Source organism: Phoenix dactylifera, chromosome 5, assembly GCF_009389715.1.
Source record: "Phoenix dactylifera cultivar Barhee BC4 chromosome 5, palm_55x_up_171113_PBpolish2nd_filt_p, whole genome shotgun sequence".
Classification (NCBI taxonomy): Eukaryota; Viridiplantae; Streptophyta; class Magnoliopsida; order Arecales; family Arecaceae; genus Phoenix; species Phoenix dactylifera.
The window spans coordinates 7,481,218-7,625,396 of NC_052396.1; the positions used below are offsets into that span (position 1 = coordinate 7,481,218).

Below are 144,179 nucleotides of genomic sequence, written 5' to 3' on the forward strand. Positions count from 1 at the left end.
GGTGGAAAACCTTTGTTCCAAAGTGGAATTGGTAGGGAGTGGTCGTAACTAGGATGAGGTGTGGCATGCACACCATATATGCGGACAAATTGGAACCAGAAAAGCCGAATCTACTTGGATATGATAAAAATCTGTTTCTCAGGACTGTCGGATGATGGGTTCGTTCAGGTGGCTTTAAACTAGATTATGGAGCAAAATATCGTTCGGCCAATCTTCTCGGCATGCCAAAAAAATCTTTTGAGACCAAGAGAACTTAGAATCTTTTTAGCATGCCTAGATTTCCAAAGAATGGCTTCAGCTTTATGTAGTGGTGCAACATATTTGTTTGAAATATTCGTGTGATCATCAATTAGTTAAATTATCAAGTATAGTGTGAGAAAATATAAAATATATAAATAAATATACCTCATTCTACTAAAAATATTTCGCATGTTTGGCTCGCTTATTAAAAAGAAAGTCCAGCCCATATGCAAAGGAGAGTGTAAGAAAATATAAAATATATAAATAATATCTCATTCTACTAGCTTAAGCTTTTGGGACAAATGGTGATTTCAACATATAGCATACCAAAAAAAGACATACACCAGGAGTTCATCCTAAAAGCCTATCTATATCAGCTATAGATTGATGATAAGGCACATAAGAGAGACCAGAATGTGCTACGTTCTATGAATTGGAAAATGCTGTGTAAACATTTGTTCCCAAAATCTATCACACAATATATATAATCTTGTTGAAATAAATGATTCAATTCTAGATATTTTCAAGACAAGGTAAAATAAACTAGAGATGCGTCAGTCTAGACTCAAAGCCTACTTCAGGGAGAGAAAGAATGCGACTGCTAGGTACTGCCTAATGTACCTTTTTACACAACGTAGTTATGGTTGCATGTGTAATACTTCAAAACGATAGTAGATCAATATAGCTCTAGTCTAGATATATACTTTCATGACTAGGTGAAATGAATTAAAGATGCACCCGTCAAGACTCTAAACTCAAAGCCTCATGGAGTGGAAGGATGTGACACCTAGGAATATAGAGCCCAATAGACCTTTTTAATGCAATGTGGTCATGGTTCCATGTGTAATAATTCAAAATGATAGATCTGGTAATAAATAGCTCTTGTTACTCTAGCTTGAAGCTTAGAAGCCCTGTCAAAATTTTGAATTTGGTTGAGCTAACAATCCTACGTGGGCATCTTGACTGTTAGATGGGTCAGCTCAAGACAATAGAGTTTCTAAGATTCGGTGAGTAAAAATCCTAAATTGTGAGTGCAAATGTTGAATAAGCTTAGGTAGGACCTCATCTTCTCTAATGAAAGGACTTTCCTTCCCAATCTGAAAAAGAAAAAGAAAAGAAAAATACAGCCATGCATCTTTTTTTCTTGTGAGATATCCATGTTATTAAAGCATTTCTTGGTGCATACATATTTAAGACGGATTCCTTCAATAAAAGATATGTCGAAATGCAAAATATTCGTAGCTAGATAACAGATCTTGCCATGTTATATTGCTTTCAAATAAGAATAGTTGATTCAGCTTCAATCTCTTTAATCCAGAGAGCATATAAATTCAATTAAGCATTTTTCTATTATTTAGGCATCCAAGTTATAGTTTCGGAAGAGATACCGTGTACAGATTAATATTTTTGGCATAATCCTGCTGGTTTATGATATTTACGAGCAATATTTATTTTTTATAATTACCAGAATAATTTACTACTTGTAACAATGCCTTGATTTCGATTAGCATGCAGGAATTATAATTTAACCATATCTTAAGATTATACATGCATGAAAAGCGAATCTAAGAAGCTGACAAAACATTCTCAGTGGAAGAACAGCGAGGGCCGGAAGTAGGCAGTATCGTTTGGTTTCAAGGGCACTCAAAAACTTTGGGATACTTTTCCATCTTCTTCGAAATGGAGAGATTTTTTCAACTTTAAAATGGATCAGATAAAGAACCCTCGTCATTTCCTGCTACTTGGTTTCAGTCAATTATTACCCACCTTTTGACCACGGAAAACATATTCCCGAGGTCCGTCCTCCATAGACTCTGGCCTCATCTTTTTACTGCGTTCGCTCCGTTCAAAAGCTGCAGTAAAACCTCACGGTGGAACTGCGGAAAGTCCCACCAAAGGCTGCCGTAAAACGTCACGGTGGAGCTGTGAACAGGTGACCAAATGGCCTTCACAGTGCACGCCTGTGTTCATTAATCAAGGATGATACATTTATTACAAAGTCCAACGAAACAACGTCATACTGTCATGCACGAATTTTTATTTTTGCAAGCCAAACCATCCACCCCATGTAGCTCAGTAGCTGATTAGAAATATTATCAAGTTTATCATTGTTACCAGCAGAGTGCCGGGAGAAAACCTGAATGTGATGTTTGCCAACTTCACAGACAGAGACAGTGACTACTATAACATGGTAGAAAAGCTGGCTTTGCTCATGCCCACTATGCATCATAATTATTTTTTTTTCATGGTTTATAGGCCTACTTTGGTGTGCCATTTACTTCATGCAAATCTAACTGCATCCAACTTCAATATCTAATAGATTCAACCAAACACACTTATGGCCAGTTTAGGTTGGGCAGGCAATTCTTCTTTTAAAATCTCATGGAAAAATAAAGATACAATTGGATTATTCTAAGTCCAAATCCCACTCCATAGTTGATGGATTGCTTGGAATTTGGCTTCGGTATTGGTGTATTTTCTGGATCAAGAACCTCCTAGATACAACAAGAATTAATCAAATTCTATATTGCTGTTCTGTTCCTATGAATAAACAAACAACGTAGACACATTATAAAGCTTGGTCTGCCCAGGAGCGTAAATTCCGGCATAAATGGGGAAGGTTGGAGTTAGGGACAGAGTGATGCTAGACCTGCCCGATCTCAAAAAACTATAAAATACCTCTCAGGGAAAAAAGAAAATGTCATTATAATTAGCTATCTTATGAATATCCATTAGGTCAGTTTTCATTATGCTAATCTTAACAACGCTTATTGAGAAAACTTGGCTGGTTCACTGCATCTCCAACTTGAATCGATTCCTCTGCTCCAATTTCCAGTGAGATCTCCATGCACCAACTTGGGGCAAATCTCCAAGTTCGCAAGGTTGGAGTTCACCTGCTTGGTTTCTCAAGTTTCCAAGATAGTGGTATGAAGCTAGATGAGGAATAGTTGTTTTTTTTTTTTCTTTTTTTTTTGTAATCTGGATCTTGGGAAGCCAAAATTAAGTACTGTTCCTATGGTGATGCACCAAGATGCATGTTTGATGAATAGAGTTTATAGAATTGGCTGCATGCATGGCCATGTGTTGGATGCAATGTAGGCATGCATTAATTTCTCCTACGTAATATACAGGGTCCCGGGTCCTTTTGCATGGACCAACCGATTGCATGGACGCAGCCCCACTGCAATCACTGCGGCCACATGTGCTAACCTGAAACCAGCCTACAGTATTACTTGTTCAGATTCAATCATATCTTAACCGATCATTTTTATATTATTATTGGTTGAAGGGCACAGATTGAAACTAGTCCATCTCATGCAGACATCAAACAGCATGCATAACAATTTTCTTAATGTTATTCTAATATTAGCTTGGCCGCCTATTGCTATAAAAATAACATTAAAATGTACAAAGATAAAAATACTACTTGTTATAAAATCTTGACTCTTCATCTTCATCTCTAGATGGATATTCATCTGAATTCATCCATGACTATTCAACTTCTCGTAACCCTCCAATTTCTTCATTAATGATGAATTAATGTATTTATGGCTTTTAATCTTATGGCCTTTGATCTTTCTCCTTTGGCCTATAAATAGATGATATGTAATCTTGTATCGAGTGGTGAAAAGTAAGAAAGAATAAAAGAGCCATTTATATCTCATGCTCTCTTGTGTTTTCTTTCTCTTTATTTTCTAATGCTTTATTACTTTTACTTTTAGTTTCATATCACTACTTAATATATAGCACCATAAAACTGTTTTTAAGAAAATCCCTTGATCTCTCTATTTAGGGGGACAATTGGTGCTATGGTTTGTCATAGAAAATATAGATAGACTAGGATTTTATTTTTGTGTTATCAACCATGCCAAGTATAATTTTTTAGGTGAAACATCAGCTCTCCTGATGCTGGGTAGTGGAAACAATCAGCAGGTAGATTTATGTGTAATTCTGTTTTACTCCAAAAAAAAAGAGTGATGCTGATATTGCTCTAAGGGTATATAGGAATGTTCTTTGGACGGATCAGGCGCAATTAGCGAAAAAATCGAAATCTAAATCTATTACCGCTCGCTGAAATCTAAATTGTATTCGAATAATTTTTGAAATAAAAAAATATAAACTGCCATTAAAAAAACAAACCGCAAAGCCAAAACTATATATTTTTTTATTTATTTTAAACTTTTCATATATAAATAACCAAGTTAAGTAGATTATGGAGCTAGAATTATCTCATAGTTATTTTTAATAAAATTAATAATTTAGATTTATACAAAATATAAAAAATTATTAATGATATTAAATATCAAATATGTTGAGATTTGAATTTAGTTTAAGGTTGAGTTTCGAATTGAGAGATTACTAAAATCACAAAACCAAACAATTAATTTTAAAATTTTAAATTTATCATTAGAAACATCTCTATTTAATTTTAATCAAAACTATCTAATTTAATTTTAAAAAATAAAAATATTTGGATACCACCTTCTTCCGCAACTCCGTCGAAATGGATACCTAGGAAATTAGCAGTCGCTACGCACTGTTGGAAGAATGATTCAAACTCAAGTTTCAGGTGTTATAGATTTTTTGGATGTTTAAATCGTGTCAAAGAGAACACCGAAGTTGGTTTCATGTAATGGGTTATAGCAGTTAGAAATCAGTTTATGTTTTTAGTTCAGTTTCTTTCTTATCAGTAAGTTTTTTTTTTAAACTGTGTGTGAAAGAGACGTCTCATATAGAACGGGTTATATATGTGGGTGTTGTGTTGTAAGTTTTTATGTATGAGAAGTTATTGAATCACTCTCCTCAAGCCATTTTGTTTTTCGGAATTTTTTGTGTGTTCCTTCCTCTTGTTGTTGGATTCATTATGGTTTAGATCCCTTCAAATTGGTATCAGAGCGAGGTTTTGAAGTAAGGAGAAAGGAGTTCAGTGCTTGTTTATCATCAAAACTGGTGATTGTTTGAAGATGGCAGTGAACACGGGGTCAATCAGCATTTCTTCCCAAATGCTACCAGTTCTCAAAACTGAGAACTATGAATCTTGGAGTTTGAAAATGAAGACATTTTTCATGTCAAATGAACTTTGGACCTTGGTGGAGAGTGGATTCAGTGAAGATGAAGAAAGGTTGATTGCTGCTCAAAGAACGGAATTGAGGAAAAACAGAAAAAAGGATAGCAAGGCTTTGTTCTTCATTCAAACTGTTGTGGATGAAGAAATTTTTTCCAAAATCATGGGGGCAATGAGATCAAAGAATGCATGGGATATTTTGAAGGATGAGTTTAAAGGTTCAGACAAGATGATCACAGTGAGGATTCAAACTCTTCGAAGGGAGTTTGAATCTCTTTTGATGAAGAACACTGAATCAGTCCAAGAATTTTCTACCCGGGTGAGTCTGATCATCAATCAGGCTAGATCTTTGGGTGAAAATATGTCAGATCAGATGGTTGTGGAGAAGGTGTTGAGAAGCTTACCTCCTAAATTCGATCATGTGGTGGCTGCAATTGAAGAGTCAAAAGATTTGTCACAGCTTTCCTTCAGTTGTTTGATTGGTTCCCTTAAAGCACACGAGCAGCGGCTGAACACAAGAGTGGAAGTAGTCACTGAACAAGTATTTCAAATGAATTTAAGTGAGAAAGAAGGCAGCAAAAGAGTATCAGATGGAAGACCGTTCAAACCTGGAAGAGGTTCTGGTTGTGGCTATAACACTAGAGAAAGATTCAGAGGTGGAAGAGGCCGTGGCAGATTTTCTGGGAGAGGATTCAGCAAGCAATCCGGTCATAATTTTCAACAAAATTCTGGTAACAACTATCAAAACCCCTTTAAGTGTCATAACTGTGGCAAGTATGGTCATTTAAAAGCCTTTTGTTGGAATAAAATCAACAATCAGGCTAACTATTCTGAAAATAAATCTGAGAAGGGTGAAGGGACAAGAAGTGAATCTGTATTTATGACTTGTTCTTCATCCATTGATCAAAGTAATGAAATCTAGTTTCTGGATAGTAGTTGTAGCAATCACATGACCGGAAACAAGATCCTATTTGTGAATTTAGATGAATTTGTGAAATCAGAAGTTAGAATGGGAGATAATAGGCAAGTTAAAGTGTTTGGTAAGGGGACAGTTTCAGTGAATATGAAAACAGAAACAAAACTGATTAGAGATGTGATGTTTGTACCAGGTTTGGCTCAAAATTTGATTAGTCTTGGTCAGTTAATTGATAAGGGTTATTATGTTGTATTTAATGATAATAACTGCCTGATTTACAAGAAAGGAAATCAACAACTAGTTGCTACCAGCAACCGGACTAAGAATAACTTGTTTCCCTTGTTCATGTCAGACCTGGGAACTAAAGCTTTAAGGGCTGAATGTTCCACTGATTACTCCCTTTGGCATAAGAGGTTTGGACACCTTAACATGAAAAGTTTAATGTATTTGGGGAAAAACAAACTCGTTTCAGGTTTGCCAGAAGATTTATGTGCAGATCATAAATTCTGTGAGGAGTGTATTTTTGGAAAACAAAATAGACTTCCATTTGGAAAGAACAAGGCATGGAGAGCTGAGTCTCCATTGCAATTGATCCATGCTGATCTTTGTGGACCAATGAGTGTGCCTTCACTTGGGAAGAGTTTATATTTTTTGATATTTGTTGATGATGCAACCCGGATGACCTGGGTCTATTTTCTAAAAGAAAAATCAGATGCTTTTGGCATGTTTCTCCAATTTAAAGCCTTTGTAGAGAAGCAATCCGGCTTTCCATTGAAGATTTTAAGGACTGATAGAGGTGGGGAGTTCACCTCTAATCAGTTCAGTCAGTTTTGCAAGAATCATGGCATTCACAGGCAACTTACAGCAGCCTATACTCCACAACAAAATGGAGTTTCAGAAAGAAAAAATCGTGTTATTGTTGAAAGAGCTAGATGCTTGCTGAAGGCAAGTGGCCTTTCTCAGTTTTTATGGGCAGAAGCAGTAGCCACTTCAGTGTATTTGTTAAATATGTCCCCCACAAAATCAGTCAATGGGAAGACTCCATTTCAGGCATGGTATGGTTTCAGGCCTAATGTTTCTCATTTTAAAATTTTTGGAAGCATAGCCTATGCACATGTACCTGCACAAAAGAGAAGAAAGCTTGATGACAAAGCAAAAAAATTTATTTTCATTGGACATGCCAATGAAACCAAGGGTTATAGGCTGCTTGATCCCATAACCAGAAAATTAGAAATCAGCAGGGATGTTGTGTTTAATGAAGAGACTTTTTGGAATTGGACTGAGAATCTGGTGTCTAAACCATTGAATGTGCATGAGAAGGAAGAGATCAATCTTCCTAGTATCAGTGGAGATAGAGTTTCAGAAGGGGGAAGAGTTTCAGACTCAAGTTTCAGTGGCGTGCCAAATGAAGTGTCATCCAAAAAATTTAGAAGCATTTCTAAAATTTATGAGACTTGTCAGTTAGTTTGTTTTTTAGTTGAGCCTATAAGCTTTGAAGAGGCTTCTAAGCATCAAGAATGGAGAAAAGCAATGGAGGATGAAATTGAAATGATTGTAAAAAATGAAACATGGGAACTAGTAGATCTGCCGGCTGATAAGAAGGAGATTGGTTTAAAATGGATCTAAAAAAACAAGTATAATGCAGATAGAACGTTGCAAAAACATAAAGCAAGGTTAGTTGTGAAGGGATATGCCCAAATGTCAGGTGTAGATTATTTTGAAACATTCTCACCTGTGGCAAGAATTGAAACCATCCGAACTATCCTAGCAGTGGCTGCTCAAAAATAATGGAGTGTGTTTCAGTTGGATGTAAAATCTGCTTTCTTGAATAGGGAGTTAGAAGAAGAAGTTTATGTGGAGCAGCTTGTGGGATTTGAAGTTTGTGGACATGAAGGAAAGGTTTACAAATTGAAGAAGGCCTTATATGGATTGAAACAGGCTCCAAGGGCCTGGTACAGCAGAATCTGCAAATATTTTAGTGGAAGAGGTTTTGAGGCTAGCAAGAGTGAACCTACACTCTTCAAAAAAATTTAAGAAGAAATCAGTTTAGTGTATTGTAAAACAGATGAACAGTTTGCTGATATATTTACCAAAGCTTTGCCTATTAAGCAGTTTAGTAAGCTCGGATCAATGTTAGGTTTACAGAGTTTGAATCAAGGGGGTGTGTTGGAAGAATGATTCAAACTCAAGTTTTAGGTGTTCTAGATTTTTCGAACACCGAAATTGATTTCGTGTAATGGATTATAACGGTTAGAAATCAGTTTATGTTTTTGGTTCTGTTTATTTCTTACCGGTAAGATTGCACCCCAGCCGGAGAGAGGCGATGGCACGGTGATAAGAGGGTGAAAAGATGGCCAGCTCTCCGTCCCCGCATGCTTTTGGTCCTGGAAAACAGAGCGTAGCAGGTAGGTCGGCCCTCATCTCCGGCTGCTCCCTGCGCAGTTGGTGGCGGGCACAAGCGTACGACGTCTGAGCTGAAGCTGTCCGGAGGTTTGACCTCGTAGGATGCTGTGAAGGCGGTGCATGTCACCGAAAAGCATCTGACAGGGATCGGACCAACACTGTGGAAGGCTGTCAGCTGCCTTCATGGAGCAGCTCAGGGCCGAGCCATTGCCTCGGCGTTTCGCTTCCGTTGCATGCGATGCAGGGCTCCAATGATGCCACACTCCTATTTGATTGATTCTTTTAAAATTATTAATTGACTGTTATGTAATGATAATAAGCTACATTGGGAAAAAGGGCAAAAAATGGTCTCTGTTTTTTTTTTCATACAATACAGCCAATAAAATTTAAAAATAAAATTGACAGAAAGAAGAAGAAGCATCTATTTGAAGGTTTTATGATTTCTATTTGACTGCAGTAGCTTAGAATAACTATCGAGGCGTTCATTATTTATTCATAAAAAATAATAAAATAGATATAGATGATGGCTTCGTGCTTGTGGCAGCCTATTGTAACTTTCCATTGAAATGGTTATATTTGTGTCATATGGAAGTTTTGATCTTCTTACGTGCTCTCTTATAATTGCTTTGTAAATATAGAACTTATTCTAAGACCTATACTTGCTTCATTCCCCCCCCCCCCCCCCCCCCCCCAATGAAATGCTGCCCATAATGACTAATATTTATGCTGGCATGTTTAGTTGAAATTATTTAAGAGCAAAATAATATTATAATCTATATTTGTTAATATAATTAAAAATAATGGCCAATAAAAGAATGAAAATATTATTTCGATAAATTATTCATGTTGAATAATATTTTTTCCTAGTTGCTTAAAAGATTATATATCATCATATTTACCTGAATAGTGCAAATCTATGCTATATACAAAAGTGAAGGTTTTGAAAAATTAGAGCATATTTTATCTTGATTCCATCTCTCATTTTTAATATGAAGAATACCCTTTCTATTTATCTTAAAAAATATATTAATTATCCCATTAACCTTGTCGTGCTACTATACGAGCACTCTCTCTCTCTCAAACAAATATGACTCTATACGTTCCTCTAATTTGGCTTCTAGATAGGTTAGTCCAGCAAATGTACATTATACAAGCCTCATTGCTAGTATTATTATTAAACAATCATATTTATTATTTACTTATTTATTTATTATTGTTAAGATGAAAAGATTAAATGCTCCATACAAAAAAAGAAAAATAAAACAAAATAATAACCAACCCATCTCAAAGACAACTTCCAAAGCATCGGCTTGTACTATTATCGACTTTTCTATCCGATTCCAGACGATTCAAGTAACTCGAGATCCTTCGAAAGCTCAATTAATCGAAATAGTGGGTAACCCACCAAGCTTGACCGAATGAGGTCTGGATGATCTAAATCATCGAGGATCATCTTAGGATAAGAATCATCGAGGATCATCCTAGGATAAGGATCATCGATGATCTAAGATCACCTTGGTGATCCCATTTGGGTTACCAAAAGCCACCTTAATGAGCTAAGAGAGTCAAACGATGAGGATGGTTTATTTGATCTGATAAAAAAACTTATTAAGGAGATGAAAACATTGACAAAGCATTCTAGGCTTAATGCTGATATAGATTTTCTTGGAGAGAGCAGCCTATAGGGATAGAACTAGAGAGTAGTGATAGATCATAGATGATTCAACACTTAATGCATAGTACTTATTTTTTTCTAACTTGTTCACTTGTTCAACACTTGTGTATGTTCCTGTTGAGACGTTTCAAACTGTTGTTTCTAGGGTCAATTATATATTTTGGGTGCGGCACTTGCATGCAAATTTTAGAAGTGCTAAATTCGAGAGCGAATTTTGGAGATGAACTCATATGACTTTCAAGCTACCATGCAGGAGATTCAACAATTTGATGAGAAGGAATGATAGTGGCTCACACAACAACCACCTAAATTGTAGTCAAGGCACGTCTTCAGCCTAAGAAGCAAGTCCAACATGTTGCTGAATAATATATGCAACTCCTTCAATAAGTATATAATTGATGCTCGAGACAAATCTATAATCACCTTTTTCGAGACTATAATAAGATTGTTGATGCAACAATTCCTAGATAAGAGAGAAGGCTTGGATAAATTTGTAGGTTCTCTTTGCCTCAAGATATATAAGAAGCTGGAGAGAGCTAAGTTAGAGGCCATGGATTACCATTGTATATGGGGAGGAGGGCAGAAGTTTGAAGTTGAGCATCATAATGAGTGATATATCGTAGACTTGGAGGAGAGTGCTTGCAGATGTAGGACATGGGATTTATAAGGTATCCCATGCTGCCATGCTGTGGTAGCAATTATATTTATTAGAAAGGAGGTAGAACACTTTGTTAGTGCTTGGTATAGCAAAGATACATTTGCTATGGCTTATGAGCATATCATTCAACCAGTTCCTAGCAGACAGTCTTGGAGAAGGACAAAATACCCCACTATTTCTCCTCCTCGACTAAGAGCTCCTCTAGGAAGACCCAAAAAGACAAAAAGAGAAGAAAAGGATAAGCCAAAGGATTCTGCTAGAATCAAAAGAAAGAGCATCTCTTTGGGATGCAGCAATTGCCAATAATGGGGCCCTAACTCTAGGACTTGAAAAGGCTCTAGAAGGAGAAGATAAAGAAGAAGGATCAGGGCATAAGATCTAGTCAAGCTAATAGCTAAAGTTGCAACAAAGGGAAGAGAGGATAGGTATTATATGCTCATGTTTCATTACTCAGCCACTACATCTCATATGTACTTATGCTTTAGCATTTTTCAGGTTCAGAATACTAGAAGACCATCAAAGAAGAAAATTGCAAGCTCTTAACCTTTATCCTCACAGCCAACAGCCTCCTAGCCCGCCTCCTCCCTGTCAGTAGCCTCCTAGCTTACTTGTTTCTAGCCAGCAGCCTCCTAGATTGCCTCCTCATAGCTTGCAACCTCCTAGCCTGCCTCCTCACAAAATGTGGAAGCACATTCACAACCATGATGTTCTCCATATATTTTTAGTGATATTGAGATACTTTTGGTTATGAATGTTTTAGTGAACATTGAGATACTTTTGGTTCAGTACATTTTTGGTATGATACCTTTAGTGATCATTTTTGGTGTTTATTGCAATCCTGTTTGTGTTTATTGTGAAACAATGTGAAACATTGTGATAAATTGTGATACATTGTGATATGTGATACAATGCGATACATTATGGTATAATTTGTTTTGACTCTGTTTTTGGATATTGTGTGCCAATATAATGATTCTTTTCTTTTGATTATGTATTATGTAAATTTTGATTTTGATTTGATTATTTTTGTATTGTATTGTTTGTGAAATAGCAGGTATTAGTGGATGATGTGCTAAGGGTTATATCTTATAATTTTGTTCTAAATTGCTCCATACCAATAGGTAATGTAATAGGTATCCGAGTGTAATCATGATGATATGTACCTAAAGTCAGCATCTACTAAGATATTTGTTTGTAAAATAACAGGTATCAATGGATGATGTATTAAGTGTTTTAATTATATTTTGATTCTTCTCTACTAGCCATTTTTAAATCATAAAAGGTGTGTCTGCAATATAGTAAAAGTGGAGGGGGTGTAACTGGAATGTAAGTAAAGTAGATGGCGTGCCAATGGAATAATTAGAAAGGTATAGAGAGTGTAACTGGAACAACTTTAAAGTTCAAGTTGTATTTTTACTTAATATTTGTATGCATTTCAGCTTGAAATGTGCTAGCCATTTGGAAGATGCTTGGGATCGAAAATCTTTGGGATACTTCTAATGCAGAAATTGGTCTAGTGAAACCATTTATTTAAGACAAAAATATCATTCTCATTACATAAATAGCTTAGATATTACAACATAAGTTGAGATTGGCCCCAAAAGAAAACATCCAACATGCATGAGACAAACTCCAAAACATCCAGCGTAGGACAGTCTTGAAACCACAAGCATTCAGCCTAGGATCCTTAACATATTTAAAACTGAGACACCATAAAATACAAAGCTATAACAACCCAGGATGCTGGCATACAAAAAACTGGGCCTAGGTTCCGTTGTAAGAGCCTGTTAATAATAATCTTGTCCCCTATATTTGAAGGTGGATCGTGCCAACAGAAGTAACCATAGGCCTCATTTACCTGGAACACCAAGTCGGGGCTGGAGATTCAATCCAAAAATCAGAGAATAAATATGAAAACAGAAAAATGGCAACACACTTCAGACATCCTGCATCTAATGGAATGCTGGCCAAGGTTTCTGACGGTCCATGAGGTTCTCAAAGGCAGCCTTATTCGATAATGACAAAAGTCGGCCGGCCAGGAGGATAAGAAAATGGAAGAACTTGATTGAGATGCTTCCATGGTCTCCCTCTCCGCACTCCTCTTTCTCCTCCCTGTTTGATTTAAAGTTTCTTAGGCACGAGCTACGGTTATTGGAGAGGAATCACTTGGGTCATAAGATACCACATATGTTTCAAAGCATCTCGGCAGCAGAACTTACACCCCACTAACAATTGATGCCAAGAATAGTTCGGTCATTATATAATTTTGTGCGACCCTGTGATGGTTGCATGATACCATTCTATTAATAAAGATGAATGATAGAACTATTTTATAATATTTAAAAAATTAGTTGAATATTTTTTAAAATAGATAAAACGTAAATGAGAGTACTCTAAAATTGAGAACCAATATTTGAATGACTCTGCATGAACAGAGCAGCGGCCACAAGCGCGTACAGCCTTTGGACGCTTCTCTCTGCAATGATAAGGATGGGAAGCGGCATTTCAACCATGCCATGCATGCAGATAAATGATGATTTACGGGCAATCACCAAGGGCAATTACTGGTCAGCGGAGTGACAAGAAAGAAAGGGCGAAGACGTACATGCTGTCAACGAGCTAGCAGCAGGTGGTTTGAGGTCGTGGTACGTTCTGTATAGGCTGGTTCAGAAAATTGGCGTTCTTCGATAAATTTTTGGAATCCGACGAAAGAACAGGAATACACAGAAATTTTTATATAAAAGTTATCAGAACATTGGATTTCTAGTTCATAAAAAAGATACCGATTTCTAGATGAATCCAATTTTACTATACTCTTGCACTGTCAGCCACCCTGAAAGATCTGACTTTCTGTCCTTTTAACCCTTTAGAAACTTCTATGATGGCGTATAAAATCCGTTTTACCTTTTTCATAACACACACACTCTCTCTCTCTCTCAAGCATGCACTCATAACATCCATCCATTTATTTTGAATTGATTGCTAAAATCAGTGTTCCTTTAAATCCCGAGGACTCGTTTGATTTGATGTAGGAAAAGGGTTTAAATAGGTTGGGATGTTTTCTTCGAGCAAGAAATGGAGATAACTTCCCATTTAATATCCCTCCATTTTAACAAAACATCTTTGCTACTCTTTACTACTCTATCCAGATTAAGTGGGTTAGATAAAGTGAAAGCAGCCATCATTTTTTTGGAAAGGCTCTTTTAGATTCTTATATGTCTATACTATTAAAAAAAAAAAAGTACTGGGATATTTTGGATCTGTCAAAATGACAAATATCAAATATTATCTAGTTCACATAAAGAAAACCTTGTTATATACATTAGTGGTTTCAGAACAAATATGTACACAACTAATTTGCAGTCTCTATCCCTCATTCAAATCTCCCATATTATACTATTTAGCACCCTCAAATTCCTCCTCTCTCTATCCTAATCAATCTTTCTAACAAAGTTATCCCTCCTCTTCGTCTCCTTTAATCTTATAATTTCTAAACTATTTTTTATTCTATAAATTGATATATATGATCAGAACAAATTCTTAAAAAAGAATAAGATATATGATACCCAATTTCTCAATTATATATTTATATAAATTTATTTTTCTTTCATCTGCAATGCACGTGTGGTGCACATGTTTGCTCGAGCACTGGCTTTACCATGTCTTCGTAGTGCTCTCCGGTTCTACTGACCGACCTTCCTGCTTTCCACATGCCTGCATCTCCAACTATCCTTTCAGTTGCCCTTGGTGAAGATGGTGCGAAGGAGATCATTCTGGCCTCGATGCTAAGCAAGGCGTTGTCCTCCATGACTGGGTTTGGGCGAGCCTGGCGAATGTTAGGTTTAGCCTAGGATGGTGGGGGAGGGCACACCAGAAGTATAGTGCGTGCAAGCATGGAGAAGAAAGACTGGGAGTTTGAGCCCAGTTTGGGCTTCAGCCTGGCCGGGTGCGCGGAGTTGCGACTTAAGTTCTGGCCCAAGTTCGTGTTGGAACATTTAAATTTGCAGCCTAATATTTCATCACTCCACCAGTTGTTTGACTGCTGAGAAATGTTCCTGATGCCTCTTGCTCGCAGCTAGTTTGAGATGTTTTCATTTAGCTCACACCCACCTCACCTTGTCATCAACTTCATCTCTTATGCAAGTTCCCGAGTAGAACAGAGGTTTGGAACAAATTTTAGAGCTCGGGAGCTTAATCACCTTGCGTGGCTTCACTTTTCTCCAATACCTTTCTTACAGAACTTCTCTTGCTTTAAATGCCATAGAATTTTCCTCGTAACTCGTTTAGGTTGAAGATATCTCGTCTTTGCACAACGCCAACTGAAAACTTATGACTGTGCGGTTCATCCGATGGAAGTGCCATGAAGACATGTATGATGCATCTCTTCAAGCTAAGTTTCTTCATTTTTCCATAGCGGACTTAGACAACTAATCTTGGCACACGTGTACATAGCTCTGAACATGATCTGGCAGCATTAGATAGGAAAAACGAGTTTCCCTTTACATGCTTCAGAGCATACAATATGCGAACGTTCATGAGGTTTAGCCTTATATGGTTCATTCACCTGTGCCACTGGTCTTTTGAGCTAATTTCATAATTAATTCTTCAAGGTTTTGCTCGCTTTCTATATTCGATCTCCACTTTGCATTGATTCGAACTTGCTCTATGCTCTGCTTCATAGTCCCAGCAATCGAAGGCTTTGTGCGGCTTAGGAAAAATTCTTCAATTTCATGGGCTTTCTCATCAGCAAAGAACTACACACAGGAACAACGAATAATGAAACATCATTTTGAATTTCGAATTAAATTGCAGTAATCCAAAGTAGCTGAAAAATGTACATTAAATCAGTACTATTACCTACCTCAGTAACAATGTCACGGATGAAATGAGTTAGTAGAATGTGATGTCCCCATCTGTCTGATATATGCTCCCAATTCACCTTCATCCACAACCAAGAAACGGAAACCATTAAGAATAATGCTCAGCAATTAAAGAATGCATATGTCATAGGAAATAATACAAGTTTTCCTACTGCATGTTGGAAAATTTTTTAGACAGCACAAATATTGCAAAATTTGTTAACAAAGAATGAGATCTTTTGATAGCACATCTAACCATTTATTGATTCTATAAGCTTTCTTAAGAGAATCTCTCTCTAAAAGAAATGGAATGGCTAATTCCACTAAAAAGTGTTTTTTTCACGCGGCCAGCTTCCTTTTAAGTGAAAGTGCAGGGTAAAGTCAAGACTAGACTAATGTAGTGACGTAGGAGAGTTATAAGGGACGAGGGATAAGAAACCCGGAGGGTTTCTTTTCCCGAAGCCGAAGATTAGAAACCCCAGCGGATTCGGATTCGGATGGGGATACTGCTTCTCGAGTTGAAGCTGCTAATGCCCTATCTTTCTTCTCTACTGCTGATAGAGCATAGTCTTCAGTTAATCGAAGAACCGGGTCTATCATCTTTTTGGAAATACAGAATAAAGTGCATACGTTCTTAGGAGGAAAAGCCGCGCTTAGTAGTGGATGTTCCTTTTGCAATAGTTCTAGAAATTTTTATTTGGTTTTGGAATATCTAAAATTTACTCAAATTTAATAGAATTAAAGAACTGAACATGGGTACAATATTGAAAAAAAAAATAATTTCATTGATCATCATATAAACACTGATGCATTGAGCTTATCATAAGAATGATCAGTCATTGTTGAATCAGATATCAAAAAAATTTAAATAAATGTGATGATAGTGCAGTAATATATGGTAATATAGAGTTCTCAAGAGAACCACTTACTGATACTCCTTTCATGCATCAATGCAAATATAAATATGACAAATATCAATATAAAAGAGTAAGGGCTTGTTTCTTTCAAACAGGCATAAACAGGATGCATATGATTTGATGCATGAAAGCATACACCATATTTAAAAAGAGTTAAAGTGAAGGTTTGTCATAAAGATTTAGTTATAAGCAGAATGGTGAAGAATAAATACAACTTAACATAAAACAATTATCAGATCAAAAAAGGTGGTGTGACCACTAATGCATATATTATAATCTAAAAATTGGGGGGAAATTATTTACTTTCAGCCAACTCCATGCTGTTTCACTGCCCTCAGAACTTATTCCAGCAAGTGCATAAATTACATCTCGATCACGAACCTGAAATGAAGTTCATATCAAGTAAACTAAAACCTACAATAAGCAATAGGCATTAAGTTTTGACTGGCAGGTATGAAATACCTCAGAGGACAGCAGAAAATTCAGAGTTTTGAGAACAATATTAGGATCTGGACAAGATGCCATGGCACCTGTAGAAGAAAAGTGTAGGTGTTAAAGCCACACTTAACTAAGCAACCCATGATCCACATACCTTTTCTTAAAAGAAAGAATAAAAATAAGAGCACAAAGAACGAACTTAACAATCGCGCCTTCTCCTGTCCTATATCAGTCTCCCTGTAAACTTTTATAAGTGATTCAAGCCCATACCTATTTGTTGTTGTAACACTTTGCATTACTGCAGTATATGTTGCCTACAAGGTAATCATCATTACAGCATTTCAATTGCAAAAGCATTACAAGAAGAAACAAAAACCACCAACAAAAAAATAAAAAGGACATTTTGCAAACCTTTCTTATATCAGGAGGAAGAAGTGGAGTAGTCTTATCTTCTACGAAGATATCAAAACATCTAGATGCTTCGATGCATGTTATGTCATGACCTAATATAGCCAAGGCAGTCCAGATCTCACCATGCATCAATGTACTCAGGTGACTCTCTCCAGAACAATGATCCCAGCCCAATTTCCTGGACATAAGGTTCCAATTTGTACAAATGCAGTTAAAATTAAATATCCACTTTCATTTGATACCTAAGAATTACCACTAGGGAACTAACACATAAAACGGTGTATCTTCAACAGCCATATCAAACTTGTAATTACTTGGCAGTCATCAAAATAATTTATAGTCAAGAATACTTGGAACATAAGAGTTTTAACTTAATAACTGAAATTTGAGAAGCAAGTACTGCAGTCAGGCGATCAGTCATATGTACGTATGTACATAGATGTATGTATGCATGCACTCATGTATGCATATATGTAGGTATATGTATTTGTATAACAAACAAAGAGGCCATACATAAGGGTGGTGACATACCAACTTTGTTTGCAATACATACATTTACAACCTCACAAAAAAAGGGCGTTGCGATGCATGAGACTCGTGCCACAGTAGGGTTTGAGGAGGGTCGGACGCGCAACTTTACACCCACATACGGGAAGGCTGTTTTCATGTTTCGAACCCTTGACACCCAAGTCAAAATGAAGAAACCTATATTGCTGCAATCTCATAAAATAAATAAAGACTACATCATGGAAAACATACTATGCTATGTATGGTATATAATTAATAAAACTATTGCTCTCTCTCTCCCCCTCTCTCTCTCGCACACACACGCATTCTTCCTCAAATACAAAGTAGACCTCCAGCCATCAGAATGAAGAATCTACCATACAATAAACTACAGATCTGCCAACAGGAATGGTTGGAATAAGTTCTGCCATATTGACCCATACCAACTGTATGTACCGTACCGGTAAGGTACCACTAGGAATTGAGGTTTGGTTCGGGTATATGAATTGAACCAGTCCATATAGGTTTGAACCGAGTGGAGCCACCCATACCACTCAATATTGACCCATAACCACCTAGTTCCGGATGATACCATAGTTAGGAGTGAGAAAAAGTGTCAAAAGCTTGTCTCGGTATGGGGTACGTACCATACTATACCCGAACTGATAACGTACCGATATAGTTCTTGGTACCGGTTTTGGAACTTTGGGTTGGAAGCTAGAGAGGTAGTGGAGTGACTAGCATGTGCAGTAAAAGAGGTGAACTGGGTCTAGAATCCAAGAAAAGAGATAAAGTTATGATTGAGAGTGCCTAACAATGATAAATAGGCCTAGAGCATAAGGTGGTGTGCCTATTTAGATGAAGTTGAAATGAAGATGATGAATAGTGGAATGTGGATGACAAGGCAAGTTTGTAGGTAAGTTGAGATGTTGAAGGTTAGAACTTAGAAGACATCATATTTCATAGCCGTAAAAGTGAAATGCTAGTGAATACATGATGCCATAAATAACAATGCTCATGGCAGACAAAAACCTCTGAGACAGTAACCTTGATGATAAAGAATATAGATGGAAGAATCAGAATATAGAGCCACCAGAATGTGCTGGTTGACAAGCAAGGTATTCTGGCAGGCAAAGTCTAGAAACAAAATTCCTTGGTGTGTTGATTACTTATGTCAGTCATGTTCTTGTTTTTCTTATCATTTCATGTCTAGGATAGTGCCAATTTTCATCTTAGGGCTTGTTTGCAAAATCCAGCAGGATTGGGCTGAATTTTCTAGAGGAATCGAACCAATGTGCCTACCCAATCCATTTTATTCTGAAGGTCCATCATTGTTTTAGCCTAAATCCCGTCTATAGGCCTGTTGGGCTGCAGGATTGAAAAAAATGACTTATGAAGTTCTTTTTTTTCCTCCCACAGAATTTGGGCTGGAGAGGGATTGGATTGATAGGGGCCTTACCTAAACACATCCTATAGAAAATCTAGCCAAATCCTGCTGGATTTCCCAAACAGGCTCTTAAAGTGCAAAGAAAAGCAAGGCTAATAATTACACCTTGCAAACAATAGCAGGAATGGTACATGAATAGAAGCATGAAAAGGCTTATATAATTGGAAACAGATAATTTGTTGGTAATGCATGGGAAGCCACCAAAAAACTAGTATGGGATTAATCAACTGCGACTTTTACATAATTGTATTAATATTTAAACAGCTTTTCCAGTTGTTTTTCTTATATTTCAACCACGTCCTTAGGCTTTTTTCTCGGATGCTCGGACACGTTTCCAAAATAGAATCATTTCCAAACGCATCAAAACAATTTATACGCAAAAGTGTTCCCCAGAGGTTAACACTAGTGAGCCATCAAACAAAACTGTTGCTGGAAATTGGACCCGGGGGCAATCTTCGGTCGAGGGAGAGGGAGCTGCGGGTCACCACGGCGGGGCGGCGACCAGTCGGCGGGCGGCGTCCTTCGTCTGGGGTGGCCGGAGAGAGGGAGCTGGGGGTCCTCACGGCGGGGCAGCGATCCGTCAGCGGGCGGCGTCCTCCGTCTGGGTGCCTGCAGACAAACCGGTGGCCGGGTTTTCCGGCGCCGGCCCTCCGACGCTCAAGTCAGGGAGGGGGCAGATAGTGTAAGGAGGAGATGAACAGTGCTTGTAAGGCGCGGAATTTTCCAACCCCCTCCTGAGAAGCCAAGGCTCCCTTTCATAGGTGGGGGTCGGTTTACCTGTGATGTAACAGGGCAAGGCCATAGTACGGCTCGGCATGTGGCTCAGGTCGGCGCACGGTCAGGCGAATCGTAATTATGAAATGAAAGCAGACCCAGAACTCAAAAATGTCATGTCCAATCTGGTGACTGGAATGAACAACTTAAGCAAAAAGTTTGATGCTTTCACTGTTTCCACTAGTCCGAGTTCATATAAAGAGTTAAATCCCATCATGAAAGTGGATCGGCGGTGAGGGCGTCGTACGACCCGAACCAGTACGCTACCAGGCGAATCATTGCATTGGTGTCGGAGGTATGGCCGAGATCAGAGACTTATCATGATTGACCAGACTCTGCTGGGCTAACTTGCCGTGGAGAGCCGAGGATCCGTAGATGTCAGGAGCCATGCGCATTAATGGTGGAGTAAGCCGGAGATCCGCATTAATTGTGGAGTAAGCCGGAGATCCGCATTAATGGTGGAGTAAGCCGGAGATCCGCATTAATTGTAGAGTGAACCGGAGGGTTACAGCGGCCATGCGCAATAAATGCTGAAGCAGTGGCAGGGTATGGTCCTCAGTTGGACCTCAGAGGAGTACGGCCGTAGTAGGTGGCTGACAAGGGTAGACCTTGAGCATCAGGACTTTCCTAGGTCGGAGGTCTCGAGGTCGGATGTCTTGAGGTCGGACGTTCCGACTTCGGCTGTTCAGGGTCGGCGATTGTGCGGCTTCTTGGGGGCATTTGTGTCACTTGGGGGGAAAAATCTTATTCCCCCAACAAAAACAATATCAGATTCTTATGCCTTGAGAGCAGGTTCATCCCAGCATGGAAAGCATCTTCAAGCATCAACAGCCTCAAACTGTGTTACCGCCATGTTCCTCTTGATCCCATCAACTACAAACGTGCTGAGAGCGAAGACTCAAAAAATATTAGAATAATCTTTTGACACCGTTTACAGGCACAAAATAAGACTTCATAAATCGCTCTTACACCATCGTCAAAGCAATGAATCTTGTTCTTCAAGAAACAAAAAACAATTCATCAAGATTGAAGGCCGTTGTTGCGGAACACCGAAAGTCGAAACAGGGAGAGAGAAGAGTACCTTCGATATATAGAAGCCCCGCATGTAGTCATTGAGAACGCCGGAGAACCTAATTCCAAGAACTCCCCTCCCAAGAGGGAGGTTCTCATCGAAGACGAGCACCAGAATCTCATCCTCCTCCTCGAGGACGACCTGCTTGGGCCGTAGCTCCTGAAGGAGAAGGCGGCAGGCGATGAGAACCCACCCAAATCCAACGGTCGATACATTAAACTTGGAGCTTACCCTAGGGTGAGGATCGGCGGTCCGGAAGGAGACGGAACCGGAGTCGATTTCGAGGTCGAGGGCGTTGAGGACGAAGCACCGGGTGGCCTCAACGACGTCGAGGTGGACGTCGACGGCGCCGGAGAAGACGCAGGCGGCGAGGTCGGGCTTGAGGGCCAGGTCGTAGCGTCTCGGGACGGCGGACTTGGGGAGGCGGGTCTTGCCCTTGAAGGGGAGGACCGCCGGCGATGCCATGACGCTGGATTTGGGAGTAGCGAAGTGTGGAGCGGGCGAGCGGAGGAATGATTGGGAGAGAGATTTGTGATGGCCGGCTGCCCGTCATCTGGCGAGGAGGAAAAGTCTCCGGTGACGATTTAATATTTGTTTTTTCAGAAGAAAATGTTTGGATGGACCGGAGGAGCGAAAGGGAGGTTCGGAACTCGCCGGCCAGCTGGCGTCGGGTACGGTAAGTCTGCCCATGTCACGATGATGATTGGGGGGTTATTTGGTAGATCGGCTTCTTATCCTAATCTCTAATCTCACACGAGCACAACTAGCTAAATCACTAGAAAGTAAACCGCATAGAAATGGAGAAACAGAAGCATACCCAGATCAGATAAACTTTTCTGAATAGTAAGTAGTAAAACAAGTGATCCAATCAGCAGCTCTATTCGTCTCACAAAGCAAGTGCATGACCTAAAAGGTACAATACTTTCTCGGTAGTTATCAAGTGTCGCGAAATAGCGGATGCTCAGCCTCTCACACCGCCTCCTGGATGTGCTCAATCACTTCGACTGAGCCCCTCTCGAGGATGATGCACCTCGTCTCAAGCATCTGTCTCGCATGGGAGAGCCCCTCCTATGATGCCCTCAACTCTGCCCCAAAAGCTGACATTTCGAAGGATTGATGCCCCCCGACAGCGACCAACTTAGAGTCCTGGTCCCTAATCACGAATGTCACCCTAGCTCTATCTCCACCAATGGGCATGTTACCGTCGAAGTTCATTTTGAGATGGCCAAGAAATGGGAGCGCCCAAGTAACAAGAACATAACTGGGCGCTACTATAGCGGAGAAGGGGCTTCGATATCCTTAGCCATCCCAGATGAAACCACCACAATAGCTACAGTGACCTCCGCAGCTTAATGGAGAGCTTTCTCCACGACGGACCTTAGGGATGCCTTTCTGTCCTCAAAGACTCTAACATTCTTGTCCAGCCAAATGTGATAAAGCCGAGTAGATAGCAGCAACATCCTGCCAAGCGATATCCGAGAACCGCATGGCAGACCTCACTAGCTGAATTATATATATAATACTAATATATATATATATATATATATATATATATATATATATATATATATATATATATATATATATATATATATATATATATATATATATATATATATAATGATGATGATGTTAACTTAGATGCACGATGGATTTGATTCGCTTAATATTTTTTTAAAAAAAATAGTTGAAAACAAGAACAACATAGATAGTTATAATAACGTGACATACTGCATTGATATTTTTATTTTTTTAAATATATATTGGTTGGTGTATTTTTTATTGTTTCTCTCCCCTATAGTATAGTCTCAAAGAAATTGAATTAATATATTTTTGTTAAAAATAGGGTATTGTGATTTTCGATTTATGGAAAAGGTTTAGGCCAAACTTGTTGGTGTAATAATAATAATAATAATAATAAAACCATGCATCAAAATTGGCATTTCGAATTTACATGGCAATATTGGCTTACTTTGAATCACCCAATCCCTACTAACATGGCATGATAAGAATGAAACTCTTGTACTAAAATTGGACCCCAAGATTACTAGTGCTTGGTAGATGTAAACGGGAGAACTTGAACGTGGATCCACTTCAAGAACATGGACAAGACTCGATAATGGTTAAGGGGTTCCGTTTATCTCCCAACATTTCATATCCCTTCATAATAGAACATATTATTAGCAGAGTTACCCATATAGTTTATGTGTTTGGCCATGTTTATGTAGTCGCATTAATAGATTTCTGATATGGACAATAATGATTTGGTATTTAGATCTCATGTTATTCCAGTTGTTGAATTAAAGGTTGTACTCAGATTCCCTAATACAAAATTATTAAACTGTACATTAATATGAACCATTGTGATTATATCATCGGAAGAATATGGTTGGAAATTGTTTTCTTTATTATCTTGTCGCACAAAAATGGCAACAGAAGACCAGCTAATGATTATAATGCAATGATAGTACATCATAATAAAGATTTCCTAATTGGAAAGTTTTCAAGGAGTCCATTCGAAGGATTTCTACATATTATCTTCCGTTGCTGCTCTTGCCTTGGTTCCTCTCTCTCTCTCTCTCTCTCTCTCTCTCGTGAAGCTTGGCCAGCCATTCCCTCAATCTCCATTAGCCATGCCTCCATCTCCTGCAAAAGCCGTGAGTAACTCCATTTGGTGCTTCCCCTCCTCTTTCCACCTTTTTCTCTAAAACGCTGAAGTCCATGCCACGATCGATCGAGCTTCTATCTCTAGTTTAGGCTCCAACACCAAGGTCCCACCTTCTTCTCCTTCTCCTAAGATACGGTAAATGATGGTCCATCCCAAGGGCCCATCTTCTTCCCAAAGCACACCCCTGCCTTCTCTCTAGTCTCTACTAGAGAATAGTATGGAAGGGAAAGGGGGAGAGTTGGTTTGATCCATCCAAAGAAAGGGAGGAGGAGAGTCAAGAGATTGAGGGGAAAGCGAAGTAGGCATGGCTGGTTGGAGGCATGTCATGGGGAGGGAGGGAGAGGGACAGAGGAAAGAAGTGTTAAGCTTGAGAAGAGGAAGTTCGAGGGGACCGCGTTGGGTTGTCAAGAGAGCGCGATGGACGGGCACGTAACGGTGGCAACTCATTTTTTGGGTTAATTAGATTCAAACAACACCTTTTACTGGCGCCTCCTGGGCGAAACCCTATCCTCGCCCATACTTGTGGCGTTTAAGGATGCAATACCTAACATGCCCTTCACATGGACCATTAAAACCTAGGAATTCTAGACATCTTGTCGTGTCCTCATCCCAAAACATCATATCAAATCATATAATTGAAGCCAATTATTGCTCCACTTGCCTTTGTTGTCACAATAATATTTTCTGATATTGAAAGATGGGCACACCATGGAGACATATAATGACTTTGAGAGTTTTCTAAACTAGTATCATCTTTATCTACAAAAAAAAAAAAAGAAGCTAATATCATCTTTAGAAAAGAAGTTGCAACATCTTTTCAAGCTCTCTTTCCAACCCATGAATAAATCTAATAATAAGGGATAATGCAGGAGTAGATTAGTGAACAAAGATAATAATTGTCTTTATTATCACAACAATATCTTCGTATACTGAGAAATGAACACCATATACATATATAATAATTTGGAGATTTTTCTAAATGTCCACTATAGAAATAAAATTGTAACATTTTGTAGGATTTCTTTTTGACCTACTAACAAGCTCTAAGAATAGTGAATAATGGAGAAGACAGGTAAAAGAAGACTCAAAATATTCATTTTTATTATCACAATAATTGCTTCTTACATTAAGAAATGGACACCGCGCATACATATATAATTATTTGGAGACTTTTCTAAATATCATGTCAAGAATTGAAGTTATATAATCTTTTTTAAGATGCAAGCATCCTATTGAATGTGACTTTGTAGCCTCCTTTTCTTCTTTAGAAGACTCCACACATGTGCTATATTAATTAACTAGAATCTAAAACTCTAGTAGTACAACTTCATGCATGTATATCCTTGAAAGGCTGCACCAAATACAAAAACATCCTTGGAGATCCTTGGAGATTGCACTAGAGAGAAATTTTGAGTTCCACTTTGAATGGTGGCTCACCTGCCATATATTGTTCTCCTAAAAAAAAAAAATTACTTAATTCAATAGTATGCACATCAATGATCAACGACAATGCAAATTTACATCATGGAATAAGGATATCTTAATATAGAAAATCAAACAGTATTTCTATTTTTTTCACGTGGATCCTTTGATGTGTTCAAAATCATCTGATGATAAATGCTTTAAATCAAATAATTTAAAGCATTTATCATCAGATGATTTTGAATGCTTTAAATTATTTGATTTGAAGCATTTATCATCAGATGACTTTGAACACATCAAGGCATCTTGCAAATTGGAGTCCCCAATTCAAAACTTCTCATAGTACTACTCATAGGTGAAGCTTCGATATATAGATGGATGGTCCTTATCTCATCTATCACTTCTGCCGGTTTAATTAATGCAGAATAGGCATGTAGAAAGTAGGGAAGGAGATCCTCTCGCTTGTGTTATTCACAATCATACGATGAAGCATACTTTTAACATGGACACTGCTGAGAACCTATAAAAAATATATAAAATATGTTAAATGAGTTTTCGTAATATTTATTTCTTTAATTTCTATATGTATTAATAAATAGAGGCTTGCAAATTGCACCAACTTATAGTAGACAAACCTAGCTAATTCTCGATGTTTGTGTATTTGAAAATAGAATACTTAGTATAACTATGTATATTGTGTTCATCTTATTTATCTTTCCTTTGGAATTATAAATATTTTTCTTTTTTGCATGCATATCACCCTTAATATGCAACTTGTAAGAATATTTTTGTAAAGTTGCTATTTGCATGTATATCTTCATAAAATAACTATCTTACTTGTGTATCCTTCTTTTTTTTCTTATTTGCATATGTACTCATACCATCGAATAAAAAATAAATAATTTAAAATTAAAATAATTGAAATATCCTTATGGGTAAACATGCAAAAAAAATTATAAGAATATATTCTTATAAAGTCGTTATTTGCATATATATACTCTTATAAAGTTTTCTTATTGCATGTCTACCCATAAGAGTATTTCATTTTTTTAAATTTTAAACTATTTATTTTTTAATGGCCTTAATGGCATAGGTGTATATACAAAAAAGAAAAAAAAAGAAGGATATACATGCAAAATAAGTATTTTATGAGGGTATGCATGCAAATAGTAAGTTTATGAAAGTATTCATGCAATTTTGCACATTTAGGAAGATATACATACAAAAATTCTAAATATTTTACAAAATAGTTGTTCTGATCAATTAGCTGGGAGTATAATAATCTGGTTTCAATTTAGAGGACAAAATTATTATGTAGAGTTCTGATCATCTCTATCTTTTGCAGTCCCAAGTGGTATAAGTTTATAGTCCATGATTCCATATCATCGACTTTCTTTGTTTTATTTATTTATAGAATATACAACAAAGCAGATACAAGTTATCAGAATTATATAATTTGATTTGAAGCACTTACTATCAGGTGGCTTTAAACACGTCGAGCCAGCTCGCAGATTGGAGTCCTTGATTCCAAAATTTCTCATAATACTCCGCATAAGTGAAGCTTCGATAGATAGGTGGATGCCCTTTTTCAACTACCACTTCTGCTGGTTTAATTAATGCATCTGGAGATGGGCAATAGAAAGTAGGGACAGAGATCCTCTCGCTTGTCTTACTCACAACCACACGATGAAGCACACTTTTAAAACGGTCATTACTGAGAACCTATGAGAAATATACAAAATGTGTCAGAAAAATTGTCATGGCAATTATTTATTGCAGTTCTATGTGTATTAACATATAGTGGTGCACAAATTGCAACAAGCTTGCAATAGACAAACATATGTAGCTATCCATGTTCATGTACTTTAATAAACATTTAACCATGTATATTATATTCATCTTACTCATCTTCCTTTTTAGATTCATGAATAGATATTTAAACACAGTTCTAGTCAACTAGCTAGAAGCATAATAACATATTTCCATTTAAGAGGATTGAACTATTAAGTGGAGTTCATTAGGAACTCTATTTTTTGGCACTCCCAAGAGCAGCAAGTTTACAATCCATGATTCCATACCATATGCTTTTTTTCTTTTCTTTTATTTATAGAATATATTATAGTGGTATCAGTTATCAAAATTATCTTGGCCTCAAATACGTGAGAGGCAACCTACCAAAATTCAAACCAAGAGCTCACATGGATAGGGGATGCAGCCATTGGGCTGTAATCCAGTTTTGCCCTGCCAAATACTCCCTCACATAGAAGTACAGGTTTAGTTAACCCCTCTTCTTCAAAGAAAGCAACGAGCAACAGATCTAGGTTGTTTGTAGGATAAAAAGATTCATCTTCCTTCGCATGAATTCACTATTAGATCATCCACTACATAGATCTCAAAGCGAAAGAAGATGAATCCTTCTTCGGTGTGAAAGATACACCTCCAGCCTGCAACAACCACAATTATTGTCTATAATCCTACCTTAGCTTAGATAAACTTAACCTTATCTTCTAAATGATTTGTTCCGGGTCAAACTGAGACCTTGGGTTGGACACGCATGTACCATAGACTATTAGTCCGACAGCCAGATCACCCCTGAGTCAGTGACACGTCATAGCACCTGGACACCGGTTACAGACAACTTATGACGTAGAGAGCCGCGTGGTCGATCCTTACATCATAATACGAGATAGTCCAAACCAAGCCACCCAACGCACCAATCTATACCCGAACTTGGAAGAGACCGTAGGCGTGTGTTTTTGGAAGAGGAGAAACCCACGTAATGATCCGGCGTGACTTCGTCGAACACGTAACCGGGTATTCTAAGGAGTGCAGCACTAAGCCCACGAATGGAACGAAAATGTCAATTTATACCTGTATCATGTCGCCGATGTTGATGACCAAGGTATCTGGGTCTGGGTTGACGGTCACCCACTTCCCCTTCCTAAGGACTTGCAAACCAGGGACTCCATCTTGGAGAAGAATGGTAATGGCGTTGGGGTCTTTGTGGCCCGGCAGGCCGTAGGTCAGCTCCGGCTGGGGGCATGGTGGATAGTAGTTTATAGCCATGTGTTGTGCCTGCTTCCCCAGTGCCTTCACCATGTAGTCACCCTCAAGCTCCAAGCTTTCGGAGATGGCCTCTAACAGTCTCAAGACCAGCTCTCTCGCGTTCTTGCAGTACTCGGCGACAACTTGCCTGCAGGTCAATTGTTCATTCAAACATTGGTTTCTGTTGACAATTTCATAAGACTTTTTATCAATGACAAATTTCTAACTTTTGTCAAAGGATGAGCTTCGTTTTTCACCTGCCTTTTTTTTTTTGACTTGAAACAAAGTGCAGACGAAAGGAAAAAGAAAAATGAACTGGTTGAAGGCTGCCAAACCTCCCGTTCAACCACGTTCTCTTTAACAACATTATTTCACTGTAGCCAATAGATTTTGAAAGATTTATAGAGTATTATCAAAGTAATGCGACTTGTAGGGCCGAAGGCCGACTAAACTATGGTCTTTAAATTGACCATCCCAAGCGCCCCTCCAGCGTTCGATTGCGACTTGGCCGACACCGGCCTCCGTCAACAATCCCCCCGCAGCAAGCAAGCGTTCTAACTTGGCCGACACCGGCCTCCACCAACAATCCCCCCAGCAAGCAAGCGTTCTGACTTGGCCTACACCGGCCTCCGCCAACAATTCCCTCCCCCTAGCAAAGGAGTTTTTTTTTTAATCGCTTATCCTGGGAACCGAACCCGTGCCGCTGGCTCTAATACCACTGTTAAGATCAAAAGCGCTGCCATCTCACTAAAACCCGTAGGTGATAGTGAAGACTTAACCATGGTCTTTAAACCGACCATCCCAAGCGCCCCTCCAGCGTTCGATTGCGACTTGGCCCACACCGACCTCCGCCGTGGGCAAGCCTTGCTGATTTGGCCCGCACCGGCCTCCGCCAACATGACTATTATTTATCAAAACTGCCTAGCATGTAATTGTTTGAGTTTAAGATTGCAACAGTACTTATCGTTGTTTTGACGGATAATATTGGTTAATAATGGAAAAGCAGCACTCATATTTACGAAATATTACTTTTGATCCATCAGTTGAACAAAAAATAATTTCAACTAGCGTGATCAAATGATAGCCAAGAGTTACTATTTTGTCCATAAAATTTGTTCTTATAGAGTAATTATATGATAAATATAAAGTTTTTTACATGAATACCTCCTAAACGTCACATTTTATATGAATACCCTCCCAAAATTGATATTTGCATGTAAACCCTCGTAAATACTTATTATCCTTATTTTTGCATATGTACCCAAGATATCTAATGCCGTTAAAAAATTAACGATTTCAAATTAAAATGACTAAAATATTCTTAATAAGTAGATGTGCAAAAAAACATATACAAGACAATCACGATGGGAGACAAAAAGGTAATTTTAAAATTCTATTTTATTTTTAATTAAAATATATGTGGTTTTTATTAACTGTGTTAGAAGAATCATTGTATTAGGGGCATTTGTGCAAAAACAGTGTTTTATGAGGGTACAGAAATAAATATAAATTTGAAGAGGGTATCCATGCAAATTTAAATTTTTAGAAGGATATTCATACAAAAAAATTCTAATATAAGAACTCAAGATCTCATCCAAAATAGCTAGTCGGATGGTATTTTTTGGATTTTTTGGTCCTGTATAAGTACTCAAGATCTATCGCATAGGTCCCGATCGGTTCATGTTCAATCTCCATGAGGCCATACTGCAGTTTCTCCTAATCTATACAGGCTATGAGCCGAGTTCGCTCTAATATTACTTACAACAACACGAGAATCTCATCCAAAATAGCAAGACAAAAGATATTTTTTGGATTCTTTGTTTTTGTATAAGTACTCAAGATTTTCTTAGCGAATAATCGGTGTGGGACTATTTGTGTGTATATATCAAACCATGATCTCGAACGCAGATGGATTTCTTAAGGGAAAAATAAAGAGAAAAGACAAAAGTAATCTCAAATGGTATAAAAGTTTTGATTTTTCTGTACCTAAAACATGGAGGATTGCAGGGCCACTCGTCCACGAAATTCTCGAGAGGGTAGCAATGGAGTCTTAAGTAATCCCTCCAGCTGCTAGCTTTCTCGGTCTTCACGTTGAAGCTGGTCGAGAGCCTGGTCGTCTTTGCAGGATCGTCGGAGTAGCTCTTCAACCTTTCAGACTCCGGCAAATGAAAGAATTCCTTCGCAACACGTAGCATGCCTTCAATGACATCCTTTGGGATGCCATGATTCGTAACCTACAAAATCCACCACAGACTAAAGGGAAGACAAAGCTTTAAAATGACACCTGACGCGTTAAACACCATTTCCAACGTACTACCTGGAAGAATCCGTCATTCTCGCATGCTATTCCAATTTCTTCAACTACCCGGGAGCGATTAGTGCCGGCGAGGCCTTGAAGGTCTACGATAGGAATCGTCGTATCCGATGTCTCCACATTGAGCAGGTCAGGACGGTCGGACGCTGGCCTGATGTAGTTGGAGGGGACGTATTCAACAAAGGAAGAAACAAGATCGCTTAGGAGAACCTTGGTAGGAACAGTAGTGGCCATGGGAGAAGACATGTTAGGGAAAAACCTAGATTTTAGCGCTATGTTTCTGGTGACTAACTGGCTCGCTTATCTCCTATAAATAGCTGTTAATAGAGTTGGATGTGATGTACATTCTTACCAAGTGGGCCTATACTTCAGTTTTTTCTGGACATCCAAATCAACAAGCGCTTATCAGCTTCGGCAAAAACCGAAAAACGTCTTGGTGTTCACACATGGATGGGGTCGGCAACCATGCCGACATTATCCCAATCATAATCTCTGAATCTATTTTAACTTTTTTCTGGCGATATTATTATGGCGCCGGATTATTATTTGCGTGCTTTTTTTGTTTGGCGTGACAACCAAAACCCAATCATAATGTCCGAGTCTATTTTTTAGTCAATCTGGCTTCTTTACCTCAAAAAACAAAAATCTCGCTTATCTCTTCTGGCGATATTCTTGGGGCCAGATTTGTGTTTTAATGCTTTTTTGTTGGCTTACGTGTGAAACGCAAGTTTAATGACATCAGCCAGAATTTATTATTATTTGCGTCAACCGTGAGGTGGGCTTCTGACGTTATTATCAAGCCGCATTTGGAGAGTCGGTGGAGTAGGCGCCGCATTTGGCATTCTGGCCTTTCATCCTGTAAGAGAGCTTCTTTATCTTTTCTTCTTTTTTAGGCCAAGCTTGTGACAGGACGCCATGGAATTGCTGTTCCCACTGCCGACGGGTGGCGTCATGGTTCTGGTAGAAGGCAGCTCAACAATGGAGCCAGTTGTACCAAGGCTTATGGCCACTAGCTAGACGCGTAATGTCCGTTCTAATATGTGACACGAGATTCACAGTATCAAATTCTTGTGTGGGTGCATCCTAGCTAGCTACTGTAGCTAGTCAAGGGCCGGGCAGGGGGAGAGCCTGGCTGAGCAAGGAATCTGTCCTAAAAATTTGCTATGAGGAAATCTATTGGATCTAAGAGTCATCCAGTCATTGATTTTTATTCTTTTAATAAGTAATCTAATTATTTTGTTCATCTTGATGGAGGAGTTTTCAGTATTTTCAATCGTTTTAGGTACAATTTTCTATGCACAAGTCTTTTGATGATGTCTCTTTTGCTGTTGTCTAGTGAAAGGAAAATGAAGTATTGTGACATGTTGCAAATTTTGAAATGGACAACCCGATGGCCGGTCATCCTTAGGCGCAGGTTTGTCGGCATGTGAAAGAAGTTTTAAATTTTAATTGCAATATAAGATAGCGCCGCGCTCTCCGCCCATAACAACCGCATTTTTAGGCAAGTTGGCATTTTTAAACATGCTCACCAATATTTTAAAGTAATTTTAAAAAATTTTAGAAAAGTTTGAAAATTTTAAACCTAAAAATAACATTCGTCGCAGCACAAAATTGCCATCGTCCTGCAGCCCGGCTGCCGACCATGCGCCGTTTCATTGCAAAGACAGGAGGGAGACAATGGTTGAGGGAGAGTGAGTGAGAGGAAAAATCCCTCACCCACAAACACACACCCATACACACAAACACACGGATGGGGAAGAAAGCGGCAGGGAGAGAGAGAGAGAGAGAGAGAGAGAGAGAGAGAGAGAGACGGTGGAAGAGGACGTGAAGGATGGTGGAGGTGAGAGGGTTGAGGGTAGAAACACGAGAGGCGGTGGGGTTGAAGGCGTGCGGGAGGCAGGAGAGTGATCGGGAACGCAAGTGAGGGCTTGAACGAAGGCACGCCGGCGTTGGGTGGACGAGCGAGAGGAGACGTGAGAGAGGCGGCGGGATGGAGGCGTGCGAGGGGAAAAGAGCACGGGAGAGAGTGAGAGAGGCGGTGGCGAGGGGAGCTGTGTCGGATGCGGCGAGACAAACGGGGGCGTCTCTGCTTTCACAGGGCGCGGCCCCTGTTTTCCAAGCATTTTCTCAGGCTGGCGCGCGAGTAGTGTTTGGTTAGACTTCGATTTCATCCAAGCTTCTGTGACAATACGTCAACCAAGACGCGCGTGACAGCCACTTTGGAAATCAAGTACATGCCGGCCATGGCGCCCCAGCCTCATTATTTCATATCCATCACTCCTATAACCTGCATCAACTTTTTCCATGTCAAGAGTCAGTGAACTTTCATATTTTTATGTCAAGAATCAGTGAAATGCCGAGGCCCTGCTGAGGCAGCCCTCACAAGGCTATGACAGGTCAAGAGAACCAATGCCAGAAGCACGCCACACTAGCCATGCCTATTGCACACTCCGTCCACGTACTGAACCAGCCACCTATGAGATCCCCTGACCAACATGAGACATCAAAAGTCACCTGTAAATTAAAGGGAGCTGCTTAACCAAGATATGGGCCAATGGACAAGGATTTAGGGACCTAGCCACCGAGTAAGATTAGAACATGAGCAACATCAATGGACCAACACAAAATATTCTAGATCCTTTCATAAAGGGTATGCCATGTTTGTAAAATGTGACAACTGTCCAGCTTCAGAGGCACAAAGCTCTGCAACACAATGGATAAAGCAAATACCGATTGAAGCTCTGAACAGGGGAACATATCAAGAGTAACACAATCTGAAATAACAAGGGAACATACCATAAGTAACATTCTTTTAAGGGCTCTATTGCGATGCATGGACATACATCATTCAGGACCAGGAAAAAAAAAAGAAATATCTATTAGTGATTCTGGTTTTAATTAAATTTATCACGCCAACAGTGAGATGACACAATCTGAAAGAGCTTAAAGCCTGATTGGATTGCAATTGAGAAGAGCAGACCCCTGAATTGTAGGGATGTTGACTGATGCAACTTCACATTAGTAATTACATTTGCTCGATCAAACTGTTGATTGGCTGAGAACATGCTAGAGTACCCAAACATGATATGAACCAAAAACCTGAATGAACATCTAAATAGCACCACCAGTAGGAATGATCCCAAACTGAGAGTTCAACAACAAAAAGATTACAAATTCAACTTGATATTGACAATGATTTATATGCACAGGTTATAGTTATTTTATGTACAATGGCATCAAGCTATAAGACAGATTATGTACATTCCTTTGCATATGAGGAGCTCTGTAACCAACCATTGAGGGAACCCAACTACTCGTGGATCAGCTTTGTCACCTCTAAAAGAAAACTTGATTAGAATATGGAGGTCTGACAAACAATGACTGGTTTTGTGATTAGCCGTTATCCAAGATGAGTCATAGCTATTTACTTGCTGGAAGATTCATTAGTTGGTTTGTCAGTTAGTTGTGCCATATGAGACTTGTCTAGATGGCTTCTTAAATTCATAATGTATCTCTGTATCCGTTGCCGGTCAGACGGAGGGAGTGAAAATGTGGGGTTCAGCGGGAGTGACACTGCTTCCACCATAATAAATGTAAGCAACATGATTGCTCTCGAGTATGATGCAATTGCTCCACTCCTGTGTCCCATAACTTCATCCACCTGAAAATAAGGAACATTAAACCAGAAAATAGTGATAACAGAAGATGAAAACAACAGGCATAAATGCCAAAACTTTTCATTTATTGTATAACTAGGAATGACAGGAAAAAGACAACAACGAAAAATGTCATCAAAGCCAACTTCAGAAAGTTTTTGACAGAGCCTGGGGAGTTGCAATTTCCTAGATTCAGTTGGCCACAACAGCCAACGCCTACAATGAGACCAGGATGTTAAACTAGATTAGAAAAGGGGAAGTGGAATATTCATGCCACTATAGTCTCTAACTATGTGTGTTATTTTTGCAATAGTTGCCTCCCCATTCCAGGCAAGACATTAAGACATTGTTTACTCAGAAGCCAGAACCTGCCTCATGCGTCATCCGTATCATACCTGATCTAGAATCTGGCTCTCCAACCAGCATAGTCACAATTCCAGCAATCAGGAACAATTCGGCAATGTTGAAAAATTCAAAATTCAGCAAAAATATCAAAAAAATCAAAAAAAAATCAGAGAAAAAGAATAATAAAAAAACAAATATTTATAACATATATTATAAAATAATAGAAGTTCATAATCAGAATTGTTGATGATGAATTCTGGAAGCCCAGAACAGATTTTTTTTTTCTTTGAGAATGACTTGAACCTATAACTGCGAACAAGAGTTGCGGGCCCCTGCCATGTTGGAGGTTGAAAAAAAGTAACGAAGGAAAGAATAGGACAAAAGAGAAGGAAAAGAGTATGGGACATAAGGAATGGCCCTTTAGCTTCCCTTTCTAAAAAAGGCGATTTATTACTACTCTTGCAATTCTAATCCACAAGTCCATCCCATGACAATAAATATTGGTGTCATAGCCCACCTTGGTTCCTCGATGCTCGAGCATGTACACAGAATCATGGCACCTGAGCTCTTTTTGTTCTCCATGAATAATTCATGGGTTTGCGAATTATTTGCAATTTTCTTGAATTTGATGATAAATTCATGATGCATTAACGAATGTCCGAATTATTCACCAGACAGTTTGGTTTAATAGCTAATCATGAATAATTTATGAATAACAAATTTTTCAAAAATTCACCGATTACTGTGACTATGTTGACCCGCACATGCTTCCCACTTTTAGTTCTCTTTAGACAAGTTATGTTGCATACTTTTATATAAACTATCAAAAACCTGCATTGAAGAAATCATATTTCATGCTGTTACTATTATCATTATTGAGAGAGAGAGAGAGAGAGAGAGACTTCGTTTTCTGTATAGTCCTTTTTGAAATAATAGGCTATGAACAAGAAGGGTTAATAATGAGGATCAATATACCAAAACTAGAGATCACGTGTACTATGAGTCAGCCAAGGATTTCCCAAAAGTGTAAAGGCGTGCAGTAATCAAATTGACAACCTGATTACATTCCAAAACAGGTTGCACTATTTCATTATTACCAGTGCAAGCCTTTTACTTTTGAGCAAGTGGACAGATCTTCTTATATGTTATAGCAGGGTTCCTATGATTATAAGTTACCCTTTATTCATGTAAATTTCAATAAAAAAAAGATCATAAGCAAACAATTTGTGATATCCAAATCACTCAGATGTTGATTTTTGTTTAGGAACTTCGAGTCAGTAACAAAATCACTTAAACTTATGCAAGAAAAAGATGACAAGAATATGGTATGAAAATTGCGTAGATGGGTGCTTGTTTGAGTCTGATCCTGCATAAAGTCTAACAGGCGAAAGACTATTGATGAGACAAAAGTAGCAACAGCAGTCCATGTCATTTGTACTATAAAACTCCAGCACCCATGAAATCCTTTTAAAAACTGTATCAGCTGGCATTGCATTTTACTTTTGCTAATCAAGATAATTAAACAGATAAAGGGAAGAAATTGATTACTTACAGCACCACTTTTCCCGGAAGCTAAAGCTGTTTGAAATATAATCTCCATAGCATCTGGCATCTCCAAATCACCTAAAACACATGATGGTTCTTAAAATGACAATCTGTAAATTGAAATTGCTTAACATATTGATGATTGGCAGAAATATCATCAGTTATTGGCCAAACCACCTATATCCCGCAAGCTATTAGAGATCTCTTCAGCTCGATCATATGCAACAACAAATCCCTCCTCTGCCCATGAGCAAACAGATGATGGCTTCATGAAATCGACTCCCTCTGCTATGTTCAGAGACATATGACCTTTTTGATGAGATGGATACTCATTAGCAGAAGTATTGAGAGTATCTGTCTCAGTTTTGGAGGCCACCCATAAATTACATATGCGTAGGGCTTCTTTCCATACAGCTAAAGTCACGAGTTCAAGTGAAAATGATTCCAGATGCAGTCCTTCATGAAGCTGTAACCATCACAACTCATCATCAGATACATCTTTTCAACGAGAGATTTTTTTCCAGTTTATGCTAGTGAGAAGGTAAGAGCTGCATCCCCATAGCAGCATGTCAAGTTTTAATAGTTTATATGACAGGTTTGTTTGATGAAATTTGTGTGTCCAAACTGAGATAGCTTGTTCAACATCCTACTGCCATGCTATGCCAGAATTGTCAAGGTGGGATCCAAAGGGAACTTAAAAATCGGTGAGTTCCAAAAAAAATATGAGGACCTAATATCGTTAAGAAAGAGCACTGACCTATAAGCATAACCATCAAGCCTTGTTGCAATTATTTGGGGTTAGGTTTAGGAGTCCTTATTCAACAAGAATTCCAATTTTGGCTGCCTCTAATGCTATTTCAAGCTTTTCCATATCTTTTCTCACAACCTTCCACCGTGCTACCTTAGGTTTTTTTGCTAAAATGCTACCTTCGGTTTTCTCCTCTACATACATCTTTTCGAAGGATTATCACAATTTTTTAGGGAAAAAATAGAGTAGAAAGGAGACACAACTATCTTTATCAAAGTATATGTCCATTCGATCTTTCTAAAATGAGATAGTTAGACCCACCTTTTAGGAACTTTGTCAGAAATAAAACCTCCGTCATTTGGCATGCGGTAGCTAACATCAAGTATCTTCTCAATAGCTAGATAGTTTGATAAATACCTTCCCTTAACTAGTTAAACAGGCTGTGATTGTTCATTCTTCTATAGGATATTAAACCTCAAATCATCACCATCCTTCCCATCACTGGTTTGTTGGCCTTCCTCTTATATTTGGCATCTCCTTGTTTGACCATTGCAGAACCAGCATTATACAACTGTCCCAGCATTTCTTCTTGGTTATGGGTTCTTCTTTGGCACTAGGCTTCTCTAGTTGCAAACAATTCGTACAAGTGCACAATGTTGCCTTACTCTTTAATTGACACAATATGTTCATTTATTCCTACCAAATCACTTTATTTGAGGTTTCATTTCTTTGAAATTTTGTTACTACCTTTGATTCTGTTTTCACCCTCCATCCATGGATACCAGCTCTAAGTAGTGTTTAGATATATTTTTCACCAGAAATCCGGATTCGGATCCAAGAAAATCCTTATAATCCGGTCCGAATCCATATCCAGGAGAAATTATAACCAAATACCGGTAGCCGTATTGAGATCCAATCGGATATGAAAACTTCTATCTGATTCCGGTCCAGACCAGATACAGAAACAAATAGAGTCAGATACGATATGAATTTTCAGCCCTAGAAAAGATGCAGATAACTGGCAATTGATACAGCTGCAGCTATCATGATTTCAAAACTTATAGTACTTCTAGAGCATTCTAGAGCATCCAAACAGAAATTGAATACATGCAGCTTCAACTAGAACTTGCATACCTTTTGTTGTGCTAATTCTGTGAGGGCATTTACATACTGACTTAGAAGCTGAAGCCTAGTGAAATGATACGATGATGATGTCTCCTGCACATCTTCCAATGCAGTAGATGTCTGTGATGTTGATAACAGAGCAGACAAATGGCTCCCCACACTCTCCACTCCACAAATAGAACTAACAGCTAGCTCCCTAGTTTGCATCAGACCAGCAGCACCCTTGCCAGTCATCTTTTGCCTGTAACTAGGAGGTCTAGTTGTAGAATTATCTCGCAAGGATGTCTCAAGTGAAGAAAATAAAGTCTCCATAGAAGCAAAATTAGCAGGAACAAGAACATATTCTTGTTCAATAGAGTCGAAGGAGTCGGCAACTGGACATATACTCGAGATTAGATCAGTCAACAACAAACAACCTCAGAGCAAGCTTGAAAACTCACCTTTTGAAGTATCTGTGAATGAAAGCCCTCGATCCATGCTTTCAGTCTTCATGGGATGCACATCTGAAGAATTCAATGGATCATCATCTCCTAAGTTAACATCTGCAGTATTATGTGACTCCACAGCCGTTCCACTTATCCTACATGTTAACATTAGACCATCAAAATCTATTTAATTGAAGTGTTTTTATAGATATCAAATAGATTTAGGAACTTCATAACTTTAATTCTTTGATAGAGACAATTAAGCAAATTTCTCCTCATTAATATCACAAATTAATATATAAGAACATGACGTTTAAAGTAAACCTTGGCGCCAAGAACCTGTGGTTGAAGAAATCTTCAAATGCTAGTCTCTCCTCTGCAAAATAATTGAAAAACTGAAATTGTCAAAACTTATTTTGGTGGTGTAACTGTGCCTGCTATGTCAGGCTCGAGACAAAAAGAAGACTTCCTTTTAGACTGAATTAAAGCATATTGGAGCTTTTTTTTCTACAGCATGTTTTCGATAATAGTAACAACAATTACCCAGCATAATACAGTGGTAAAAAGCAAAGAAAACACATCAAGAAATAAATGTTTAACAAACACAAGTATCTTCAATACATATACAAGGTGATAACAAAATTAGAACCCACTGTCTTCCATTTCAAGGCTCTAGTGCTTGCTATATCCATAACAAACAAGTTCTTCCTCAACTACTTTGGTGACAACTTATTGTTTCTTTTTCCTCTTATTCTCTGCATCTTGAAAATTTAAAATAAGGTGGAGCGAAAGGGTAGATAAATACACAGTGTCACCATAATCTTTATCTCTCTGTGCATGTGCATGTGTATGTGCATTTGTATACAGTTTAAGGGTGGCAAAATTTTGTTCAACCTGTCCAACCAACCCAGTCTAACACAGGGTAAACTGGGTCCAGAAAATATATCCCTTGCCTGGGAACACCCGGAAAAGAAAAATGTCAGAAGTTAAAACCTCTGCTTCTGGGTCTGGATCTGTAATCTCGAACAAACTGGGTTCTTATATAGGACTTCAAAACCACGTCAAGAACTGGCCATGTCTGGATCCATAAACATACGAAATTAGGATTCTTACTACAGGCTTCGAGACCAGATCAAGTCCCGATTTATAAATCTGGAAAAATTTGAGGTTCTTGCGACAAGGTTTAAAAGAGACCATCAAAAGCAACTAGACCATCAACCACTCTAACAGAAAGCTTCATGAGAGCCTGCCAATGTGAAATTTGAGCATAAAAACACTTCCATTTGACCCAACGCTGAAAGGGAGAGTTTTCCATCGCATCAAGAATCATTTTAATTGGAGATCAGATGATCAAGTTGTGGCCATTTTAATAAGCACTGATTCGCTAAAATTTGTTGACAAAGTTGCTGGTGATTACCATTTTACATTTCCATATCTAGTCCAACCCAGAGACTAATTTTGTCAATTTTCTGAGCTATTTTTCTTACTTTTCTTCATTAGAAAATTTTTGTTCCTAAAGATATAGATCCAATTAGGCTTAAAAAAGAAAAAAAAATTTGTTGTTTCTTATATTTTCCTCACTTTAAGTCTGGAATGGATTAAGCAATGAATCATACAGTTTATGGAACCCTGCAACTGTTAACCTTGTATGCTAAACTATTGTCATTCTATGAGTAAAGTTGAGATTTCTCTTCAATTCCCTTGTATCGTGAGGCACCGAGCAAAAACCTGAGGTGAGGCTATAATTTAGAAAGTGACCTTGGCAAGACTGGGTTTCTTTAACCATGCCTTATGAAGGCTGTGGGTGCAAGACCAAAGGTTGATTAGGAAGACATGTAAGGTATTTTGTTTGTTGTTGGTTATCCCTAAAAGGCTACCCCTTGTTGCTTTCTTCTTAATTGTATCACGTCCACATCTTTTACATTCTTGTGCTTCCACATAATTTATCTAGTCAATTTGTCCTAGAGAAATGGGTTCCCAATCCCCTACATGCATCACATACATAATTTTTGTACACCAGTTTTTTTCTTTTTAGATCTAATAAAGCTATTAAACATCAATTGAAACTCCAAAACTGAGGTCATGTTCAAATCAGACCAGATTGAAACCAAACCATTGTGGTCTAAACTTAAAAACTTAAAACTGTGGTTCCTACCAAATTAGTATACAAGCCAAATAGTTCACAGAACAAAGCCTTCGGAATCTGATACAAGCTGGTCCAACTCAGACCAAATACTGAGACAAGCTGTTAGATGCAAGATCGAAAACCATCAAAAGTTTAAACAACATGGATCACCTTCTAGTGCGGACACCAATGCCAGGTCACCGGTCACTCGGGTCTACGGAAGTGATTTTATGTTATTTGGGCTTATTAAGGTATTTTGTTATTTGATAGTCTTTATGGCTTATTTTGATATTTCGTCATTTTGAGGCTCTTTTGTGAGACTAGTTTCTTTTTAGGGGTCTTTTGCATTTTCTGGGTCTTAAAAATATATTGTACCGTACATCGTTTAGGGTTATGTTATGAATGAAAAAAATTTGATTCCCTTTCTTTTAGCTCTATCGTGTGAAACCTGAGCGGGGTTAAGTGCCAGGCCTAGTATTTCTTCCTCTTCCTCCCTCCTCTTTCCTTCCCTATTTCTCCACTCTCCTTCTTCTCTCTTTCTTTCTTTTCTTGCTGTCCGGCATCAGCATTGGTATCAGAGCTCTGGCATGTGAAACCCTGAGCCCGAGCTGCTGTGGGCTGTGGCCATCCCGTGGGGTTCAGGCTCCACAGAGGAAACAAAGGAAGACCCTTCTTCCCAGTTCCTATGGCCAGCCTCTGTTCCCCTTTCCCCTCCCAGCAACTCGATAGAGAAGACCGCCGCCGCGGCCTAAACCCCAGCCACAACTGCTACCCAAGGCCGGATTCGGAGAGAAGGGGCACCACCGCACTGCCCTCCATGAGATCCGAGAAGAGGAGCTTCGCTCGGGTCTGGAAGAGGCCGTGCTGCACCCCGCTTCCCGTGTCTGTGGCCGCCGCGTGCCACCCGCGGCCCCACGCTTGACCGTCACCACGGAAGCAGGTAAACGAACAAACCCTAGTCTCAAAGCCCCACGAAGGAGCCAGTCGGTAGTGGGTCTCCAGAGTGGGTGCGCCCGCTAACCCAAATCCAGTCGGATTAAAAAAAAATTTGTATCGGGTGCGTAATGGGTTACCGGAGCGGGTCGTGCCTGCTAACCCGAACCCTATCGGATCCCAATTAAAAAAAAAAAAAGAGGAAAAGAAAAATACTTGTTCATCTTCTTTCTCCTTTCTCTTCCGTTTCCGCCATCGCTGCCCAAGCGCCGCCTCGCCGTCTCGCCTTTGCGGCGACCACCTCCGCCGTCGCCGCCTCCGCCGCTCCGCCCTTGCCGTCGCAGCTTCGCGCCCTCACATTCGCTTGCCGCCCCGAGCCCTATCGCCACCCCCACAACCCTCTCCCTTCCTTCCGCTGCACTCCGCTTCCTCGCTTCCTCGCCGCTCGTCACTTGTTCTTCCCCGTCGCCGCCCAAGCCCCACTGTCTCCCTTTCCCCTCTCGTTGACTCTAGGATTAAAGTATGGTGGCCAGATGACATGGCATTTTATGATGGTGTTGTCAATCCTTTTGATCCTGTTTCAAAAAGGTATAAGATTCCTTACAATGATGGTGACATAGAGATACTGTTACTCAAGAATGAACGTTGGAAATTTGTCGAAAGGGATGGCAAAACAGATGGGGGACTGGCAAAAGATATCTCAAATCCTGATGCTTCTTCAGAATTGCGACGAGATAAAAGGGCAAAAAAAAAACCTTCAAGTTCTGTTTCAAAACATTCAAAGATGGAGGCATCCAGCGCTTTTTGGTTCGTTGGAGCAGATGGTCAGAGTCTGATTCCACTTGGATCATGCAAGATGAGCTTCAGCAAATTGACTCGGACCTTTTGGAGTACTACCAGGGCTACATCGAGCCACGCTCGTCGAGATCGACTTCTTTCCACCTAGGTGGAGCTGGTGCAGACACTAGTACCAGGTCACCCGTCACTCGAGTCTACGGTTGCCGCAGAAAGATGGTCCAGCCAGTTTGATTTTATTTTGGGAGTGATTTTATGTTATTTGGGTTTATTATGATATTTTGTTATTTGACAGCCATTAGGGCTTATTTTAGTATTTCGTTATTTTGAGGGTCTTTTGTTAGACTAGTTTCTTTTTAGGGATCTTTTACATTTCCTTGGTCTTATAAATATGTTGGACCGTACATCGTTTAGGGTTATGCTATGAATGAAAAAAAAATTGATTCTCTTTCCTTTAGCTCTGACATGTGAAACCCTGAGCTGGGCTAGGTGCAAAGCCTAGTTCTTCTTCCTCTTCCTCCCTCCTCTATCCTTCCCTATTTCTCCTCTCTCCTTCTCTCTTTCTTTCTTTCCCTGCTGTCCGGCATCACCTTCCCATCATTATCAGTCCAAACTAGATCAGCAAATGTGTATCAAGACCTATGAAACCGGATGACTTGCAGTAGAACAACGTACAACATTTTCCTCCATTGTGATGCATTTAGTTTTTGATAACAACATCTGAGCTCCTGAATCAACATAAAACATATAGTAATTAACAGAATAAGTGATGACGGGCAAGTGCTGAATCAAATCCAAGAATTAGGTAGACTTCCTTTGGATGTCTGCACATATGCTTTCCAGTACATAAATATAATATAACCAAGCATTAAGAATTCTCAGCATAGATTGGCTATGAGAGGCTTTTAAATGACATAAGATTATGAAATCCTAATTATGCCATGTAGTAAATGGAACATCTTTACCTGGTTTTCGACGTAGAAGACTTCTACAGAGATCAATACAATCAGGATGCAAGTCCATCAGAACATCTTCTGGAAACTGCAGTTCATTAGATGCCAATATGTTCTGGAAAAGCTGTTATCACAAGAGAAACAGAAAGAGAATTATAAGGAACCACATGAACTAGTTTCTATTGTATGCAAAGCATTACAAATAATTGAAAAATATAAACCTGAAAATGAGTATTTCCATCAAAAGGTAGCTTCCCTGTGACCAGCTGGAACAGAATTGCTCCCACACTCCATAAGTCAACCTGCATTTATCCATTTCATAATTGAACAATATAAAGAGTTGCAGAAATTCACAAGTCCAACCTATATACAAGTTCTTTTATCACACCTTGGGACCATATTGTTTATCCTCCATAATCTCTGGAGCCATGTATAAAGGGGAACCACAAAGTGTGTCAGCTAACCCTTGAGGCATCAGATACCTGGCAGAAAGTTATTTCCAATAAGAAGTTAGCAGAGTAGCATATTAAGACTTCAATATAGCTGCTATCTGAGTGACACATCTGTGCGTGTTTTGATGTCTGACTCAAGAAGGTTCATTTAACTAGCAACAATCCAAGTTTAGTGCTGAGATGATCTCAAAATAGTATCAAGCCAAGCTCAAGATCACATAGCCCACTTGTTTTCAGCTTAATTAAGATATATACAGAAACATATAGAAATATCTCCTACTACATTTAAAGGGAACTCTCTGAGGGTCCGTTGTTGGTTCGATGGTTCGATGGCAAGTGACGAAAGATTAGAACTAAGTGAGCAGTTAGAGAGCTTCAAAAGAAAAGCTACCCGACTGTTATAATTACAGGAGAATTCCAAGAAAAGAAGTCAACATGTAAGAGTTCCAAAGAAAATAAAGCTACTAACAAAAATCTAAATTAAATGAGATTCCACGTGCATCACACATGTTAAATGCCAGTATTTATTATTTATATGTAAGTAAATACATTCTTACTAGTGACCAAGGTGCTTGGATGTACCATAGTGTAAGTACAATTCGTACTGTTCTGACAAGTTATTAGCGAGATACAGGCACTCAAATCTCGATGGTATACAATGTGTCTACCTATGTCATTCTACTTTAGCCAGTATCAAGGTGCATCAAAGTGATACAAATTGGTACAGGATAGTATGTAGCAGTACAGGCTTCTAGTTGCTTTTTCATTCTAAATCATGCCCAACCATGCTAATATAAACCCGTTCTATTTGAGACAATTGAAACTCTTTCTTCCTCTTTTCATTTTAAGAATCTGAAGATCTGATGAGTAGACTGGACATGGTAATGATAAAAAAAATTGTCTTCTATATCTGACCAAAGATTATAACCAAAGTAACTCATAATATACAAGTTTATGAGCTTCATATAGTACCAAAAATATGTGTACAACACCTAAATCGTGTTTTGACAAGTTAACATAGTTATATGTCTCTTTATAATTCATATAAAAATTTATGAGCTTATTTTTGTCGTTAATTCGGAAAGAAATGCTAACATGACATTAATTTGTATAAGAAATTATTTGAATTTGTGAAATATACATGCCAAACAGCAACTCACAAAAACATTTAGGTGGCTTATGATCCTAGATTTTTCAGATTAGCTAAAACTTACATGTATCAGTTTAAAAATCTATGAATTAGAATAAAGCAGTTAAAATTGATCAGTATTTATTAAAAAGTTGGATAAAGTTTATATTTTAGTTGCTGCTTGAAAAGCCTTTTACATAGTTCATAAATTACAGTGCCAATTCATGTCAACTATTGGGAGTTTGGGACATTACACATTGTTTTGGCCCCTAATCAGCACATAATGACAGATAATACTCCAATCCTTGAATTTTACTGATGTAAATTGTTGTGATTAGTCAGGACTTAAGCAGCTTATTGATAGCCCCTTGTGTTAGCAATTCTTTCCCGACCATGCTATTAGACTGAGAAAAAAGAATATAGGTCATTTTCTCTTAAATTTTGCCATCCATAGTATGAAAGCAAATAACTCAAAATACACTCATCAAAAACTATTTAGCACACTCTTAGAGTTGGTCTATTACTAGTACACATACAAAATGTAACACTAAATTTGATGCAAAAATAAATGGACTATAGCAGGGTAATTGAAAAGATAGATATTTGAAATAAGACATGAACTACTTTTATTAATGCCAAAGATGATCTCCAATACAGTATAGCTGGTTATTGAGCCTAATTTCCAGCATTGCACAACTTATGATCCAAAGGATGGATGCATTAGATTTTTTTCTCCAATTCAGCTTGCTTGTTGATTCAAACAGTATCAAATAAGGGATCTTGCGATTACACATTTGCAAACCGGACCCCAACCTCCAACTTCTTGCATTTTATCAAACTAACATCATCTGAAAATGCTAAACATAGTATATGTTTTCTGATTGCTCAACCAGATGGGAAAGGGAGAGAGGAGAGATGAAGCAAGAAAGCAGTTTGAGATATGCAGTTAGCCCTCTCTACCTAGGGGCAGATTTCCTTGAGATTTCTCTTTTACTACCACCTGTTGCCCACATACAAGCCCCCTCCCCGCAGCCACCCAAGGGCAATGCTGAGACATTCAAGGCCAAGGCAATTACATGCGCTATGAGTTGACTAAACTACTGAAGTTAGCTCATTACTGTCTGCTGCCCCATGGGGGTAACGTAACGGGTTCAACCATATGTGCACCATCTAGTATCCCAAATCCCAACCAAATGGGTCCATAGGTCCAGAATAAGATAGCTAAATAAGGTCATGGACTGTGCAAGTAGGTTAAGATTGAAATTCAACTTAAGGTGCAAAGCTTACATATTTTAATTGATTGAACTAGTCACACCTCATGTAAGCCTTGTATTTTAGTAGAAAGTAATCTAGGTAATAAATATTGCCGCAGACTAGCTACAGACTGGGACATCATGAAGTACCTTTATGCGACAATACAACTACTTGCATGCAGATCCTCTGATAACTCCTATAAATTCTCAGGATATCATGTGTAACAACATCCACCCCGCAACCAATACAAGTATGCATGGTGTCCATCCAGTTATGGGGTTCAATTAGATATTGGAGAAACACTTCGTCTGATAAAGCATTTTAGAAATCATAAAACTACTATGTATATCTAAGTTTACAAAAATAAATTTGTTAATTCTCCAATTGACCAACCTCCAAAATTGTTTTACCAATCCTCTTAACCTACAGTTTTTCGAGCCAAAAATCCAAACTTGAAATTTAGAACATGTTTGACATTGCTTTTATTTATTTTTTTCTAATTTTAAAAATAAAACCATAGAAACTGAGTCAACAAAATATGGGTGGATGGAGCTATTGTTTTTATTTTCTATTTTTCAAAAGTCGCTTTCATTATTTCTAGAAAAAAGAAAGTAAAAAATTCTTACTTTTAATATTTTCAAAAATAAAAAAACTCATGCTTTTACCACTACTGCCAGTGTTGTTGCTTTCATCATGCCACTACTATTTTCACCATGTTACCACCATCATCATCATTGTCGCCTCCACCATATCGCTAGTAGCCCTGCCATCACCATTGTCGCTGCCGCTACCCCATCGCTATCATCATCGCCGCCTCCACCACATAGCCGACAACCCACCGCTATCTTTGCACCAACTCCACCACACTAATGCTGCCATCACTATCACCTCGACCAATTGCCAATGACCTTGCCACCATTGCCATCAATCACCATCTCTGCCATACCGCCACCACCCCCACCAACAACACCTCCATTGCCTCCATCGTTACCATCATCACCTCCACTACCATTGCCATGTTTATATTTTTAAAAGCATTTTTAAGAAGCATGATATTTTTAAAAATAATTAACTATATCAAACATGTTCATATTTTTAAAAATTTACAGAAAAAGGAAACAAAGTTTCTAATTTTCTATTTTTGAATATAAAAAAAGGAAAGTGACCACAATCTGAAATGATCAGAAACTTGATTTTAATTTAATATATTTGTAAATAACGTATGTTCTCTTTGTTCTTTCAACACAAAGCCTCTGAATGTCAGGCCTCGAACAATAGCATAAACTCTACTCTATAGGCTAATTTATTTTCTTGGTTTTTTCATTTGTTACATATCATTAAAAGCCACTGAATGTCAAAAGACATAAGACATAAACTTAGTTGTGACATACAAATAATAACCTTATGTCTCCCTCAATTATCTGATGAAACTGAGTTTCTTATAGTGTCATTAAAGATTTTATGTATCTTATACCATGTCAAACAGCTCATGCTAACATGAAAGATATCCAACATGTATGAAATGGACGAAAAAAATACAATATGCCTCATAAAGTATTACACACAATCATCACTTTGCTAATTAAACCATTTCCAGCATACTGAGGGCATCCAGATTCGATTCAAGATTTTGGCCTCTTCTCTTATATAAGACTGTTACCTTACATAAGCCCTCCACCTTTCTCATCCGGGTTTGCGACCAATACCGGCGGTGTTAAAAGAATCAAGGATATGATATATATAAGAAGAAAATATTTTGTTTTGATCCTTTCATTTGTTATGTTTCTTTAACTCGTGCTGACTCTACATCCATCCCTTTTCCTTTCATTTTACCATTCATAGTTTTTTATTATCTTACCCCACTTCCATCCAAAAATACCTTTTACTTCTACCATGACTTCGGAATTTTTAAACAAAGAAATGTCACATCAATCTTCCCACATCTTAGTTGTCACATGCAGGCTATATCAATTACCTTCCTCGATGTCTAAACACACGATAATGAAAATAACCCTTTTATCAGAAGCCATTTCTCGTGTCATATCTAGATAGCAAGAAGCCAAAACTATTGAACCTTGAATATCGCCTGTGGTCTAATTTTGTTCAATATTTCCCAAAAGATATTTGCATCAATTTTACATCAAGCTTTAGTTGGATATTTCTTTTGGACCTTCTGAACCTACATCTATGTATGGCATGTTAGAAATAAGAGGATGCAATAAGGGGACAGCAGTTTGCAGTCCAAATCTGTGTCAAAGCAGATTAGACGAGGGTTAATGGTAAAAACTGGGGAAAAAAAGGTTCCTCAGGTTCAGAATCAATGGAGGTCTAGAAACAAAATAGGATTTAAGTGAAGGAACGGTTCAGTCACTGCTTGCAGGTCTAATGATCAAAGCTGAGAACTGAATTGAAGCCAAATGGAGAAAAAGTTATAATCAGAGGGTTTCTGGCGCAAGACCATAGAAATTATGGTTAAATATCAATGAATTCTACTAAATATGAAGTAAGGTTTTAGGTGATTAAGAATAAGTTTATGCAGAAAGGACTGAAAAAGTCTGCTGTCCCTTTTGCAGCAGTGAAGGAGACAGGATGGATAGAAAAGTATGCTGAGAAAAAGAAAAAAAGATGAAAAAAGAAGAAAGAAGCTCTGCCTCTATTTCTTGTTTACCATAAGCCAGATACACATAATCCCAGCTTGCCTCTCACTACTTTGAAGTGGCTGGCCCCAAAACTAGGTTAGTTGAGCCCTTCTAGGCTCTACAAAAAGAAAAAGAGGAGGAAGAAGTATAATATACCATCAAAAACAATTGAAACCAAGTATTCAACTGAGAAAAAGTAATAGAATCTAATGGCCCACCAGTGGGCTGAGTTATTTCCTTGTTTAAGCTTCTAACCACCGATAATCTTTCCCACAAGTTGTTTTGCCATGAAATGCAAACAGCAGGCCATTAAACGGAAGACAGCCACACTCCTTAATCTGCTGAAGGTTTCACCATTAATTGAATCATAAGGACATGGCACTATAAAACATTCAGGTCACTATATCCTCCACTAATTCCCCAACAACTAATCAAGTTAAGGTCAAGAAGGCCAATATAAACAGAATGGCTTTAATTAAGAAGATTTGGCAGCAAGTAAGAAAAACAATTTTACGGTATATAAAATAGTAATAAAACTCCAGTTTAGCTTTTTGAAGGCTCAACCAAGGCATGAGTTTACAATTACAGCAAGCAAATTAGGGTAAAATTCAAATAGAAAGATGTATTAAAACATCCAATTGACTCAGATGGTTTTCTTTGGACATCATCAGCCAGAGGACTCAGAAATATTATTGATTGAAGTCAAACCAGACATTATCTTCTACTTTTCCAGAAAATCCTTTGTGCAGAATTTATTTTATCAACGAAATCAACTTTTCCACATTGTTAGAAATTATGTTTTCGTGTTCTGCAAAGGAAAAGAGAAACATAGAAGAAAATTCCTATACAAACTCTGATGGAGAGAGTCCTATTCAAATAGAACTTTAAGAATCCAGATTGAAACATGTGGGATTAAAACATAATAATTATTCAGCTGGACAACATTCTCTGCACGTCCACTTTTAGCATGCCAAAGTTTCCAGCTTAAGAGATAAAAGGGTCACACTTGCAAGAGAGTATCACATAATCATTACATTTTTACTTCTTTGGAAAGCTTATAGGATGAAAACTTATGGCCTAGCAGACATTTTTTGTGGTTGTCATTTCTAACTAATTTATAAAATTGACCTTAAAACAATTATAAAAGTATCACAGATCTGAGGAAATGACATAATCCAAGCAGAACCATACAAACATTTGATAATCACTTTCCCTCAATCAAATATCAATTCATTAAGCAGTTGCCTTTTAAATGGATACAGCAAACTTTTCCTTCTAGCATGAAACAAAGTAGACAAAGATGTTTACAAAGAAAACTTGTGCACATTCTCTATGTATCTATAGCTTTGCATCTTCTAGAATCTAGATAGTTGATGTGTTAATTATCAATTAACAAATGAATATCAATATAATATGTCATTGGCTGTAGATGGATAATTAATATATTTTACGCAATTGATGTATCGGCAAAGATAAGAATATCTTAGAAAAATGCTGCACAGAAAAATCTAGCTCAGATATTACTAAGATAAGAATGCCAGATACAATTTTCTCACCTTGCAAACCCGAAATCCCCAATCTTCAACACAGGGGTTTCATCAGTACTTGACAGTAGAAGGTTCTGCAAAGCTTATTATAAGATGGTTAATACATAGAAATTAACTAACCAAGATTTGGGTTTATTTGTAACATCTCATATAATGTAAATTAACATGAAGATATAATATTTGGAATCCAAGCATAACTCTCTCATCACATAAGTAAAACATGGTTAAATATTCATTACGATGCATGATGCACAGAAATTGTTGACCCATGCCGTATTGAACCGGACGGTATAGAGCGTACCATACCGCACTAGTTCGGTATTAGTATACGGTATAGAGGGCGTACCGATACTCCGTAACGGCCCCCGACCGAGCGTACTGACATAGTGATAGGGTGGCACCTATACGGGGACCAGTACCAAGATGGTGTACCTTGTTTTAAACTCTCCTACAAAATTTTTGACCACAACAAGTAAATAAGGGAACATCAGTAATCCCAATTTAAAGCTTGGATGAAAAAGGGTTAGTAATGGCAGGTAGAGGTAAGTAGCCTATTGGCCATAAACCACAAGCCTCATCCACCCACATGGAGTGTGACCAATCAAAGTTCAAAATTTATAGTATGCTATAATTTAACATTATGAATTGGGGGTGATTTAAGGGCAAGGAAACCTTGAGCCAGCAAGGCACCTACCATAAAGTTTTGAAGATTAATTGGCTTGGTTATTTTTTACCCAAACTGACAGCAGAATTACACTTGACCCACTTTGTGTTGAATTAAGGTCAGAAAACCTGACTAAACCTGAAGCAGGTCAGCTACAAGTCAAAGTCATGACTATATTAAGGGGTACTCTACAAGGGAAGGAGCAAGTTGTCTGGAATTAAAAGTATCCCATTTTGGTTTAGAACTGTGATCTTATAAGAATTATCTTGCTCTTATCCTCTTGGAGGAGTCTTCATGGATAGTGAGCCTATTTTGAGATTACCCTTCCATTCTTTACTTCTCCATCATTTGATGTGACATGCTGTCGCTACTGTGCCGAATCCAGCAATGTACTCCATGTCAGTATAGGGATGTACCATACCGACATGACCCATACCATCAAGTTACCAATACAGGGAAAGGTAGGGAAAAATTGTCAGCATGTGTGATTATCATTTTTAACAAAGTTTTGTCTAATCCATTGGATATATAACTGAGAATGAAGACTTTTAAAAACACAAATATGACTTCTAAAACCTTACTTCTTCGCCATCTTCCATGACATCCTCTTCTAAAGTCAATTGTGAATGGCATTAGCAGTCGCCATGTTAGCAGTGCTTAAGGAAACTCATCAACTTTAACCTTGGTGACTATCCCACTCTATGTCAAGGAATCATGGAAGCTTGACCATGAAACCTTATGAGGTAAATAAAACAGTTGGTGATTAACGCAGTAATCCTGTTGAGCATCATGAATTCAGAATTTTTTCCTTTAAATCATTATTTCCCTGCACCCAAGAACTGGTTTGTATCACATTATTTGTCAACTTTGTGATTAAATGTACTGTGCTGGTTAGCTCATTGAGGAACCTGGATGGGTCAGGTCACAGAGATTGATCCACATGCAGATATAAGTACAAAACACCAACCAACTAGAAGATTAAATCATGTTTGATTAACAATGCATCCACTGATATGGAAGTACCTACCATTGCCATTCTAAGTGACAAGAGTGCAAGCCTTTTTAATCAATTGCACATTATGTGCTCTTGTAGCTGTGGTCAAGGAACAACACTATAAAATTTCTACTATAGTTGGAAAACCATGCTTTACATAGGGAATCACATACATCTTAGAGCCACAAATTATAAGCGAAACAGCAAAGTAATAGAACAAACCTTCAATAGGTGATAAAATAACGGATATGATGCATGTAAACATCAGAGAGCTGACCAATTATTTCATTGTACCTATAAAGTTTGAGTTCTTGAAAGATAACCAACACACTTGTCATGGACTCAGCCCAAAAGCTTAAGCTTTCGGGTAGAGGACCGGTCCAGGATAATAAACCCATGTGGCCCCCCTTTTATTAATCAATGTGGGACTATGACAATCTCCTCCACCCAATCTCGTGTCACGATTGGCTCTTACTTGAGAGAGAGAGGCCCATCCATGGTCTGGGTCCCACTCGACCCTACCAAGTCCTCCTTGACCCTAGTATTCCTCAGCGGAAGGCCTATATGACTAATTAAGGTTGTGATATATAATGAACCTGGCTTTGATACCACTTGTCATATAATCATAGCTCAAAAGCTTAAGCTATTGGGAGGAGGACCGGCCCATGCTAATAAACCCATGTGGCACCAAAACAATACATTCTGACTAGCCTTTTTGGATGAGGTCTTTGATTGTTATAAATGGTATTAGAGCGAACCCGCGAACCCAGCCGATGATCTATGTAGACTCAGAAACACTATAGCATGGGCCTATTTGGGTAGACGATGGGCTAATCATGGTATTTATGATTGAATTTATGGTACTTATAATTCGATTTGAATGAATTTGGACCCTTGGCTTAGCAAAAACACCAACACTTAAACAGGAAGAGTATCGCAGGCATGTGTTTAGTTCCACATCGGCTAAGCACTGGATAGATTTTATATACTTGTACAGAGCCAAAAAACCCCAAATAATACCTTTCAATGTAACTTCTTGGGTGAGATCCTATGTTGTTACAAATGGTATCAAGCAAATCCGGGTCATCGCATATGGACTAGAAGATACTACAATAAAGGATCTATTTAGGGCTAACTATGGGCTGATCATAGTATGTTAGTTCCTTTAAAAAAATCTAATTAACATATTTCGGCTAGCTTTTTTGGGTGAGGTTCTAGGTTGTTACGAGTGGTATCAAAACAAGGACCATTATGCGGCACAACCTTTATTAGTCATGTGAGCCCCTTACTGAGGGATACCAAAGTCGAGGAGGACCTGATCGAGAGATTTATGTCTCTGTCAATACCATAACATTTCGACATATATGATACTTATAAGAAAAATCGCTATCCAGAAAAGTCTATGATGCATCTACCTAACTAGATTTACCTTTTTGTTACTTTTTTTTCTCTTATTGTCCAAGAAACATGAGGTCTCCATAAAAAATCAGCCGACTTAAAAAAAAAAAAGAAAGAAAGAAAGAAAGAAAAAGTTCTTTGTTATTGCTCAAAATCACCCACTTCCATGACATAAGCCCCATAGTCTTATGATAACTAAACAGCATCAAGTGGATCCCATGCATCATCTATGAAGGATTATATGCTGAAAGTTAGGCATTTAGTCCCTCCACATTATCAGCATATTCTAATCAGGTGTATGCACAGAGACGTTGGTAACCTAGCAACGAGTTAGCATCTAGTTGTCGTATAAAATATTGGCATAACGAGGCAACTCCTCTGCAGCGAGACCGATCAAGTCAAGATTCTAATTGAAACTAAATACCCTTTTCCAAGGCATAATTCTCACTGTGCACTTTCTAATTTATCACACACGACATTCAACAGTAGCATCTAAGAACAACAATATTAAACAACGAGAAAAAAGCCTTGCTTCAGATAACACAGTCACAACTAAAAGAAAAACCCACCTGCGGCTTCAGGTCCCTGTGGATGAGGTTGTTCTCTTGAAGAACCTGCAACCCCGAAGCTGCACGAACATACTCAAAACTCTCAAACCCATCAAAGCAAAAGTCCAGACACCAAACCTTAAAACAGCAACACGACAAGAACCCATGCAAAACCAAACCACAAACTCGATCAAAACCCCGCAAGACTAAACACATACCCAGCTGCCGCATAAAGTGCCTCGCGACCGCCTCCGAAACCCTCCCCCGCCGCTGTATATACGCTGCGAGATCACCGCCCGAGCAGTACTCCAGCACGAGAAATATCTTATCCTCCGTCTATTCAAACCCACCACTCCAAAATTAGCACATAAGAGCAGTGATATAGACAATTAATCGCACGAAGGTAGCGTACCTGGATGGCTTGGTGGAGGCGGACGATGTTGGGGTGGGAGACCTGGCGGAGGATGGCAATCTCTTTCAGGAGGCCGTCGCGGATCTTGGAGTTGAGCTGCTTCTTGTCGATCTCCTTCACGGCCACCTCCACGCCGTGCTGCCGGTGCCGCGCCCGCCACACCACCGCGAACGACCCCGACCCGATCTTCGGCCCCAGAATGTAGTCCCCGACCGCCCGCCCACGCCCCAACGCCCAACTCTCCCCCATCCTCTCTCAACTGATGGGCTTTGGAGTTGGTTTATACAAGCTTAGAACATTAGAAAGACTAGCAATCGGCCTATTGGAGAAAGCCGTAGTCTCGGTGCATTTGAAAGGGGGGTTGTCTTAGAGTTTCGGCTTCATCTGGGGAGGAAGACGCTTGTGAAAAGTGAGGCTCCCATTATCGGACGGGGGAATTGGGGGTGGACGAGGACCGGAGACGAAGGGAAAAGAAGACGCGAGTGGGGTACCGAGGTGGGTCCCAGTTTTCTAGTTTCCGGCTCCGCGTTAAACGCTCCCCAGAGATTTCCTGGAACGATAATGGTGCAGAATACGATGTCGTACTGCTTAAGAGAGGGGCATGTCGAGCCGAGGGACAAAGGGGTTGGAAAATTTCGTGACAAGTGCGCATGGATTTGGACGCGCTTAGATTACCGGGTCATTTCGGCTGGGAACTCTTTGGAGTCCGGCTTTTTCTGGTCAGACCTACGGTTTATTTGGACCGGCTGTGGTCCGAGAATCGGCCCAGCTGTTGACCGGTCGGTTGCTGGGTTACGGATGAAGGATTTTGGGGGATACTTTGATAGTTATCCTGTATTAGCCTTCTCACCTGCTAAAAATTAAAATGGGTAAACGTTTGCTTGAGAAACACGCCAGCATGCAAACAGCGCATTAAATAATGTAACCAACTTTTATAATTAAGTGCTGTCCTTATGCGGAAAATTCTAACTACAAACCATACGATTTAACAATAATATTTTTGAAGAACCAAAGGAGAGGCAGAAGGGTCGTAGCTAAGTGGAATGGGGAAGAGAACCAAAGGAGAGGCAGAAGGGCTCACCGTTTGAGAAGTTGCCATATGGAAACGATGGTAGCCATTAATTTTTTTATTTGGTGTCATTAGAATTTATTATTTCCAAGTGAAATGCATGGAAGGAATAAAAAAATTGTGGTCGGGAAGGTCATGGTAGCAAAAGCCATGGGCAAGCGTTTGATGCACTCTCGACGTGGATTTTTCAACGTAGATAGTAAAAGAACAAGAAGCCTTATTAAATATTACTAGCGCAGATACTGGGATAAGAAAGATACTCTAGGATAAAATAGGCTATCCATGCATCATAGTTTAAGGCACCAGGACGGATAAGTGCTTATTATATTAGTGTAGCATAAGCTTAGTTTCCAATAATTCCAGTGCAGACCAAAGAGTGATGCACTATGATCCTTATATTTGTTTTTGAAGTCGGCATATAGAGATATTACTGGATAGATTTTGACTCATATATAAACTTTTCTCTGAATAATCCCACACCAGCACAGCAAACGTGTGGATGTCTATTTTTTTAAATTTGGTTCATGAATATGGACACATGCAATTTATTCCATGAGTCAAGGTAGTTCATCAGCACTCTTTGGGCACCTTTGATGGATAATGAACGCCATATAAACAGAGTTTCTGGAGACCGGCGAGAGGCACTTTATTATTTTCAAAGCACGTCTATTATGAGATAAACAGAGCTGCGAACTGAGTAGTATTCTTCATGCCTGAACTTGATACCAATTCCGAGAGCACGTCAGAATATTTTACTCTCTAATTTTTTTTTGGATGTATTCATACTAAAATAGCGTAAATCACCCGTCTTAATAATAATAAAAAAAGAGTTTCTAGGAAGTTAGAATTTGGATCAAAACTTTCTGCAATTTGATTGTCCCATGCTCCGTTACATTATTTAGATTGTCATTTCAGTGCAATGGAATGAGAATATGAGGCGGATGTTGGTGAAAATATGAAGTATGGTTGAAAGATAAGTAAACTAGAGAATTAGATATGTGCATTTGCTATTAATCTAGGAATGAAAGCGCGGCTTCAGTCCAAGTACAGAAAAATTCTCGTAGTTTCACATCTGATTTCATTTCTACCTAACTAAAATGCATTATAGAAGAGTTGAAATCAGAAAATAAATCTAACTAGGAAAAAATACAACAACATATTTTACGAATATGTTGCCTAATGCACATTTTAACCTATACAATCTAAAATGCTAAAAACTGTAAAAATTGTTCCACAAAAAATGAAAAAAAGAGATATGAAACAAACCTGATGTGCTGCTAGGTGGACGTTGCTATAGAGCATAATGGATAGTTTTTGATAGTTCGTTTAAAGACTAAGACATGGAATGGCTTGACTATGTGCAGTGTCTTATAGTAGCACATTATGTTTTACAAAATAGCATCAATACATTACGGCTGAGAGGTGTCAAAATTGGTTAGCCATTCAATTTATCATCTCAATTAAGAAATCTAAAAGAATGGCTTTTGATGGTTGTCAAATAAGAACGAATTTTGATTTTAAATATGTTTAAAATTATAAAATAATATTTAAAATGCAATCAAAATTTTATTTTTCATTTGTTTTTGCCCTTAATTTGGGAATGTTACAAAATATAGAATTTCCTACATAGTAAATTACCTTTACATTTCTTAGGAACCAACATTTGAATGTTTTTACCTCTTCTCAAATTTCTTAGGTTACTTTCAAAAAAAATTCTTCGCTGATATAAATGAAAAAAAATATCTTAAAATGATGTGGATTTGGCCACTTCTAGTTTTAATTCTCTATGGTGCACATTTTGCACTATAGAGGATCTGGACTCATTAATCAAATATCCACACCAGCCTATCACCATCCTTGTATCATTGCTTATTTTCAAGATTGGTATATTAAAAGAAAGATTAGTTTTATATGCCAACTCGATGCAACATTCAAACCAATCTGAACAGTGGAATCGGAAAAAGTCTCTTTCGCCGAATCATTTTTTTGGAAACCCTTACCCTATCTAGCCACAAGGATCGATCACCTTTCTCAAAATGTAAGTTTTTTGAGTGCCTACCTCTAATAGAAGATTCAGTGACCTCTTCTGATAAGACAAGTGAAATAGTTACACCTAGCTGCCTTCAATTTAGAAGGAGATCTTGTATACAATGATTCAGAAGCAAAAAAAGCAATAGGTCACCTTAGGACTTAGCGACAGGTCCCAATGCCCATCGATCTAATAGATATCTAAGTTTTGGGGAATGTAACTCAGCTACTCTCTACATGGCAATAGACGACAGCATTCTCATTGATAATATATCCTCAATAATTAATTTTTAGGATGGATGGTAGGTTTTATATGGGCCCACTAGATATTAAATTTTTTTCATAGTAATGGATGGTAGCGATGTTTCTCTTACCATGTGGTATAATACGGAGAAAGTTTAATCCCGATTTGCGAAGCCACCATTAACAGGCTCTAGAACTTTTCCCACGTTAGAGGCATCCTAGAACATTAACAACTTTTCCATGACACTAATACTGACTCATATTTAAACTCTCAATTATATTTTTTCAGAATTAAGTAATTATACATATAATAGTTGTTACTGATCTATAATTGAAAATATATAAAAAAATATAGCTGGTTTTATTTAGTCATGCTAGCCGCAAATTTCACATTTATGACCTTATTTATGTGTGACCACCACCTCCCATTTGAACTTGCTATATTTTCTATCTGATTAAGCATCTCATGTTTATTATTGATATTAATGAGGTTATGCTATTTTGCACTCTCCTTTTCCTATTTTTAAATAAGGTGTTTTGGTGAGATTTAGCCAGATACTATATAGATAGCATTGTTATGATACTTACTCCTGATGTATTGCACTCATTTGAAAACGAGATGGTTATAATGTTGAAGTCGGCATGTGGGGTTTGAAGGGGTTATTAGCATCCAATCATGCTACTCAAGTCACATACAATCTATTTCTAATACAATTGTTGGTGATAGGGGTGGCAATCTTAACCTCAATGAATCTGTTTACCCAACTTGAACACGCCAAGTTTAGATATCATGGGTCAGCTAATCTCGACACCATAACATATTAGGTTGGGTTTGGGTGAAGACTCCTGAACCCATCAGGCCATGAGGTGTTACATATTATTTCTTAAATAGTTTAAATAATAGGTAATGAATAGGGTTGTCTAGTTATCTCGGCGGTTATACCTCTTTGTCTAGTAACCAGATGTTAGCATGTAATATTTTCGTAAGAATATTTTGTTTTTATTATTATGTTGTTTTATTTATTATATTATTATCCAATGTATTTAGTTTTTAATTGCAATATAGATTATTGTAAAAATTAGTTTATCCATACAATAAAAAGCTCGAAGCTAAATGGATATGAGTCAATTAAACGAGCAAGTGGGTCAGTTGTAGATAAATTTGGGCCAAGAATCTTTGCCCTTTTTTTGGTACGGTGGGGGCAGGGGTGTCAAGTTATATATTGATTTCAGACTCATGACATCTCGATATATGAGTTTGATCCGACTTGAATATGATAAGATCTCCATTGATTATAGCCCATAGTTATCGGTGAATTAGGATTTAATGATGATTTATGATTACCAATCATTACAAGCTAAAATGCGCAAGTCTAAATATTTAATCTCATATTTTCATTGAAACTTTAGGTAACATAACCACTGAAACCCACTAAATGGATGACTCATTATAAAATTAAAGCAAATTCCTTGAGGCACTAGTCTTATGTATCTACAAAATTTTATTTATACCTAATAATGTTCGATGGGCAAGTAAATAACTGACCACTCTCCAAGATTGGCACTAATTTTAGATTGGATGCCAATTCTTCCACAACACATATAAAATGAGATCTTGATGTGCATATAACTGGCTCCCTGGCATTACTCTAAAATTAAAATACCAAAGCAAGAATTAAATTTTAAACAAGAGCGAACATTTCTATGTATCACAAAATAATAGTCAGATGCTAATTTGTTATTTGAATACTCATTACTAAAATATACAACGGCTCACCTTTGATACTCTTATAACAGCGCTATTTTAAACCGTTTTCTGAGAGGGTAGCAGGGGAATTTCCTTTGCACGAGCGCCAGTCAGCTTCCAAACAGCAATAAATATCTTTGCATTTAATATCATCAATCACCATAGTCAGAAAAGCAATGGAGCTCTGGCCTTACTTAAGATGCCGCATGAGGCAAATATTAAAAGGCCTATCTTTTGTGATACATCTGATAAAATAGATAGATAATGTAATCCCGGAGCATATTTCTCATACATCCGTCCCCTATTAAAATATGAATAAGAAAATAATCTAGGAGAATAACATTGACATCCAAAAAAATAAAAAAAAGGAAAAAATAAGCATATCAATTCAATCCACTTCTCGTTACAGGAATATAGTATCAGTTTCCCAACTTGTACGATCCAGGATCAGATGCACCTGAAAGACCCACGTAGCGTGATCAGAACCACTGACCGTGGAACTAAGCTGGGCGAGCGGCCCACCTCCCACGAAGCAGTTGAACTGCTGCTTCTCCACGTGCATACGTGCGAAGTAAAACCGCCCTAAAGGCGTAAACCTAACCGGCTTGCGGCCATCCCGTACTCCTTTCGGCCCCCACTGTTGAAAGAATCTATACGCCGTCTCCTCTTTCCCTTCTCTTCGTCGTCGTCTCTCGCACCACGTAGTAGGACGCCCCTTCCGACGGGGCCGCGTCCTGTCCGAACTCCGAAGGGTCAGAGAGAACAAAGGAATATAAAAGAAGAGAAAGGGAAAGAGAGAGAGTCGCGCTGATACACCGCCGAATCTCTCAACAGAACAAAAGCATCCTCCGCTCTGTTTTGCGTGATTTGTACGGTATATCACCGCCTCTCTCTCTCCCCTTCTCTCTTGTCTTGAAGTGGTTGGATCATAAAATTCTAGTGCTACTGGTGGTGGTGGCGGTGCTGAGGGAGTGAAGATGGGGGGCGAGCCCACATTGCCCGGGCCGGCGGGCGCTGGGAACGCCCCGGCCAACGGCGGCGGCGATCCGGCATCCTACTGGTTCGATGCCTGCGAGGACGACAGCCTCGCCGGCATCGTCTTCTCCGACTTCGACCCTTCGATGCTGCCATCCTTCGATCAGATGGGGGGCGAGGATGGTTTCCTTGGAGAGATAGATCGGATTCTCGAGAGCGTTAATGGCGATCCGAGTGCTCCGTTGCCTGCCGAGACGAAAGCGGGCCAGAAGGAGGACTCAGTTGCCGCCGCCGCCCCCGAAGGCGGCGGGGGACTGCCGGCGCCGGTGGAGAACGGGTCCAAGAGCAGTAGGAGTGAGGAGCGAGTCGGAGTGGGGGAGGAGAAGAAGGGTGTGGATGGCGGGGCGCCGAAGAGAGATGGTGGTGTGCTGAATGGCGATTGGAGGTACGGCAAGAGAGCCCGTTTCGGCGATCGGATGATGGAGAGGGGACGGTACAGGGATCCCGTGTGTCGGCGGCGGCCTCGTGATTGGGAGGATGGTGATCGGAGGAGGAGAGAGGGGGACTGGAGTAGGAAGAGGGAGCGGGACGGCTCGGAAAGGAGGGATAGCAGAGATAGGGATTGGAGGGAGAGGGACAGCAGAGGGTATTGGGAGAGGGATAAATCGGGGAAGGTGGTGTTCCGGGTGGGGCCATGGGAGGCGGAGCTGAACCGAGAGGCGAAGAAGGCCAAGCAGGATGGATTGGAGGAGGCGAGGCGGAGCCCTGAGAAGAGACAGGAAGAGAACAAGGAGAAGCCCGCGGAGGAGCTGGCAAGGCAGTACCAGCTTGATGTCCTGGAGCAAGCCAAAAGAAGAACACGATAGCTTTTTTGGAAACCGGGGCTGGGAAGACACTGATCGCAGTACTCCTCATCAAGAGCGTCTACACCGAAATGCTCAAAGAGAACAAAAGAATGCTGGCAATTTTCTTGGTGCCAAAGGTTCCCCTTGTTTACCAGGTGATGAAAGGCTACATATTTTTCATTTCTTTTGAAAGTAATGAGAATGCCATAAAGGATTTGAGCTTTAGTTTCTGAGATGATGCTGATGTTAATTGAGATCTTCATTACAGCAAGCAGAAGTTATTCGAGAGAGGACCGGGTATAGAGTTGGGCATTATTGTGGTGAGATGGGCCAAGATTTCTGGGATGCCCGGAGGTGGCAGCGTGAATTTGAATCCAAACAGGCAAGGCTATCTTCTTTGTGTACAATGTTGTTCTGTTAAAAAAGTAATTGCTGTCTCTTAAATGAAATTTTGTTATTCTGCATGAAATCTGTTTAACTGCTTACTAATATCTGAGCTTTGGGCAGTTTCCAGATGTTACCGTGAAGTTTCTCAATAGAACAATTTGATAAACTATGGAATAGGGAATATAATGTACTTCTGTTTGTCATACTGCTCTTTCCATTACTTAATATTTTGGAGTGCGAGTGATCCTTTCTGTGGGGAACTTTTGACCTCAACATAACTTTCTGCGCGGCAACGTATGATATTTGATTTGTTAGTCAAGGAGTTATTGGTTGATTTTTTTTTTTCCGTTTCAATTTATCATTCAAAGAGTTGTCTTTGTAAAATAATTAAAAAAGGGTTTTTTTTGGCCTAATATACGCTGTATATCTCGTGGCACTGTTGCCTATTTCTTCATGCTGGTGCCAGCCAGTTCTTGAGATGGTACCTCAGAGGCTTAGTATTGTGCTAGCGCCTGACCCATATGGGTACAGTGTAGAAGCTTAAATTCTTGGTCTGATCATCTCATGGTAGCATATGATTTCAACACTTGGTAAATAGAGGAAATGCACTTTTCTAGATCCTCCTGTTGTGTCATGTGCTTGCTGATGGCTATCGTGAGCTGAAGAGTGAAGTAGTGGGTAGCATACCACCAATCAGCACAAATTCATGCATAGGTGATGTATGGAATACTCGTGAGAGAATAAATAATAAAAGGATGAAGCTGAAAACTTCTCAAAGATCCAAATTGATGGGAGACTGTTTCTATCTCTCAAGAATAATTGGAAGGCATTCTTGATCTCTTCTCCTTTTCTTTGCTCTCTCATTTCTCCCTCCTTCTCTTGTTTGATGGGAGAAGAATAACTTGTTCTCTAGGGTGGGCTGGTCTCCCAGTTTTGGCCAGCCTCCTAACTAGTGTTACTCTGTTTACTATCTTCATCTATCTATCCATTATTTCATGTAATAGAGCCAAGCTAAGAAAGCCGATCACTTCTTGTTCATCAATATTAATTGCACTTTGTGTTCATTTCTGTTTTCACTAAAATTGCATCCAATGATACTTAAAAATTAATACAACTAAATCAGCAATTTCTTCCAAGATTTGGATTCATACCTTCTCATGGTCAAATTCTTGCAAAGTCTAAACATGAAAAAATGGTATAGGGTCACATACTGCACAGATCTTTGAAATAATGGTAGCACTAATTTAGAATGGTTTGTCTCCAAATTGGCTGACATTCAAGGCAATGAACTTGCACAAGTGCTCTTTGATGGAGTCTTCTTAATATAGATGGATTTCCAAGTCAATTAAAGCTTTTATTTAAAAAAAAATGAAGCACCTAAAAACTTTGGAAAAAAGAATTGTGAATATATTAGTCATTAGGCATGTTATATCACAATATATGTTGTAATGGTATAAAGTGCCTTGTGTCCAGAAATTCAAAGAAAACCAACTGGGTTTTGTGCTGAGGATTCTAATAATCTCTTAATAGCTGGCCAACCATAAGGTAACTGCTTTTACTTGAGATTGTTCAAGTGGGATCCTTCTAAGTGATAGACACAAAAGATCTTGTATTCATGTTAACTCGTGCCTCTTAATTGTTCTCCTTTGGTGTTTCTCAAGTTTTTGGCAAACAAAATAGGATTGAGTTTTGGGGGGGGGGGGGGGGGGGGGGGGGGCAAGGGGGTACTTTGAGCTAATGTATTCTTCATGATAGAAAGTCATATTATTTCAGATTGCTATCAATTATACTTTGGACTCGTTTGGTTCACGGGAAGAGGAGGAAAAGTGTGGTCAACGGGAAAGTGAAAAAATACCTCATGTTTGGTTGGAGGTTTCAAAGGAGAGAGATGGAAAAGTAGTTTTTCCATAAAAATTAAGTTTTCTATATTTCATGAAAAAAAATTGCATGTAGGATACCAAAAAGCCACTTCCCATGGGCTGAGAATTGTGGTATTTTATTTACCAAAAATTTCCTTAAGCCATCATGATCTTCTTAATAGCTATTTTTAATAGTTAATCTTAAACTATTAAAAATATACGATTAAAAATTACCACAATATAAAGAAGTTATCTAACTATTAAAAATATCAGAACTCTAAAAACTCATCCCAATAAATATTTTTAATACATTTTTTAAATATTTGAAAAATATTTTTAGATTTAAAAATATTTAAAAATAGCTATTAAAAATTATGCATATGATGTTTGATAGGTATTTTACACAATTTTATTGAGGCATAGCAGGTATTTTATACAACTTTCTTAGGAAAATAAATGCTCAACTAAATATAAGTTACTCTGCAAAGTGTGTTTCTTATGTCGTTTTCTCATGGTCAACCGAACGTGCAAAAGCCACTTTTGTAGGTATCATATGCTCAGGCATCAACTTTCCAAGAAAAATATTTTAATGAGGTAAAATTATTCCTGCGAACCAAATGAGTCCTTCGATATAGACACATCGGAGAGCAGCTATCGTACTATGTACACCTCTGGGTTGGAAAAGGTTTGTGAGATTATATATTTAGATCAGCCATTAGTGATTGTCCACATGTAATGATAGAGATTGTGAACAGTTTTATATTTAGATGTGAACAGTTTTGGTAACCATTTAATGCATAATGCAGCTGAATGTGCCTATCATTTACATGTGAGGCTTATATGGGACTACACAACAATTTCATGTAGGCCGATGTCAATTGTTTATATGTAAGCACACTTTCAGCTGTTGATACATGTTTGTAATCCGAGAAACGAAAAGATATGAAATATTCAAAATGACAATTGCATGATCTGTATATATCTTGAATATTCTTTGTTGACTAGCAAATACATTATTTTATTGCAGATATGAGATTTCATTTCCTTCCATTGTTTCTTTGGTTATAGTTTGTAAAAACTACTATTGCTTCCATAGTTTTTCCTGCCATTCCTTTGTTGAGTTTGCAAGTGCAATATTTGAATACCTTTCATTGAAACTGTTCATAATCAATACTTAATGTAAATTGCAGACCATAATGAAGCAAGTGACTTTGTTTTTACATCTTCATTTAAGTGCCATAAAAATAATTAAATGATATCAAGTTAAAATTTGGATGTCAAATAGACCTTCCTGTTAGCACCAGAATCTTCATGTTATATTAAAATTGAGTACTTCCATTGCAGGTGCTGGTTATGACAGCTCAAATTTTGTTGAACATTCTCAGGCACAGCATAATTAAGATGGAAGCTATTCATCTTCTAATTTTGGATGAGTGCCATCATGCTGTAAAGAAACACCCATATTCTTTAGTCATGTCAGAATTTTATCATACTACTCCGAAGGGTAAAAGGCCGGCTGTCTTTGGTATGACAGCTTCTCCTGTCAACTTAAAGGGTACGATCTTTTCTGGTTTGGTTTTTATATTTCAATTTTCTCTGTTTATCTTCTTCATTGTCAAACATTTTGTCCCATCTGTCATTGTGTCTCTATATCTCATTACACCTGACCTTTTTAAAATGTCATTATTTTTTCCATGCAGGTGTTTCTAGTCAGGAGGACTGTGCTATCAAGATTCGGAATCTTGAAAGCAAATTAGATTCCATCGTCTGTACGGTAAAAGATCGAAGGGAGCTGGAGAAGCATGTCCCAATGCCCTTGGAAATAGTTGTGCAGTATGATAAAGCAGCTACCTTGTGGTCCCTTCATGAGCAAATAAAACAAATGGAAGTAGCAGTTGAAGAAGCTGCACATTCCAGTTCTCGGAGAAGCAAGTGGCAATTTATGGGAGCCAGAGATGCTGGATCAAAAGAAGAATTGCGCCTGGTTTATGGTGTTTCGGAAAGAACAGAGAGTGATGGTGCTGCCAATTTAATTCAGAAGTTGAGGGCTATAAATTATGCTTTAGGTGAACTGGGACAATGGTGCGCATATAAGGTATTTTATTTGTAAAATAACCTACTACTTGTGCTTGCACATAATTTTCATGCAATCATGTTTAGCAGTTGGGTTTCCTTGTCCCAGGTTGCATATTCCTTTTTGACAGCCTTGCAGAATGATGAAAGGGCGAACTACCAGCTTGATATCAAGTTTCAAGAATCATATCTTAAGAAGGTTGTTGCTTTATTGCAATGCCAGTTAAATGAGGGAGCTGCCACCAACAGCGATACAAAAAGTGTAGATGTACATAATAATGATGCTCAAAGCATAGATGAGATTGAGGAGGGAGAGTTGCCAAACAGTCATGGTCAGTGCTGCCACATGCTCATCTTTTAAAAGTTTAAGGAAGGCATACAGTTTACCTAATTCCTTTTGTTTAACTCTGCCTATTCCTTCTATTCAGTTATAAAAGAAAATAAATTTTAATTGTGGCTCTTGATCTTGTGACTGGTTGCAGAAAAATTATTATAGACAGACCTTTAGTTTACTGCTTATACAGCCATGGTATTGCCATGCATCATATGTGTCTGTTTCAAGGATGTGCTCTATTTTAATTGAAAGTGTATAATATAGTTGTTGCTTCCATCAGACAAATATCATGTTAACTCCAACATTAGCTCTAAAATTTTATGGTATCAGATCCTGTGTTCAAACTTCACCTTGAGTCTACAATCAAATCCAAAACTTCTGCATGCAATTCAGCACCACCGATCATTCTTGATAAATTGACTGCCTGTACTAATCTGCAGAACCTCACTGGAGAGCTTTTTATGATTCCACCATCCAGCGGACCAACCTGTGTAATTGTTGGCAGAAGTGGACCAAGCTGTTGGATTTACTTTGCATTTACAGTATTCTTTGCCTGTTCAGTAGATGCTAGAATCTGATCTGATCTTATATGTTTTATTCTGCAGAGCCTATATCTGATTTTGAGTTGCCTTTTTCTTTGAACTACGCATTACTGCCAAGCTTGTTGGTTACAGTCATTTGATCCTTTGTAACATCTTTTCTCACCATCTTGTAGATTTGTAAAGCAGTTCTGTAGAATATGAGTTGGTGATGATCGGTTTACATTGTTCACATTCCCTTGTTTGCACCAATCTGCTCCAGTTTACGTGTTTTATTCCAAATCACTAGAGGATAACTGATCTACCATATTTTATGATGAACAGTGTGGATTGATTATGCACATCATAGTTGGTCTATCAGTTTTTTGATGAGCACTTGGTTTATCACTACCATCCACTTGTAGTTTTAAGAGGGTCATGGAGGATCTCCTTGTAAACATGTAATAATGTTCTGCGTACTTTTACTCCTTGCTGATGCTCACATTTTATACTAGGTTCTCTATGCTTTGTGACGCATAACAGATTATAATTGCCAACATCCAGTTGAAACACAAAGTGGGGGAAAAAGAATCTGTATTATAGCTACTGACATAGTTTTGGGTCTTGGACACATTTATGTTTTTTCTTTGTTCTTTTTATCTTTTCCGGAGCTCCTTTTAGTTAGGTTTGGTATGAAAATTCAGTAAATCAGATTTGATTGTTTGTAAGTTCCATTGTTATATTTTGCTTAAATAATATTACTTGTTTACTTTTATTTCATATTCTTCTGTCAGATTTGGGACAGGTTTAATTTTCTTTCATTTGAAATACTTATAATTTACAATGATTAAAAATCTGACTTTCTTTGCATCACAATATACTACACGTTGCACAGCTGTCTCTGGTGGTGAGCATGTAGATGTTATAATAGGAGCTGCTGTCGCAGATGGGAAAGTTACTCCTAAAGTGCAGGCATTGATTAAAATACTTCTGAAGTACCAACACACAGAGGATTTCCGTGCAATCATTTTTGTGGAGCGAGTTGTTGCTGCATTGGTTCTTCCCAAGGTTAAATATTTATTTTCCATGTATTTGTATAATCTTTACAAAAAGAGAGATAGAAAACTGAGATGTTGCCTGAGTTTTTTGATATAATTTACTGTACATATACAGGTCTTCACGGAGCTTCCATCTCTCGGTTTTATCAAGTGTGCGAGCTTGATTGGACACAACAATAACCAGGAAATGCGTTCATGCCAAATGCAGGACACAATTGCAAAATTTCGTGATGGCCGAGTATGTTTGTCTTCCAGTATTCTATCTTAATTCTATGACATAGAGGTATTTGTTTATTGGGTCACAAAAGCTGGTACAGGAGGGTGAGGTGGTTGCAATACACCTGAAATTTAGTTGATGCATAGCATTCTTTCTTAAAACCGTATATGAGTTGGATAAGGTTGTGTATGTAATTTGCAGGTCACTTTATTAGTAGCTACAAGTGTTGCTGAGGAAGGACTTGATATTCGACAGTGCAATGTTGTCATTCGCTTTGACCTTGCAAAAACTGTTTTAGCCTATATCCAGTCTAGAGGTCGTGCAAGGAAGCCTGGATCTGACTACATATTGATGCTTGAGAGGTGCATAACATGTATTAAATCAAAGATAGGCAGTGACTTTTTCTTGTATGCACCTTAAGATTTGGTTAGTTCAGATTTTCTGAACCTTTATTAACTTATGCCAGGGGGAATGTGTCACATGAAACATTTTTGAGGAATGCTCGCAATAGTGAAGAAACGTTGAGAAAAGAAGCTATAGAACGAACTGATCTTAGTCATCTTAAGGGTACTCCAAGGCTAGCTACAGTCGATACATCACTGGGTTCCATGTACCAGGTGGAATCAACTGGTGCTGTTGTCAGCTTAAATTCTGCTGTTGGACTCATCCATTTTTACTGTTCCCAACTACCAAGCGACAGGTTCTAATTGTTTCTGTAGGATCCACTGATTTAGATTTTCTTCAATATATGCGGAGTTATAGCTTTTTTAATTACCAAACCTCTTCTATTTTCTTAAATTAGATATTCAATACTTCGTCCGGAGTTTATCATGGAACGACATGAGAGGCCAGGTGGCTCGACTGAGTATTCCTGCAAGCTTCAGCTTCCTTGCAATGCTCCATTTGAAAAGCTTGAAGGTCCCATATGCAGTTCAATGCGCCTTGCACAACAGGTATTGCTTGGTGTAATTTATTTAATATATGATTGTGCTGGAAGAGGAAGGCGAAATTTCTTTTTTTCATTTTCATTTTTTTCTTATTAAGAGCTATTGGGGACACCAAATAGCTCGTGCTAACTCTGAATATGATACCGGTGTCAAGCATTCGTTGAATCTCCTTTTCCCTTTTTACAGTTGTAACATATATAGGTAATATTTATATACAGATATGAACTGTCATCATCTTCTATTGTGCAGGCTGTTTGTTTGGCTGCGTGTAAGAAATTACATGAGATGGGGGCCTTCACTGACATGCTTTTGCCAGACAAGGGAAGCGGGGATGAAGGTGAAAAAGTTGAACAGAATGACGAGGGAGATCCTCTTCCTGGAACAGCACGACATAGAGAGTTCTATCCTGAAGGTGTATCAGACATTCTCAGGGTGAGTTTCTTTTCCAATTTGTAATGCTTTTTCACTGTAACTGTTGTGGGTCTGGCAGATATTAGCAACGAAGTATCATCTAAAGCATTATTTTAGGTGGATTACTTGTTTATCAGACTAATAGATTTATACAAAGAAATATTTGTTGGTAGAAATTAATTTGATTAAGTACCATTGCAGACAGATATTGCCAAATATTGAGCAGAAAAATATGTTTCCATGGCATTTTCTATAAGGTCATATATGGCCAATATTTTTGTTGTAAGGATGTGGTACAAGTTCTTTTTTTTTTTTTTCTCAAAAGCAAATCGTATGGAAAGGGTTAATGTTTGACAACAAGGGGCATTTTTCTGATTGGTGCCTTTTGGCATTGAGGCATGCACCTTTAAGGTCTAATTAGGATGGGTTAGTCCTGACTTAGAGGTGCATGAAGAAGCAAGGTATCTCAGGTTAATTGGGTGGAAGGTCTACAAACACAAGCATTTTAAGGTCAATATTAAGAACAATTAAAAATTAGGTCAATGTTGGATAGAATGGTAACCCATTCTCACCCATTGTTCCAACAAGGAACTTTGTTCCATGGACATGTTGTATTACAATTGTTCTATTTTAGAAATTACAATAAAGTTTGCAGGAGTTTATTTTACTGATAGGTTGGAGAATGGACATGTGTTTCGTTTGCTTATGTAAATCAACTTGCGTCAGAAAAATAACTAATATAGATATCATTTAATCATAAATTGGTGAAGAAATTAATACTGTCCCATCAGAAGCTATCAAATTTGAAGTAGAGGATTTATTGAAGTAATTAACATTATTTGTTGAAAGCATTTATCGCAACCATCTTCTCTTAGATTTGATAATATCAACCTTTTATGTTGGATAAATGTACTTTTAATGAGGAATGGAGAAAACCACTTAAAGTTTTTTGGCCGAGGAGGACGAGATCAACGAAAGATGGAGATGTTATTTTGATAAGCTATTCAACGGAAGTTTTGTAGAAGATTTATGATGCCTTACTAGTCCCTTTGAGGATGAAAATGTTAAGTATACAAGTAGAATTAGAGTATTTGAGGTAAAAGGTGGCTATGAAAATGATGAAAAAGGGAAAACAGTGAGACCCAACGGAATCCTTATTGAGGTTTGAAGGTGCTCAAATGATGTGGGAATAACTTGGTTGACTAATTTGTGTAATAAGATTTTAGGGATCAAGAAGATGTCTAATAAATGAAGGAAGATTATTATAGTATCAATTTATAAGAATAAAGCTGATATTCGAAATTGTTCTAATTATCATGCTATCAAATTCATGAGCGGTACTATGAAATTTTGTGAGAGGGTGATTGAGCACATATTTAGGTGTGACACAAAATACTAGGAATCAATTTGGTTTTATGCCAGAAAGGTCGACTATGAAAGCTATTTTTCTCCTTGGGAGGTTTATGGAGAAATATAGAGAAAAGAGGCAAGATCTTAGTATGGTTTTTATTGATTTAGAAAAGGCATATGATAAAGACTCCTTATAGAAGTCTTGTGGTAGGTGTTGGAAAAGTAAGGAGTGTTTATTAGATAATTTTACATGATTAAGGATATAGAATAGAGCATTATTTGTACGAGAACTATTGATAGTAATACTAGCGAGTTTCCAAACATAATAATTTACATCAAGGATCTGCTCTAAGTCCTTACATTTTTGCGCAAGTTATGAATTAGCTTACTAGGCATATTTAGGATATTTTTTGGTGCATGCTATTTGTTGATGATATAGTCTTAGTAGATGAAACCAATGTTGGCTTAATCATAAGTTGGAATTATGGAGAAGTGCTCTAGAATTTAAGGGTTTTACGTTAAGTGGGACCAAGATGGAATATATGGAATGTAGATTTAGTCAAATTAGAAATAGAAATGGTGGAGTGAAATTTGAGGATCATAAAGTTTCTAAAAGTGATCATTTTCGGTATTTATGATTGATTATTTCTAAGAATGGGAGATCGAAGAGGGTATTATCCATGAGTTTAAAGCATGTTGGATGAAATGAAGAAGTGCATTTGGGATATTATGTGATCGTAGGATACCTATCAAGTTGATGGAAAAATATTATAAGATAACCACACTACTAGTTATGGTTTATTGTGTAGAGTGCTGGGCCGTTAGAAAACAATATGCGAACAAGATGAGTGTAGTCAGAATGAGAATGCTGAGATGGATATATGGTAATACGAAAATTGATAGAATAGGAAATGAAGTCATTCATAAAAGAGTGGAGGTAGCACCCATTTAGAATAAATTGAGAGAATGATGATTTAGATGGTGTGGATATGTACAACATAGGATAAAGGATAAAGGAGTGATTTGATACATGTAGAAGGAAAGAGGGATAGAGATAGATTAAAAATTATTTGGGATAAAGTGGTAAGGGCTTGATATCTCAATATGTATTAGAAAGTATGGCCCTAAATCAGGTGCAATGTCGGAAAAGGATTCATGTAGTCGACTCTAACTGATTTGGATTACAGCTTAGATTAGTTTACTTGAGAGTTGAGGTTTCTTAGCAATATATAAGCCTATTCTAGGATTGTCAAAGGTGGTTGCCTAGGTGGATGCTTAAGCAATCTTGTCCAGGCACCTACAGTTTTCCTTGCTGTCAGGTTAGGTAGCTGTTTGAGTGTGTACACTGCCACCTATGTGATGCCTTTTGGTTTGAATAAATGCCTTAGTTGCTGGAGTATCTATATTAGGTGTTCCCCTCCTTTTCCTACATCCTTCAAGAATGACTAAAGTGCCTATTTTATTGGACCTTCCTTAGATCTTCATTATACATTCCTATGCTATCATAGTTAATTCACCATCACTTTGTCCTTAATTAGTGCAATTTACATGGCTGCTTTGCCGTTCTAACCTCTCTCTCTATACTTATAGTTTTACCGCACATTCTGCTCTTATTTCCACTACATCCAACTTGTTTTCTTTGATCCTCTTTGTTTCCTAACATCCTGCTACATATAAGGTTTGATTAATGAAATAATATACCCTAAGCACCTACCACTTCATACAACCAGCTGTAATTAATGTGTGTTTCCATCTCTCTCTCCATTGTTTTGTATGATAATCCTAGACGATAAAATATCACTTTTTGGTCACCAATCCACGAGTCTTGACTCTAGTCTCATCTTTATTTTTATTTTACAAAAATCACGTTATATACATACATACATACATACATACACACACACACATATACATATACATATATATATATATATATATATATATATATATATATATATATATATATATATTATATAGTTTTTGGCTTGCCTTTTCCTCCATAATTCCGCCTAAGCATTAATCTTTTTCCCCACATCAGTCAACTCTATATCGTTTGCAAGTAACATACACCATGGTGCATCTTGAAAATAGCAATGAGTTCATCTGTGATCAGCATAAAAAGATAGTTTGCTGATCCTTGGTGTAAGCCCATTGTGATGTTTCATGATGTGCTAATCATAGTTAGTAATTCTCTCAGTGTAGTATCGATCATTTTTTGTTATTCTCTGATTATCTTGTTTGTCACGCGACTTACAATCTGTTAATGTTTTACATTGTTACAGACTAATTGCTTATCCTAAGAAAACTCTCTGCATATGATTCAAGTGAGCTATAAGGAGGTTATTGGCCTTTTAGGTTCGCATATATGATTGTATCTATGTATATTAGTTGTACATGCTGCATTGTACTTTGGTTGAGATGCTAGCTACTGCAATGGCCAGACCACCATCATCATATCATGTACTATAATGGGCCATTTCTCCTGTAGTGCAAACTTGCCTTATTTTATCTTTTTAACCCTCATTTGTTAATTAATATATGTGTCTTTTTGCTATCGAGCAATATTCTTAACTTGTTGAGCTTATTTATCAACACAGGGGGAATGGATTTTGTCTGGGAGAGATGGTTGCCAGAACTCCGAAACGTTTCAGTTGTATATGTATGCTGTTAAATGTGTTAATGTTGGGATTTCCAAGGACCCATTCCTAACACAAGTTTCAGACTTTGCAGTACTTTTTGGCAATGAGCTGGATGCAGAGGTATAGCTCAAGCACTGTTGTAGCTTATGTAGGTACACTGGAAATTGTATCTTACATCTTTCACATTTTTAATTGATTTCTAGGTTTTATCGACGACGATGGATCTCTTTGTTGCTAGAACAATGATAACAAAGGCATCTCTCGTTTTCCAGGGACCCATAAGGATTACAGAAACTCAGGTTGATTATTTGTTCAGCTATACAGGAGAGCTTATGTTATAACCATGGGATTTGTCTCTGATTGAACTGTTAATTGTTGTGTTCATGCAGCTGGTTTTAGTGAAGAGCTTTCATGTCAGACTTATGAGTATTGTGCTTGATGTTGATGTTGATCCCTCAACTACTCCATGGGATCCTGCAAAAGCATATCTCTTTGTCCCTGTGATGGCTGAGAAGTTTCCTGATCCTGTCAAAGAGATTGACTGGGATATGGTTGAGAACATAGTAGGTACTGATGCGTGGAAAAATCCTCTTCAGAGGGCAAGGCCAGACGTATATCTTGGTACTAATGAGCGAACACTCGGCGGGGACCGAAGGGAGTATGGATTTGGAAAATTACGTCATGGCATGGCTTATGGTCAGAAAGCCCACCCTACATATGGAATCAGAGGGGCTGTGGCGCAATTTGATGTTGTGAAAGCCTCTGGATTGGTTCCTCATCGAGATACTATGGTGTGCATGGAGGATGTTTATTGGAGCCAAGGGAAATTGGTTATGGCAGATTCTTGTATTGACATTAAGGATCTTGTTGGGAAGATCGTAACTGCTGCACACTCAGGAAAAAGGTTCTATGTGGATTCTGTGCAGGATGATATGAATGCAGAGAATTCATTCCCAAGGAAGGAGGGCTATCTAGGACCTTTAGAGTACAGCTCATATGCTGATTACTACAGGCAAAAGTAAGTCTCAACATTTCATTCTTGGTTGCGAAAGCAATCTTTTCGAAGGTTCATTTTTCTCACTTTTATATCGTAGCCTTCTAATCATGTCCATGGCAGAAATGGACATCTAAGAATACACCTGAATTGTTGTGCTTGAAGTAGTGAAAGGCTACTCTTTTGAGGAATCAGTTAGCTACTGTCTAATGTGAAATATGAGGGCTTTGTCTGCCCACTTCAATCATATTTTTTGTTGACAGTAGCTTGCTATTTCTTTGAGCAGAAGGAAATGCTTTTCATTCTTCATGCACAACAATGGGGGTGTATTTGTTTTGTCCATTTCTGCTCCTCTTTTGCCACTTAACAGGTATGGAGTTGAGTTGATTCATAAGAAACAACCTCTTATACGTGGACGTGGTGTTTCATATTGCAAGAATCTCCTTTCCCCTAGATTTGAACATTCTGAAGGTATACTACTTGTTTTGTTTCTTTTCTTTCACCTTTAGATATTATTAGTGGCCATGATAACTTTCTGTTTTTGTAGCACGGGAAGGTGAATCTGAAGAGAATCTAGACAAAACATACTATGTATTTTTGCCTCCTGAACTCTGCCTCCTTCATCCACTTCCTGGAACCCTCGTTCGTGGTGCTCAGAGGTTGCCTTCAATAATGAGAAGGGTGGAGAGCATGCTGCTTGCTGTTCAGCTCAAGGATGTGATCAATTATCCTGTTCCTGCTGCCAGGGTACTCTATTTTTGCCCATGCCATCTATTCCTGCAAATTATATCACTGTCATTTTACTTGACATGGTATTCAATCTTCTCTCAGATTTTGGAAGCCTTGACTGCTGCTTCATGTCAGGAGACCTTCTGCTATGAAAGAGCGGAGCTGTTGGGTGATGCATACCTGAAATGGGTTGTTAGTAGATTTCTTTTCCTTAAATATCCTCAAAAGCATGAGGGTCAGCTTACCAGGATGAGGCAACAGATGGTGAGTAACATGGTGCTATACCAATATGCACTAAATAAACGACTTCAGTTCTATATCCAAGCCGATCGCTTTGCTCCGTCCAGATGGGCTGCTCCTGGAGTTCTTCCTGTCTTTGATGAAGATATAAAGGAATCAGAATCCTCCATATTTGGTGAGGAATGTCCTGCTGCAGAGACTGAGCCGCAAAAGGATTTCTATGATGATGATTATGAAGAGAACATACGGGAAGATGGTGAGATTGAGGGTGATTCCAGCTGCTATAGGGTTCTCTCTAGCAAAACCCTAGCAGATGTTGTTGAAGCGCTGATTGGGGTGTATTATGTTGAAGGTGGGAAGAATGCTGCAAACCACCTAATGAGATGGATTGGGATTCAGGTGGAGTTCGACCCTCAAGAGCTTCCATGTCCAAAGCCGCACAACATACCAGAAAGCATAATGAGGAGTGTTGACTTTGATGCATTAGAAGCTGCACTAATTATCAAGTTTAAAGATAGAGGCCTGTTGGTGGAAGCCATTACACATGCTTCGAGGCCTTCATCTGGTGTTTCTTGTTATCAGCGACTTGAATTTGTTGGAGATGCTGTATTGGATCATCTGATCACAAGGCACCTGTTCTTCACATACACCGACTTGCCTCCTGGACGCCTGACCGACTTGCGAGCTGCTGCTGTGAATAATGAGAACTTTGCTCGTGTTGCAGTCAAGCACAAGTTGCATGTGCACCTTCGTCATGGATCAAGTGCCCTAGAGGCACAGGTTCGTGTATTTTTCTATTTTTCTCTCCCTTTTTTTCTGTTGATATTTTTGGGTAATGCGGGCATACAAAGGCATTAGTTCATGAAATTGCTTGAATATTCCACCCCATAGTTCTTGGCCTCAGAATATGTTTGAATTTTCTATAGATACGGGACTTTGTGAAGGATGTTCAAGATGAACTGTCAAAACCAGGCTTCAACTCATTTGGCCTTGGAGACTGCAAGGCTCCCAAAGTTCTTGGAGACATTGTTGAATCCATTGCAGGTGCTATTTTTCTTGACAACGGACTAGACACTTCAATAGTCTGGAGGGTAATTTTTAATTCCTCTTTTTTTAAAAAAAAAATATTTACGTGCTTGTATATGTGTGCACATGTAAGTGTTTGTGTATGCATCTGCACGCATGCATGCGTACGTGCAGAAGTTGAGTGATGAATGGTTGGACTTTGTCAAGTATCAATGTTCTTTTTTTAAAAAACATTTCCTGTATTTTAACCTGAATTCTATTTGTCTATTTTATCATCTTTTTTCAAGGTCTTCCAACCACTGCTACATCCAATGGTCACCCCGGAAACTCTACCAATGCATCCAGTGAGGGAACTCCAAGAGCGTTGTCAGCAACAGGCAGAGGGCTTAGAATACAAAGCAACACGTACAGGCAATGTAGCTACAGTCGAAGTCTTCATCGATGGGGTTCAGATGGGAGTAGCTCAGAACCCACAAAAGAAGATGGCACAAAAATTGGCTGCAAGAAATGCACTTGTGATCTTGAAGGAAAAGGAAAAGGAGAATGCATCAAAGAAGGATACAGAGAAAAGTGGAGAAAAGAAGAATGGTGTTCAGATCTTCACAAGGCAAACACTTAATGACATCTGCTTAAGAAGGCAGTGGCCAATGCCCCAATATCGATGTGTTTATGAAGGTGGCCCTGCCCATGCTAAAAGGTTTGTCTATGCAGTCCGTGTAAATACATCCGATCGTGGCTGGACTGATGAGTGCATTGGGGAGCCTATGCCAAATGTGAAGAAGGCAAAGGACTCTGCTGCTGTTCTCCTCCTTGAGCTTCTCAACCGATGTTATCCTGATAGTAAATAAATGCACTTAATGTTTATGTAATTGTCATTCCTCATGGGTTCTCATACAGTGCTAAGTTGTATGAACATGCCTTGATATTTATTTAAGGTTAATATCTCATGGTTCATTTCTTCATGGTTCATTTCCATCAAAAAAAAAAAAAAAATCTTCATGATAGATTTTTCTTGGATCATCCCATCTTCGCTGGAGCTTCAAATGAAGGGAGTGTAGATATTCGATTATCATGCATGGTAGCCTTGTTTTGGACTCGTGCTACATCTTGCGCTTCATCATGGTGAAATGAAATTTATTCAGTTTGTGATACTGTTTCCAAGAATGTGGCTGGTGTCAGTTTTTGACATCTTCACCTTTATAGCTGCTGTAATTTAATATTTTTAACTGTTGAAGCGTCTCATATCATTTCTTCCAGTATCTGGACAGGGAATGATGCATTTACCTACGTTAACAGATCTGAAGGCAGCTAATCATTGCTGAAGTAGTAGAGTTAACCTATTGAAGGCCTTCATAAACCGTCATAAGAGTTATGCATGAAGGCCTCAGGCTGGAAGATTCTGACACCATCTAGTGAAAGCAGAGCACCTTTAAGCATCGACTATAGCTTTAAGCATGAAAAATTAGTACTGGCTTTTGTAGGCCTCAGGCTGGAAGATTCTGACACCATCTAATGAAAGTATAGCACCTTTTAAGCATCGACTATAGCTTTAAGCCTGAAAAATTAGTATTGGCTTTTGATGTTGAATTGTGCGCCTGTGCTTCTGGGTGTCTTGGAATGCATGCAACCAATTTGTGGGAGGGAAAGCAGATGGTCATTTTGTGCATGCAGCCTCATGACAAGCCCTGCATGGTCCTAGTTATATACTTTCATTATCACAAGCCCTATCAGGATCCTCAGTATGTACTTTCATCTGAAATAATATGCAGGAATAGCTTGGGACTGGTTAAAATTGAGAACTATCACAGCTGTCATATAATCATCAGTCTTTGCACAACTGAGCAGCTTCAGGATGAGTATGATTAATAAAACACGCTCCTGGGCATATGGGGTGGCAAATGAGCACAAACCAAGAAAGGTTATAAGTTCAGCCCTACCACCCTATACTATAGTAATTTTACCCTAAGTTATTGAGGACTCAGACTCATCTGCATGTAAATTCTGTGCAATACTCACTCGTAAATGAAAAAAAAAAGGTTGGTGTAAGAATTTTTCACTGATCAGATGTGAACAAGCTCATCTGTGTAAGAATTTTGAATTCCTTCTCAAACCCATCCTGGAATGGGCGTAATGGCAAAGAACAAGAATTCAATGATGGCTCCAAGGTTGGAACAAAAGCATTTTCTTACACTCATTTTGCAGATCTTAGCTAGGAAGCTGTCTCGAGGATCACCAGGTCAAGTATGCGGATGGGAAGCTTGTGCAGCCGCTAACCTGATAAATCTCAGGATCATGTTCATTCTGGCAACTTTCATGACCCAAGATGGAGGGAGAGAGTTGCAATGGGGAAGACATGATACAATGGAACGGCCACGGCCAGCTGAAGGGGGAAAGCTGATACACTTTTTTATTTTTTTGAGATCAGCCAATACCTGGGAACCAATTCTTGAGGATAACCACTCAACATTTGAACCCAAAACCCAGAACCTTCGGCTTGAGATGCAGCGGTACAATCAGTGTGCTAATCCTTTACTTCATTAGACGCTTGGAATGGAACGCTACAGGAGGCACATTTGGTTGCACTTGTTTGCCACACCAGATCCCAGGTTAAACATACTCAAAATTTCGTAAGGAGACGATACTTCGGATAACAGAATTATGGCCTCTCTCTTCAATCAGGGAAATTTTACCTACTCAAGGTTCAAAATTTTCCTTATACTTCTGATATGTTAAAGAGAAGCACGATCGAAACAGAGCTTCAATTATGTCACCATTGTGAGAAAATCCCAAATAAAGATATTTACAAATGTTTGCTCCAAAGATGTGCTATTACAACCGTTGCTGACTAAGCAATCTTCAGAGAATTTAGGTGCTGCAGGCAACAATAAGATATTAAGCTTTCGGGCGTATATATAAAGATAAAATTGGGATTACTGTTTCAAATCAAGAACGGATCAATGCTGGAGCAAGTACTACATAATTTTAACTCATTTCTCCATATTATAAGTGGGAAACAGTTTCATAAGTACAATTCAGATCATTCCCTACATGTTTTAAGATGTATTGCTAAATCACCACCTTTCTTGCAACAAAGGTGTTAGTAGATAGGGATGCAATGAAACACAATCCATTAAGTATGATACAAGCAGAAAAGAATGTGATGATGGAAATGTTTTCATAGACACTGATAAGGACACGACCTCACAACTTGAAAAATCTCATTTTCAAACCAACTAAAATGTTATGCTACGCAAGTTGTTCATATTAGCCAACATGATACCGATGAAAATGTGGTAAACTCTAACAAGACATCAAGAAGAAATAATTCTAAGCAAATATTAGGCAGTGAGCTCCATTATAGCACTAACAATATCCCCACTGTGGGTCTTGAGTGCTTTAATAGCCTTCCCTCTAGACACGCCAGCCTGTGTCATAACAAGATCAATGTCACGAGGCTCCACTCCAGTCTCATCAATTTCCTCCTCATCCTCATCAGCAGGTGCAGCAGCAGACACATCCGGCTTTGCCATAACATTGCTGAGGTCTGGCATCCTGAACTGCTGGGCAGCTTGTGTTTGCAGCTGGGAGCTTAGGTCCCCTATTTTGGCCTCACCAAATATGACATATGTCTCAGAGTTCGGGCTCTTGAAGACATCAGGTTTCGATATGACGAACAAGATCTAAGGTCAACAAGTGAAACATAAGTGATTGTCATGGGATACAAATGGCAATATGTCGACAGGGGCATGCATTGAAAATAATGTCATTTCTCATGTTATTCTCGTGGTACTTAATATTGCTTACGAGTTCTTCTATGCTGTCCTTAAGTAATTCTTTACATAATTCCAATATATTAATGTCATATTAATGAAATGAATAAAGAACAGTATTCTAACGCTCTTATTAGAGTTTTGACAATATATAACTATTTATCCTCCCTTTGTCATTGATGAGAACTATGCGACAGTGTTTCACTAAATTGTGTAAAAAAACTATTACTTTGAAGCTCCTCAAAGGAGCATCTAATCAAATGTATACTAAAATCTCCACACATGCTAAAGGTCAATTTGATGGTTCGTGTGAATTTTTTTTCTTCACCTGATGTCCAAAAACAGGCAGCATTTGATCGGATGCTACAAGCTTCTCAGCCACTGTATAACAGATTATTAATTTGGTATAAGTCATCATGCATGAGTGCATGCATGCGTCTGAATTATTGATGCCTGTGAATGTGAAAATGTGTATTATAGCAAAAGACCATTTTAAATTTCATTAGATTCTGGAAGGAGTTGATTTTTACTTACATTTTTGGTTCTCTTGATGGCAACCCTACTGACACCGGTAACAGGTTTCATCCCAAGCTTCAGCATGGCCTTGCGGCTCTTTTTCTCGCTCCTGCTCTGATTGGAGCTTTCATTTGCACCTGCTCCTTGTTCACCTGTGTGGAGATCAAAGGAACAGATTACTTCCAGAGCAAAGCAACAAAAGGAATATCACAAATTGTGAACCTGTGGATTATTACCAATCAGATCATATTATAAACTTTCAGTCACAACACGTCTTTATAAGCAAAGAATTGCTAGCATCTTATCCGGCAAAGAAAACTGACAAAAGAATTATGCAAGCTGAAAATGTATAAAAGATAATTAAGTAGCATACCTTCAATAATAGTAGAAGACTGATACTGAACTTCATCATTCTTCCAATGATAATGGAACACAAAGCAAAGAACGAACTGCCAAACATAACAGCTGGCAAACCTACCACCGGAGGCTAATATTTGAACATGTAATTGGAAAGATTAAACAATATTTGAACAGAAACTTGAGATGAATTTTTGGTGAATTAATGAAATAGCATATGCTCCTGGGCAACCTTGAGGATCAAAAGCAAATCCTTTTAAAAGATGAAACCAATTTCCAATTTCCAGCTGCTTTTTCATCAAGACATGTCAAAATCCGATCAACTTCTTCAGGTCAGTTCAAATTTTGAACTTCAGCCGCATAAATGAAAAATTATTCCGTCACCAAGACAGCACCAAATACAACACCACGACTCAAACTCTTGAGCTTCTTAAGTAAATGTCTTCAAGGCATCTAAAGGAACAATATGAAAGGAGCCAATGCAATTGAAATCCCTGAATAGTCCATATAAAGACTCCAAACTAAACTAAACTCATTGAATCTAAGGGGAGCATGCTGCCAATGAACTTCAAAAATCTCAAACTTGTACCAAAAGAAATAATATGTTCTTCAACGGCACTAAAGACATCTTCCAAAATTAATGGCTATCTCTGAGCATCTAAGATGGTCTCCCATTCCAGTTATGCTCTGAATAAGATTACTTCCCTAAGAACCTGATGCATAAGATTCCCCTTCAGAATGCTTTGGAAGTTACACTACCACAATTTTCTGTGATGTGCTTAATGACACTTAAGTTTGCAAATCGCACAGAGTATGGTGCAAATTAGTCCATATATCCGCAAAGTATTCAAAGTCATTTATGCATAACATAAAATCGCCAAGGAATAAACGTTTATAATAATTACCAGCTTTTCCCTATATTCCTTCCTTTTTTGTTTCTTCCTCTAAACCGTCTTCTTGCTATTTGGTGCTTTTGATTAGTTATAGGCTCCCTTAGGCCATGAACTGTTAATATGCCTTGCACCTAAAGATAGCACAGAGCTTGAAATAGAATGTCCAGTGTGAAATAAGGTAGAAGTATAGGCCTATTCAACTATTGGCTAAGCTTGCATGGGACTTCATGTAATAGATCCACAAGTTTCTCAATGATTATGTTAACATCTGAAATAATTCATCACTTTTAACTATCAGTGTATGTTTAATATAGAAGTAGAGGCCTATCCAATTATCAGCTAAGCTTGCAGGGGAGTTCATGCTATAGATCCACAAATTTCTTAATGGTCATGTTAATAATTGAAATAAGCCCTCACTATTAGCTCTCTCTGTTTGTGTGTGTGACACTTTCCTTCTTGTAGCTATGAAGTATGAACTAGATCCATTGCATATTTAGAAAAATGAAAAAAATATACTGTAAATTGATTCAACCTCCTGTATCTTTATGTTCGACAAAATCCTAGCACAAAAATGGGTTAACATTATGAATACGCAACTCTAAAACATAAGAAACTTGCAAAACGGGGGTTGATTTCAAGGATTTGGTTAAACTAATTTATGGGGATTGTATATTTTGATTTTCTGCCCTTTTCATCCTTTTACTGTGGTAGAACATTTTATATGGGTTTCTTGCAAGTATTAAAATATTTTTGGAAGTATTACACATCCAAAGAGATTCAGAGGGTAATATTGTTGATATAGGCTTAGCTATATCCTAGAACTTAACTAATAGGCATCCAGATTATCATATATCAGTATCCATCAAACAGTCAAACGATATAATACACTCTAAACTTTATCTGTAATATCTTTTTCTGAAATATTACTTTTAGAATGTTTTAATACAAAATCATTGAAAGGAGACATCCAAAGGTTCCAGACAATCTATAATACTCCAAAAAGATGTTCAATTTTCTTGAATTAATTTACTTTCTTTATTTACAATTCCATCATTTCAATTAACACTTATATTATTTATATTCTTAACTAAAACTACAAAATTGGAAGCAAAAGAATTGAAACCGCAAACTGTTAAAAATGGGAACCAAAATTGATACCAAGTTTCCAAGCCATGGTTTGCATTATAATCCTGGATATAGAAGATTTCACTCTCAATCCATGCTTACAAGATGAGAGTTTACATCAATGAGGATTGAAGAGAGAGATAAAAGGAGAAAATGTTATGACTCATTTAAGGCTCAAATCCAAATGAGTCCTACAAAAAGAGTTTGTACTGGCCATGAAAACTCATAGTAAATTTCAAATTGTAGAATCAAACAATAACAAAAGTTCCATCTGAAACAAATGTCTGTTTCCAATCTCCCTCTTCTTGATACCCTTCAAGCTCCTCGCTGCGCACCACTCCGGAGAGTTTCTTTGGACTCAGCAGTCTTCCATTCATTTTGCTTTGCGTTGCTTGCTTGACTCTGATGTAGCTGGCTGTGCTCATGCTAGGGTAGTGTGAGTAGCCGATTCACCAAAAAAAAAAAAAGGCTCCTCAAAGAGTTGTACCTCTTCGATCCCTCACAAACTTAGCAATTCAACGTGAACTGATTGTAAATGAAAGAAAAGCTAAAGAGGTCGACGACCACAAGAAAACAATGATCATCTTCTATGAGAAGAACAAAGAATGTTATTGATTATTTCCCTCCATCATAGGTTGAATCAAGGGAATCAAAAAGCTACAATTCCAAACTTATTGAACAGCCTTGATCAATTGTCTTCATACATCGTGCAAAATTTGGAGAGAGGTTAGTTTTCCTGATACCCCGAGCAATCCAAAACCTAAATATCAATACTATTCTTTAATAATAGCTTGGATGTCCTACAGCATTAATAATACCTGCCCAATATGTTGATAAGAAAAATATAATCACTCTTGGTGGTCAACTTTATACGGACCTTAATATGAGACAAGCCAAGCAATGAGAGAGTCATCCCTGATCACACTACACACATCTATTCCAGTAAGTTATCTTTAGAAACCAGAAACTCATTGCCAAGCTGAGGTGACAGGATCAAACAACTGATGTGCATTACTATAGCTTAACCTCAGAGTCCCTTACGAAGGAGTCTCAACCTGTGTCTGAACAGAGACCTTCATACGACAGAAAACTTAAGATTGTGCCGCATTCTCATCCCCAATACGCATTAAGAAATACAAATGCAACCAAACATGAACGACAATTACAACATTCCAACTAGAAATTGAAACCCACGAGAAAAGAATTAATCCGCTTCCGGGACAGGAATGGAGCTTTGAATCAGAAGATCATCTGATATAGATATAAATCGGTTATCTCATAGTCCATAAACCAAGAAGAAGAAATAAAATCCGTGATACAAAGCAGGCAGTCCAAAATACCAGGGTTTCACGTGGAAAGAAGACAAGAATAAATACAAGAACGGAACCAATCGAGAATGGAGCAGTATATGAAGGAGGGGGAGGAGGAGGAAGAAGAAAGGGGACCTTCGGCGTCATCGTCGTCGTCGTCGTCCTCGTCTTCGTCCTCGTTGACGTCTTCGACGACGGGGGCATCGTCCTGGAGAAACAAAGAAAACCCGCCCATTTCATAGTTTCTAGTTCGGTCACGAGAGAGACGATGAGAAGGAAGAGGGATAGGGGTAGGAGACCTGCTGCTGTTGCTGTTCCTCCATGAGGGACGAGGCGAGCTGCTCTTCTTCTCCTTGGACGATGGGGCCCGGCATCTCCTTCTCTCCTGTGTCTTTGGGGGACAGGGCGGCGGCTCCCTTTCCCCTCGGTTCGAGGAAGGCGTCAGAGGGAGGGGGCTCCGCAAGGGGACTTTTATCTGTTGCTGCTCTCTGGCACGTGCGACGCACGTGATCAACACTATGCTGAAAGAGTCGAGAAGTTACATACATCAAACTGGCCCAGCCCGTCCGGCCTACGAGCCCCACCAGGGCCCACCAACGAAGGCTGGGCCTGGCCGGCCGGGTCATATTTCCTCAGGTCTGGACTTAAGGCTAAGTCTTCGATACAAAAAGGCCTATTTACCATGACTAGGGCTGAAATCAGGTCAGATACAGATAAGATACTAACATATCCATATCCATATCCATATCTATTTTATTTGATGAATACATATACAAATATTAGTTGATGCAAAATTTGTATCCATATTTGTTTTAAACGGATACAGATCAAATACCAAAAGTATAGATATAAATACGGATACCAATCGAATAATTAAACTTTATAATCATAAAGTCGAAAATATTACTAAGTGGATAATAAATCAAGTTAATAGCATATTAATATGATCATTTATTTTTCTTAAAAACTCACGAATGCTATATAAAATTAAATAAGGATACAAATAGAATCGAATATTCAGATATGGATTGGATAGTCGTTTATCTATATCCATATCCATTTTTCTTTGATGGATATAGATACGGATATAGATATTAGTCGGATGGTCAAATTTCTATCCATATTTAAATAGATTTGAATACAAAAATAGATTCAAATATTATCCGATCTACTTTCATCCCTAATAGTCATGGCCTTTATTTAATCCAAGCCATTTATTTCATGGTGTAATGAGTTACAACTGCACCATTAGCATTTCTAATTTTTTCTTCAGGAAAATTGCGGTCCTCTATGTTGGTTTCAAAACTTTTGGTAGGTTTCTCTCATTGTTCTTTTTTTTTCTTTTCTAATTCCATTTTATCAGTCAACTATTCCAGCAGTTACATTATTTAGTACAATATTATCTGCAAATAGGCTCATCCTTGAAGGCCTTTATTTAAAAAACCAGGCCTGATGTCTACAAAAAAGAAGAAGGGAAAAAAAAAAGACTTGAAATTTCTCTCATGCCATGTTTTTCAATTATCTTCCATCCAGATTACATGCGTAACATATACCAACTGCAAAAAGGACTAATTTTAAAATGGTAGTCAAACAACGGACAGGATTCGCTTACTAATAATGGCCCTACTTTTGAAATGGGAACCTTTCTTTAAAATGGGCCTACTTTTTATACCAAACCTTGAGGATTGTCTGATATACATGCATGCAGGTACTATTGGATCATGGTTGTGGCTAGGTATAGATTTTGTGGGCGAACTTGCTCCTAGGTGAATACTAGCACCAGTGATAGAAATATACTTAAGAGTCATGAAGCAAACTTCAGATAGGTAAACTAGCCTGGATTGGCCACTTGTAGACTAGGGCAATTTAAGGACCGTTGCTCGGGTCAATTTTCAGATAGAACATGCATAATATTTAGAAAAATATTTATGGTGCTTTCGTGGCAGTGGATTTGCATAGATTTTCTTTGTCGGGTGGAATTTGAGGGATAAAGAATCATGAAGCAGTACTTGTTATTTAATAGAGAAACAGGCCAAAGCCAAATTCAGTGTTGAATGATTATCATATAAGATATTAGACTCGACAAAAGGCCTTTGAATTGTATAGCCATGTATATATTCCATGTATTGAGAAAATATCAAATACACTATCTAGAGAACTTTTCGACCGATAAATTAATTTTAAATATTTAAAGAAAGGGTTCCAGTTACACATCCTCTTAACAAGCATACGGTAGGATCATCGTGAAAGAGAGAAAAGAAAGAAAGAAAAGAAACATTGGAGAAGTTCATAACAAGGATCCAATGTGTTATGCCACGATAACAGATTGAGACTATTAGTAAAATTAGAAAGGGTTTGACAGATTGACTCCAAGGATCCATCATGAATAATTAGAGAGTTTACATGATCTATATTGAATTAATGGATTTTCCCTATACCCAAGTGTTAATGTGAAGATGGAATAAAATTAATATGCCATCAACTGTCTATTTGACCTAAATCTTGTCAAACCTAAGTGATTCGCTTTTAGTCAATTTTTTTTTTGTCATGCTAGTATCAAGATGCAAATGGGCTGGGTTAAGCCGATGCTATGCGACTTTCACTAGGCCAGGATGGCCCTACAATCTGGCCCAAATAACATAAAATCTGGTCCATTTGGGTTGATCAACTCGCATTTTGTTAAAAGGCCATAAAGGTCTTTTTGGGGTTTTGCGTCATAATCTGGAAGTGTTTTGGTTGTAGCATGTAACTTATTGTACTATCGGTAGGCATCATATAATGTTACCAAGTTTCTTCCATTATAAGTTCAAAACTAGGGTTAGTCACCCTCGATGGTGAGGAAACTTCATGTACTCGCACAAGTGAGTGATTTGGAGGACACGTGTGTCCATTCTTATATCAGGTTTTGTGTCGGAAAAATCTGAAAACCGGAAAGGAACCAGTAGGGGATACCCAAGACTATAAAAAATATTTTCGTACCTTCCTCTTCTTCCATTTCTTTTCCCAGCCCTAGTCTGCGATTTTTGTTGGCCACACTGTCTATCATCAAAAAAACATTTCTATTCACCAACTTTCAAAATCTTTCATCCAATATTGAAGCAGAATTTATAAATAATTTGACATCCATAATTTGATTTTTGGAATAAGATATGTTAGGAAATAAAAAACTATTATTATTATTTTTTAATAAAATGGAAAGATTATATACTACTAGTGTGAATACATTTTACAAAATCAAAAAATAAAACATCACATGACAGAGAAGGAATAGATACAGATTCAGGCCATAATGTAACACTAGAGTGCTTAGCCACGTAAAAAACTATCCAATCCATAGTGGCTATTCATCCATTGATATGTATAAATGGCTAGAATGCAGTGCAACTCATAGCTATCCTCAAGACATCCATTGGTCAGGTCTGTCTCGAAGTCCATCCAATAACAATCGTCGAATCGCTCTTGAAATGAATATGGTTAGCCTTCAGGACAAACGCTGTATAGTTGATACTATCCCATACTACTCTCGTGTCTACTTCAGAAACTGAGATGAATAAAATATTACTTCAGAAAAACCAATTTGTATGCTTTAAGGTTGTGTCATTTTCATGACTTCATCTTGTATTTTGATTTAAAATTTTCAAACTAGTAAAGTTAATATATTCTAAAACATGCACGACTGTCAAAATGAGAAAGTAGAGAGTACAGATGGTTAAGAGATGAGAATGTAAGTACGAGACATTCCACCAAAAATATATATATTTTTTAAATTCATGATTTTAAGAGTTTTAGGAGATTTGGGTGCCGAACCAAACAAGCCATTATTACAATATCATGACGTAACATGAGAAGTGCACATAAATTCATTAAATATCAAGACTTTCTCGGCATTCGAAACACCTTGATTGCTCATATTGAGCATCATTGCGCGAATCTTGAAATCGACTCCTTTAGCTAAGCTAGCAATGTGTATGACCATAGGCTGGGTCCTGCCTAGTGATATTCCAAAATATAGTGACATAATCCATGATATTCTGACAAATATGGTAAGTATAACAACTTAATATCTTATCTTAAAAAAAAAAAATTAGTTAGAAAATATTATTTAAATTTATTAGTTTTATATAAATATCTAAAATTTATCTAGTATATAATTAATTTCGGATTAAATATGCGGTCTCATGGGTCCTCGTAATATGCCGCGGTCCGGTCCGATCCAGGCAAATCTACTTGGCACACAAGTCCTCTAAATGGAGGCCACACGTGTGAACATGGATGAATGGATATCCATGTCAAATAGACGGCACAAAAGTCACTTGCATGTTGTGTCCTGGCTACAGTCCTTTTCATTTCGATCCCCACGCAGCACTAGAATGGCGTTTTTGGCTTTGTGCACTAAGAAGGTGCCTCTCGTTTTGGTCAACAAAGTAGATGCTCTATAGTGCTGTTGTGGGGCACGGGGATTGGGTGGATTTTGAAGTTGATATGTGAGAGAACTAATTTGAATGATGACTTGGTGCTAGAGGCACTAGGTCTTCTTGAAACCCTAGTATGATAGAACAAGTAGTTGATGACTTGAGCAGTGATGCGCAATATCGTAAGAACTAATGCCATTGACTAATTTTGAGTTTTCTCTCCATGTAATAGTCGATATTCCTTCGATATCTCAGAAAAGTCAACTAGGCCTTCGTCAACCTGTGTAGATGAAAGTATTCGTGGGGTAATGGTTAGACTTTATACTCTCAGCATGATAGTTTACGGCATGAGATAATGCAATTTGTTTGATTAAGAGGGGAGATTACTTGCTAATCATTAGTTATAACATTCGTGATCTATTGATAGCTCTTAAATAAGAGAAAAACAACCAGTGCAAGTGTACGTACACTATAATCCAGGCCAAGTATGGATTGTGCCGAGGCAAAAAGTTATTGTAACAAACATATAGGTTTGTAAGCTTGCTACAAGGATTCAGATAGGGCTAGCTTGCTTAAGCCATAAACATGAACATTCACAATGACATTTTTTCAATTCTGACCCAACTGTTAATTAATTTTAGTTTTTTTTTCACCTCAAGCTTGGAATCTTTTGCTTATATTGTAACATGCTATATAGCTCTGGAGTTATTTCTTTTACAATTGCGAGATGAAACTTGATTTGCCATCTTTTATAGTAAAAAAATATATATTGTGAGACATCAAAGTTCTTACCTGTTTAATCTCTTTAGAATTATTTACATCTATTTATAATAACAATCAGTAATCTCTAATGAAATGGGATGCATCCACTCCAACTTTTCCTTAAAATTTTTTGGTAATTTAGCAATTGATCCTCTATTGTCTATAGCGTTCCCTGTTTTCTTCTTCTCTCCGGTCTTTTTTAGTTTGCCTGTGTCTTTTCTAAGTACCTCCTTCAGGAGCTCCTTGCGTTTGTGTCATTTAATATTTTAATGAAATGTTGGTGCAATATCACCCCTTCTGGAGGCAAACAAAAAAAAAACTTTCCATTGCAATATAAAATGGAGTGTTGATGTGATATGTCTTCTAAGTTATTGTGTGTTCTCATTCTCTTGGCTTTTTGGCTTTATGGCTGAAAGTGAATGACACTACTTACCTACATCATAAGCTTATTTGATTTGACACTTGAATGGATATCCATGGTAGTGGATGGCTGCTTGATAGGTGAAAGAGGAGAAAGGATTTTTACCAAGAAAAGAAGAAGAAGAAAGGACTGCTCCATCGTGAAACTGTAGAAGTCAACAGTATGCCATGTAGTACATTTTGTCAGGAGAGCATTTGTTTTATATATTAGTCCATATTTTTTCTAATAGCAGACGGAGCTATGACCTAGTTGTTGCATCCCTCTTCCGTTGGGAAGAAAAATCCATTCGTGAATCATAATATTTATTTCTCCAAGTGTTTGAAATAAGTAGTTCTTTCATTATATATAATTTGCATCCCGTCGTTATTTTAAAAAATAAATCTAATATATTAAGAAAATAACAATTTTACTTGTTGATTGTGGGTAGCTACAAGGGTTAACTAATTGTAAAATGTATCCCGCAAATTGAACTGTAGCCTTGCAGTTGCACCCCTCTTTCTTGTTGGAGGGAGTTGTGTTCCAACTTCCAAGGGTGCTTCATAAGATGGGTAAATTCTCTAGTCATGTATGTGAAATTAGTGGTCAGACTCTCCCATCTTTCTTTTGTTTTAAAAAAATATATTATAGCTACATGATATTACTACCATTACCTATTTTTTCTTGCATATGTTCCCCTCGAAATTTTAATTTTGTTTCTATAATAATTTTATGTTTTGCATGAGCACCCTTTCAGACAACATTTTTTTGGTCCACCAGCTTAAAAAATCATCTCTTTTTCTAGCAAAATAACATACGTATCTCTGAGCATTAAATGGTGTCCACTAGTGGATTAGAGATTAGCATTATTATTTCTCTACTTCTATTCTTTACTTCTTTTGAAAAATATCTGAAGGCACTTTGAGCTTGGTCGGAGGAGTCGGCGAATATCTAAAGTTGGTGGAACTTTTGGCGGAGTCCCGAAATCGAGCTAACTCTAGGCCGAAATAAAGATTTACCCGATTGGCGTGGACGTTTACTGGGCTGAAACTGGGCGGCCTTTCAGTTGCGGGCTGGACGATCCATTTTTCCTCCTATCACACACACACACACATATATATATAATATTTAATATTCAACTTATTAGAGAAATTTTGAAGGAATACTGAATACTTTCTACGAAATCCAATCTAAACTTCCCCATCTTTTAATCAAGTTGCCCTCGAAATATTGATGAGGGACCTTGATGTTGTCCAATGTTCAAATAATATTGTATAATTTATGGACTAAATCTTGTCTTCCAAAATATACTGATATAATTCATGATATTTCAACAAATATGGTAAATATAACAATTTAATATCTTATCTAAAAAGATTAGTTAAAAAATATTATTTAAATTTATTAATTTATAAAAATATTTAAAATTTATCTAGTACATAATTAATATAGAAGTAAATACACAGTCTCATAGTTCTTTATAATAAGATAGTTCCCAACTTTGTTGATAACCTGCTGCGGTCCGGTCCGGTCCGTTCCAGGCAAATCTACTTGGCACACAAGTCCTCTAAATGGAGGCCACACGTGTGAACACGGATGAATGGATATCCATGTCAAGTACAACATGAGACGGCGCAAAAGTCACTCGCACGTTGTGTCGTGGCTACGGTTCTTTCCATTTCCATCCCCGCACAGCACTAGAATGGCGTTTTTGGCTCTGAGCACTAAGAAGATGCCTCTCTCTTTGGTCAACAAAGTAGATACTCTGTGGTGCTGTTGGGGGGGCCCGGGGATTGGGTGGATTTTGAAGTTGATATTTGAGAGAACTAATTTGAATGATAACTTGGTGCTAGAGGCACTAGGTCTTCTTGAAGCCCTAGTATGATATAACAAGTAGTTAATGATTTCTCTCCATGTAATAGTTGATATTCCTTCGGTATTTCAGAAGAGTCAGCTAGACCTTCATCAACCTGTGTAGATGAAAGCATTCGTAGGGTAATGGTTAGACTTTATACTCTCAGCATGATAGTTTACGGCATGAGATAATGCAATTTGTTTGATTAAGAAGAGAGATTACTTGCTAATCGTTAGTTATAACATTCGTGATCTATTGATAGTTCTTAAATAAGAGAAAAAAGAACCATGTGCCCGTACACTATAATCTAGGCCATGTATGGATTGTGCTGAGGCAAAAAGTTATTGTAACAAAACATATAAGTTTGTAAGCTTACAACAAGGATTTAGATAGAGTTAGCTTGCTTAAGCCATAAACATGAACTGTCACAATGGCATTTTTCCAATCCTGACCCAATTGTTAATTAATTTTATTTTTTTTTCACCTCAAGCTTGAAATCTTTTGCTTATATTGTAATATGCTGTATAGCTATGGAGTGATTTCTTTTACAGTTGCGAGATGAAACTTAATTTGCCATCTTTTTTAGTAAAAAAAAATATATTGTGAGACATGAAATTAAGTTCCTACCTATTTAATCTCTTTAAAATTATTTGCATCTATTTATAATAACAATCAGTAATCTCTAATGAAATGGGATGCATCCACTCCCACTTTTTCTTAAAAAACTTTGGTAATTTACAATTGATCCTCTATTGTCTATAGCGTTCCCTGTTTTCTTATTCTCTCCGGCCTTTTTTAGTTTGCCCGTGTCTTTTCTAGGCACCTCCTTCAGGAGCTCCTTGCGTTTGTGTCATTGAATATTTTAATGAAATGTTGGTGCAATATCACCCCTTTTGGGGGAAAAAAAAACATTCCATTGCAATATAAAAAGGAGTGTTGATGTGATATGTCTGCTAAATTATTGTGTGTACTCATTCTCTTGGCTATTTGGCTTTATGGCTGAAAGTGAATGTCACTACTGCGATTGAGACTTGAATGGTAGCTGATGGCCGCTTCATAGGTGACTCTGAGAGAGGAGAAAGGACTTTTACCAACCAAAAAAAAAAAAAAAGGAGAAAGGAGAAAGGGCTGCTCCATTGTGAAGCTGTAGAAGACAACAGTATGCCATGTAGTACATTTTGTCAGGAGAGCATTTGTTTTATATATTAGTACATATTTTGTCTAATAGCAAACAGAGCTATAATCTAGTTGTTGCATCCCTCTTCCGTTGGGAAGAAAAACCCATTTGTGAATCATAATATTTATTTTTCCAAGTGTTTGAAATAAATAGTTCTTCCATTATATATAATTAGCATCCCACCATTATTTCCCAAAAATAAATCTAATATATTAAGAAAATAACAATTTTACTTGTTGATTGTGGGCAGCTACAACGGTTAACTAATTGTAAAATGTGTCCTGCAAATTGACCTGTAGCCTTGCAGTTGCACCTCTCTTTGTTGGTGGAGGGAGTTGTGTTCCAGCTTCTAGGGGTGCTTCTCAAGATGGGTAAATTCTCTAGTCATTATGTGAAATTATTGGGTTAGAGATCAGCATTATTATTTCTCTACTTTTATGCTCTACTTCTTTTGAAAGGTTAATCTTTAACCATGATCAAATGACTCTTATAACAGTTTTGGCTGATAGTTGTTAACAATACTTAATGGCCAGGGTATCGACAGGAAAAGATAAAAAACTAAGAAGCCATACATGTAAAATACAAAATCACAGGGTCATGCAAAGAAAATCAAAATTTTCAAGCGGTGTACATGCATTAATTTTTGTTAAGGGAGATCCAGCAAAGAAATTTCTTATTCCATCTATGTTTCCAAGGTAAAAACCTGAGTAATATACTAATATATTATATTTTAAAGACTTGAAATCCAACATTAATAGTTCACACAATCTTAGAGAACCGGTAAAGATTCTCTTTTATTCTTAGCAACCTGTTTTATTCCATTCTCCAACAGGTTGCGCAAGGTTTAGAATTTTTTAAAAGGTGTCCGCATAGAAGTCTTGGATAGTTGTGCGAACTGCGATCGGACTCCTCACAGAATGACTTCCATCATGCCAAGTCAAGCTTCCGAAACCGTAGACCCCTTGCTTCTTGTGAGTTGGCGTGAAAGTGACAGTAAAAGTCCGAACCTTGCTTCTAGCATTGAAAACAAGAACAGAAGGCTCCACCACCATCTTAATGCCGGGCGGGATTTCAAGTGCTGCCTTGTAGACTGCGTCAACCTTGCCTACATTTGTGACAGTTCTCTGAACCATCACAGTTTTTCGAAGATTAGGGATGGCAATTGAGGGAAGATTCAAGTGATATAAAGGTCTCTGTTTGGTGTTGCAGCCACCATGCAGGCCGAAACGACAGTTAAAGAACTCGAGGTACTCTTTAGGATTGATGTCATACACAAGGCCAGGATCCATGGCTTTGTTGGGGTTGATTTGACCCCCACCATAGTCAAAAGGATCGGCAAGCTTACGTGGAACCCCCTCTGCCACTATTGGCTGTCCATATCCATCGGTCACGGATGCTTCATGTTCAACATCAACCATGCACATGTAAGTGCAATGCTATGTCAAAAAGATGAGAGACGTAATTATTTAGTTGAAGTCCATGGTACCTGTAGTGATAATTGCTGATTTAATAGCTGCAGGGGACCAATCAGGATGTGATGATTTCAGCAATGCAGCTATCCCAGCCACATGAGGGCATGCCATGGAGGTTCCTGTGTCAAATCCATATGAGTCCCCTACCGCGGCCAATATGTTGGTTCCAGGTGCAGCAATATCAGGCTATTTAAATTTCAAAAAAAAAAAAGACACACACACACACACAGACACACACCATGTTTTAATGATAAAAGTGGGATGTAAACTATCAAAGAACTACAACAAAAATTAGAACGATAGATGGGCTATGCTTGAATGTACCTTGATCAATTCAGGGTATGATATACTTGGCCCTCTGGAAGAGAAGGATGCCACGTTGGGTGATTGCACTTGCCCAACAACACTACGCGTTGGTTCTACCTTCACCATTGGTTTCCTGTAAATCATCATCAACTATTAGATCTTTAAAGAACTCCTAAATTTATCTCGAAAAGATTGAAGTTGGTAACAAGAGGAGAATATCACCTCACAGAATCCATGTAGTCTTTAATTTGCTGCCCAATCGCGAGGTCTACTGCAATGCATGGGAGACCTTGATATGAAAGAAGATAATCCATGAGGAATGAAGTGTAATGCGCAAAAATAACACCCTTGCCCTGAGCATTCAGCACGGTTTCGATTGCTGTGGATATGACTTCTCGTGGTATGGTTGAAGGCACATTTTGCGGATCGAAACACAGAACAAACTTCCCATCTACGTGAGTACCATTCAAAGACTCCTCGTCACAGCTGCCATGAATTTCCCAGCTTTCAGTCTGAGTTTATACTTTATATAGTAGCAATAAATAATTTTTTCCCCTTCGACTAAAGAGAGAGAAATATTCTTGTCTGTTAGGGTTTCAGAAGTCCAAAAAGTCTTTCGTCCTTCATCAGTTTGTTTCTATCTAGGCCCATATGTCGCTTTCTAATGACCATTTACAGTGTCATATTTTTCTTTAAAATTTGATTTGGGTTATCTCTCTATCATTCTTATGGGTGGACAAAGATGGGACTCATCATACATCTCTGTTTTTTCTTTCCCTCTCTAAAGTTTCATAAGGTCCCTTTTGTGTCTTAGGTTTCAATGGAAAATTTTACTTTCAAACAGTTTTGAGTGCAATACATGTCAGACTTGAGATTCATATCTTTATTAACTAACCTTATCTTTTAAGAAAGCATTAGCAAACCTTTATCATTAACTGAAGCCTGAAGGTCTCTGCTGTCGTCAATAAGTTGTGGACCTTTCTACCCAGGGAACAAATTTTATAGAACCCAAGTCATATTGGCGGTTTTTTATAGATCCAAAACAAAAAAAAAAGAAAACTTATCATCCACTCTTTTTATTTTATCCCATTTCTCCCTCCCTGATACATTGCATAACTATACGGACATTGAAACTAATGCCATACTACAGAGGCCAAAATTTTGTTCCTACCATACCTTTCTCCATAGACTAGTTCTTTAAACTGGTGGTCTTTGTCTGGTTTGTAGAATGCTCCTTGGCCCTGCCAAAAAAAAGGACAAAAAACCTCATACTTCTACAATGCGAGCGTTTACTTTAGTCTACGGTCTTACATATAATACAAGTCTTTGAAAAATCGCTAAACAGAGGAGCAATCTCATACCACCAACTTCTGATTGTTTCCGAGGGTGATGACCGTGGGAAATGAGCGGTCGATCGAGCTTGCTGCTACCGTGATGACCCATGGGACGTCATTGTTAACAGTCTGCGGCACGGGCCCCTGGTTTCCGGCAATGAAAGCCACCGTGATCCCCTTCATAACTGCAGGCAACGAACCAGCAGGATATCCATCTCCATGGAGCGACAGGGATATGACATCCACACCATCATGTATAGCATCATCAAATGCCTTGAGCACCGTAGAGTCGGAGCATTGCCCTGCCTGGCCCCAGCATGCCTTGTATATGGCTAGCCGAGCACGAGGGGCGCCTCCTCTTACCATCCCCGCACCAAGGCCGTGGAAGCTTACGCTGTCCACCGGCACACCAGCTGCAGTGGAAGCTGTATGCGTCCCATGAGTATTGAAATCCCGGGGAGACATGTATTCACCGACGAGGTCCTCCGCCTTGACGCCTCTGGCATAATATCGAGCTCCGATGATCTTTCGACTACAGTTGTTGGCACCAAATGTAGGTTCTACCGCGCACTTACCTTTCCACCGTGATGGTATGGGACCATACCCATGGTCACTGAAGCTTCTTGATTCTGGCCATATGCCTGAGAAGCATACTTTGGCGTCAGAATATGCTATTCCCCACTAATCATTAGAAAAGTTTACCAGACCTTGGTTGAAATGGGACTGACCTGAATCGATAACTCCGATGATCACACCATCTCCATATTTAGCCTTGGGGAGTAATCCTGTAGGTTGGTAATAGTGTAGCCCAAGGTAGTCCCAGCTCCGAGTCGTTTGAATTCGATGCACTCGATTTGGCATGACGCTAACGACTTCAGGCAACTCTGCAGGAGAAAACACGTACTGACAGCTTATATGCAGGCAGCTAAATTTAGATACTTCTTGATGACAAAACACGTCAAACCTGCAATATTCTTTGCTTGTGATTCTGTAAGCATTGCGGCGAAGCCAGAAAATCCATGCCTATAGCTGTAGACAATTGATTGGAGAGCTTCCTCCTTGCTGGAATGCGACGAGCTTAAGTTAATTTGTTATAATATCTGAAAGAAAAGTTTTGGCCAAAAACAGACAGCAGCCCGTGAAGCAAAGCTACCTCCCAAGAAGAGAAGCGAGCATCTCATGGTGCGATGCGGTGACGAGGTCAGGGTCCTCATGTTTTTTTTCTCCCAAGTACACAATGTACACCTGATCAGAAATCCAGTAGTAAAGAACCACTTATTCTTTTCTGGTTGGCCATAGTGCACCACGTCTACATATTCTTTTATAAAATGAGAACGGGTGGGATTTAAACAATCCTTCATCTACAGAATTAAAAAAAAGGAAAAATCTACGAGCCCATGGCATTAATTGCAATGAGATAATAATTCATGAAACTTACTCTAGTTGATTCTTTATTTGATGCTTCGAGTCCAGATAACATCTCTTGGGAGCTAAGCAGAGTTAAGAATGCTAGTAAAGCAAACGAGAGAGGACGCTGGGAACCCATTTTTTTCAGTTTTGGGGAAGTGATACGCTAAAGCCTTATTTATAGGCCAATGGCTGCTGCTTCGGCAAAAATGTGTCGGTATGGATAATATAAAATCATTAGCAAATTGGAGAATTCACTTCTCTGGTTGCCACACATTTGGTAGTGGATGATGCCGGGTGACCATTTGGTGGTGGAAAGGCCAGGGAGGTGGGATGTCTTCTCTAAGTTCACACTCGTCAGCCTCAATCATTGCAGATCTTTGTCGTCAGCAACGACTCTCTTCTTATCTAGAAATTGTCTCATATTCATTGACAGCATAATTCTACGGTCAATTTTGTTTAAATCTTGCTCACAATTGTTACTTCCCTAGATTAGTTACAAAGGATATGTTTACGGAATGAAGGCATTGCTGCCAATCACCGGTGAGATTTATGTTCAATTCACGACACTGATGTGGCAATCAGCAATTGGTGCGAGGTACATAGGAAATGGAATCTCCCTATGGTAATGAAATCTCATTTTGGAACGATGCTTGGGGAAGCGACGAACCATTCAAAGAAACCCAACGCCATGTCATCTCGCAAAGAAACCCAACATCACGGTCGCTGAATTCTTCAGCGCCTCCAATCTCAATGAGATCGATAAGGCTGAGTAGCAGAGGGAGAGAAGAATACGATAAACTTACCTCCCTATTAAGAGACTAGGCGCTATCAGAGGAGGAAGACATTAAAGAATGGCGATGGAGTGACTATTCTAAAGCCTTCTCAGTAAAAATCAGCCACGATTTCTTCATCCAAGAGGAAGAATGCCACACTTTCGGAGAAAGTGGAAGCCTTTGGCTGGTCCTCGACAACGATCTTTTAGAAGTAACGGTCCTTTGAAGGAGCTCTACAACTTATAAAAATTGGCCCCATTATTAATGAAAGTTTATTCCTGCAAGTAGTCTCTGCTTCTAGATTGCATTATTTCTTTGTTTTTCTTCTATTCCTCTGCGGGGAAAGTCCTTGTTTGTTTGAAGAACATCCATTTGGCGCCCTTAGTATGACAAATCCGTCACATATTACGCCGTCTCCAACCACGGCTAGTTCTCAGTAACCATTTTGTCCCGGCTTGGCATGCGCTTGGTCTTGTTCCATGTCCAGGTTCCATCTTTTGGATTGGGTTGGTTGGGTGGGTACACATTCTCTATTCATTCAAGAACTGGTCCTGCTCAACATTCACCAAGGTTTGGATCGAGCACAAATTAGGTCCAAGTATCAAGTAAATATTACTATTGGTAAGCTTTGTCACGCCCCGAACCCAGCACCCGGGTCCGGTACGCGACCGGCCGCATGAGCCCTAGAGCAGTGCCCTAAAGATCATGCAAGGCCTATGATTAACAAGAATTCCAATAAATCCACAACTAATTTAGAAATTCAAATAGACAAATCCGACATGTCCAAATAAACAAATTAGTTCAATTACGAGCTCTTCAAATGTTCATCGACATCAAAGAAGGATAAACAACTAACTAACTAATGACTCTGGTGCTCGCACTCTGCGCCCATCCCATCCAAAACTATGCAACCTGCAACTCTGGTAAAGAAAAAGAAGAAAAGGGGGTGAGCTTTACAGCCCAGTAAGAATCCCTACACATCCATACCAACACAATAATAATACGAATTTGAAAGCCACGACAAATCGATGCACATTTCATGAAATCATAAACCGGCTATCAAAAGACTCAAATAATCAATATAAGTATGTACGTCAAATATCAATGAAAGTCCAACCACGCAAGAATGATATAGCATACGATAGCTCATAAATCTTCATTAATGTTTTCAATGCTTTTTCTTTCCATTCTATATTAACTTGATCCGGATCAATTATCTTTCCGACTTTGGGCTACATCCCGGTCACGTTTCCGGCCCGTGACGGGGCAATCGATAGTATCACATTTCCAGCATGTGACGGGGCAATCGATAGTATCACATTTCCAGCCTGTGACGGGGCAATCGATAGTATCACATTTCCAGCCTGTGACGGGGCAATCGATAGTATCACATTTCCAGCCTGTGACGGGGCAATCAATGGTATCACATTTCCAGCCTGTGACGGGGCAATCGATAATATCACATTTCCAGCCTGTGATGGGGCAATCAATAATAACGAGATAAGCCCAAAGTCCCTGTTCATTTAATCAATTCACAAACACACATCCATTCCCTTTTCCACTTTATTTCCGGCCTAGACTAACCATGGTCACGTTTCCGGCCCGTGACAGGGCAATCGCTATAACATGGTTAGTCCATACCACCACATCCATAAATTCAATTATGCAGGTATAAGTTATACACATACAAGCATCCATCACACTACCAACCACAAGCCAACACGATCAAAATATAATTAAATATAAAACTATTTTGCTTTGTCTGGATCATAGCATATCAAACATATATAGTGCAAAAATATGTATATCATGTAGGATTGGCGTACAAGGATTCTTACCGAAATTGTAGACTGACTCAAACACAGTCCGAATCACAACCTACGCGCTGGGGTGCTGAGTCCCCTGATCAAAATCTCCTGGCTCTGCCGACTCTTCCTCTACAACATCAATTACAAATCACAAACTAAATCATTTAATATTTAAATATTCCAAACCATAATTGATATTTACTATGGGGTCCATAACCAGATCTCCAAACATCTCAATCTCTCCAAGTCTAGGGCAGTCGGGGTGGCCCGACTCCCACCCTTGTACCATCGGCCCATGTCGTCGCCAGCCGTGGCCGCTGCCACGCCGGCGACGATGGCCGGTCCCGATGAAAAGACCAAAAGAAGGGTGGATGATAGAGAAGGGTTCTTCCTCCACCTCTTTGGTCCAAGGGCAACAGCCGGGGTGGCTGTGCCCTCACCTCCCCACCCTCGGCCACCATTGGCCGAACCATCGCCGGCCGCCCCTGCTGCAGTCGCCGGCGATGGTAACCGGCTAAGAGAAAGAGAGAGGAAGAAGTCTCTTCCTCTTCTTCTTTTTCTTCTTCTCTTATTATTATTATTATATTATTATTTTCCCTCCTTTTTCTTCTTCTTCTTCTTCTCCTTCTTCTTCTTTCCAACCAACACAGACCCCTCCCCCTTCCTCCATTTCTTCCACGGAAAGGCCACCGTGATGGTGGCTCGGCCCCCAACCGATGACACCCAGCCGCCGTCGCCGCCGCCGGTGGCCAACCGACGAGGGGAAGAGGAGGAGAGGATGGGATCACGAGGAAGAAGACCCCGGATCCATCTCTCCCCTTCTCCAATAAACCCTAGAAATCCCAAAATAATTCTCTCACAGTCCCGACCGACCACAATGCCATGGTTCTCGGCCAATCCCGGCGGCCGGCGGCCGGCGGCAAGATCCGAAAAGGGAAGCCGAAACAGGGTACCCCTGTTTCGGATCCTTCTCCGATGATCTCACCGGCCAAATCCCCATCAACACCGCCCGAAAAGCTAGCAAATGAAACGCAAGGGAAGGATTCACGCTTACCTCAGTCCGATGGGTGTTCCGGCGACTTTTCTGGCGAGGAATCGGAGGAGAAACCGCGAGTAAACCGGATCAACGCGCACGGCTCCAAGATCTCTTCTTGTGGGGATCTTCACCGAAGGAAAGAGGTTGCCCTGCGGCCGGCCGGATCCTCTCTCCGGCGCTTGTCTCATCCGGCGATCAACCCCCCTAACGCTGCCGCCGCCCTCTCTCCCGCACCCCTCTCTACCACGATCGTGCCTAGGGCACGATCTTAAAAGGGAGATGGGCCCGGTCTTTTCGGGCCGGCCCGTCTCTCTTTCTTTTTTTTTTCTTTTTTTTTTTCATGGGTATTACATACTCTCCCCCTTAAAAAAATTTCGTCCTCGAAATTAACTTACTTGAAGCCTCAAACTTTAAAAATATGCATCCATCATATCATCCCTGAGATCTTAAATAGTCTCCCTCGCGGAGTAACTACTCACAAGATTTTGACATACAAAAATCACAGCATCTCAAAACTTGATCCTTTCTATTTACCACACGTATTAAGTTCTTTTGATCTCCTTCAAAAGAATTCCAAATTCCCAACCTTGGATTAAACTGTCATAATTATATCCCAAAGAAATTAATTTCTTTTGATTCTACACAGAGATCATAATTGGCTTGACAGAAATAGGAGAATTTTTTTTTTTTTTTTTTTAGTATCAAATGCTCTTAATATTCTACAATCATTTTTCTTTTTTTTCTCCCACATCATTCCAACAAATAAGAGATCAATGTTAAAACATTCCAAGTCTAAGACCAACCAAAGAATCATCATTCGTAAATGCTAAATTTAACATGCCCAAGATTCTCCCAAAAGTTGTCAACAATAGGAGAATCCACTGGTGAGAATTACGTAGCTACCTTTAGAACATCCATAGAATCAACAACATTCTCCTGAAACTAACTCAAGTATTTCATCATAATGCCTTTTAGATCAAATATTAATGATCTTAACCAGTTTCAAAATATTAGTCAAACCACTACACTTCCGCTGCGCACTCTGATCTAACTCATCAAATTCTCTAAAGTCACAAAATGATTTCTGACCAAAGTATCACTTTGCATCGAGACTAAGAAAATCCAAATTTTAAATTTCCAAATAGAACTAGAGCAAAACCTCTAGATTTTTTTGTCCTCAATTTATATAGAGTGTACATACCATAACTAACCCCCGATCCTTTAGTCAAGTTTAAGGTCACTCTGTCATCTCCACAACCTTTTTAGAATCCAAAATATCTAGGTTTGATTTAAAGGGGGTAATTCTTGTATTCTCTTTGCAATTTAATTAGAAAATCTACTTTGATTTTCCTTCCGACAGAATTTATTTCAAATTCAATGGGTTAGAAGTCATTGAACCAATACACTATGATTAGAATTTAACTCGATCGATCTCCCGATCTTCCTTCACCAAGATTCTTAACATCCATCAGTAATGCTATATTTGATAATTCATGTAAGCATCTCATGACCGAAGTCTCTACTCAATATGACATTTATTAGTGGCTTCATCAATAATGACAAAAGATCCCTGCTCAAATCTTAAACCTAGGCTTGAGTTTTAAATTAACACATCAATTAGTCTTCTACAATTATAAGAAAAATTCAGGAGCCCAAACCAAACATGAGAATTCAAATAATTAGAATTCTCCCATCAATATGCATACTCTATGGCCTCAAAATAATCAAATACATCCATAGGAAATAGACCTATTTGCAATATCCAACATGCCAACACCAGATATAATCCACATACATTTTCAACTTCGAAGAACGTTCCTTTCAATATTATGAAATCTCCTTAGCTTACTCCAATACTAAATCAACGTACAAATCTCACTCTAATAATTAGCAGCAAAACCAAAAGTATGATCACATCAAAACCCACATCAAATTTGATCTTTCAAATCATTTAAATAATATCTAAACATCGTATAACCGATATGCCATTGTTGACCTTCCTACACTTATCTTAGGTCAAACCTCTCTTATCATGATCAAAGACAATTTATACTTTTCTTCCACACTCATCGAAAACCAAACCTGATGCATACGTTTTATCACAATGCCCAGTGATCTTACACCTTAAGCACTGAATCTAATTGTCATGTCCCTAGTGATCATAACCTTAAGCTATGATATATTTCTGTCGCAAACCCAAGTGATCTTAATCTTATGCTTGGGTTCAAATTTTGTCACTAATCCCAATGATCTTAAACCACAAACACTGATGCCACTTATGCTACAGTCCCCAGTGGTCTTAAATCCCGAGTGATCTTAAACATATGCTTAAATTCCAATTTTGTCACTATCCCCAATGGTCTTAAACGTCAAACTCTAATGCCATTAAGGCCATAGTCCCTAGTGGTCTTAAATCTTAGATTACAATATCATTTCTGTTACAATCTCATATGATTATAAACCAAGACTCTGATAGTTTTTCTATCATAATTCTCCACTCACACTCACCTGAACATAAACCCTGGGATACCTTAACCTTAAGCTCTGATACCAATTGTCAGGATCAAGCGCTACCATTACACCAAAACCGACCGGTGTTAGTGAAGGCGCAACTCTATTTCCTTAAACCCACCAAAGGCAGCGCCACGAGTCGACTCCGACCAAGGCCTCGCCCAACCCCGGACTCCGACCTGGCCTCGCCATGGGTTCAGGGACCCTCGGTATGACCCACCTACTAACTAGGCCATCGCCGTTGGCAGGCGGCAGGACATGCTGACAGTAACCCTCCCTGTGCTGCTCAGGGACCCCGCGGGTATGGCCCGCACAGCGGCCGAGTATGTCCAACATTCCCCCCCCAACGCGATGCCTGGGTTTCGAACTCGAGACCTCTGGCTCTGATACCACTCTGTCACGCCCCGAACCCAGCACCCGGGTCCGGTACGCGACCGGCCGCATGAGCCCTAGAGCAGTGCCCTAAAGATCATGCAAGGCCTATGATTAACAGGAATTCCAATAAATCCACAACTAATTTAGAAATTCAAATAGACAAATCCGACATGTCCAAATAAACAAATTAGTTCAATTACGAGCTCTTCAAATGTTCATCGACATCAAAGAAGGATAAACAACTAACTAACTAATGACTCTGGTGCTCGCACTCTGCGCCCATCCCATCCAAAACTATGCAACCTGCAACTCTGGTAAAGAAAAAGAAGAAAAGGGGGTGAGCTTTACAGCCCAGTAAGAATCCCTACACATCCATACCAACACAATAATAATACGAATTTGAAAGCCACGACAAATCGATGCACATTTCATGAAATCATAAACCGGCTATCAAAAGACTCAAATAATCAATATAAGTATGTACGTCAAATATCAATGAAAGTCCAACCACGCAAGAATGATATAGCATACGATAGCTCATAAATCTTCATTAATGTTTTCAATGCTTTTTCTTTCCATTCTATATTAACTTGATCCGGATCAATTATCTTTCCGACTTTGGGCTACATCCCGGTCACGTTTCCGGCCCGTGACGGGGCAATCGATAGTATCACATTTCCAGCCTGTGACGGGGCAATCGATAGTATCACATTTCCAGCCTGTGACGGGGCAATCGATAGTATCACATTTCCAGCCTGTGACGGGGCAATCGATAGTATCACATTTCCAGCCTGTGACGGGGCAATCGATGGTATCACATTTCCAGCCTGTGACGGGGCAATCGATAATATCACATTTCCAGCCTGTGATGGGGCAATCAATAATAACGAGATAAGCCCAAAGTCCCTGTTCATTTAATCAATTCACAAACACACATCCATTCCCTTTTCCACTTTATTTCCGGCCTAGACTAACCAGGGTCACGTTTCCGGCCCGTGACAGGGCAATCGCTATAACATGGTTAGTCCATACCACCACATCCATAAATTCAATTATGCAGGTATAAGTTATACACATACAAGCATCCATCACACTACCAACCACAAGCCAACACGATCAAAATATAATTAAATATAAAACTATTTTGCTTTGTCTGGATCATAGCATATCAAACATATATAGTGCAAAAATATGTATATCATGTAGGATTGGCGTACAAGGATTCTTACCGAAATTGTAGACTGACTCAAACACAGTCCGAATCACAACCTACGCGCTGGGGTGCTGAGTCTCCTGATCAAAACCTCCTGGCTCTGCCGACTCTTCCTCTACAACATCAATTACAAATCACAAACTAAATCATTTAATATTTAAATATTCCAAACCATAATTGATATTTACTATGGGGTCCATAACCAGATCTCCAAACATCTCAATCTCTCCAAGTCTAGGGCAGTCGGGGTGGCCCGACTCCCACCCTTGTACCACCGGCCCATGTCGTCGCCAGCCATGGCCGCTGCCACGCCGGCGACGATGGCCGGTCCCGATGAAAAGACCAAAAGAAGGGTGGATGATAGAGAAGGGTTCTTCCTCCACCTCTTTGGTCCAAGGGCAACAGCCGGGGTGGCTGTGCCCTCACCTCCCCACCCTCGGCCACCATTGGCCGAACCATCGCCGGCCGCCCCTGCTGCAGTCGCCGGCGATGGTAACCGGCTAAGAGAAAGAGAGAGGAAGAAGTCTCTTCCTCTTCTTCTTTTTCTTCTTCTCTTATTATTATTATTATATTATTATTTTCCCTCCTTTTTCTTCTTCTTCTTCTCCTTCTTCTTCTTTCCAACCGACACAGACCCCTCCCCCTTCCTCCATTTCTTCCACGGAAAGGCCACCGTGATGGTGGCTCGGCCCCCAACCGACGACACCCAGCCGCCGTCGCCGCCGCCGGTGGCCAACCGACGAGGGGAAGAGGAGGAGAGGATGGGATCACGAGGAAGAAGACCCCGGATCCATCTCTCCCCTTCTCCAATAAACCCTAGAAATCCCAAAATAATTCTCTCACAGTCCCGACCGACCACAATGCCATGGTTCTCGGCCAATCCCGGCGGCCGGCGGCCGGCGGCAAGATCCGAAAAGGGAAGCCGAAACAGGGTACCCCTGTTTCGGATCCTTCTCCGACGATCTCACCGGCCAAATCCCCATCAACACCGCCCGAAAAGCTAGCAAATGAAACGCAAGGGAAGGATTCACGCTTACCTCAGTCCGATGGGTGTTCCGGCGACTTTTCCGGCGAGGAATCGGAGGAGAAACCGCGAGTAAACCGGATCAACGCGCACGGCTCCAAGATCTCTTCTTGTGGGGATCTTCACCGAAGGAAAGAGGTTGCCCTGCGGCCGGCCGGATCCTCTCTCCGGCGCTCGTCTCATCCGGCGATCAACCCCCCTAACGCTGCCGCCGCCCTCTCTCCCGCACCCCTCTCTACCACGATCGTGCCTAGGGCACGATCTTAAAAGGGAGATGGGCCCGGTCTTTTCGGGCCGGCCCGTCTCTCTTTCTTTTTTTTTTTCTTTTTTTTTTTCTTTTTTTTTTTCATGGGTATTACAAGCTTAAAATAATTTTATCAATAATAATTGTAAATTAAAATCCGTAAATTTTATGAAAAATGTGAAGCCATTCGTCGAAATGTCTTGCTCTTGCCATTGTGAATGTGCAGTTCCTTTTGATTCAATTGCGACAACGGCTGATTCTCAAGCAGCTTGTATTCGTATAATCAAATATATAAAACATGACGAAATAGAAAAGGAATAGATACAAATTCAAGCCACAAAGTATCACTGAAGTGCTAAGCCGTATAGAAAGCTATCCAATTCACAGTGGCTATTCGTCCACCGATAGATATAAATGGCCAGAATGCAGTGCAACTCATAGCTATCCTCAAGACATCCACCAGCTGGGTCTGTCTCCAAATCCATCCAATAACAATCGCTAAGTCGCTCTGGAGATCAATATGGTCAGCTTTTAGGACTAACCCTGCATAACTGATACTATCCCATACTGCTCTCGTTTCTACTCCAGAAACTGAGATGAATAAAATATTACTTCAGAAAATACCAGTTTATATGCTTTAAGATTGTGTGTGTAGGTTTCATGACTTCATCTTTTATTTGATTTAAAATTTTCAAACTAGTAAAGTTAATATATTCTAAAACATGTACGGCAGTCAAAATGAGAAAGTTACATAGCGGGATGGAGAATATAGATGATTAAGAGATGAGAATGTAAGTACGAAAAATTCCACCAAAAGTATGTATATTTTTTTAAATTCATGATTTTAAGAGGTTTAGGAGATTTGATTGCAGAACCAAACACGCCATTATTACAATATCATGGCGTAAAACATGAGAAGTGCACATAAATTCATTAAATATCAAGACTTTTCTCGGCATTCAAAAACACCTTGATTGCTCATATTGAGCATCATTGCACGAACCTTGAAAACGACTCCTTTAGCTAAGCTAGCAATGTGTATGACCGTAGGCTGGGATCCTGCCTTGTGATATTCCTCTAGGATACATATCAGGACAAGGTAGGACAGCTTTACCGCCCGCTATCTTGCAATTAACTTGACATTAAATTCCTTGGGGTGTTTACATTGGACAAAGCTATGTCGTTGTCCGCTCAACTCAACCCATTTGTTAGATGACTTGGTCAATTGTTAATCAGTTCTCAGGTTGGATTGTGGGTGGGCTTGCATTAAAAAACTATCATTTAGTGCAATGAAACTTATTACATGAGAAGAAAAGAGAATTTTTAGTGACAGTTATACATGTTATATGCAAGAGTATGATGCTGTACTGAATTTTGCTCTAAATGATGGTCGTTGCTCACCACTTTCTCAAAAAAAAAAAAAAAAAAAAAAAACAACATTAGTATACATATATATAAAAGTCCAATCTAATCTTTCCCATCTTTTAATAAGGCTGCCCTCAAAATATTGATGAGGGACCTTGATGTTGTCCCATGTTCAATTAAATAATGTTCTATGGACTAGATCTTGTCTTCCAAAATATAGTGACATAATCCATGATATTCCAACAAATATGGCAAGTATGATAACTTAATATCTTATCTAAAAAAACTAATCGAAAAATATTATTTAGATTTATTAATTCTATATAAATATCTAAAATCTATTTAGTATATAATTAATATAAGACTAAATATACGGTCTCATTGGTCTTCATAATAAGATGGTTTCCAACTTTGATGATTGCCTGCTGCGGTCCGGTCCGTTCCAGGCAAATCTACTTGGCACAGTTGGGACAAGTCCTCTAAATGGAGGCCATGCGTGTGAACACGGATGAATGGATATCCCCACAGCACTAGAATGGCGTGTTTGGCTCCAAGCACTAAGAAGATGCCTCTCTTTTTGGTCGACAAAGAAGATGCTCTATAGTGCAGTTGTGGGGCACGGGGCTTGAGTGGATTTTGAAGTTGATATGTGAGAGCACTAATTTGAATGATAACTTGTTGATTGTGGGTAGCTACAAGGATTAACTAATTGTAAAATGTGTTCCACAAATTGAACTGTAGCCTTGCAGTTGCACCTCTCTTTCTTGTTGGGGGGAGCTGTGTTCCAACTTCTAGGGGTGCTTCTCAAGATGGATAAATTCTCTAGTCATGTATGTGAAATTAGAGGTCGTGCTCTTCCATCTTTCTTTTATTTTTTTAAAAAAATTATAACTACATTGTATTATTACCATTACCTTTTTTTTTTCTTGCATATGCTCCTCTCCAAGTTTTAATTTTGTGTATATGATACTTTTATGTTTTGCATGAGCACCCAACATTTTCTGGTCCACTTGCTTAGAAAATCATCTCTTTTTCTAGCAAAGTAACATACATATCTCTGAGCATTAAATGGCGTCCACTAGTGGATTAGAGACTGGCATTATTATTTCTACTTCTATTTTCACTACAACAATTATAAGTTTTACCGACTATGTTTTTCCGACGCTAAGGGAAAGCATCGGAAAAGTTTGGCTCAACGCCAACCTTTGCTGACGCTTTTACCTGGCGTCGGTAAATCTCAAAAAACGACGACGCTCTAAAGTGTCGTTAAAATATTGGAAACGACGACGCTTATCAACGTCGTTAGAAAACATTAAACCCCCCAACCGCTCGCCGGGCCCCTTCTTCTCATTTTCTATCGGTCGATGCCCTAGCTTCCCCACTGCCGACTTCTCACCTTCATCGCGAGCCCTAGCTTCCCTGTTGCCGTCGACCTCGCCCTCGTCTGAGGTAAGCCTCCTCCTCCTCCTTTTTGTTTTGTTCTTGTTTTTAACGCTCGCTCGGCCCCCTCTCCTCATACTCTCTCGATCGATGCCCTAGCTGCGCGCCGATATCAAACTGATCAGATCTCACCTCCATCCCTAGCCCCGATCGGCGATCGAAGATCCCGCTTCTCCGCCGCCGTCGACCTCGCCGTCGTCTGAGGTAAGCCTCCTCCTCCTCCTTCTCTTCCTCCTCCTCCTCCTCTTTGTTTTCTTCTTGTTTTTAACGCTCGCCCGACCCCCTCTCCTCATCCTCTCTTGGTCGATGCCCTAGCTGCATGCCGACATCTCACCTCCATCCCAAGCCCTAGCTACTCCGCCGCCGTCGACCTCGCCATCGACTGAGGTAGGTGATCCTCATACTCTCTGTTAACATTTATTAATTGCATGATCCTTATACTCTCTGTTAACATGAAGATTAGTGTCTAACATTCCTTCTGTATATATACAATTTTATAAGAATATTCCTGTTTAAATATATGCCTGTTTAAATCATCTTTGAATTCTTCATGGAAATTGTATCCATGAAGAAGACCTTCTTCATGGATACAAATATAAACCAATGATGGATACTTTGACATTATGGTCGCAGAGAGGATTCCTTCAGCTTTTGTTATTTGAATTATGCTGAGAATAAAAAGTACACTGGAAGAAAGTGAAATTCTAAGTTTATTCTCGCATGGGTTCGTTAAATGTGTGTGCCTTTCTGTATCCATTTCCTTTTGACCATGCGATTGATCAAGATTGCTTGTGTTTGGAGTAAGAATGGAGTTCATTTCCAGCCCTATCTATGTAGAGGAGACTTGGACGCACCAGGAAATTGCACACCCCATAATTGTGTTGGTGTCCATTGGGATGTTATTCCCTTTTGTTATTGTTCCATGCATATTATCCATCCATCTGTTATGATTAGAGACACATGCCACTGGACCTACCCAAGCTTTTCATCATCGTACAAGCTTTCCATGTGGAAGTGGACAATACTATTAACACCCATAGGCTTCCCCCAAAAAGAAGAAGAAAAAGCTCAAGACACCCACTCATGGCATCACTTGACTCTTTAACTTCCTCTCACTCATCCTTGGTGCCGAACCCAGGTGTCATTTTGGGAGTGAATTGGCATCATCTTTGAATTCCTGTTTAAATATATACCTGTTTAAATCATCTTTGAATTCTTCATGGAAAGTGTTCTGCCTTCACAGAAAGATAGTACCTTCACAGAAGATAGTACCATTTTCGGAAGAATCTTATTATATTAGTATATTTGTACTATACTAATCCAAATATTAGTGCTTATATTAGCATGCCAAAATCATTACTCCCTGAGCTGGATTAGAATAATAATAGCTGCCCGTAATATAGCATGGAATGTTATTGCCACATAGGAGCAAATTGGACCAAATACACAAATATTTAATGTGAATTTCGACCTTTTCCTAGGCATACAAGATGCTAGATCACACGATTCATCAAGTAGATCCTGTAAACAACATAACATGAGATTTGGAGAAAAAGAAGACACAAGGTCTCTTGGATCATCATTTTCCAGAAAGAATGCATTCCAGTATTACAACACAATACACGCAGTTTCATCTACTCAAAATCCAGTATTAATATGACTACTTTTAGCAGCACATGCAACAATAATGCAATGGATCAATATCCCTTTTTTTGTTCGGGAGGAGTCAAGAGATATAGTTGTATGTATTCATCTTTGACTTGTGCTGTATTTTCTTTTGTTCTATTATTAGCATACATTAATTTGAATTTTTCTTTTGAGAGATATAGGATAAGGCAACAAATCTTATTTTAGAGCGCGTCGGGGAGTCATCATCCGACGCGACCAGTCATATTGAATCTCAAGTGCTCGCTGAATTGATGGGCCCAGATCGTTATGGTCGAGTGAGGGGTTACGGCGTTGGAGTTACCCCCACTCAGTTGTCTTCAGTAGGCACGTATACAAGAAATGCCAGAGAAGGTAGTAACACTGTAGAAGTTCGTCATCTTCAAGCAACTATTGAAGAAATGAAGCAGAACCAAGCAAATTTTCAGTCTCAGCTTGCAAATATTTCATCCATGTTATAACGATTTCTCCATTCTCAGGTAAATAACTATATATATTTGAATACTTTACATATTATCAATTATGATATATGAGTTAATGTATCACATTATTCCTAACTTCTAAGGTTTCTTTTTTTTTTTGTAAATTCCTGATACTTCAAACGCTCGTAGAGATGATAATGATGGAGCTGAATCCCGTCCCTGATGCCTTCTAGACTATTTTTTATGAGTTTGATATGTATATGTTTCTTATTTTTCAGAGTACATTGTAATTCGAAACTTATTAAGCAAATTTTTAATCAGATATGACAATATTCATATTTCGAATGATCTGGATGTTTGTGTCAATGTATCAATGTAATACAGGTTTATATTATTATAATATATGTTTTATAATATGTGTTTTACAATATGAATTGGTATTTTTATTTTTTTTAAAAAAATACAATTTTCGACGCTTTTAAGCGTCGGTAAAAGACGTCGTGGCACAACTACGGCACGCTTATGCCGACGCTTCAAACGCTTACATTAGCGCCGGCGTTACCTGGATTTGCCGACGTTTAAAAGCGTCGGAGAAAACCATGAGGAAAGCCATGAGTAATTTGTCCGTCGTGTTATCGCCGACGCTTTATAAGCGTCGGCATATCCAGGTTTTTGCCGACGCTTTCGTCCTGCGTCGGCAAAAATTTTTGCCACTCTGGTATCGTCGATGCTTTGGCGACGCTTCTGTTTGCGTCAGCGGTACTTTAAACGATGCTTATAAACGTCGCTAAAGGTCCCAAAAAGCTTCGGGATAGGTTAGTTTTCCTGTAGTGTCTCTACTTCTTCTGAAAAGTTAATCTTGAACCATGATCAAATGACTCTTATCACAGTTTTGGCTGATGGTTGTTAACAATAGTTAATGGCCAGGGCATCGACAGGAAAAGATAAAAAATTAAAAAGGCATTCATGTAAAATACAAAACGCAGGGTCATGCAAAGAAAATCAAAATTTTCAAGCGGTGTACACGCATTAATTTTTTGTTAAGGGATGCTTTCTACTGCTGTCAATATGCAGAATACTCTCACATCAGCAAATTGCAAGTGAATATTAGCTCAAAGATCCAGCAAAGATATTGCTTATTCCATATATGCTTCCAAGGTAAAAACCCGAGTAACACACAAATATATTATATTTTAAGAGACTTGAAATCCGACATTAATAGTTCAAACAATCTTAGAGAACCGGTAAAGATTCTCTTTTATTCTTAGCAACCTGCAATTTTATTACATTCTCCAACAGGTTGCACAAGGTTTAGAATTTTTTAAAAGGTGTCTGCATAGAAGTCTTCGATAGTTGTGCGAACTGCGATCGGACTCCTCACAGAATGAGTTCCATCATGCCAAGTCAAGCTTCCGAAACCGTAGACCCCTTGCTCCTTGTGAGTTGGCATGAAAGTTACAGTAAAAGTCCGAACCTTGCTTCTAGCATTGAAAACAAGAACAGAAGGCTCCACCACCATCTTAATGCCGGGCGGGATTTGAAGTGCTGCCTTGTAGACTGCGTCAAACTTGCCTACATTTGTGACAGTTCTCCGAACCATCACAGTTTTTCGAAGATTAGGGATGGCAATGGAGGGAAGATTCAAGTGATATAAAGGTCTCTGTTTGGTGTTGCAGCCACCATGCAGGCCGAAACTACAGTTAAAGAACTCGAGGTACTCTTTAGGAGTGATGTCATACACAAGGCCAGGATCCATGGCTTTGTTGGGGTTGATTTGACCCCCACCATAGTCAAAAGGATCGGCAAGCTTACGTGGAACCCCCTCTGCCACTATTGGCTGTCCATATCCATCGGTCACGGATGCTTCATGTTCAACATCAACCAAGCACACGTAAGTGCAATGCTATGTCAAAAAGATGAGAGACGTAATTATTTAGTTGAAAGTCCAGGTACCTGTAGTGATAATTGCTGATTTAATAGCTGCAGGGGACCAATCAGGATGCGATGATTTCAGCAATGCAGCTATCCCAGCCACATGAGGGCATGCCATGGAGGTTCCTGTGTCAAATCCATATGACTCCCCTACCGCGGCCAATATGTTGGTTCCAGGTGCAGCAATATCAGGCTATTTAAATTTCAAAAAAAAAAGACACACACACACACACACACACACCATGTTTTAATGATAAAAGTGGGATGTAAACTATCAAAGAACTACAACAAAAAATAGAACGATAGATGGGCTATGCTTGAATGTACCTTGAGCAATTCAGGGTATGATATACTTGGCCCTCTGGAAGAGAAGGATGCGACGTTGGGTGATTGCACTTGCCCAACAACACTACGCGTTGGTTCTACCTTCACCATTGGTTTCCTGTAAATCATCATCAACTATTAGATCTTTAAAGAACTCCTAAAGTTATCTCGAAAAGATTGAAGTTGGTAACAAGAGGAGAATATCACCTCACAGAATCCATGTACTCTGCAATTTGCTGCCCAATCGCGAGGTCTACTGCAATACATGGGAGACCCTGCCATAAAAGAAGATAATCCATAAGGAATGAAGTGTAATGCGCAAAAATAACACCCTTGCCCCGAGCACGCAGCACGGTTTCCATTGCTGTGTATATGACTTCTCGTGGTATGGTTGAAGACACATTTTGCGGATCGAAACACAGAACAAACTTCCCATCTACGTGAGTACCATTCAAAGCCTCCTCGTCACAGCTGCCATGAATTTCCCAGCTATCAGTCTGAGTTTATACTTTATATAGTAGCAATAAATAATTTTTTCCCCTTCGACTAGAGAGAGTGAAATATTCTTGTTTGTTAGGGTTTCAGAAGTCCAAAATGTCTTTCGTCCTTCATCAGTTTGTTTCTATCTATGCCCATATGTCAATTTCTAATGACCATTTACTGTGTCATATTTTTCTTTAAAATTTGAATTGGGTTATCTCTCTATCATTCTTATGGGTGGACAAAGATGGGACTCATCATACATCTCTGTTTTTTCTTTCCCTCTCTAAAGTTTCATAAGGTCCCTTTTGTGTCTTAGGTTTCAATGGAAAATTTTACTTTCAAACAGTTTTGAGTGCAATACATGTCAGACTTGAGATTCATATCTTTATTAACTAACCTTATCTTTTAAGAAAGCATTAGCAAACCTTTATCATTAACTGAAGGTCTCTGCTGTCGTCAATAAGTTGTGGACCTTTCTACCCAGGGAACAAATTTTATAGAACCCAAGTCATATTGGCGGTTTTTTATATATCCAAAACAAAAAAAAAAAAAGAAAACTTATCATCCACTCTTTTTATTTTATCCCATTTCTCCCTCCCTGATACATTGCATAACTACACGGACAGTGAAACTAATGTCATACTACAGAGGCCAAAATTTTGTTCCTACCATACCTTTCTCCATAGACTAGTTCTTTAAACTGGTGGTCTTTGTCTGGTTTGTAGAATGCTCCTTGGCCCTTCCAAAAAAAAAGACAAAAAACCTCATACTTCTACAATGCGAGCGTGATACGTTACTTTAGTCTACGGTCTTACATACAATAAAAGTCTTTGAAAAATCGCTAATCAGAGTGGCAATCTCATACCACCAACTTTTGATTGTTTCCGAGGGTGATGACCGTGGGAAATGAGCGGTCGATCGAGCTTGCTGCTACCGTGATGACCCACGGGACGTCATTGTTAACAGTCTGCGGCACGGGCCCCTGGTTTCCGGCAATGAAAGCCACCGTGATCCCCTTCATAACTGCAGGCAACGAACCAGCAGGATATCCATCTCCATGGAGCGACAGGGATATGACATCCACACCATCATGTATAGCATCATCAAATGCCTTGAGCACCGTGGAGTCGGAGCATTGCCCTAACTGGCCCCAGCATGCCTTGTATATGGCTAACCGAGCACGAGGGGCGCCTCCTCTTACCATCCCCGCACCAAGGCCGTGGAAGCTTACGCTATCCACCGGCACACCAGCTGCAGTGGAAGCTGTATGCGTCCCATGAGTATTGAAATCCCGGGGAGACATGTATTCACCTACGAGGTCCTCCGCCTCGACGCCTCTGGCATAATATCGAGCTCCGATGATCTTTCGACTGCAGTTGTTGGCACCAAATGTAGGTTCTACCACGCACTTACCTTTCCAACGTGATGGTATGGGACCATACCCATGGTCACTAAAGCTTCTTGATTCTGGCCATATGCCTGAGAAGCATACTTGGCCATCAGAATATGCTATTTCCTACTAATCATTAGAAAAGTTTAGTAGACCTTGGTTGAAATGGGACCGACCTGTATCGATAACTCCGATGATCACACCATCTCCATATTTAGCCTTGGGGAGTAATCCTGTAGGTTGGTAATAGTTTAGCCCAAGGTAGTCCCAGCTCCGAGTCGTTTGAATTCGATGCACTCGATTTGGCATCACGCTAACGACTTCAGGCAACTCTGCAGGAGAAAACACGCACTAACAGCTTATATCCAGGCAGCTCAATTTAGATACTACTTGATGACAAAACACGTCAAACCTGCAATATTCTTTGCTTGTGATTCTGTAAGCATTGCGGCGAAGCCAGAAAATCCATGCCTATAGCTGTAGACGATTGATTGGAGAGCTTCCTCCTTGCTGGAATGCGACGAGCTTAAGTTAATTTGTTATAATATCTGAAAGAAAAGTTTTGGCCAAAAACAGACAACAGCGCCCATACGTGAAGCAAAGTTACCTCCCAAGAAGAGAAGCGAGCATCTCATGGTGCGATGCGGTGACGAGGTCAGGGTCCTCATGTTTTTTCTCTCCCAAGTACACAATGTACGCCTGATCAGAAATCCAGAAGCAAAGAACCTCTTACTCTTTTCTGGTAGGCCATAGTCTCGGGGCAACGAAAGCAAAGTGGGATAAAAAAGACTAGAAGAATGGATTTGCTTAAGAATGTTTTCTTTTCATTCAAAAATGGGGGCTCATTACAATCCTTTAGATACATCAGAGCTACTGCTTTTTTTTTTTAAGATAACTCTAGAACATCAATGAAGCTGATTCAACAAGTTCCAAAGTTTAGGGAATACAAAGAGTCATTCAAGCTAGAGAACATTCAGTCAAAAATATCTTCTGCACAAACTAGAAAATTACAAATTACTTCTTAACACCCCCTCTTAATTTGTAATTTTCAAAGACTTTTTGAACTGCTCAAACTTCTCAGAAGATACAGCTTTGGTGAGAACATCTGCAGATCATAAGTGTTAATGAACTCTAAGTAGATCTCCTTCTTCCTTACCATATCCCTTATGAAATGATGACGCAGCTCAATATGCTTTGATCTTGCATAAAAAACTGGATTTTTAGTCATTGCAATAGCTGACATATTGTCACAGAAGATAGCAATCTGGTTGATTTTACTGATAGTGATTGGGCAGGAAGTCTTGATGATCGAAAAAGCACGTCAGGCTATATTTTTTGCTTGGGATCAGAGCGCCGGCCTGTCCTATCAGACCAGCGTGCATCGAGATGCACAAGCACTGCATTAAGTGTTGCAGCTAGTTTATTGGGGGTTTGTGTACCTGGTTCAGGAGCAAGGATTATGGCCTTTGTTGATGGCCCATCAACAGAAGGACCTGGCTCTATTGTATCAAAGAATTTATCTGAGCCAATTCGTTCACACAAAGACCTAGATAAAGGTTCTGCACCACTCTATAATAAAGCTGTCAAGTTCTATGAGGGGCTCTCAAAACAGCTTGTACATCAAGGACACGTATTGGATTTGTTTGCATGTGCACTCGATCAGGTTGGGGTGGCAGAACTCAAAGTTGCAGTTGAAAGGAGTGGGGGAATTGTTGTGCTCGCAGAAAGTTTTGGTCATTCTGTTTTCAAGGATTCACTTCGACACATTTTCCAGTCAAGTGATTATGACCTTGGTTTATCATTCAATGGTATATTTGAGGTAAACTGCTCGAAAGATGTCAAAGTTCAAGGCATTCTCGGTCCTTGTGCTTCTTTAGAGAAGAAAGGTCCTCTCTAATACCAAATTCGTTGGAGGCAACGAAAGCAAAGTGGGATAAAAAAAGACTAGAAGAATGTATTTGCTTCAGAATGTTTTCTTTTCATTCAAAAATGGGGGCTCATTACAGAGCTACTGCTTCTTTCTTTTTTAGATAACTCTAGAACATCATTTAAGCTGATTCAACAAGTTCCAAAGTGTAGGGAATACATAGAGTCATTCAAGCTAGAAAACATAAAGTCTAGGGAATACAAAAAGTCATTCAAGCTAGAGAACATTCAGTCAAAAATATCTTCTGCACAAACTAGAAAATTACAAATTACTACTTAACACATAGTGCACTACGTCTACATATTCTTTTATAAAATGAGAACGGGTGGGATTTAAACAATCCTTCATCTAAAGAATTAAAAAAAGGGAAAAATCTACGAGCCCATGGCATTAATTGCAATGAAATAATAATTCATGAAACTTACTCTAGTTGATTCTTTATTTGATGCTTCGACTCCAGATAATATCTTTTGGAAACAAAGCAGAGTTAAGAATGCTCGTAAAGCAAAGGCCATAGGACGCTGGGAACCCATTTTTCCCGTTGTGGGGAAGTGATGCGCTAAAGCCTTATTTATAGGCCAATAGCTGCTACTTCGGCAAAAATACGTTGGTACGGATAATATAAAATCATTAGCAAATTGGAGAATTCACTTCTCTGGTTGCCTCCCATTTGCTAAAGCCTTAATCATTTTGGAACGATGCTTGGGGAAGCGACGAACCATTCAAAGAAACCCAAGACCATGTCATCTCGCAAAAAAACCCAACACCATGTCATCTCGCAAAGAAACCCAACACCACGGTCGCTGAATTCTTCAGCGCCTCCAATCTCAATGAGATCGATAAGGCTGAGTAGCAGAGGGAGAAGAATATGATAAACTTACCTCCCTATTCAAAGACTAGGCGCTATCAGAGGAGGAAGACATTACAGAATGGCGATGGAGTGACTATTCTAAAGCCTCCTCAGTAAAAAAGAAGAATATGATAAACTTAGGCGCTATCAGAGGAGGAAGACATTACAGAATGGCGATGGAGTGACTATTCTATAGCCTCCTCAGTAAAAATCAGCTGCGATTTCTTCATCCAAGAGGAAGAATGCCACACTTTCAAAGAAAGTGGAAGTCTTTGGCTAGTCCTCGACAACGATCTTTTAGAAGAAACGGTCTTTTGAAGGAGTTCTACAACTTATAAAAATTGCAATGCCTTGAAGACCTAGTACTTTCAGCCCTTTTATTAGTGACAGTTTATTCCGGCAGGTAATCTCTGCGTCCAATTTGGAGAATGCCACGCTTTCGAAGAAAGTGGAAGCCTTTGCCTAGTCCTCGACAACGATCTTTTAGAAGAAACGGTCTTTTGAAGGAGCTCTGCAACTTATAAAAATTGCAATGCCTTGAAGACCTAGTACTTTCAGCTCTCTTATTAATGACAGTTTATTCTGGCAAGTAATTTCTGCGTCCAATTTGGAGAATGCCACGCTTTCGAAGAAAATGGAAGCCTTTGCCTAGTCCTCGACAATGATCTTTTAAAAGAAACGGTCTTTTGAAGGAGCTCTGCAACTTATAAAAATTGCAATGCCTTGAAGACCTAGTATTTTCAGCCCTTTTATTAATAATAGTTTATTCCGGCAAGTAGTCTCTGCTTCCAATTTGGAGAATGCCACACTTTCGGAGAAAGTGGAAGCCTTTGGCTAGTCCTCGACAACGATCTTTTAGAAGTAACGGTCTTTTGAAGGAGCTCTGCAACTATAAAAATTGGCCCCATTATTAATGAAAGTTTATTCCTGCAATTAGTCTCTGCTTCTAGATTGCATTATTTCTTTGTTTTTCTTCTATTCCTCTGCGGAAAAAGTCCTTGTTTGTTTGAAGAACATCCATTTGGCGCCCTTAGTATGACAAATCCGTCACATATTACGCCGTCTCCAATCACGGCTAGTTCACAGTAACCATTTTGTCTCGGCTTGGCACGCGCATGGTCTTGTTCCATGTCCAGGTTCCGTCCAAAGCCCAAGACTGCTTGACGACTTTCGGTGTGGGATCAGCTCGAGCCGAGGTCGTCTCATAACGGGAACTAGAAGAAAAGCAAATAAGCACTTTGGGTTGGTTGGCTCTGGGTACAAATTCTCTATTCATTCAAGAACTGGTCCTGCCCAACATTCACCAAGGTTTGGATCGAGCACAAATTAGGTCCAAGTATCAAGTAAGTATCAGCATTGGTAAGCTTAAAATAATTTTATCAATAATAATTGTAAATTAAAATCTGTAAATTATATGAAAAATGTGAAGGGTTCGAAGGGTTGAAATAATATGCAATACATATTTAGATAGGTTAGGATTCAAGTCAACTCAGATACGTAGAAATTAGTTTTGTATATATCCTGGACAATTTATATTATCAAATCAAAGACAACTCCGCATTGAGGTCCAAGGAAAGGCTAGAGCTCTATTGGCCAAAATCTCCTGCACGTCCTTCTTGTTTTGCATGAATTGGTTTTGCTTATAGGCGTTTTGAACTTTTTTCATTAGTTTTCTGGGTTTCATGTCTTACTCAACCATTTCTCTTTAGTAATTCTCTTCATGCAATTGGTAAGATCAGTAATTTACACATACGTTGTGCATGTCCGGTCCTTCTCACCGTACTGGATTTGTTGTTCGTTCTGTTGGCAAAATTCATCCATATGTTGTTGGATAATGCGAATTCATTAGGGCAGTCAAATGTGCTAATATTTAGCTATGGAAACACTCAACAATAGTTAGTATTTAGGTGAGCTTTGGGCCGTGGTTACAACGAACCACCTACAAAGATTTGGGCCAGGATCTTCTGTAGCTTCAATGGAGACCATTATATGGGACATGGCCTACTACTGCCTAGATCCACTAGTTGGGTGGCAATGGGTCGGGCCAGGTTGGGTTTAAGTTGGATAAGACCAAGTTTAGGTCAAAAAACTTTTAACCCATAACCAACCTATTTATAATTAAGTTGGAAAATATAAAGCCATATCTAACCTATTATTATATATAAATTCATGCGGCCATGCCCATCCACCAATTCATTTAAATTTTTGCTCGCCAATCATACCAATAACTAAAAAATAAAGCAAAATATGATATTAAAAGGTCACATACAACAAAATTGAATTTAATTTCAAACATATCATAATAATCCAGTAAATGTGATAGACATAAATTAATTAAGGATAAAACTAGGTAGAATTCAATCACATATTCTAAAATTGTGTGGTTCACCATATCCAACACTTTTTATGATTTTTTTTTCTCCTTTAAATGCCAACCAACCAAATGGAAAAAAATAGAGAAGTATCAACAATGTCAGGTCTGAGAGTCACTGACTGGATCATCTTGGGCGATTCATCAGGTTCCGAGGTTAAATGCAAATCCGTCCATTTATAATCAGGTTGATCCGGAACCGACCCATGCAGACTGACTGATTCACAAAATTATGCTCAATCATGCTACTAGAATTGTACATGATCTAAGCATTACTCATGCTTTAACAACAACACCACAGTCCTCACTGATTGCACCACATCCATCATGAAGGCAATCCAGGTTCAATTTTCTGGAATCATCTTGCAAGGAATCGAACATCCAAATCTTCCTCTATGCGGCCGGTGCCAAGCTAACTTGCAAGTGTAAGGATATTAACATGCATCCTGATCCATGGACATGGCCCATACCTCAGGTGTTTGATTTGTATGCCCATTTCCATTGCAGTACTCACAACTACGGCAATTTAGAACCCAAGATGTCGCAGGCACCTGCCAAACTCACAGCAGCAAATAGAGTTCAAATGTCTCACGCAAGCCCGCCCTTTGCTTTCCATTCTTTTCTTCTCTTTCTTTTCTTTCCCCCTCTCCACGCTAACCATTAGGACTTTGATACTCCAACAAAACCAAAAAGTCCAGAGTAGTGATCAAAATTGTGAGCAAAAAACATATAAAACCTTTGGTCTACAAAGTTAGAATGCTGTAGCACGAAGACAAACATACATACATGCATACATATGTATATAAAGACATATATTTGTACATGCATGCACAAATATATACATATGTATAACCAGACCATTCACAACGCAAAAGGCTAAAGTACTATAACCGAAAATATATCAAAGGCTAGCTAGGCAATGGCATTGGTGTTATACCAATCGAAGTCACCACTCACAACTCGCTTTTTGACCCAAAATCCGGCGAAACAATTTGCAAAAGGCTACGGGTTGTCGGCAAAAAAGGACTTTGAAACTCGGGAACCCAATCCTAAGGTCCAACTTGGAATAGTTACTGGAACAGTGCTTGATTGGGACTGTTGAAAGTTTTTCAACCATGGCCATGTACCCACCCGGCAAAGTTGTTGGACCGAACAGTGTCCTAAACAGGCAGCACCGTAACACTAATGCCAAAAGAATACGTAAAAGATCTACTTCAATGTATTTTAAGCCACCTTGCTGACTATTTAATTAAAAATAAATCAGATAACAAGTCAACAATTTAAAATAGGTCTACGAGACCAAGAATGAGCCATACATTGCGTAAAACTACTTTGCTGTTGTTCTTTAAATATTGGATCTAGGATCATAGCATCAACATGTGGTGCTTATGATAACAAGCTTTAGAGAAAAGTCTTTAACAACTCTTGCAATCAAATTTATAGATAGGCTTTGTTGTCGCCGAATTTGGGCTGAAGTCGGAGCGCAACTCGCATGACCCTCAGGCCGGAGAAGAGCTGAGCAAGCTGTTCGAGGTGCAGGGGTTAGATCTCCTCCGGATGTAGCTTGCAAAAAGTCTGCTTACCGGAGAGTTTTCGGCGGAGGACCCTCCGATGCCTAAGTCAGAATAACGAGGCAATAACATGGAAATGAGAGAATTTCAATAAGGGTTGGTTTCTGTGAGTAATGTTACATGCATACCTAAGTCCCTCGGGATGACCCTTTATATAGGGGAGACCAATTTGTCATTACTTGGCCTGATGTAGCATGCAATGATGGCCAGATAATGGCCGATAGTATGACCAAGGTGTGTGTGCCAGTCTACGTGGGCTATGGGTAGTGTTGGTAGGGCGTAAGCCGTGGTGCTGAACTATAGGCTTCCCTTCGGCTTATCAATCCTTGTCGTCACGTGCTGATCATTCCCTTCGGCTGATGGCTCCTCGGCAGATCAGCTCCTCGGCCAGTGCTAAGGTCAATCACTTCAGTTGGTCGGCTGCTCGACTGGGGCTATCGTTGTTCTCCTTGATTTATGTCCGAGGCTAAAGAGGTTGGTCTAGTGCTGAGGTTGAGGTGCCCAATATTTTTTTCAACACTTGCCGACTTTCGAGGTTGAGCTGCATCTTAGTTCGGATGATAGAAGTCAAGTTGTCACTTCGATCGAGGGCAAGACTTTTGTCATGGGCAATAAATACGCCAATCTGTCTTTATGAAACGTTGATGGATCTAGGCCATCCCAAGACGTCATCATTATGGGGTGACTCCAAGACGCTATTAATGTAGCGATCTGGTGGATTGTCCGCGCCGTACCCCAAGCTGACACGTGGCTCGACCTACTTGGGTAACTGAATCGATCCTTTGATTGGGGTGCCTACGCCTCCATATGAGGGCGTCCCCAACCTTCAGCCTCCACTTCTGGCTTTGTTTGCTCCTTCGCCCGAGTGCTCTAGTGTCCAGATTTTCAGGTGGTTCTCCAGCGAATCTTTCAATCCACCAGCACTAACATCCTCCATTTTTCTCCATTTTTTGGTGGGTTTTCACTTCTTGGCTGCTTAGCCTTTCTTCTTGTCTTCTCCCTCACTGCCTTGTCCTCTTCTTCATCTTTTTATTTATTTTCTTCTTTATTTCCCCCACCATGAGTGACGGTGAGGTTAATGCCTCGGAGGGGAGTTGGTCATCAGACTATTCTCTCCAGACTTGGCAATCGTCACCTTCGGTTGAGTTTGGGGTCGAATTAGGCTCGGATCACGACGCGTTCATCCTCATACAAGAGGAGATGGACCTCGTCTGAGCCTAGCATTTTGTTCCTTCCGATTTCGTCTTCGAGCTTGCCGGTCCTAGTGATCGAATTACCTGAACCCCTCCTTCTCGGCTCAGCTTGATGAGGAGACTCTGCGGGCCGAGCTGAGGCTGCCACTCCATCTCTTTTTTGTCAAACTGATGAGGGCCTATAGCCCATGTCCTGACCTAATTGGTTCTGAATTCCTCACGGATCCTGATCAGCTTCCTTTCTCTTTTTTTTCTCTCAGGTATCTAGGCCTTGACTTCTCTCTTTCGAGGATGCTTCTTTCCAAGGAAACATCCTCAAGATAGTAGCTGGTGGCACTTTTCTCCTCAAAAAGATCACCATCTGATCCGAGGTACTCCCTCTTCCATCCACGGATGGAAAGAGAGATTTTTTTTTTGTTCACTCTGAGTAGCTATAGGAGTTTGAGACTATGTGGAAGGGGTCGTGTGGAAGGGGTCTCAAACTGATCTGATCGACCCTTGAGGTTGTCCGATGGCGATCAAAGGGCCTTGGACAGACTTCTGGAATCTCGATCCAAGATTTCTGCCCTAGAGGAGCTGTTGTCCGAGGAGACCCTAATTAACGTTGGACTAAGCTCAACCGACCCCCTGGGTAAGCTCCTCCATAACTCTTATTCTATCTTCCTGCTTTATTGCATTCCTTTTTGACCTTATTTCTCGTTTTGCATCTCTTACTCCCAAGAAGACCGACTTCACGTAAATTTGCCAAAGGAGGAATATGAAGATGAAGTCGACCGCTACTGCCAAGGTTGGGGTTCCTCGAGAGGAAAAGCCGAGGGGGAGTCCTCTTCAGCCGCAACCGCTGAGGTCAGGGTCCCCTAGAGGAAAAGGCCGAGGGGGGAGCACTTTTTGGCTACTACTACCGAAGTTGAGGTTCCCCGAAGGCTGAGGGGGATTCCTCTTTCGCTGCTACCACCGAAGTCAGAGTCCCCTAAAGGCCAAGGGAAGAGTCATCTTTGGTTGTCACTGCCAAGGCTGCCCTCATGGTTCATGGCTTGGCTCGGTCCGGTCCGGGCTTGTCCGTCTGCTAGGAGCACCCTTTTGCTCCGGACCGTGCCTCCAAGGTTTACTCCCTGCATTGGTCTATTTGAGAGTTGGAATCGATTTTGATGAACCTTGCAGTGGTGATGGAGTTGGTTAAGGCCATGCGGCTCCTAGCCGACCTAGAGGTTATGTGCTCTGTTAGCATTGCCGAGTTCTTTGATGAGGCTTTCACGACGGCCAACCTACTAAAATATCTCCTTTCCATACTGTTGTCCCCTTTCTGACTTAGTCATCGAAGAATTTTGAGCCGAAAACTCTTCGGCAACTGGACTTTTTGCGTACCACATTTGGAGCAGATCTTATAATGGCCCGTAGCAGCCCATAGGCCTGTAGGCCGGCCCAATGGGCTCCAAGCTCAACTCCTCACGTGCACTGCATATAAGGGAGATAGGGAAGAAGACTCCGACTGGGAGTTCTTCCCCAGTCCTGGTTGCAATCAAGCTAGAAAATCTGGTGGTTTAAGGCGATTCAAATAATGATTCTCGCTTATTTAAGATTCACCTCCTCCTCCTTTGATTTGCACCACCGAAATCGCCGAGAATCGCTACCGATTCCAGCTCTTTTTCTTCAAGTCTCCTCCTTGATTCCTCACTGAAAAGATCCGTCGAAGGCTTCGCCAGACCAAGGGAAGAATCTTTCATCCTCTTCTCTTTCTCCACCATTTTAGCCTTCGACTTACTTCATTTTGGGCTGGCAATTACCAAAAATTTCAGCTGAAATAGGGTACCCCCATTTCGGTCTTCTTCCATCGAGCCTAGCCATCGCCGGTCACCGGTTTGGCTGGGGTTGCGATCGTCTGTGGCTACCGTCGAGTGGGGGCTAGGCCACCAAGTTTGTCACCCTATGGACCTATGAGGGGAGAGAGAGAAGGAGACGACTGATCATGAAAAGAAGAGAGAGAGAGGGTTTCTCTCTCTTCTTCCCTCTTCTCTCATTCTCCCTCCTTACTCTATTTTTTTTTCTAGTTTCTCTTTCTTCCTTCTTCTTTTTTTGTCTCTCTCGGTGTCGCTGTCTCTAGTTGACCCTGGTAGATGGTAATAGGGTCTTGGGGGACTTGGTGATGGACGCCAGTAGATGGTCTAGGTTACTAATCTGTTGTTTGATTTTCTTTTGATATTCAAGTTTGATTCTGTAAAAAGAGAGTCATCTATGCAAGAGGGTTCTAATCGGAGTACTCTACATCCCAGCTTGTAGACCGTGAAGCAAGTCAGTGATCATTGTGTTTAATCTGTCTTTGGTAGAAAACAAATTTCGTACTTGGTCACCAGATATATATATATATATATATATATATATATATATATATATATATATATATATATATATATATATATATGTTTGTGTATGTGCGTTTATATATATATATATATATATATATATATATATATATATATATATATATATATATATATATATATATATATATATATATATATGTTTGTGTATGTGTGTGTTTATTAGTTTGTATCGCTGGATTTGCATCGTAAAAATTATATCGATAAATTTGGTTTGGCAAGTGATAATATATTTTATATGATTTCTAGTATAAATAAATTCGTATGGTTATTATATGTATCAAATATTGAGAACATAATTATATAAACAAAAATACCTTAAATTTGAGAGAAATTCATGGTAGAAGTGGTAACTGATTTGACAAGAGTAACATAAAAATCAGACAGACAAAATATGATTTCGACTAATCTTGTCATGAGATAGTGCCGATGGGCTGATGATGCATGGGGTAGCTTCCACGAGCTTATGTGTGGAATCTTGATAGCGCCAATGGGCTAACTTATGGGAATAGCTACCACAGGCTTACGCATGACATTTTGTTAGTTTTGGACCGAGTTATGATTTTGGTTAGTCTAAAGTATTAGATGTTAATTAATAAGAAATATAAAAATCAAGTTAATGAGAAATAAATGACATGACATAAAAAATTATTATTGGACAATTGATTATATTTGATACATATATATATATATATATATATATGTATATGCTTCTTTAAAAAGATGATAATGCGATCTTATGTGCATGTTATTTGCATGAGCTTTTTGAGTATTGATATAATATTCATTTTATCTAGTGTTGCTAATTAATTATTTTTTTATTATTTATGGTGCAATAATTTGGTATTCTTACTAGACTAGAAAAGCTCATACTCTTCTTATTTTTTTCAGAGTCACAGGAGATATAGACTTAAATGAGAGGGATGTGAAGTTCGTGCAACAAGTCATTAGTTAGTTAGTTAGTTATTTTATTTGCTGAAATTGATGGATATCGAAAAATTTGTAATTGAACTATTGAAGAATTAATGTAAGTGGATTAGTTTAATTGTTGTTGTATGAACTATGCTCATATTTTAGGCCTAGCATAGTCTCCAGGGCTCTACTCTAGGGCGTGTGCGGCCGTGTCGCGTTTCAGACCTGGGTGTTGAATCTGAAGCGTGATAGATCTACCCCCTGCACCTCGTTCAGTCTGCTCAGCTCGTCTCTGGCTGATCTCAAGATCGTCTGAGCTCTGCTCTAACCTTAGCTCAGATTCGACGGCACCATGCTTCTTTGTATTAACTAGTATGACACCTTGTTGTATGGCGTATGCTCCTTGGCGAGCATTAAACATCATATGGAGGATTGTCAGGAAGGACGCATGGTAATGGGGAATCAGGTGAAGAAAATAATTTCATTATCATCCATGAGTTAACTATAACTAATCTACATTCACCAACAGAGAGAGTGAAGTTGTAGGCACACATTCTTCAAGTTGATGATAAGCATGTACGAAATGAGATTAAATAATTAGAAAAATCTAAGAAAAAACACAACATCAACCAATTTCTTGTGAAGAACTTCCTTTTTTTTTTTTGTGCGTCTTTCTGCCGAACAGGTTTTCTTGCTTTCTCTAAGAAGAGTGAAAAATAAAAATAGAAAAAAGGGGGCCAAGGAATAGCCTAGAGCTCTATTGGCCAAAATCTCCTGCACATCCTTCTTGTTTTACATGAATTGGTTTATTTATCCTAAAAACAAGTTCATAAGAGCTATCAATCAGGCAACTCATTTCTGTTCTTTTATTATGTAATTACAAAATTTATAATAAACATACGATTACTTTTCTCAAAGGTATAAAAAAAAAAAAACTATACAAATACAGTATATGTTTGGATATTCCTACATAAATCGGATCCGTTAGCTCATCTATATTGTATTTTTTAAGAGTAAGGCCAAATTCAGCCTAAATCCTAGCTTTTGAACTGCAAGAAGAAGATCTATGGAGTTTTTTTTTTCTTTCCACAAGATTTGGACTGGACGATATTTGGTTGATATAGAACTATACTGTGAGAATCCGGGTGCGAGCGTGTGTTTTGTCCCACATCGGTTATTTGCTGGATAAATCTTGGGTATTTATACAGGATCAAGGAATCCAAAAAAAGACTTTCCAACTAGTTTTTTTAGGTGAGTTTCTGGGTCGTAACAAATGGTATCAAAACGGACCCGATCCATGTCTCATGTGGACTTGGGGGTAGTGCAGCACTGGCTCATTGAGGCTAATTACGGGCTAGTCGTGGTGCTTATGATGAGATTTGAATGGATTCGAACTTTTAGCCTGATGAGGACGTCAGGGCTTAAACCCAGGTGCGAGCTTGTGTTTAGTCCCATATCGGTTATTCACTGGGTAGATCTTAAGTACTTATACAAAATTAAGAAATCTAAAAAAATATCTTATGGCTAGTTTTTTTGGATGAAGTCTTGGGTTATGGCATATACCTAATTGCTAAATTAGTTCAAGCATGAGTAGAAATCTAACTCCTTTTTAAAGCAAACATGGACCAAGTACTGCTTTAGTAGCCCTTCCGCACACCATGAATCGAACAGCAACTTCTCATGCAGAAGGGTCCTGGCGTCCTGCTCCACCTGTCTCGCTGCCAGCTCTTGCAGGCCACTAAGCAAGGCCTTCTTTGATCAGGACTGCTCCAACGTACACCAGAAGGGAAAACAGCGGAAGGTGGCATGCAAAGAATGTACCAACCCACCAAAGTGCCAATGTCCAAAGGTCCCTTATCTCAGAAGGGGCCAGGCTTTTGGACTTCCCACAACGGTCCATTCTCCCACAACACTTTTCACCGCTGTATCCATCTTCTCTGTGCCTCCGTGCTTTGTTTTTAAAAAAGAAGAGTTCTGGCAAGTTATGTTCTCGTTTTAAAACTTTTCCTTTTTAACTCTACGGCTCGGGCGTGGGAGCCATCGTAGTGCATGAAGGGTCCCACTCGTCCTGCCCTTTAACGGATCGGCTGCCATGTTTTGAGCTGTTGTGGTTCGAGCCGGTGGAAAAATATTAGCTTGCTTAATGACGATTTGCATGACACAACAGTGATAGATATGGAATGTTATATTTCCATGAATTAATGTTTTGACTGTAAGGGAATTTGTAAAAAAAAAAACTAATTGTAAGATTTTCATGAAAGGGAACCTTTTTTTTTTGAACCATTATATACACTTATTTTTTGGAGCCACTTGTAAGGATATATTAGCTATATGAATTGGCTTATATTGTGTGCATGTCTACCATCCATGTGTGCATCGACTAACATACCAAGTTTGATGTTTGTCAGTATGTGTGGCCTTAGCTACAAATACGAAAATAAAATAATTTTTTTACCAAAAATTCTCTAAGAAGCATACCTTATTTATACTATTATTTATTTATATTTTTGATTATTTATTTGTTTATGAGGTTCAAGTTTGCAAAACAATTAACCAAAAAGGACTAGCTCTGCCACCTTAGTTTTCTTTTGTTTGATAGATTTAGAGGCTGACATCTTAGTTTACTAAAAGCATATATATATGTTAAATTCTAGAAGAACAAGTCTTTTTGGGTAGTTCCTTTTGAAAGTCATGTGTAAAATTTAGTCTTACACAAAGTGTAAGCAAACGAAAAACATGGATAGACATGGCCGAGCTAAAGATCTAATAATTTGAATTTTTGGATCCAGTTGGATCTAATATATATGTATATCAAGCCTTCTTGCATTGGCTTTCCATTATTTTCCAGTGGGTATTGCGTATATGAAAAATTTATTTACCGTGTGGCATAGAGGTGGTGGTACCAAAGACAAAGGTGTTTAGTAATGAAGCTGTCAAACCAACATTTAATGAACATTTTGGTTTCATATAAGTGCCCCTAAGTATTTTTCTTTTTTTTGCTAACAGCTTTAGCTTTTGAATTCAGTTAGACACAAATCATATATAGCAAAATTACTTTTTTTGGCACAAATAGGAATACTTATAAATGGTAAAAAAAGTAATAAAACCAAAAGTATTAAGATGCTAAGTCTAAGATATAAAGCTTTTGGGTCTATTTAGACATAAAACATATCCAGAAAAAAATAATTTATAATTGGGGAAATCACTAAAGTCAAAGGTATTAAGATCCCAGACCTAATGGTTCAATTGGGTCTAGCTAAACATAAACCACAACTGGCAAACTTAATTTATATGAATGGAGAAATCACTCAAATGCTTCAATTTATAATATAATAAATTAACAAAATTCATCCTATAATCTTCTCTAAACATCGAAGAAAGAAAATACATTCAAAAAGATAAATAATTATATATTTTATTTTTGAAAAAAGAAAAATAATTACATGGATTGAGCTTATTAGTGAGTTAATATTTAATAGGAAAAAAAAAACTAAGCTGATGAGCATGCAATATATGTTCTCATCTCCGCATGCAAATCCGAGCTGATTGTCACGACGGATATATGTATAAAGGAACAAAAATCATACGGGGTGTGCACCAGAGGAAGAAATATGGGGTGGGTTTTCTATTTTGCCATATTTTTTCTAGTTCTACAAGAAAAAATCTAAAAGTCAAAAACTCTTCTTACTAATAGGGTTGCCAATTTTGTGATTAAAAAAAGAAATGTGGCATCCTCTTTTTTCTCGTTTTCAGAATGTGTTTTTTATCAGGATATGCTATATGCTCAGGTGATACATACCAGATAAATTAATCATCTAGAAAGTCAATACACATCTCTAGATAAATCATTTCTAAAATATAATAATTAACAATACACAGTACATAGTAAGGTGATACACACTTGGCAAATTAGACAAAGGTAGAAACCTATGTACTGTGTACTGATACTGATGAACATCATATTCTGAAAACTATATATCGATTTATTTAGAGATGTGTAAGCTTGTTAGATAACTAATTTGCTTAATGTGTATCATCTGACTATACAGTATATATTGATACAAAGTATCTTCTAAAAATCATATATCGATTTATCTGTAGATGTGCATTAGATTACTGTTGGGTATATATGAAAGAGACTTGCAGTATGTATTAGGAAGTCAATAAGTGTGTATCATTTAGTCATGTAGTGTGTACTGGTAAATATAGTATTCTAAAAATTATGTATCAACTTATTTAGAGATGTGTATTGAATTGCTAAATAACTAATTTGCTAAGTGTGTATTACTTGGTCGTATACTTTGTATTGGTATATTGGGTTACTATATAATTAATTTGCTTGGTGTGTATAATCTGACTATATAATATATACCAATAAAAGGTACGCCATGAAAATAAGAAAAACAGAGGATGCCATGTTTTTTTTGTAATCACTAGATTGACAACTTCGTTAATAAGAGGGGTCTATAATTTTTATTTTTTTAAATAGCCACTAAAAAAAATTTGTGCCTAGAATCTATCCTACTCTCTTTTAGTTTTTTGCTTTTCTTTGGGCTCGTTCAATCGTTTTCTCTCAACTTCTTTGATTTTTTTTTTTTTCATTTATATTCCGATCTGCACACAATTTTTTTTTTCCTGTTCGCCGTGCGTCTCGACATGGAAGGTTTTTCCAAAACGGCGTTGAGGTATAAAGATCACGGGAAAGCGGTGCTTCAGATGCGTAGAAAATTCAACGTGGTCCCATGCAAACCCTGGACGTACTCTTATCGATTATCACGCCTACCCTTCGTCCCTCCAGTTCCTATTACAAAAGAAATATGGAATGTTATATTAAGACATTATAAATGTCTTATAAGACACCACGTTAATGCTCGAACTCCATTCTCTCTCTCTCTCTCTCTCTCTCTCTCTCTCTCGTCACAGTATTTGTCACCCTAGAGAGAGAGAGAGAGAGAGGCAGTCACGTTATCCACATCATCCCACATTATTAATAACGGTCCCATAGGTAAACACCTCACCGTAGTATTATATATGCGCTTTAAATCGTACAAAATGATCTGTTACATCACTCAGAGTCATAATTAACTTATCATACTCTGGTAATATTATAATGATATACAATAGAATATATGTGTGTATATATATTAGAATAAATAGTGATGTCTCCAGGGAAAAAAAAAAAAAAGGCCCCATTGGTTTGTTTCATGAGGCCATTAGAATGACCATTATGCTGTTATGTATGGTCGCCACATGATATAGGTTCCACAACTGATACAAAAGATTAATCGCCTAAAGCTATGTCTATTTCATATTCCATTATAGACTCCCATATGTGTCTGCGTAGATTATAACTTGACTTACTTCAATATGGAAACTTGTGATCAGTATTAAATGACAAGCTCGTTTCTTCCTGTTTTATGTATGTGACTCAGGGTCTAATCACTGTAGTCATGTTTAGATAATCTGCTCCCTTTTGAACGAGTTGCTGCGGTAGTTTTTATTATACTAACTGAATAGGTATTAACCCTTCTTTTGGAATGCAGCAGCTCAAATATCTCAAAGAGGTTAGGGGACACAACCTTCTAAATGGATGTAATCAAGAACTTACTTGGCTTATTTATCATGTTCCTCCGTTTAAGTAATAGATCAGCCATCAAGATCAACAGTTAAGATTGGTCAGGCACTACTTAGCTGGTGGCAGATGTTAACTGAAGTTTGAGAAATCAACTTTATGCCTTAGAATTTTGAGTTAAGGCCTAAGTTGTTTCCTATACTTTCTCTCTCATGCTTATTAAGGAGTGTATTTGATAATTCCTTGAGATGTCTTTGATTTTGTACATTTTACATTAGGACAGTATGCTGGATTCTTAGTTAATTAAATGTCAAATATTTGACACACAAAAAATCGATATGGTTTAGTAGAGGATGAGAGATGGTAGTTGCAGAGATCATAGTCTATATATGTTACCTAATCACTTGGGCTAAAAGCTTTGTAAGCTTTTTTTTTTTTTTTTTGATTTTTTTGAGAAAAATTCTCTTTCCAGTTTCTGGCCATTAAAAGAATAGGTTTTTCTCCCCCTTCTAGGAGCCATGTGCCATTCCTCAATCCCTTCCTGTTGACCGTGGACTAAAGCGATGTTCTCTTCCCCCACCCCTCCAGTAGCCGCCTGTAGTAGTGGTTCCCGAACCGCCCCTCTGGCTGGTAACCCACGACGGCGCCACTGCCGTCGCTGGCTGGCGCCGCACGCGGCCCGCTTCTCCGCCGCCATCTCCACGTCCATCGATCAATCCGGCTCGCCGGTCCCGAAGAAGTTGTACAGCTGGTGCCGGAAAAAGCGGCAATGCAGCTTCCCGATGCTATGTACCTCTGCAGGAAGGAGAGAATCACCTCAAGCGGTGGGCTTTTTTTTAGGTTATTAGGGTTTGTGATTCTGGAATGGCTAAGAGACTAACGATTTCGCACTCAGTGAAGCCTCGGCTGGTGAAATTGGCAAGAGTTTTGGTGTAGTTGTCGTCGAGGCTAGGATCTAGAGCTGGGCCTCGTCGAAGAAGCTCCGCTTGCTATGTCTCCTTTCCGTCAGGACCGGGTAGAAGGGCCCTCCGGCCTTTCCAAACGTGAAATCCTAAATCAAGAACCACCAAGAATTGAAAAGCGGAAGGAGGAGATAAGGGTTTGTACCTGGACAAGGCCGTCTCATGCGGCTAGGACCAGGATGTCGGCACCGGAGACGGTGGCTGGGCAGACGGCCTAGGGTTTCTTGTTGGGACTCCCGCATATTTTCAGGATTATAAAAAGGTATTTTATATAATTATAATAATTTATTACGGATATTTTGGTAAAAATACAGCTTTTTTATGGAGCCTAAAAGTAATTTTTTTAGAGAAGCTTCAAAATTGAACTACTTCCAAAAACTCTGCCAAAGGGGGCCTTACTCATTAGCCCTCTTTTAACCATCCTTTGATGCCTAATAAATTGCCCAACGCTGATGAGAAGCTGGGGTAAAAGTATATCTACGTTGTGTTGTTACTTTTTTTCTGAAAAATAGAAGAAACTTAAATAACATAAAATGTTATATACTCAGGATGGATGCGATGACAATAATGGAGGATAGGAGTTGGCATGTTCATGCACATAAAAAGCATAGATTGCTCTGATCTCGCAATTATTTGTGGATCCCATTTTATTAGAGCCACTTTTCTGGAAAAGAGATGAAGTGGGATGCTGATAAAATGTGATAGTCTGATCACGAGAAGTGCAACAGGTTAAAGAATGGAACCTGCTCTTGAATTCTAAAGCCATGTTCTTCTTTTCTCTTACCCTTTTTAGTTGACTATGGTCTTTAGAGGTCTAGCTTTTAAAGTGGAGTCCTGTAACAAATGAGAAGTCCAGCCATTTGTGACCCACATGAACACGTATCGGAATTTGTTTGAGTTGTTTTAATTCGATCTGAACTCTAATTTTCAAGATAAGCCTCCAATAGGTAATGAGATATATTTGGTGGCGGCTGTGATAAAGTTAAATTTTACGCAACTGTAATGGAGATAACGCCCATCTGATCAGTCTTTGTAATTGGCTCTGATACTGTTTCTCATGGATTAGGAACATTATAAAAGGACATTCCCTACGGACTTGATCCTCAACTCATCTGAGAATGCTTGTGAGGTCCTCTCCATCAAGAATACTCGCAGTTAGGTTTGGAAAATCAAGATGTTGCTCATGGGTGATGACGAGCACATTCGGATCTTCTTCTTGTGATTGCAGTAAGGTTGGTTTCAGAGATCATGGCGGCATCAATGGTTTCATCTTCATATAAGTTATATTGCCCAATGCAGTTTAATACCCATCTCAATCTAGAAATTTTTCCTCCCTTGGGCAAGAAAGGGGCCGGGTGCACAAGGTGTTGGAGAGCGGAACCAACCCTCCGTTAAATTGTAAGTGCACTTTTTTTCCCAGTTTCTCTTCTAAACTTTAATCATACTAGGACTAAGATGTCTACATGGAAAATTTTCTTTATATTTTCTGGGTACTTGGAGAAATCATGCTGGCTAGTTGTGAGTCGTGCAAGAGAGGCCATGCATAAATAGTTTTTATCCGAATGAACTACTAAATCATCCTCTGAGAAAAAAATCAAATTAAAATTGTTCATTGGGAACCACTAAAGGGAGTTACGTCAATTACCAAGGAAAATGGCCAATGGAGAAAATCATGCAAAAGAAGATTTTTTTTTTTCTGTAAATAACTATTTCTTCTTCCACTTTAAGATAATGAAGCCTCTTGATTTATATCCTAGCATATTTAACAACATTAGTCGGTTGCCTTCTATCTTAGGCGAGACATCCTTTGAGAGTGAACGATCTGTTCTACTCCAGGAATTTCTGTAAGGTTAGTCTTATACGAACCTGTAATAAGAGTGGGTGCTCACGCCCGCCATTGATTTAGTTGCTTAGGGTCCAAAGCTTCCTCAGCAGTGGAGACCCATCCTACTGTCAAGGGAGCAAATCAAGTCTTGCCTACAGAATGTATCTCCAACTTGTCTATGTATGGGGTTTCAAGGGATTCGAGTGACAAATTTTTCCGTTATTGGTGGACACCATATCCCACCTAATCCAAACAGTAGCTCATATCATACATGTTGTGCATTATCGATCTCCTGGTCTACATTTTCACTTATCTTTTCGAAATCTTTTAATTGAAACACTAATTCTATATCGCCCAAGCCTGAGTGATTTTCCAATCACTTCATCCATCTTTGTTCATATTTAATAGATAAGTAGAGCATCTACAAAAGGACAAAAGTGGTGCTCTGATGCTCTGATATGTACGCCTTTATGTATGCTTCTATTAAATGAGGTGTCGCAGACAAGAGACTTCTGCAATGGCCTCATCACTATTCGTTAGTCAAATGTCATCAGGGGTCTAGCTAGCGAGAATAAGAACAAAGAAAGTGGCTTGGCAAGAATATATATATATATATATATATATATATATATATATATATATATATATATATATATATATATATATATATATATATATGCGTGTGCGTGTGCGTGTGTACTTTTTTCTATTGAAAGATTATCGCTGCGTTCTTTATTTTGCATGCCCCCTTTTTCCTTCAGATAGACAGAAAGCTCAAGTACATATAGGTTTCTAATAATAATAAAAAAAATTGTACTAGCTTGTGCCTTAATAATAGGGCTCTCCTTTTTTTTAAGGCTGTAAAAATAACTAAAGTTGTCCACTGTAGATAATAGGTCAAGATTTTTTGTTTGAATAAGCTAGTCCACAATTTGGATGTTATACTTCCATCACAGTCGGCCCCAAGCATGGTTATATTCAACTAAACTTTGACGGCTCTATTTAAGGCAATGCTTATGATTTGCTCTGGGTTTCTGATCAGAGACCATGAAGGTAATCTTATGTATGCAGCCGAATATCATTCCATGGGCAAAACTGCTCCAATGGATGACCTCTAGGAAGCATGGAGAGGGATCAAAGTAGCCACTTTGTTTTATATATGGTTAGGGATACATGGATAGAAGGTGACTTGCAAGCAGTAATTACATGGCTTTGGAAGGACATTTTCAGCACTTTCGTCCCACCCATGCCTTCCTGCTTCTTGGAGTCTACTCACTTCTTTTCCCTAATCCATGGTTACTCACATCTTTGCTGATTGGTAGACGCTACCTCTAGCTCAGTATTAGCAAAATTAGATTTTAATTTTCCCTCTCCCCATAGTTACCTTATTCGGGCCCATGCTCAGGAAGTTGGTCATTGTAGATGTTGGTCTTTTTCTTGGAGGCTCTTAGCCTCTACTTTCTACACCACCCCATGGTCTTTTTTCTTGGAAGCTCTTAGCCTCTACTTTCTACAGCCCCATGGTCTTTTTTCTTGAAAACATTTTCCATTTTGTATTAAGCATAGTTTTGGAAATACAAATAATAGTATAAAAAAAGACTGTCTGGTTCATCTTTGAGTACATGGTTGTGGTTAATGACTAGAGAATTTGGAATATTTTAGCTTTTTACAAATCACACCTAATTTTTTATTGAAATGATATATAAACTTTTATTACCATTATTCATAAAGTGATCTAGGAAGATCTTCAAACTCGATGTAGACTATTTTGGTTAGTATGAGTAGGAGATGGACAGGGTATATGAGCAAGATCCGTCACATCGAGAAGCTAAATCGTAGGCCAAGCTTTTGGAAGCTAAAACTTGGTTATGTGACACCCGATTGAGATTATCATTTTTTGAAAAAAAATAGATAATTTTTTGAGATATACGATGTGATGCCATACCTATTAGACAACGACATCCCTAGCGATTGAGCCCAAATTCTATTATTTGGGACTTGAAATAGATCGGTCAAACCAAAAGTTTTCTTTTCTGGTAAAACTTTGATCGAGCTTATCTTTCAATTCGAGAAGAATCAAATGGAGCGACAGCAGGCAGAATTGATGTAGAAGTCGAGATCTACCTCTTGGAAGAATTTTAGCTTTTTTTAGTTTACTTCTATAGAGATGTTTATTTTAGGAAAGAATTAAGAAGAAAAATCTAATCCGAATTGTGCAAGGACGGGCTCATCATTATAAATAGAGTCATTATTTTTTTCATTAATGAAAGAAAGAGTACTTAAGCTCTACTTTAGTTCTTTCAGTTTCTTTTATCTTTTTTTTTGAGTGATTCGAATTGAGTAGGTTGAGAAAATCTTTCTTCTCCCAATCAGATCACCAAAAATATTGATCTTTTTTGCAAAAAACCTTCTTAGTTAACTTAATAGATTTGTAGATAGTCGTTTTCTTAAATGTTTGTCGAATTGTTATACATGGAGGATAGATTTACCCCTCTTCCCAAAAGTTTTTTCCTCCTTTTCTTTCTCTTTACTTCCTCATGTTTCTTTTTTAGTCCCATCGTACATCATCAATTAGACACTTCTCATTGTTTAATTAAAACTTTTATTATATATTCATTCTAATTAAAGATGCTCTTGAGATATCGCAACCCCCCCCCCCCCCCCCCCCCCCCGGGGCCCCGTAGCCATCATGAAGGCAGTAACTAAGAGCTTTACCACCTACTAGACCATCCACTTCCTAGTCCTCTTATCTTAATCTTGTTAAAGATCTTATCCACAAACTCACCCTCCCTATACTTGTTGGTGATAGAGCTTTGAAGATATTGGCGATGATCTCAGGGAAGAAGGAAGAAGGTTGAACTTATTGTGATTCTAGTTGATGAAGATCTTGGTGAGCATGCAATTAGCATGACCACTAATGTTGTAAAGGATATCTTGGCGAAGATCTTGTCATGTTTACACGAACTATCATAATGAAGTTGTTGGCACTACCGACACTATCAAAGGTGACATTGGGGACATTGTAAACCTAGATACGTAATGGACATTGTGACAAGCCCTGGAGGTAGTCCTTGAGCATAAGGGATGGGCTATGGTGGGCACCATTTTGTCAAGCGAGATGCCTCTGAAGAGGTGGTGGAGGCCACAAGCAGTGATGGCACGAAAGCAGAGATATTGTGGAAGTGGAGCCTATTATTCTTGCACCACTCGATGCTGCCATCAATGATAACCCAATTAGGGTCCATATATTAGGATGGCATTGATGGTCTTCTTGATAGGGTCGTCATCCTCAATAAGGATGGTGATGGAGCACTGGCAGGTAATGGAGAGGATGAAGTCCTAAGGAAAGTGGTCGCTGGTGAAGGGAGGCCATGCGGTTGCATATGGAGATTGGAACCCCTTCTCCCTAATATTTAGGGATAGATTTTGGGCCATCCTTACCAGTCTAGTTGGTGTCGCAACACTTGTCAATTGATTGTTCGACCTAAGATTCTCGAATAGGATTTCAAGGAGAAAAATGAGGGGATGAAGAAGGGTGAAACAGAGGGGGTTGCAGTTGAGGAATCTTGAGGGGTTTTAGCATCTAATTAGCGAGAAATTTTTTTTCCATTTCTTTTTCCTGCTCCCTTTTTCTAGGGATAGAATAGTAAATATCCATCCTAGTTAACCTAACCATGGACCATGGTTACTTGGGTTGATGTAGCCTAATAGAAGGGCCTAATTATAATTTAAATAGATATTTTCTAAGTCAATTTATAAATAGTGATTAGGTACGATTTCATATAAAATTTGAACAAAATATTGGGTGTCGTTTGCACCAAAAAAAAACTTATTTTCTCTTTTTTCTTGAAATCAAGGATTATTCTAAAGCAAAAAAGGCTATGAGGACAAAACTCTGGAACAATTTGTTTCAAGCAAAGTTGTGGAAATGAGAATATAGAATAAAAAAGTAGTGTTTCGAAAGTGTCCAGAAAATAGGTGGCTTCCTTCATTGCAGATCATTTTGGCGGCATGGCTTCAATTGATATCTCTTATATCCTGACTCAGTTTTCTGATTCTATTAGATGTATTCACATATACAAGGATTGTGTGCGCCATCTGTTTCATAAAAAAACAAGTGATTTTGAGCATATCAGTGTCCATGCAGTGAGATATTTAAATAATTAGAATTTGTAAAAGTTGTAATTTTCTTAAGGTAATGTTTCTCTACAAAGAGATGAGAATTAAGGATTAAATGAGTAACCAATTTGTCTTACATCAAGCAATGAAAACGAAAATATATGGAATAAGAATATTGCACTAGGAAATTCATTTTAAGCACATCAACCTTAAATCATATCCATGTAAGAAGATTTTGATGATTAAGGAATTTAAAAAAAAATTTGTATTTTTTGATATCAAGGATTTTTTCGGATGAGAAATGTGGTATAATATGATAAAATATCTGTGTGGCATTATAAACGTCATCATGTCTGCTGTAGTAGAAGTCTTGCATGATGTGCCATCCTTGAAACCTTAGGTCACCATGGACGTGTTTATATTACAACTTTCTGGTAAAAAAATCAATAAGTCACACGTAGTTAAACAAGAAAAGGGCAAAAGGTGGTATTGAACTTTCATCTTTTGGCATTTGACCAGCATCAAGTAAAAGATTGGTATTTTACTATATCTATAGAAGGGACATAAAACAATAAACCCTCTGCGAGATAGACTTATGGCACCATAATAATTTATTGTATTTCCAGAATTTATAAATGATAGAGGAAACGTGAGAACATATGGCAAATGGGGGGCTTTTTGCCAAGACTAATCCCCCTGTGATTGCTGGGTATAATACATGCAATAGGTCCATCAACATTATAGTTCTTTAAGTCTAAATTTTTGGAGATACACCATTTAAGAACAGAACCTGAATATAATTTCGAGTTGCTAAGAAGCGGTGTCTAACCCAAAATGTTTGTTAAGATTTTAATTAGACAAACTTATGATGGAAGTACAGATGCTTTAAATGATTAATTCCTCCTTAGGTTTGCACATCAGCTTCTGTTTCGAGGCATGTAAAAGTCCACTAATAATCACATCCTTGTAGTTAGTTGATAATATGGTTGAGTTGCAATAACATTGCATGGTTACTAAAAGTTCTTTAGTAGAAGGTATAGAGGAATATTAAGGGCCTAAATGGATTCCGGATGAGCCTAAATGGATTCCGGAAGATCTTATCAGTGCAATAATTTTTCATGGCAGAGGTTTAAGCTAAAAATTGTGATGGAAGAGGGATGGTTCCAAGAGATTACGGTAGCTTCAAGCCACAAGTAATCCTATTTTTAAGAAATAATAAATGTGGTAGCAAAGGTGATTTATCTTACCTGTACTTTTACTGATTGCTTGTCGCCTAGGCTTCTCCACCCACTTCCACCTTTTCTGCAGAACTGAACTCCGCCAAGAACCTTGCCGTGAAAATCTTGTCACATTGATATATAAGTTCTATATCTTCAGAATTAAAATCTGCCCAGAGCTTTGCCATCTTATTAAATTCATAAGATCTATGCAATCAGAATTGAACTCTGCCAAGAACCCCGCCATGAAAATTTCATTACATTAGTAAGATATTAATCCAAGTCCAAATGGATCCTAAATAGATAAAATTGAAGCTCTTGTCATCATGGAATATTACTGCACCACCACATATATAGCAAACAATAAGAGCTATAAGAGCATGCATGCTACATAAAATATCTTTTTTTAAAGAAACATGATGGAAATGTCACCATATAGTTTGAACCTAGGACCTCTTATGAGTAGGAGAGGGGCGCCAAATACCTAACTCCTGTGGACTTGAATAAAATAACTGTATTTTAAAAAAAAAATATTTTGCGAATAACCTGTTCTTTTTTTTAAGGACCATAATTTGCTTGACTCGATATGTGTTACTACAACCTTTAGTTTTATCTTTTAATAATGTTGATTCAAATTTCTCTATGATACAGTGCAAAGATAGTAAATGAGAACTACTAATGAGAAATACTATAACGAGCAATTTTTGTTAGAGAAAATTTCTTCTAATGAGACATACTGTGTGTGGGGGGTCTAATTCTCTCGCCCACTCACAACTTCTAATTTTTCATCTTCTATTTTATTTTTTATGTATTTTTTCCTGTTAAATCCATTGAACTTTTCCACTCCCTGCATGTTTTTTTCCTTGGCCTAACTATTATGAAATCTCATCTAGGATTTTTTAAATAAATTCAATTCATAAGTCTTCCCTAGTGTGATTTATTCAGATAAAGAAGCATTGCGGTTCAACAAGTTCAAAAATATCATATCTTCCTTTGAAAGTGAATCATGATTTTCTCAGTTATCTTCATCTTTCAAATATGTGACACTTAACTCAATTAGCGGTAGAATTAGAAGGTTAATTAAATTTGAATAGATTAAATTTGTCTTAGTTCTTCTGTCTAGCTAAATATATGACGATCTGTTGGTCGTGCATTGGAAAGATTTTGGGTACTTAAATAGAAATAAAATCTCAATTGATAATTTCTGGCTAACCTTTTTGGATAAGATTCTAGGTTACAATTTGAAAGTATTTTACTTACACAATCCATCTTAGGTTTTCATGTCCATAATGAAAATTATCATAATGATGAGGCCATACATAATTCACTTACAGTTTTCAAGTACAAGCTACTAGTTCATCAAAAAAAAAAAAAAGTGTAAGCTATTAGAATAATCCTTAAAATGGAAATTATGGCCAGCAGTTACCTATATTAGAATAATCCTTAACCTTTTCTAATAGGATTCGTATTGTGACTTAATTTCATATATTTATACCTTCATTCAAACTTTAAGCATAATAATTAGAAACAAATTGAAAAAAAAGTAAGGGAAAGCTTTTTTTTTTTTTGGTAGAACGTAAGGGAAAGCTTTGAGTTAGAAGTTTACTACTACACGAGCTTTCATGTGCCTATGATAGATGGGTAAATGCCCATAGAAAGATAGATAATTTAAAATGTTGACTAAATTACTAAAATCCTAATCTTGGAAAAAAAAAATCTAGTTGAATCAAACTGTACTATAATCTTATGCACAAACTTTTTTTTACTACAGAAATTGCCAACCATGAAAAAACTCAGCTTTCAAGCAGTATAAAGACAAAAAGAAAACTAAACAGGTAAAAGGAGACTTGCAGCCTCGAAGCTGGCCTTCAACAAACGAACTGTGCCTCAGGAAAGATATATAGCTGTTTTCAGTCTCTCTGCAAATGTGGCCACACAATGCATCGTGGAATCGAAAGACATGTAGCTGTTTTCAGTTGTAGTATAGCATAAGATGTCAAGTGCTGGCCTAGTTTCACGACTAGGTATGTCAGCTATGGATGAAAAGATAGGGTAAGTTCTTTATCCAAAAAAAGAGGATAGGTTATATGATAGTTCAAATAAGGATAACGGTTTCTTTTTTTTCAAGAAATATTAAGCTTTGTAATAGTCCAAGTAAACGAAGAAAACATCACAGATAAAAGGACAGTCGATGAAGGTGATATTTCAGACATGTATTTATAAGATATATCCACCATACGGAGGTTACTACATTTTTGAATAAATAAGCTATAACAACAATGGAAAACGAGTTAGCTATATTATAATTAATATCTACCAACTTATATATAATTAAGATATATATTTGTTTCTTTTTCTTCTTCTACAGACACAAAAGATGGGATAACTGATCATCTTTTGATACCTAGGATATCTATACAATACTAATGATCAAACTGTACAGCTATTATCAATATTATAATGAGTTAATGATCTACATGCAAGATGAATGAGTAAAATTTTGTTGCTTAGAATGTAACGAGAAGAAATAGCTATCCCATTATTGGCAACCTTATGCTTTCATATCTTAGGAGCACCCTGCATCGAGGCAATCCTGAGGAACAGCTTCCATACATAGTGTCATAATGACTGATTGACCATTACTTGGTTCATTCAACTAAGTCATGCATGCATACTACTGTAAATGTTCTTAATTATGATGAAAATAATGTGGATAAGTATGTATAGTTATGATACATATAGAAGCTTGGTCAGTGTCTAAAACCTTTGAACACTCATCACTTCTTTAAAAAACAAGAAAAGGTTTGAACACCTTCTTAAATTGAGTTTCCACAAAAACTGCCTACAAAATCTTCTCTCACACTAGTTGAAATTCGATCAGTTTCACCCACCATTTTGATTAAAGAAAAGAAATTCTATGTTTATTCATTCCCTGATTGTAAAAGGTAGCTATTGTTATTTTCATAGAATTATCACGCGCATTGTAATGTGACCTATCACCACAGTCCTGTAGACATGGCAGGCAAATACTCAAGTTTCATGAGGCATCTAGGATGCCCAATTCAAATATTTTAAGGGAATTCATCTAAGTTTCAGGAGTTCCAAATTGTAGATTATTGATGAAATGAGCAAAAGATTCATTCATTAGTTCTCACAAGGTCCCCCAAGAGAAAGTCAAAGCTATCAATAAGAAAAGGGAAAAGGAGACCAAGATAAAATGAAAATAATGGAAAATTAAGAATTTAATACCAAACTAAGGAAAAAAAACCAATAAAAAAAATTTTTTTTTGCCTTTTTTTTTTTCCGGGACAAAGCTATAAAAGAGGGGATGAGGTTATTAGCAAGTCCCTGTCTGTCTATAAAACTGGTAGTCATGGAGAATGAGTTTTTACATTCGAATTCTTTTTTATCCCAAACAAATCTTGAAATCAGATCCGCAGTACCGACTTTTCTTCAGCTGCTATCCTTTAATTCGTTTGTTTATTGATTGATTATCTTTTATTTGTTTTCTTGGTATGTGTTACAAGTACATGACCAACCAACTGAACTTTATATCGAAAATTCTATTTCACTCATTCCCTATTATGGTTACCTCTTATACGACGCCCACTGCAGGTGCTCCCAACATCTTATCTCTTGTGGGTATACCTCAGTACAGTTAGAAATAACTATAATGCAACAGAAAGGTTAGCGAGTTCGTCGACATTCAACTTTCTTAAATGAAGTACATGATCATCTTGGCAACGATCTTCTTCACTCTCTGCCACCTTAAAGATCTCTTGGATGGTATTCAACACACATCCATTACAATTCTTACAACACATTAAACAGGGTGTCCCAATCTTTATTAGCATTAGCAGTACTCTCCTTTCATCAATTGGAGTCCATTACTAAAGCCTGACCACTTAAAATAGTATAATTTCTTTAAAGGAAAAAAGAGAGAATTCTGCACATCTTACTCCTATCATAACCCA

The 144,179-nt window shown here is 38.6% G+C and overlaps 9 protein-coding genes across 12 annotated transcripts in view; 1 reads left to right on the top strand and 8 right to left on the bottom strand.

Moving 5' to 3' along the window:
- Positions 1 to 15,341: 15,341 nt before the first annotated feature.
- On the bottom strand, positions 15,342 to 17,760 carry LOC108511134 (aminopeptidase M1-like). 2 transcript variants are annotated; one of them, XM_039126692.1, is made up of 6 exons: positions 17,583 to 17,760; positions 17,442 to 17,485; positions 17,196 to 17,263; positions 17,037 to 17,114; positions 15,819 to 15,896; positions 15,342 to 15,711 (listed from the first exon to the last, which is right to left on the bottom strand). In XM_039126692.1, the coding sequence occupies exons 3-6, from the start codon at positions 17,256 to 17,258 to the stop codon at positions 15,514 to 15,516; spliced, it is 417 nt and encodes a 138-aa protein (XP_038982620.1). In that variant the 5' UTR covers positions 17,259 to 17,263; positions 17,442 to 17,485; positions 17,583 to 17,760; the 3' UTR covers positions 15,342 to 15,513. The 2 variants fall into 2 exon arrangements, with proteins under 2 accessions (XP_038982620.1, XP_038982619.1); XM_039126691.1 differs by having other exon boundaries at positions 17,384 to 17,485.
- Positions 17,701 to 22,067, bottom strand: LOC103699838 (aminopeptidase M1-D-like). Its single transcript, XM_039126977.1, has 3 exons — positions 21,614 to 22,067; positions 21,392 to 21,541; positions 17,701 to 17,760 (listed from the first exon to the last, which is right to left on the bottom strand). Exons 1-3 carry the CDS (start codon positions 21,845 to 21,847, stop codon positions 17,701 to 17,703), a joined length of 444 nt encoding a protein of 147 aa, XP_038982905.1. The 5' UTR covers positions 21,848 to 22,067.
- A 3,153-nt stretch (positions 22,068 to 25,220) lies between these two features.
- On the bottom strand, positions 25,221 to 31,110 carry LOC103702760 (protein DMR6-LIKE OXYGENASE 1-like). Of its 2 annotated transcripts, none has more exons than XM_008785317.4 (5): positions 30,835 to 31,110; positions 30,504 to 30,751; positions 28,344 to 28,665; positions 26,947 to 27,194; positions 25,221 to 25,505 (listed from the first exon to the last, which is right to left on the bottom strand). In XM_008785317.4, the coding sequence occupies exons 1-4, from the start codon at positions 31,075 to 31,077 to the stop codon at positions 26,949 to 26,951; spliced, it is 1,059 nt and encodes a 352-aa protein (XP_008783539.1). In that variant the 5' UTR covers positions 31,078 to 31,110; the 3' UTR covers positions 25,221 to 25,505; positions 26,947 to 26,948. The 2 variants fall into 2 exon arrangements, with proteins under 2 accessions (XP_008783539.1, XP_008783540.1); XM_008785318.4 differs by lacking the exon at positions 25,221 to 25,505 and adding an exon at positions 25,512 to 25,992.
- Positions 31,111 to 33,976: 2,866 nt separating this feature from the next.
- On the bottom strand, positions 33,977 to 55,067 carry LOC103702761 (serine/threonine-protein kinase ATG1a-like). 2 transcript variants are annotated; one of them, XM_008785320.3, is made up of 13 exons: positions 54,519 to 55,067; positions 54,325 to 54,442; positions 54,128 to 54,186; positions 50,512 to 50,576; positions 43,870 to 43,963; positions 43,703 to 43,783; positions 43,494 to 43,605; positions 39,000 to 39,051; positions 38,691 to 38,830; positions 38,260 to 38,624; positions 36,555 to 36,843; positions 36,385 to 36,455; positions 33,977 to 34,492 (listed from the first exon to the last, which is right to left on the bottom strand). In XM_008785320.3, the coding sequence occupies exons 1-13, from the start codon at positions 54,765 to 54,767 to the stop codon at positions 34,256 to 34,258; spliced, it is 1,932 nt and encodes a 643-aa protein (XP_008783542.2). In that variant the 5' UTR covers positions 54,768 to 55,067; the 3' UTR covers positions 33,977 to 34,255. The 2 variants fall into 2 exon arrangements, with proteins under 2 accessions (XP_008783542.2, XP_038982621.1); XM_039126693.1 differs by having other exon boundaries at positions 34,061 to 34,492; positions 39,015 to 39,051.
- A 5,153-nt stretch (positions 55,068 to 60,220) lies between these two features.
- Positions 60,221 to 77,169, top strand: LOC103702762 (endoribonuclease Dicer homolog 1). The gene is given in 20 exon segments (XM_008785322.4): positions 60,221 to 61,429; positions 61,432 to 61,580; positions 61,694 to 61,807; positions 65,016 to 65,226; positions 65,372 to 65,766; positions 65,854 to 66,076; positions 67,492 to 67,664; positions 67,770 to 67,892; positions 68,073 to 68,233; positions 68,338 to 68,571; positions 68,674 to 68,824; positions 69,068 to 69,250; positions 73,177 to 73,338; positions 73,422 to 73,517; positions 73,608 to 74,236; positions 74,583 to 74,683; positions 74,760 to 74,959; positions 75,044 to 75,961; positions 76,108 to 76,272; positions 76,495 to 77,169. Coding segments are annotated over 20 exon segments (5,796 nt in total). The 5' UTR covers positions 60,221 to 60,582; the 3' UTR covers positions 77,056 to 77,169.
- Positions 77,170 to 79,318: 2,149 nt separating this feature from the next.
- Positions 79,319 to 84,622, bottom strand: LOC103702764 (nascent polypeptide-associated complex subunit alpha-like protein 4). The gene is made up of 4 exons (XM_008785324.4): positions 84,478 to 84,622; positions 84,314 to 84,386; positions 80,512 to 80,645; positions 79,319 to 79,887 (listed from the first exon to the last, which is right to left on the bottom strand). The coding sequence occupies exons 1-4, from the start codon at positions 84,550 to 84,552 to the stop codon at positions 79,546 to 79,548; spliced, it is 624 nt and encodes a 207-aa protein (XP_008783546.2). The 5' UTR covers positions 84,553 to 84,622; the 3' UTR covers positions 79,319 to 79,545.
- Positions 84,623 to 93,421: 8,799 nt separating this feature from the next.
- On the bottom strand, positions 93,422 to 97,462 carry LOC103702765 (subtilisin-like protease SBT3.3). Its single transcript, XM_008785325.3, has 10 exons — positions 97,332 to 97,462; positions 97,047 to 97,138; positions 96,858 to 96,955; positions 96,622 to 96,777; positions 95,921 to 96,534; positions 95,736 to 95,800; positions 94,782 to 95,045; positions 94,578 to 94,692; positions 94,268 to 94,439; positions 93,422 to 94,177 (listed from the first exon to the last, which is right to left on the bottom strand). Exons 1-10 carry the CDS (start codon positions 97,437 to 97,439, stop codon positions 93,636 to 93,638), a joined length of 2,226 nt encoding a protein of 741 aa, XP_008783547.3. The 5' UTR covers positions 97,440 to 97,462; the 3' UTR covers positions 93,422 to 93,635.
- Positions 97,463 to 112,441: 14,979 nt separating this feature from the next.
- On the bottom strand, positions 112,442 to 117,768 carry LOC120110935 (subtilisin-like protease SBT3.5). Its single transcript, XM_039126978.1, has 10 exons — positions 117,661 to 117,768; positions 115,916 to 116,007; positions 115,721 to 115,818; positions 115,485 to 115,640; positions 114,784 to 115,397; positions 114,593 to 114,657; positions 113,643 to 113,906; positions 113,439 to 113,553; positions 113,133 to 113,304; positions 112,442 to 113,042 (listed from the first exon to the last, which is right to left on the bottom strand). The coding sequence occupies exons 1-10, from the start codon at positions 117,766 to 117,768 to the stop codon at positions 112,501 to 112,503; spliced, it is 2,226 nt and encodes a 741-aa protein (XP_038982906.1). The 3' UTR covers positions 112,442 to 112,500.
- A 20,999-nt stretch (positions 117,769 to 138,767) lies between these two features.
- Positions 138,768 to 144,179, bottom strand: part of LOC103702894 (B3 domain-containing protein Os02g0683500-like) — a 7,495-nt gene continuing 2,083 nt past the window's right edge. The window contains exons 2-3 of the mRNA XM_017841739.3: positions 140,236 to 140,433; positions 138,768 to 138,967 (exon numbers count right to left, since the gene is read on the bottom strand). The gene's annotated coding sequence lies outside the window, so the exon portion shown is untranslated. The remainder of the gene's footprint in view (positions 138,968 to 140,235; positions 140,434 to 144,179) is intronic.

Bases quoted from the DNA above. Each gene is read 5' to 3' on its own strand.
- LOC103702761 (XM_008785320.3), bottom strand. From the start codon at position 54,767: ATGGGGGAGAGTTGGGCGTTGGGGCGTGGGCGGGCGGTCGGGGACTAC. The intron at 38,625-38,690 runs GTGAGTTTTCAA...GTATATGTCCAG, and splicing joins ATTCACAGATACTTCAAAAG to TTGCCGACTCCTTCGACTCT. The intron at 36,844-38,259 runs GTATGCAAGTTC...TGATGGTTACAG, and splicing joins CAGAATTAGCACAACAAAAG to CTTCATGAAGGACTGCATCT.
- LOC103699838 (XM_039126977.1), bottom strand. From the start codon at position 21,847: ATGGCATCGCCGGCGGTCCTCCCCTTCAAGGGCAAGACCCGCCTCCCC. The intron at 21,542-21,613 runs GTAAGCTCCAAG...CTTCTCCTTCAG, and splicing joins CCGCCGATCCTCACCCTAGG to GAGCTACGGCCCAAGCAGGT. The intron at 17,761-21,391 runs GTACTCTTCTCT...CCTTATGTCCAG, and splicing joins GGGGCTTCTATATATCGAAG to GAAATTGGGCTGGGATCATT.
- LOC103702764 (XM_008785324.4), bottom strand. From the start codon at position 84,552: ATGCCGGGCCCCATCGTCCAAGGAGAAGAAGAGCAGCTCGCCTCGTCC. The intron at 84,387-84,477 runs GTCTCCTACCCC...TTGTTTCTCCAG, and splicing joins AGGAACAGCAACAGCAGCAG to GACGATGCCCCCGTCGTCGA. The intron at 80,646-84,313 runs GTCCCCTTTCTT...ATCTCCACACAG, and splicing joins CGACGACGATGACGCCGAAG to GTGAACAAGGAGCAGGTGCA.
- LOC103702760 (XM_008785317.4), bottom strand. From the start codon at position 31,077: ATGTCTTCTCCCATGGCCACTACTGTTCCTACCAAGGTTCTCCTAAGC. The intron at 30,752-30,834 runs GTAGTACGTTGG...TGGATTTTGTAG, and splicing joins AGAATGACGGATTCTTCCAG to GTTACGAATCATGGCATCCC. The intron at 28,666-30,503 runs GTACAGAAAAAT...ATTGACCTGCAG, and splicing joins TGCAATCCTCCATGTTTTAG to GCAAGTTGTCGCCGAGTACT.
- LOC120110935 (XM_039126978.1), bottom strand. From the start codon at position 117,768: ATGGGTTCCCAGCGTCCTATGGCCTTTGCTTTACGAGCATTCTTAACT. The intron at 114,658-114,783 runs GTATGAGATTGC...TTTTTTTGGAAG, and splicing joins GAAACAATCAAAAGTTGGTG to GGCCAAGGAGCATTCTACAA. The intron at 113,043-113,132 runs GTACCTGGACTT...TTGAACATGAAG, and splicing joins ATCAGCAATTATCACTACAG to CATCCGTGACCGATGGATAT.
- LOC108511134 (XM_039126692.1), bottom strand. From the start codon at position 17,258: ATGGCATCTTGTCCAGATCCTAATATTGTTCTCAAAACTCTGAATTTT. The intron at 15,897-17,036 runs GTAAATAATTTC...TTGTGGATGAAG, and splicing joins CAGCATGGAGTTGGCTGAAA to GTGAATTGGGAGCATATATC. The intron at 15,712-15,818 runs GTAGGTAATAGT...TCCTGTGTGTAG, and splicing joins TCCGTGACATTGTTACTGAG to TTCTTTGCTGATGAGAAAGC.
- LOC103702765 (XM_008785325.3), bottom strand. From the start codon at position 97,439: ATGGGTTCCCAGCGTCCTCTCTCGTTTGCTTTACTAGCATTCTTAACT. The intron at 96,535-96,621 runs GTCAGTCCCATT...TATGCTTCTCAG, and splicing joins CATCGGAGTTATCGATTCAG to GCATATGGCCAGAATCAAGA. The intron at 94,693-94,781 runs GTGATATTCTCC...GATGATTTACAG, and splicing joins GACTACATGGATTCTGTGAG to GAAACCAATGGTGAAGGTAG.